This window comes from Myiozetetes cayanensis, unplaced genomic scaffold (genome assembly GCF_022539395.1).
Source record: "Myiozetetes cayanensis isolate MyiCay16 unplaced genomic scaffold, myiCay2020 scf33, whole genome shotgun sequence".
NCBI lineage: Eukaryota > Metazoa > Chordata > Aves > Passeriformes > Tyrannidae > Myiozetetes > Myiozetetes cayanensis.
This window is the reverse complement of record NW_026087555.1, coordinates 1,252,113-1,396,291: the sequence shown is the minus strand read 5'-3', so window position 1 is coordinate 1,396,291 and position 144,179 is coordinate 1,252,113. Positions and strand designations below refer to the sequence as shown.

General features: G+C 37.7%; 2 protein-coding genes across 14 annotated transcripts in view; one reads left to right on the top strand and one right to left on the bottom strand.

Annotated features, from left to right (window-relative positions):
* Nucleotides 1–44,481: 44,481 nt before the first annotated feature.
* Nucleotides 44,482–127,118, top strand: DCLK2 (doublecortin like kinase 2). Of its 8 annotated transcripts, none has more exons than XR_007630242.1 (18): nucleotides 44,482–45,041; nucleotides 56,072–56,406; nucleotides 86,922–87,024; nucleotides 89,281–89,382; nucleotides 90,655–90,705; nucleotides 94,306–94,400; nucleotides 101,372–101,444; nucleotides 102,392–102,500; nucleotides 107,322–107,379; nucleotides 111,480–111,599; nucleotides 113,413–113,559; nucleotides 115,880–116,013; nucleotides 117,293–117,370; nucleotides 118,919–119,015; nucleotides 120,318–120,398; nucleotides 121,344–121,460; nucleotides 122,471–122,553; nucleotides 125,705–125,847. XR_007630242.1 is itself a non-coding variant. In XM_050327283.1 (18 exons), exons 1-18 carry the CDS (start codon nucleotides 44,627–44,629, stop codon nucleotides 125,719–125,721), a joined length of 2,145 nt encoding a protein of 714 aa, XP_050183240.1. In that variant the 5' UTR covers nucleotides 44,482–44,626; the 3' UTR covers nucleotides 125,722–125,858. The 8 variants fall into 8 exon arrangements, 5 of the variants coding, with proteins under 5 accessions (XP_050183240.1, XP_050183237.1, XP_050183239.1 ...); XR_007630241.1 differs by lacking the exon at nucleotides 122,471–122,553 and adding an exon at nucleotides 123,035–123,396 and having other exon boundaries at nucleotides 125,705–125,836; XM_050327283.1 differs by lacking the exon at nucleotides 122,471–122,553 and adding an exon at nucleotides 123,384–123,396 and having other exon boundaries at nucleotides 125,705–125,858.
* A 4,590-nt stretch (nucleotides 127,119–131,708) lies between these two features.
* LRBA (LPS responsive beige-like anchor protein) overlaps nucleotides 131,709–144,179 on the bottom strand; it is a 402,779-nt gene continuing 390,308 nt past the window's right edge. For all 6 annotated transcript variants that reach the window (XM_050327298.1, XM_050327300.1, XM_050327299.1 and 3 more), the window contains 4 exons: nucleotides 142,716–142,817; nucleotides 141,299–141,513; nucleotides 135,419–135,570; nucleotides 131,709–133,235 (listed from right to left, as the gene is read on the bottom strand). In XM_050327298.1, coding sequence (XP_050183255.1) covers nucleotides 133,145–133,235; nucleotides 135,419–135,570; nucleotides 141,299–141,513; nucleotides 142,716–142,817 — 560 coding nt within the window. In that variant the 3' untranslated portion in view covers nucleotides 131,709–133,144. The remainder of the gene's footprint in view (nucleotides 133,236–135,418; nucleotides 135,571–141,298; nucleotides 141,514–142,715; nucleotides 142,818–144,179) is intronic.

Genomic DNA, 144,179 nt, shown 5'->3' with positions numbered 1-144,179 from the left:
TAGTTCTTTCCATTTTGTTTCATTTCAGTGTTGAGAATATGTTCACGAGGGGCTCAGTAGTATAATATGGTCCACGTGTCTTTGGGTTTGCATATGCAGCTATAATGCACAGCAATATGATTGCCTGTAGCTTGTTGAACATCTGCGACTTTGGTGAATTGTTTTAACAACCCAATAGAACAGTGCACTCCATTGGCTTTTAAGTGCTTTACAAGACATCTAGGAAAAGAAGTTACTCTCACAGTTGATTACTCATCAGAGCCAAAATTCCTAGGCTGTATGTCATTAAAAATTTAACATTAAAAGTTTAACAAATTGAAAATACCAGATAAGCTTTTAGTATCACATACTGAAAGTGGTTTGTGACACAGAAATCATCTTAGTTAAGTACATCTCAATACACACTGATTATTTTTACAGGAAATCTTCTGGAAGAGCCACAACTCCACATGAACAGCCTATCAGTCCTGCCAGCTGGCTCATCATATTGTGAAATGAAAAATAAAACATCCATAGATTTTTAGGTCATTTTAAGATACAGTATGAGTGCAAACCTGTGTTTGCTGCATAACCAAAATTTCTCTGATAGAGAATGCAGGTGCAGAGTCAGCTGCTAGAAATGTTTACACTGTAATAAATTTCCAGGATTAGTAGTGTTCCTTTTAGAAAATACAAGTAATACTAATTTTTAAAGAGAAGCTTCCACGGAAGTTTTCTGAATGGTCCATATAATAGCCAAGAGCATAATTTAACTCTGGGGACTTAAATTACTCCACAAATTCTTTATTCCACACACTTTAAGATTATTTACAAAGCACGCATTCTACTCTTGAGTAAACGCTTTCCCTTTAAATAGGTTCAGAGGAATAAGTGGAATGCTCCCAAATAAAGGTATTCAAGTCACTTGAATAACAGTTACAGAATAGAATAGTTCCAGACCAAAGGAAGAAGAAAAGTAAATCTCTCATCTTATGGGGCAGTAGTGTGTTAAAAAAAAGCAAGGCATGTACAGTATGTTCACAGAATGCCATGGAATGTAAAAAAAGCCTGATCCACAGATGTCAATGACTACTGAATTAGGTCTAAAATATGTCAAGTGAAGGAAAGCCAAAAGTTGCAACTCTCATTCTTGAGAAAAACTCCTGGAATTTTCCTGACAAAAGATTTTTAATGTTATGTCAGTATATTTGATCCATTCACTTGCATTATTCTTTGAAAGTACATGCTTTTAATTATCAAATATAATTAGTATAGCTGAAGTGTACAGTAATGCAATAAAATAGTGAGCTGTAATACTATATAAGGGTACACCAACCCATTAGAAAATACACTTATTAACTTCTTTATGGTATTAAATCATACAATTATTATTTTGTGTCCTCTATGAATTTTTTTTGGAGGACACATTTCCTCACAGTTTTTTTGCTTCAAATAAAAGATAATAATTTCCAATAGATCTTTATAAGAATTACAGTTGACTGAAATAGCTTTAGGAGAGGGATGAATAAATCTGAAGGCTAGGCAGTGAACCTAAATATTGTTGCTTTAGAAAAGGGGTCAGAATTTTCCGAGCTTTACACATTTGATTTATCGTTTCATACCCAACAATATGGAGAGAGAAAAAGGATTGTAGAGAAATGAGATTTTATCTGTGGGAAAAAAATGTTTTGCAATTTAAAAACCAAATGAGGAGGAAACTAACACAAACAGAGATGTCAAGGATGGAAAATCTGTACTGTATCAGTACAATCATAATATCAGATCCTGAGTGCAGATTATGAGTTCTCCCTCATGATGGTCAGTAGCACCTCACAGAAAGGAAAACCACCAGAGTATCTGTGTGAATAAAAGCTCATTATTGCAAGCCAATAACAAGGCAGCACTAAAAAGAAGTTACCCTGAAAGGCCTGCTGTACTGGGAAATGTATTCATACCTAGCTCCTTATGCTGCATTTCCCTTCCAGCAATATATTTTGGGAGATCTCCATGCTGTATGGAACCAAAGAGGAAGCTGCACAACCTGTTGTTGAGTTGTAAGATAAGGCTGCAACATATAAGTGAAAATGTAAATACAAAAAAGGTAAAAATGTTTGAAATAATTCTAGTCTACATAAGATTATATATACTATAATCTACGTAGGTAGCACTAGCAACCAGAGTACACCAAGAGCCAGGCTGCCTTCTCTTGGATAACTCATACCTGTGAACTTCTGTAATGAACTTGTGTATTTACCTGAATTTATTTATGGTAAAGTCATTAGAAATAAGCCTGTGCTTTACATTCATTCACACCATTATTAGTTTCTGTGATCTATGGGAAGAATTCAGCAATGTACATTTGCCACATGGATGGAAAGGAACCACAAGGAAAATATGAGCTGAGTGGTCCAGCTGCATCTCCCTCACCTGTAAAACAGAACTGAAATCAGCATTTCTACAGGAAGCAGTTCTCCAAGATATTCCCATTATTTCTGTGTTCTCTGATCAAGAATGAACATGTGAAGTCTTCCTCATGCTCACATGAGTGAACTTTGCAGTCTACTTCTGCAACTTCTTTGACTATGAAGAAAAATTATCATATAGTGATGATGATATAGTGTCTTCTATCTGAAACTACTGGTAGCAAGGCACCAGGCACATAGAATTACTAGCCCAGGTGTATCAAGTGCCTCTGTTGTCTCAATAAAACTGCCATTTTTTGAAACCAGTACCATCCTTTACTTCATATCAGGTATAACAAAAGAAACTCCTTCTGAAGAGCAAAGAGAGAGCAAAAATATCGTGGAAGATAAATGATGAAAATCTGAGCAAGAAGTGATTGAAAGGTGAGGAAGAGAAGACTTGCACTAACAATTTCTTGAAAACTCTTCTGGATCACGAAGTGTAGAAGAACTGCATTGCCACTAGATGTACTAGCACTGAAAAAAAAAAATTAAAAAATACTTCCAGCACTTAAATAAGTCTAGTGTTATTTCGCCTTTGCCTCTACTCCCAGCCCTTCTGTTGTGTTGGCTTTTGCTGTATCCAAGTAACAATCTCTGATCTCATTCTTTGACTGTTTTTTCCTCAACAGCTATTTGTTCTTTTCAAACCTTATGTTGCTCCCCAAATTGGTTGCTTCAGCTGTTTGCTAAACCTCTGGAAAAAGAAAAGCAACAGTCTCTGTTACCAGGCAACATCCCGTTTCTTTCCTGTGAGGTTGTGATGAGGTGCAGTCCTGCTGCCACTACTGCTCATAGCACCTGGAGCTGGCAGGCAGCAGTTAGTCTCTTTAATTTGTTCTGATAGCTATTTTGTAATTAAATCAGGTAATATCAACTTTCTGCAGCTTGATTTCTACAGAAAATTCACAGCAGCAACTGGCCAGAAAAAAGAACTTAAGTGTAGTTTTAGTAAGGTTATTAGATTAACAAGGATTGCATGAATAAAGCAGTATATCTAAGTAAAATTTCTTCCTTCAGCACACAAGGTGATTGCTCTGGGTATCAGAAATAAATAATTTTTTCCTTTCACTTATTTTTTTTTTAAACTCAAATGACTGGTTCAGTTCTTGGTCGATGGAGCTTAGCAGATAAGGCTGGACACTGCAGTATACGCAGATGGGGAGTTCATGGTGAGTCTCCCCATGCCTTGTGCACAGCCAGCCTAGCCCCAGAACTTCTCAAGCCTCCAGTACTGCCTGTGAAAGTGAAATTAAGTCCATTCTCCGTGCTTCCAGGAGGACAGAATTTACAGTTTAATTATTGTTTGAGTGTGTGTGTGTGAAATCCTAAGACACAGGATACAGAGCACCAATAACAGAAAACTACCTTCCTTTAAAACGCTTTATCCATTCTGTATGGGCTTAGCAAGATGAAGGGAATGTCTGTGCTGGTGTGATTGTCCAGGTTGTAGGTATGTCTAAGCCCAGTATAAACTACTAACACCATAGTAGCAGTTTGAGAACAGAAGTTTCAAGCTCCAGCACAGGCTAATTTACCCATTTTCTCAGGCTCTGAAGTTAAGGCAAACTCTAACAATCCCAAATGACATTGCAGATCCTAAATTCCTGCATGCAAAACTCTTTACAGTCTGAAAATATCTCACTGCTCACAGAGATGATAACATATCTTGCAGCATAGAAACAAGGCTTCACCCTTTAGTTAAATCACTCCCTTCCTTCATACCCCTTTGTATGAATTGCACCAGACAGATTCTGCCTGTTCCTGAATGTAGATTGTGAACACTAATCAGAACACTAATCAGATCTCCAAAGGGGCCTTTGGGATGATTGACGGGGAAGCCCTTAATAAAGGCTTTCTGGTTTTGGCAGGCAAGCAGGAGAGCAAGCAAGAAAAGGAAGCAGCTTGAGTTATTTGAAATGCTGAGGTGGAGGCGTTTGATAAACTGTGATGGCAGAGATGTTTGACAAGCCCCGAGCAGAGAGCAGCTGCAGGAATTCTGATGGGCGTGCTGACATGGCCACAGAGTAAGCGGTTAAGTCTTGATTTTCCATTCTCGTCATTGGGAGAGAGAAGACATACAGAGTACAGTCAGCAAAACACCGATGAGCAGAACCATCCTAATTTTCAGTGAAACAAGGAGCCTGGAGACCTCCCTGCATTTTACAGGTCATATCTAAAATCCTTGCATTGTCAAGGTCTTAAAGATGACTGTTTTCAGAGCTCTCACTGAATTCTGTCATAGATTTCTAAAAACATGGGAGGAAGATAATTTATAATTTTGCTTCCCCATGCTGTAAATAGCGGCAAGTCTAGTGAAAAATATTAGGAGCACCTCAAGTAACAAGTGACAGGACAAGGGGAAATGGCCTCAAGTTGTGCCAGGGAGGTCAAGGTTGGATATTAGGAAAAATTTCTTCCCCAAAAGGGTCATCAAGTACTGGAACAGGCTACCCAGGAAGTGGTTGAGTCACCATCCTTGGAGGTATTTCCAAGACATAAAGATATGACACTTAGGGACATGGTTTAGTGGTGGGCTTGGCAGTGCTGGGTTAGGTGGTTAGACTCAATGATCTCAGATGTCTTTTCCAGCCTAACTGACTCTGTGATTCTACAACAGTATCAGGGCAATAAGGCACTGAAAAATCACTGAAGAAATGGTCCATGAAGAAGCAAAGAAATGCTCATAGCATCAAGGGTACAGAAGAGTTTCTGAAAGTTGTTTTACAGAATGGCTGAAGTCATTACTCCAAGCCAAGAGGATTTAGACCATGTCATCTTGATTAACTCACAGCAAATGAAAAGGCCTGAGATCTCCCCTCAAGTTTTAGCAGTGGGAACTAAAATCATTTGATAACAACATGCTACAGAAAAACAAGCAGCAAGAAGTTGCAAAAAAAAAAAAAAAAAGGATAGGGAAAGATGTTGGCATTACATTTTGCCAGTTTTTGTAACAATGAAACTCTTTGATGCACTCCTAAAATATTATTCAAATTAAGGCTTAAGTAGATCTACTGATCAGCACTATTACTGTACAGCATGAGGGTTAGATGGCCTCAAGTGTGTTTTCAGAACTCTCTTATTCCAATGCTGACCCTAATTTTGCAGTATTAGCTGTGGCACTGAGTGACCACATACATGTCTCACTAGCAGGGCAGTTTGTTTACTTCACACAACATCAACAACTACTTTACTTAACCAGCTCAGGAGTGGAAATAAGTAATGTTTAAGTAGTGAAGGTTTATTCAGACTTCATTTGGCAAAAACAGATGGAATTTTATTTTCTCACAATTACTGAGTGCTGAGAATAGCTAAATTGTTGCTATGGAAGTGGAAAGATACAACCACCAAATAGCATACCAGACTAACAGTCTAGAGTCTGAAACATAAAAATGTCACTTCACACACAGATTCACCACAAATTACACATATTAGTAAATCTCATAGTATGAATATACCTAGTTATATAATAAGAATAGGTTATTGTAGCTCTATAACCATGTTTCTTTGTTTTCCTGTCCTGGTTCCGTTCTGCAAGACAAAAATGGCAAGGTAGACACGGCACAATATTCATATTCCATGTGAAAGACTTGAGACTACTGCTAAATGTATTTTATTAGTAACCAGCCAAGTTTTCCCTGAAGCTGAACTCTTCATATTGTCTCATTAAAGCATCTTCCAAGCTTTATAACTGGCTTCACTGTGCCCATTCATGCAGCAATTACAGGTTATGTTTTCTGACTTAGCCCAGAAAGGGGTTTACTTACTTCTTTTCAAACATGGGAAAGGGAGAAAAAAGAATCTAGAAAATAGAAAGTAACAACATTGGGCATAGTTCAATCTGCAACTATTCTGCTCAGCCTATAATTTAATTCCCAGTACAGATCCATATTCAGTGACCCAAAAAGTCTAGCCTCCGTCACATGGAATTTTGCTAGTACCTTCACAGGGATTTCACCTAAAAGAAATAATACGTTATTTCACCAGATTGAAAGGCTGAGGTGCAGAGGGCAAAAATATTCATTGAAAATTCCACAGATGCATCACTTTTAGAGACAATCAAATTCACCTAAATAACCTCAGTTTGTCCTGACTTATGACCTAGTTTAATGAAATCTTGAATAAAACTTCACATCAAAATGCCATGGAAAAAACACAGTTGTATTCAGTGTTTGGGACTTTAATGCATGGTGTTATGTTAGGGGATATATCTTACTGGTACATAACATGAATTTTATCTTATTTTGATAATAAATACATTTCGAACTTGATATTAAGACCTGTTTAGAGATAGAACGTTTTAGCTGGTATCTAAACTAGCTAAAACAGTATTTACACTTTTGCAGTAGTGTACAGTGGAATCATTATTAAAAGATGAGTCACACCTTGGAATACCTTTATACATTTTTGACTGACATTTCTAAATGATGACTTCTCTAGGTAATAAGGGAAGTAAATGAAACTGATTAAGAACCTAACACTAACTTTATGGATTTAGGTTTCATCTTGAAATATCACTTTGTAGCTAAGATTTACTAAGTATCACAGATCACAATTTCAAGACATTCTGAAATACAGACAATATTATTGAGAAAAAAGGTAATCAGATTTCCAAACTTTTTGTTAATTCAATTTGTTCTGTGTGCATGGGAATTTTTCAGCTGAAAGTTATTCTTCTCTGAGAACATTTTCTCCTTTGTTAAAAAAAAAAAAAGAAAAGCCAAGCCCCCCCCAAAAATCAACAAGGGGGGAAAAAACCCTATTGGAGTTTAGACTCATCCACTCCTATTCCAAATCCTCTGCCCAAATTTTCATGCTTTCTAGCATAATTCATATAAGAATATTATTTACTGTAATAAAACTTGTTTGACTTTACATAGTATATTATTCTTATATATAAACATATATATAAGAATAAATATATTCTTATGTATATAATTTTACATATAAATGAAAAATATTTTATTTACACAAATAAATATAATTTTATATTTATTAAATGCTCTGATTTAGTTCATAAACCTATAACATACACTATGCAAAATTAAATAAATTTACCATGTAAAACTATGTAAAGCTTTTGTTCCTTAATCCTATTCACAGTTCTTTTGTAAATACAAAAGTATCTATAACTCTCCTGTTCAGTTCAGTTCTCAGCTCAGTACTATGCTGTACCTTCAGTCCAGCTACCTGATTTGTTTGAAAGAGTACAAAGACCATAGAAGGTGGAATTAGAAAAATGAGGATACTATTAAATAACTGGGGGCGGCAGGGTGAAGGATGGGGCAATATGGAACTTCATAACAACAAACTTAGATATTAGCAGTGATTTCAAATTGTATTAATTTTTTTATCCTGCTTTAATATTCTGTGTATTTTTAAAAGTTTACTTTAGAAATAAACTCCATGGGGCTTCTGGCAGAGCTGCTCTGCCACAACAGTTTATACCGACCATCTGTGGTGTGCCAGAAGCTTCCCGAATGTTCTGCCACCTGACTCAAAATCCTGAAGCTTTTCACATTTTTCTGCCAATTTTCATCCATACTATGTCTGTTTCCAACACTGAAAACCTAAAAAAGCAAAATATATATCTAAAAGATGCACAGGATAGTAAATTCAGCCATAATATCACGGCCAAAAGAAAAGACCAAAGACTGCAGTGATCTGCATCTGTGGGTTTTAATCATCCAGGACAGTCGCACACTCTGAAAATAGAGTTGTTAAAGAGCAAGAGGGCTCCTGCCTTTTCTAGGGACAGAGAACATACAAAACTTGGTGTAATTTCCTTTTAGTACACAATAATGTCAGGTTGATTTCTATTTCTGTAGGTGTCCAAAACCTTTTTTAGTGTCCACAGACAACATTTCTTCTGTCAGTGTTTCAGTTTCTCAGGTGTAAAGCAAAGAAAATATAACTATGCTTCCATAATGTTTGGTCAATTTGCAACAAATGAAGACCCTCTCCTGGAAAATACAGCAGATGATCAAAGAAAGAACAAGAGAAAAAGGACACTAAAATAACTGAAATGCTATGCTCGCCAACAACAGGAAAGGCCATGATTGAGGAAAAGATTCAAATTTATGCTGCATGAAAATGGACTACCAAATACTATGAAAGCCTAGGATGATATGCTGAAAGAGTATATAGAAGAGCAGCAGTAGCCAGTTTACTTCACAATCCATGTGAGCAACTCCACAATAATTTCCTTTTCAAGAGCTAATAATAAACCTCTATCAAGGATTTGGTCCAGCTGTTTCTGTACAATTCTATTAATGTCAGACACATGCTGAAGCATCTAGATTCAAAATAATTTTTTTCTTGTTAAACTATATTTTAAAGCAGATTAGGAAAAACATTGTCTATTACGACGACATCAATGCCACAAAGTAGATAGCTGTAATTTATCAATATCTTATAAATCCATCTGACATTTGAGTAATATCATCCAACTGGCTCATGAATATATGCCTAGTAAGCATTTAATAAACACCGTTGTTTTTGAATCAAGTACTGCTTCCTGGCCACTCCCAGCACAGAAAGCTTATTTTACAGCCCCAAATGGCTCCTTAATTGTGATTGTCCCAACACCAACCTGTTGAGTCTGCAACTGTCATTCAGCTAGGCCCCCAAGAACAGAGCAATTTGTCAGTGCCTCCAGATGAGAATTTCTAGTTGTAGACTCTCTGTATTATTGAACAACATTAGCAACACAATTTAAAGGGAAAAGGAGCTGGGAGTGGTGTCATTTCCTAGGCCTTGATGGAATAAGACTCCTCTTCCAAGTGTGATCAGAAAAGGGCTGAACTCCTTACTAGTTTGCCATGGTATAACCCAAATCAATGTCTACTCCTAACAAGGATCTTGGGATCCCATGGTTTAAATACTTATCTCTGACTGGGTGCTGCAGAAACTTTCCAGACATGCTTTTCAATCAACATGTTTAAACAACAAAACAAACAAACAAACAAACAAAAAACACCTAACGCAAATATATATTTCAAGCACCTACTGGTACTGGAGTTTAAGGAGTTCTAGGGGCTTGGTGTTGGTGGCAGGTTGGTTGGGGCTTTTTCTTTTGCTTTGTCTATCTCAGCTAAAGGATTTTGTCAATTTGCTTGGAACTCATACCTTGTGTAAGCCAAGTTTTTAAAAGTCATTTAGCCAAAATATTCTCAGCATGCATTCTTTAACAAGTTTATGTAACTCCTGAAGCTCTTGTGAAAGACCTGAGTGCTCAAAAGCCAAGGTCTTTTCCTAACTTTCCTCACATACCCTTTGAACTTTTTAAATGGGTAATGAATTTTCTCAGCTACATGCTTCAGCTGGTTTCCTTGGATTTGATGCTGATATTAAGAACACCACCAGCTGTCACTTGCTTTACCAGACTCTAGACAATGAGTCAGAATTGTGTTGGCCTTTGCATGTATTATCCAGCTTTTGCCAGTGTGGTGGTCTCAAACCTGCACTGACAATTCCCATGCTACTGTATTAAGTGTGCCTTAAAATAAAGCACATATGAGCTTCCATACTTTCTACTGAGCCTTTTCTCCTATATTCTCTCACCTGCTATTTCTGCATATTTCTCTCTTTACCTTTGCTCCTGTGAAATTTAATACAGTCTTTTAGATTATACCAGGAGTTTGCAAGTTGTTCAACAAAAGCCTATGAAAAGCAGCATGTCAACAACAACAAAATATACTGGTTTCAGACCAGCACTCACTGCATGTTCCACAACAGTAAAAATATTTTCAAAAACTAAACATGTTCTCCTGCCATTAACAGCATGTTTTTCCCTGTGACTGTACAAATATGAGTTACCTTTCTTTCAAACACAGGTGTTTGACTGACTTCTGTCATAAGCTGCCTCCAGCAGCAGATTACTTTGTCCATGTCAAAAGCTACTACTGATTCTTTTCTCCACATCAAAGTAGTTTTCTCCCCATTTGGCCTACATGCATCTTTTCCACTGGCAATTCTTTTTTTTTTTTCTTTTTCCTTTTTTTCACTGCCACCTCCCCAAGAGAGACTCCAAATGTTTACATTTCTTAATTGAATTTATGTAGAAAGGAAGTCCGACTGAACTTTGGCTTGTGTTCAATAGTAATTCAGATAAGAAATAGAAGGAAGCTTGAATTTCAAGGAGAGAAATTAGAAACTCAAGCCACCAAATGTGACTCAGTAGCATGTCAAATGCTTATCAAGATATCTTTTATGACATAGTTGATTGTTTCTTGTAATTTGAGTAATATGAAAGGCTTCAGTAATAACGAATGTTTCATTGTGTTTCTTTTTGAAGTGCTGTCTGAAACCCTGAAACATTTAAAAAGGATGCTATAATTAGACTTGGCTGGAAACTTCTTGATTAAACACTTTTCATTTGAAAAATGCTGATTTGTCAGAAGTGCAACTTTTTGCAGAAATGTATGTTTTAATGAAACTTTCATGAGAAAAGTTTCTTAAGTCAAAACAAGAGAGAACCAGAGATAAAGCATGAAAACACTCATCTCACAAAGGTAAAATGTTCTGCTGTGTCCTGAGACAGGGACCTAACCTTCTAAGAGGTTCTTTCAGTCTGGGTTCTCTATAAATGATACAGGATAAATTGCCACAGCATTAGAAATTAAATAGCAGCTTATCTTTTCTACCACATCTGATCTCGTTACCTACTTTCTCCATAGCCATGTATGCATTTACTTACTGTAGAAACTTTGCCACTTCAGCCTTAACAAGTGTTGTCCTGACAATTAGTGCATCCTCCTTAGCTGTACTCTATACTCTATAGAGTATATTTAGAGCTATACTCTAAATTTTGAGTATTTCTGAATCTGTAACATTTCATTTCATCATGTCACCCTCCACAATGCACACAAATTCAGGAGAGCTTATTTAGCTGGGTAGCTTTCTTTAACTGGTGTTTTTCAGAACCAGTTTCAGCTGATGGTTTTTTTCATGACACTTAACCAAAGATAAGCCCCTCAAATTCAGCATGTCTTTGAGAGTTCACAGTGCTATCTTTAAAGTTTCATCTGTAATAAAAAATACAGTAAATCAGTCAGTCAGTCAATTAAGACTGAAAAACCACTGTGACCTTTTCAATCTACTTTAGAAATTCATAAAGAGTTGCTTTCCAGAATGAGTAGGATTGCTTGATATAGTGTAATAGACTGAAGCCAAAACTAACAAGATCTTTGAAGGTCTTGAATAGTCTGCTTCCAGTGAAGTCTAGAGTCTCCCAGACTTGTTACCTGGCACACGAGCTATACCATCAGTTCTCATGAACAGATTGTGAAATTTGCAATTTCCTAGGAAATTTTTTGTACTGCAATCTACCCTGATTTTTTTCTGTTGTCAGGCTGCTCACTTCTCATGCCAGCTGCTCCACCCACCTGTTCCCCTGTGTATAACTTAATAATCTCCATTTGATATAAACTAGAGCAGACCGAGGAAGTGTAAACTTTCAGTGTAGGATGATAGCACGGGGCGACTCTGGGGGAGTAGAATGTCTGGCAGTATACATACAGCAAGCACAGGATTTTGATCAGCAGTAATGAATAGATTGCTTCAGGAATAATTTCCATTAAGTCGGTTGGTGTTACGGGGATCGATTCTACAAGGTGCTGTTCATCTTGTAGCCACACAAACATATTTGAGCAAATGAAATGTTCTTCCTCACTTTCCCATTTCCCAGCATTCCTTAGAAGTCACAGCAAGAATTCTCTATCCAAGCAGGTATTCTAGCTCCTACAGTCAGAGGATGAATAAACTGACAGACACATTTTCCAGTCTTTGATCAAAACCCATCCCTCCCACACCAAGAAACCCACCTTACTCCCACACCACTTTAAATGTCCCATGGTACTTTCCAAAGTCTCATGTTGAAAGGATAGTGAGAATTTCCTAGAGCTTTAATAACTTGCTGTTTCAATCCAGTGCTATGAATCCTTTGGTGAAAATAGTGATTTACTGTCATAGGAAATGGTGGTCTTTCTTCAGATTTCAGCTGCTGAAAAGTTAAATATCAAAGTAGCAGGCAAGCTAAACAAACTCCCCTCCACTGACAGTAGGAAGAGGAGAACTTTCAAATTGTGGTTCACCCCTTTCTTTCATGAGATTGAAAGAAAGATATTTTAGAGTTCCTTATTTCTCTCCATTGACTAACAAGGCAATGTAGATTAGTAGACTGAAGTAAATGTCTAACTTTAGAGAGTTAAAGTTGAAGTGTGACATGAAGTCCACCCTAAAAATGTCCTTGTACATATCACTACACACATGTACAGGTATCTATATAACATTATGTAAGGAATGCCCATTTACTTTCATATCACTGTTATATCAAGTCTTTGAAAATCAGCTGTAAGTACATTAATTTTCAGGATTATTTTTGAGTACTTTATTAATTCAATGAGAAAGTTTTCACAGTTTTCTCAATCTGGTGGAAATTTTTCCCCTTTAAAACCAGGAAATACAGAACTAATTAGTTTTCTAATTTTAGATTTGTATATCTTGGTTTTGATTTTACATTTGTTTAATTGCATTTATAAGTATTGGTGAGGGGGTTAGACAATGAACAAAGGTTGTTAGCTATACAGAATCACAGAATGGTTAAGGTTGGGAGGGACCAAAGTGGGTCATCTGGTCCGGTCTCCCTGTTCAAGCAGGGTCATCCCAGAGCACATTGCACAGGACTGTGTCCAGATGGTTCTTCAGTATCTCGAGGCAGGTAGACCCCGCACCCTCACTGGTCAATCCATTCCAGTGCATGGTCACCCACACAGGAAAGAAGTTCTTCCTCCTGTTCAGGTGGAAATTTTTGGGCATCAGTTTCTGCCATTGCCTCTTGTCCTAGTAGTGCTTGGCAGCACTGAGAAGAGCCTGGCTTCATCTTCTTGGCACCCTCCCTTCAGATACTTATAGACATTGATGAGGTCCCCTCTCAGTCATCTCTTCTCAAGGCTGAACAGGCCCAGCTCCATCAGCCTATTATTGTATGAGAGATGCTCCAGTTTCTTAATCATCTTGCAGCCCTTCACTGGACCCCACTCCAGCAGCTCTGTGCCTCTTTTGTACTGGGGAGCCCAGAACTGGACACAGCACTGCAGATGTGGCCTCACAGAGGCTGAGGAGAATGACGGGATCACCTCCCTTGACCTGCTGGTAATCCTCCTCCTACTATATTCAAACACTTCACCTTATTTAGTCAAGAAGTACCCCTGCCTTTGCTAGGTTACTTAGGCAATTAAAATGAGCAAGAAGTTCTCTGTCAGGATTCTTAATTAGATAACTCACCATTGAAATCTATGTGTAATCAGAGGTTTAAATTCAGATAATTAAATGCCTTCCTGCACCTGGGCTTCAATGGTCTTAGCATGGTGAATCTGCTCTTCTCTTACTTCTCGTACAGCCAAGGTAGCTCAGGATCTCACATTTCTCTGCCCGGATATGAGCTCCATTAAAGGCTGGCAGTACCTCTAAGGACTAACAGCTGGGAACACAGTTAAGTAAAGAGGTGTAGAGTCCATTTGGACTACAACAGGGGAAGCAAGAAACATATCTTGGGATAGGAAAACAGATCCAACTGATATCATCCACAGTACTTTGAGAATGAGATATAAAGAGCAGATCAGCAGAAGCTCACTGTGGAAGGGTGGAATTAGAAATTACAAATTAAAGTCTATGCCACCTGGGGAAAAATAAGGAGCATTTCTGACAGGCAAAACATTACTAAGTCTAAATCACCACAGCCTTAAGAAAAATAGCCCAGAGAGCAGTATGAAAAGAATAGACCACTATGAAAATAATAAACTAAGTTTAGCAATTAATTTGGAGAAAAAGGGTAGGATATCCTTATGCCTTTTGGAGGCCATGGCAGTTTTCTAGTTCTCCTCAATTAAGATCAGGACTGTGATCTGTTACCACTACGGGCATTTCATTTAGTGCTTCCCTGCATAGAAATATGTTACTCTAGCCTTTCTAATCATTATGGATTCACAATGTGTGTGCAGATTCTTCTCTACCAAAGCACTTTTCAAGTCAGTATTTTTTCAAGGGAGTCCATACCTCAATGATATGAAGGTACAGCATTTATTTCTAAAATCTGACAACCACTGCTACTAGTTTTCCTCTAAAAATCCGATTCCATATTTTAGATGTTGTCACACAAGGTGGTAGACAGGAGCTCCTGTAACAAACCTGGAAAAATCTTTATTTCTATAACTGTGACAAGATGCAGTCCTAAAATCCCAAAACTTTAACCACACCCAAACACACAAGTAGCATATTTCAGCTGATTTTGCAGCAGACCACATGATGGCTTCTTCCAAAAACCTTCCCCTGAGGTATAGTTCCACACTTATAGACATGTATTGACATGGACACATTTTATGGATTACAGTTCTAAACTACTAACAACTGTTCTGTGTGGGCCTGATAAATGCTCCTTGCATGTATAACATAATTTGTTAAATTATTTCACTGTTACACTCCTAAAAGAACAAGTCCTGCCAACATTTATGTATGTGCTTGGCTTTACCAGCCTGACTACTCCTGGCATCAAGTATGATTTTCATAAGATCAAGGCCCAAGATATCATATGCAATAACTTGGAATAGAAATACTTTGTAAAAAAATAACAGTTCAGCCCTAGATGAAAACTACTGAGATTTCATTGCGATTATCAGCAACAGCCTGGTTGAATAAACATGAGACGCTCAGGGATTTACTCTGGTCAGGCATGAGGGAGAAGAACAACATGAAACAAAGGAGGGAGAAATGAGGCAGAAGGGCAGAAGTGGTTCTTTATAGCTTACAAGTATTATAATTTATTCTGAAATATCTGGTTATTCTTAGTGAAAAGTCAAGCAGGCCTAGAAAAGGGCCAAATGTGCATGTTGGGATGGAATTTAGTGCTAGATAGATTTTGAAAGTAAAGCTCCAGAATCACAGAAGCCTTGCCTCTGAATTCTATACGTGGTAACTACAGAACTATTCAATGCATCTAACAGGAAAAGCAGAGCTGTATCTAAAGGCTTTCTCCTTTGTCTTACCGTAGCAGAACAAAGGACATAATAGGTTACAGGTGATTAACAAAGAATCTCATTCTGCTCCATGTCTGATATAACTGATTTGGAAAAATTGGATATTTATAAAATGAATAATTCAACATCAAAAAAAATGTAAGGAAGCTGTGTCATCAAGTGGCTTGGAAATCAGTTCAGTTTATTCTATAATTTCTGTGATGACAAAAAAAAATTTTCTTTTCTTTTTTAACAGCTTTGCTGTGTTTCACTAGCCACTTCTGAGCTTTTTCCACTGCTACTTCTCAGCATTAGACCTTCTCTTCTTAAATCACCCCCTCATTTTCTGTCAAATCTTGATTTCCATAAGGGATCCACTACCTTTCCCCGCACTGAAGAAGGCATCCCATAAACAACTTCCAATTACTGAGATAATTTCAAATGGTAAGTCATGGAGAAGCTAAACCAGTAATTGCTACTATTTCTGCTGTAATTCACTAAGTTTTTGCACCTGCAAAAAAAAAAAAAAACACCATTTGGCCTCCAGCCATTTGGCCTAGCTGTGATCTCTGCATCCTGACCCCATGTCAAGACATGTTCACGAACTTTCTGGATTCCCCTGCCAGTTTTTCCCATACCTTACCTACCAAGGGAAGAAAAACAGACATGAAGGGTGGAAGAGTGTTATAATATGCTATGGCCAAGTCTTCAAGTGGGACAATCATGCGATCAGGTCCCAGTGTTCAGACATAGTCATTAGTTATTCAGTGTTTAGAGTAATACAGTCATCTCCCCTCACATAAAATGAGAAGGTGTTGGAAGTGATCAGAGTCCAGTTCCTTCCTTTTATGAGGGACAGAGCCAAGTCATTGGAATATCATCCTGCAAGATCTCTGGTAACAGAATCTTTGAAAGATGGATCACAGGCAGAGTAACTAATATCACTAGGACTTCCTCCAGTGTTGAAGAAGTTATTCCTCATTTCTAACGTCTACATTAGACACACTAGAATTTTATTCTAATTTTCAGATGTAAGTGGGTGAGAGGAATGGAAAAGGATTAAGGAACTTAACATGGAGGTGTTGCAATAGTTAACTGGTGGGCCAGCTTGCAAGGGCTAAAGCTACTGCAAGGAATAGCTTATTTAGCCATGATCCTAACTCTGAAGGGACTTGTAACTAAATATAGAATCAACAATAAAGGTTGTAACTTCTAAAAGGTAAATGACATTTTACACAGGATGTTGAAGAAAAAGGAATAAATTGTCCACTGTAATTGTCCTGTAATTGTCCACTGCTTGTGAAAATGCTGAACTACTTTGTGGTTCTATGTTTTTTCTTCCCTTTTTATTTCTCCATTACCATTCAAAGAAGTTTCTAAAAACTGTACCCCTGCTAGAGCTTATACCTTCCTGTTGTGATTTGTGGGCAACAAGACTGCTGTGGTGCTCTATTCTTTGGCAGTGAAGAACTAAGAAAGACATTGGAGGTTTCTTTCTGAGACACTACAAGAAGAGAGAGAAGAGAATGAATTGCCTTGCTACATAAGGCAGTAAAGGCCTCTTCACACACTTTTTTGAGACAAGCAAAGACAGGAGGGTTACCGAATAAATTATCTTTTCCTTGAAAATTGTTAGGACAGACAATTGCAGAGAGAATATTAAAGTTCTTAAACTTTATGGCATTACCTCTATGAGAAGATCTGGTTTGGAAAGAGATACACTCTGTGGAAACAGAAGAAAATGCATAATATTATCAAAAGAGCTGCTGAGCATAGCAGATTGAAGTCTCCTTCATCTGACCTTTCTGTCTTTGCAAAAAAAAATGCACACTACACAGGACTTGGGAGCCCTGAAATAAGGATAATTTTCCCAGACCTTTTTTTCTCTAGACAGTAGAAACAGTGAGCAGGAACTCAGGCAGTTCAAACCTTATCATAAGATCTAAAAGTTGAGAGAACGAGTAATAGGAATTGACAAAAGTTCATGTACCGCAGAGAATTATTTAGAATTGTACCTAGCATTTTCTAAACTCCTTGCTTTCATACCAGTCATTGTATTCATTAGGTGCATAAGAAGCCTTTTAGAAAGTAATTCTCATTTTGTTGTGCAAGAGTTGAAACATACTTGGGCGACTGGATTCATGTCACTTTTTTCAGTACATATTCCAAAATTATAACTGTCAGAAGCTGGACTGAAAGCCTGCTCTTATCTACCCAATTCAGCCAAGTTCAGTAAAGGATGGCCTCAACTGGAGATCTGCTGATCTGTCACTCACTGAGCTATTCTAACTCTAGCCCCCAAAGAGAATTCCTCCTCCACTTTCTCTTGATTCCTCTCGAGTTACTTCAACTTTTCTTGACCAGCAGCCACACCACAGTGGGGTATAATTCCCCCTTGCAGAGCATGTGGTGCAGTAGAAGCAGTGGAAACTGAACCCAGAGATCATCTTCAAATGGTCCAACTCCTAAGAAAAGTTCCTCACTTCTGCCAACACAACAGCATTCCTTCCTCTCTCACCAGACTGTCCAGCCAGCCAAGAGAAACAGCCCATAGCTGCAACAACAGCCTCATGGAAACACAAAATGGTTGGATACAAGGGGCAGGGTACAGCGCCACATGAGACTGAACAGATCCCAGGTCAAGGACCAAGGATATTTAAAGAAAGCATAGTTTAATCCCTGAAGAATTCTACCTCTGGAGAACATTTTCTGGCAAAGAAGTTACTGAGGAAGACAGTTTGTAGTCTTATTTTAATTAAAGCAGGCAAGTAATCATGAACAACTAAATTCATGACAGGAAAAAAAACCACATAGCAAACCACAAATACTGATACCAAACTTATCATAATTGAACTTACAGACAAGAGAAAAATGTGCATGTGTCAAAGATGCATCATTGGATTATCCTGACAAGGAAGACACAGACTTTGTTGTTGAAAGAAAATGGTTTCTTAAGATATTAAAGGCACATCCTTGGGTCAAGTCAACAAGCTCATTATCACACGACTAGACTTGCTGGCTACTACACTGGCTTGCTATGCATGTCTGAGACCAGAGAGCATCATTCAACCAGCCTGCTCTTAGTGCTTCAGTCACACAAGCTCATGGTTTTGTCACATTCATTGAAATAGAAACTTCCAAACAGGTAAGGAAGGGTGAGGGCATAACTACTGTTCCATTCCCACACACACCATGATTCCTTCCCTTCCTGCCATTGTATTAATGCCAAACTCAAGCTTAGAAAAATAATCATAAACTAGGAAACTAGGACTCTCTAAAGTAAAAATAATGACTTCATAGAAGTAGAACTAAAAAAATAAAAAATAAAATAAAATTAAAAAAACCAACAAAAACAAACAAAAAAACCAACAAAACAGCAACAAAAACCCCAAAACAAAAACAAACAAACAAACAAAAACCTACCAAAAACCAACCAACCAACCAAACAAACAAAAAAAACTGAGCCAAAACCAGACCAAACAGCACCTGCATAAGTAGGTAGGGAGTGTACAGGGCAGGGAGTTGTTTCTTGTTATTCACCTCTGACAGTGCATTGTTCCAAGTTCTCTTAAGAAAGATTTCTCTAAGCATATTTTAAAATCAGTGGCAGATGATAATATTTATAATTAGTTAACTCACGGAAATGTTTAGAGGAGGCATCAGTTATCTTCAGACTGCTTCTTTATAGCATTGTATTTCCATAGCCAATACACATATGTTCTTCTGTTCATGCTTTGCTCAGAATACCTTAAAATGCAAGATTCAACAGAAGCCAAACAACACAGAAGAGAAAAATTGGCCAGACATCTTTTCTAACTATGTGCACTCAACAAACCAGTTAGAAATGGTTTCAAAACACACTTTCTACCTACGTATTTTGGTAATAGGTACTTGGAAAAATATGCTCTTTCAAAGTCATCTGTATTCAGATGTAAGATAAAATTAATGACTAAGACAGGAAAAGGAGAAAAAGATGCAAAAGTATCTGTGGTCATTGATCGTAAAAAACCAAGAAATAAAAAAACCCCAACAAAAAAGCAAGCAATCCCGTTATTAGTTCCACTCACGTTTTACGCAAGACGAGTTGTTCTTCTTTCAATAGATTTGATTGCCATTTGCAATTAGAAAGGCTTTATCCAATGGCCTCTGCTCTGCAAAAACAAGACTATATTAGCACTCTTCTTTAAAGGTATCAGATCAGTTTGACTCAAAAACTTGAATTCAGTGAACACTGTTCTAATGTTCTTCAATTTTAAGATGCATATACCAGAAGTGACATTGAGCTTTGCCCTCCTCTCAGCTTAAATAACAAAAAATTCTTCCTGCTATCTCCTCATAAAATAACATTTAAACCTCAATAACATATTATTGATACCAAGAGCAGATTGCCCAGTAGTGTGAAAATCCCAAAGGACACTCTCTTTGCAGATAGTTTTCCACTAATAATTGTAAGCCTTTCAGATTGTTCAAGCAGGAGTAAAATTTGCTCTTTGCCATATGAAATTTAGAAGTATTAATTTGCCAAAACAACAAGTCTTCTAAAACAGCATTGTTAGGGGAGTCATAATGAGAAATACAGCTTAGCAACAAGGGCAAAAAAAATTCCTTTTGTAATTTAAAAGAAATGGTGTCAGCCATTCTGCTTCTGTATTTTTTCTTATATGTATATTATTGCCAGCTCATGGAGAAACTAGCTGTGAGATTTGAACCCCGTAGGAGATACAGATGGCTCCTTGATTTAGTTATTGGTGAAATAAAAGGAAATTCTGCCCATGGACAGAAAAGTAGGGTTTGGGTTTTATTTTCCATTTACTGAAGATGAAACCTCCCATATGAGAAATGGAGCAACCCCCTCTGCATTTCTTGGTTATACAATCCTCAATGAGTTAGCATGCACACAATTGTCAAAACCTAGATTAAACATTGTAAATGACCACAGCATTTTCTTCCCGGAGCTAAAGCTATGATGTGATCTACGGCCATTTTCCCTTTATTTGGAAACTGCAGGGTTCATACTCCGGGCACTGTAAAAACACAACACAGAGCTATCAAGCAAAAGTAATCCTCTTTATTTCAAAACAGATGACTAGCTATTTGCATGGTTAAAAATACCAGAGTTTTCCCTGGGTAATCCGCTAGCCAGTCTGGTCTACTTTTTTCCCCCATAATGCTAGGTCACACTTGGATTAAAAACAAGAGACTCCACCCTTAGAGAATTTTTTTTTAACACCTTCACAACATAAAACAAATAAAAAATTATAAATAATCTCCTTTGCCTTTACAACCATTAGCTTTTCCTCAGTTGTATTTTTATATGATGTTGTAAATATTCAATATTTTAAACTTTTATGTACAGTAGTTCAACTTTTGCAATTTTTATGCTTCCTGTAAGAATAATTGAGGTTGTGCAAGTATAAATTTAGTAGCAAGATGTCTGCTATGGAAACTAGAGGAAAATTCCCCTCTACTCAGTGAACTGTAAAGAGATGGCACCACCTATGAGAATGATTAATGTTGGTTGTCAAAGTCCCTGGGCCATGCCCACCAGGTAAGGATTCAGCACCTATGGGAGGCCCTAAGAATTGTTTAAAATTCCTGTATACCACGGCAAGCAAGCTTCTGAGGATGTGGTGGTAGACACAGCTTGCCTCCTCTGTTACACACAGAGCAAGGATTTTGCAAAGGAGTCCCAACTACAGTCGTAATTAGTGAGATTTAGTGAACATAACTGCAAATAGCCAAAGGTCCTTGGTGGGACAGTGTTAGATTTTCATTGCAGGAATAGATGGATCACAGCAGGTTAAATAACTCTCTTTGGTAATTTTACAAGTTTTTGCATGTCAGAGTATGCATTAGTTGCATGAAGGAGGAAGAAATTAATGTGCATGCTTTGAAGTCAGTATTATGACCCAAGCCATCAAATAGATGGTTTGAGATAAGAACTAATTCTTAAGGAAATGGCAAGTGTTGACAGGAATATTTTTTTTCTCATCACAAAAATACATAAAAATTAATTTAATTTTTTAAATAAAATAATGACATGAAAGAAAAGTTGACCTAGAAAGGGAAAAAATTCCCAAATCTAAATATTTTTTTAAGCAAAACTAAAAATATTAAAAAAAAAAAAAAATTAAAGGGCTCACAAATTAGGTTCCTGAGAAATTTCATTCTTACTAGCAATATCACTTTTTTTTTTTTTTTTTTTTTTTTTTAAGGAAATGAGTGCATACAACTATTAACCCCATTTTAAAACATAACGCACACTGAGAAATTACTGGCAAGGTATCTAACATTGCACTAATATAGATCTCTGGTAACAGCCTCACACAGGCTGTCACTGCTATTCTCTGATGTAGGAGGGAGACAAGTATGTGAGGCAGCACAGACTGGCAGAGCAGGCTACACAAACAGCACTTGCCAAGACTCCTGAAGTGAGGAGCGAAGCCGCCATTCAGCCAAACGCGTGCAAATCTAGCAGCGATAAACAGCGACACCTAAGGGAAGGAGCGAACATTTCCCAAGGGAAACAAGCACTCGGAAGGAAAACAGCGGCTATCCAAGTCGTCTCCAAAACAGCTTTAGGGTAATTTGATTTTTAAAAGGGCGAGTTGTTTATCACACTACCTACCCAGAACAAGAAAACTGACAGAAAAAGGATCAGTCATCAGACAGGCCTCTCGTCATTCAAAAGGTCAAAGCAGCTGCTTCCATTATCACCTAGGGCAAGTTCAGCCACCTCTGTCCTATGTGTAGACTTTAAAAAAAACCCTGCTATTCAAGAAAACCTTCACATCCAGAACATTAAGAGTAATACAGTATGATATTGTCAATATTATGATTCGTACCACATCAATTCCACAGCAAAACAATCTCCTCCAAAAGATCCAAACAGCTATCCTCTCTGTGGAAGAAATTGTTTCCGCATCTGAAAGAACACGTTTGTAGCTTTGTATCAAACTGAAACAACAAAGCCTGCACATCTTCTAGACTATCTAGGTGTTAGCAGGTGTATTTTCTCTTTTGCTGTTCTTTGACCAACAATCCAGGAGTATGTTTCTTCCTCATTTTCTGCTCCCCAGCTCTGATTACCAGCAGATCCCCATTCAGAAACCAAAATGCTTAAAAGTGCTGTCACCTGAAATAGAAAACTGTAGTGGCAAAAGAACTACATCGGTTTACCAGTGGGCAGGAGGCAAAAATCTCCTTTTCTTTCCAGCATTAAACTTTTTTTTCCAGCTTTGAACTTATTTTAAGCTCAAGCAACTCCCTGATGATAAAAGTAAGATACTTTAACTGAGAATAAGGCCTCAGAGAACACTGATGAATTCAGCTGTAAGTCACAGCCACAACTGTAACCTCACCATTCTGACAGTCTTCTGCATGTTACTGTATCATGTTCTTGTTTGTCCATGTCCCACAATATAGCATCTGTGTGTTTCTCTATCTTAATGTCACCAAATGCTAGTTTACACAGAAGGGCTTGCTTAGGTTCTAGCTAGTTATATACTGTACAAACACAAATTAACAGCTTACAAAAATTACTCTGCAATCTTCAATATCTGAGAATATAAAAATAGTCCATTTAGTCTCTCCAGTACTGGTGTAATAACAGAAGCTTAGGGAAGAGTGTGTAAGAACAGAGCAAATATGCAGTGATATATCCCAGTACACCTCCAACTTCCAGAGGTCTGTGACTTGGGGAATTAACTTCACCAGCTAGAAGACCAATAATTGTGTTTACTGAACTTTGCTGGTTTTCTGTCATGACTTTGAACCTGCACAAACCTTTTGCCAGGCATAATACCCTTCAGCAGTGAACTCCACAGTTCAGATGCACGCTATGTGGACATATTGGAGTTTTCTTGTTTGTTTTCAACCTCCTGATATTTCTTTTTGATGCCCTTCTTTCACAGACTAGAAAAGACATTAATCATTTGGACCCTATTTCCTCTCTGACTGCCACTCATCATTTTATGAATTCTATTAGAGTCCCCATCAGTAGATTTTCACAGACTGTAGAGTCATTAGGTCTGTAGTCACTTCTCATATGGAAGCCATTCTGTAACTCCAATCTTCCTTGTTTCTCTTTCTGTGGTAAGCTTCTGAGATCAGGAAATTTCTGATATTTATTTTGTTCTCTATATTTATCAGTCCCAACACCTACCTTCTGTTTCGTAATCACCACAGAGCACTGCACTTATATGGTCATTAAAACACTCATAACTGCACTATCTCTTTCCTGCCTGGTAACAGCTAATTCAGAACTCTTCATCACATATACAAAGTTAAGAATCACTTTCTTCATCTATGTTGCTGTACCTTTCTCTACAGTGAATTTAATCTGCCATTTTATCACTCCATGTCACAAGACCTTTTTTCTAGGCAGAAAATTTTTCCTTTTACTGCTCTGCACAACTTAATGCCATCAGCAAACGTTGTCACCTCCCTCTCTACTCTTTTTCCTAGACTGATTACATTGAATATCATGGGTCTTAATGCAGATCTCAGTGGAATTTTCCAGGTGAAAATCCTATGCTGAGAAAACTGAACATGTTTCTACCTCATGTTTCCTATCTTTTCAACTATTAATAACGTATGTGACGACCTTTCCTTTTATCCTGTGGTAGTCTGGCTTCTTTAAGTATTTTGGAGGGATTTTTGAAGACTTTCTAAAGTCAACCTCAATTAGATCACCTTTTTCAAACACAAAACAGTGATTCCTTCAGGGAACTACAGCAGAATTGTGAGACATGACTGTCTCCAGCAGAAGCTACACTAGCTCTTCCTGAACATATTATATTCATCTATGGCTTCACTTCTTTCTACAGATATCAGACTCACCAGTCAGGGATTTCCCACATCTTGTCCAAAGTCCTTTTAAAAACTCCTAATGCATTTGCTACTTTCTTGGATACAGAGGCATTTCTAAGTGATAGTTTATAAAACACAAGTAGTGGTTCAGCACTACTTAAATAACAGCCTCTAACTGTTCATTCACTCTTACCTCTATATCTTATATAACCTTTATCAAAATGTCAAAGTAACCCTTTCTTTGGTCCCCTAAGGACTGCCTAGAATCTACATTAGCAAGAATTTCTTAGTAAAAACTTCTAATTTTGTTTGTTTGTTTAATTTTTTTAACTCTTACATGAAGAAGGCCTTCTATATGAAGCGGGCCAGCTGAACAAAGTTTTATCCTGTACACAGCAGGTGCATTACAAACAAAAACATCAACCTCTTTGATTTTCATTCAAATCTAGACCTCAACTAAATTGAATTAGAGGTTAGTTGAATTAGCAGTTAAAGTCAATTTTAGAAGCATACCAAAAATTATGTCTTCTCTTCCACTTGCAGAGCGAAGATACCCAGGGAAGAAGATTGTTTTACAGAATACATAAGTTAGGAACTGGATTAAATTAAACTAGTTTGACTGAGAGCCTAAAAACTTCATGAACATACTTTAAATTACAACATTGTTTGCATAAATTTGAATAGACCTTGTATTAACCCAGTCTATTTATATAATATTATAATTCAAAAAAATTTCCTGTAGGGACTTTAATGAATAACTGTACAAAGTATTATAGAAAATTGTATCTTAGTTTATTAACGACAACAATACAGAGTCTGTTCTTATAAATGGTGTAAGAACTAGAATAATTGTGGTACCAATGCTTTCATCTTTATTCAAATCTATGTGCTTTTTGTATAGCACACACATTCAATACTTAACAGTTTTTATGATTCATGGATGATAATGAAGATAAATCATCAGAGGGGACTCCACAAATGAGAGTAATCACACTTTGATGCCTAACTTAGAAGTTTAGGATTTGATAGGTATCTCTCTAACTTGAATACCCATGCCCGCAAATTTCAAGATACAGTAAAGAAAAAGTAAACTGAATGTTTACAGGGCAGAGATACTAAACTACATTCCTTTAAAATAATAAATTGGTGCTGACAGTGTCCCATTTAATTGGGAGTTTTGTAAAATGAACCAAAAGAAAGCTTAGATTTAAACATATTTATATCGCTAGAATCAAAAGAGACTCATTTTTCATCACTTCTGCTAGTTTATATAGAATTTATTTCATTCTTCAAACACACAAGCAATTCATTATTTGGGAGAGGTGAAATTTATCACTCCTTTTAAGTTGCAATTTGTTGTCAGACTTTGCTAAACTCTAAATCCAAGACCTTTTCCATTGAACACAATCTTCTCAGGAAGCAAAAAGGAAGACAGATGTCAAAACAAATCTAGCAGAGTGGTTCACAATGCAACTGAAGTGCAAACATCAATGCCATGTAGAAAACCTGCACAATGATCCCTGTATTCTCTGTATTTCAACAAACTATTGCATTAATGGTGTTCATTCTGTTATCCACTACCCCAAGAATACCAGCTTTCTAGGAGAGGCTTTTTTGAAGTGCCCTTTCATGTCCTTGGGATAGTCCCTCACCCTGCAGTTTTGCAATGGTTTAGTACCTCTCCATCAAGTTTTACAAAGTTTTAAATTACAAATTTAAAATTGTAATATATTGTAATGATCCCACCTCCCCTATTGTCACACAGTCCTGTCTTGCCTTAGCAGAGGCAAATACAACATTAATGTCTGATCTGCCCAATTTGAAAACTAACTTGGGCAGCATGAGCAAACCAAGATCTTCAAGACAGTCATTACATTTTGCATAGTTGAAGAAATTTATAATCCCTGCTTGCCTGACCAGGGCCCTGCTGCTTGTGGCAAATAGAAAAATTGCTTGTGGATTAGAAAAATGAAGAAGGAGATGAAGAAAAGAAAAGAAACAGAGGGAGGGAGGGAGGGAGGCAGGAAAGAGTGAGGGAGGAAGGGAGGAGGCAGATTCAACAGGTTTCAGTTGATAGAGGCTGAGCAATAGGTACCTGATGATAAGAGTACCTCTCTTAATTCAGTAGAAGTCCACTCATGACTCCTGTTATAAGATTAGCTGGGTTAGCTGTTCCCAGCTCCAATGGTCAGCACAGTGTAGAAAAAAACCAAACTTATTCTCCCCAGTACAGACAAAAGAAAAACTAATTCTCCCCATAGGCAGAGGGGCTTGGTCTGAAGAGCTTTTATTAAACCCCAGGAGGAGTGTGAACAGGTCTCCTAAGTTATAAAATACATGAAAGGATTGCAGTAGATTCTCACCTGGGGTGAGCACTTGTAGAAGAGTAGCCATCCCTCTGCTCTCGTAACACCCTCCACATTTCAGTATCATAAAATATTAAAGCTGTTCGGTATCAGGCAGTGTAAAGCTCACCTGATTTAACACCTGGTACAAAAATAATCAAGTTGTCATTACGAATGGCAAACAGACCAGAATGCGTTTCACAAAACAGAGTCATTAGTAACCCCCATTTAGACTGACTAGAGTAACCTCTACTCAGAGTTGTACCCATTTGGACTCCCATTTACCTGTCAAAAAAAAAGTCATTTCTGTAATTTCTCATTGAAGTTTGACAAAAATTAAATGGAATCCTTTGTGAAAACTCCCTTGCAAGCAGGGGTGTTATCAACTGTATAGAAAAATTTCTGGAAAAGAATACAAGGAGTATGAAGCAATCAGGGACTAATTGTGAACCTAAAAGAAAACTGAGTAATGGAAGCAATAGAATACAAATATACAGAGTGTGTTACTGCAGCAAAGAGAAGGGCAGCCAAAACACAGAATGAATTAGAACAGTCAAATCAGTTAAGAGAAAATTGGACGAGTTATAACAAATCATGAAAAGAATAAAATTGGAGACACCGAAGGACTTTTAATAAATGAGGAGGCTGCTGAAATTAATGAGGCACATCAAATGGTTGAGATATTGCACTGCTTTATAAAAACGTGCCTTGGGTGAGGCAAATAGAGAACAAAACTGGCAACTCATCAAGTGGTAGAGGTATGTAATGCATTGCATTGACTGTAGGTAAGACGGGACTTTTAAACATGACCATATGTACCTAAAAAACTTCTGAACTTAGGAGAGAGGTATTCCTCTGTCAAGACATGTGTGCCTTGAGAGATGCCAAGCTATAGGAGAAAAGAAAAGTAAATTTCGTACTATTTTAACAAATAATAAAAAGAATTTCTTGCGATTTTATCAGCAAATTCAGCTCTAGCTATGGGTCAAATAATGGAACAAAACCATTTCTTCTGCAAGAGCTAAGTGGCTGTGTTCTAGAAATATCATGGGTTATAAATTGTACCCAATCATACTTTTAAATCATATTTTAAAAAAAAAAAAAAAAGAACAAAAGAACAGCATGGTTTTCAATTCACATATGCATGCTAGTACTGTGTTAAGTCACCAGAAACCTGAAATCCAAATGAGGAAAACAAAAAGACTAATGGACACATTCATCAGGAATTTGCCTGAACTGTTTCACCTTTTGAAAGTCAGTTGATGGAAACAAACATAGAATATTTATAAAACTTTTGTTTATTGAGTTGAGGAGGTATATCAGGAAATGCAAGTATTACATCTACACTGAAATATTTTCCTAATTATAGGAAGCATAAACCAAACTTATTCCTGAAAAATGTCACATATTCTACATGTCTTGCCATTAATGACTTTGGCAGGTAAATGAAACAGCATAGCAACTAAAATTGCCAGAAGAAAAAAATTAGGAAATATTGCTAATACGAGAAAGAACAAAATAGCAAGGCAGAAGACAAATAGCTCAGAGGCAAGAGGAAAAAACTGAGAAATCCTGAAAAAAAGTTTAAACTACCTTCCAGAACTCCAAGTTTTTATGGCCAAATCATGGCAAAACTGTCACTGAGAAAACTAACAAGGTGAGTAGCATATATTAAAGATGTTTCCTCATGAATCCTTCTGTCATCCTTTGCCCTTACTCTGCTATTCAAAATCCCTCACGTCTGCCACAATCTCTGTATTTCAGACCTCGCCCCCATATGATGTGCCAGTTGATACACCCAGGCCTTGCTCTGCCAATCTACACCAGAAGAGTGAAATGCAAGTTAGAAGAAAGTAGAGGGTATTTCTCTGTTCTTGTCATTGACTGACATGATCTCAGTCAAATTACATGCTATGGATTTCTTCACCTTTATAAAAAGAAGAAGTAAAACAAGAAGACTTTCAGAGAGTGTTTTGAGAATTAATTGTCACATGTAGAAGACCTAAATCTTGTGTTAGCAGCACCATAGAAAACCAGGGAACTGTAACCTTTTGCCCAGTCAGTACATGCAACTCTGCTTTCAGCAGGGGGATTCTTGTTTGGATTTAGCTGCCTGTTCAACTATTGTCCCTAACATGCACTATTCAAGTCTCCTTATTTATTCATCAGTGTTCAGGGAGAAGACTAAAATCAGCACACTTAGAATACGACCTTTTTGTTCCAGTTCATATAAATAATGTCATGAGATCATATTTCTATTCTCCCTGATGTGAATTGCTTCATGAACTGGACAAAAATAAAAGCTTTCAGAACTTTTGTAGTCACAAATACAGCATCTCCCCTAAGTGGCTGAACAGCAAAATGGGCAATTCAACCTCTAAAGAGTGAGACTGCTAGAAAATAGGAATCTGACCTATTTACTCAATGAAAAGGATATTAGTAGTACTTGTAATCTTCATTGATACTGACAGGAAATGTAAGATTTCTTTTTTACTTCCTCCACATCTTGAAGGAAAGGAGAAAAAAATCATTTTACCCTAGTACTGAAGTGAACCCCTCCTGTCTAGAGCTTTGATTTTACCCAGACAGATCAAAATACTTTAGGGATATTTATGCAAGAATTATCTCTGCTTCACAGATGGAGTATGTGAAACAGATTCTGGTGGCTTGTTTAGCAGCTTTACATCAAAGAAATGTCGGAACTCTAATTCTGGCTCTAATTCTGGTATAATTCTCTGCTCCATGATCTTGGCAAAGTTGGATCTCACTTTGAAGCTGGTCCTGCTCTGAATGGGAGGCTGGACAAAAAGACCTCCTGACATCTCTTCCGATCTAATAGTGTTCCATGATTCTTGTTTCCTTTGCATCTTTCAGCTTTCCAGCCTGAACGTACAAATCACTATGCAGACTTCAAGCCCCAGATACAACATATTGGTAGGCTCTGCACATAGTCAGTGCTTAATCAGGAACCTAGTAGGACACAGAATTTTAAATAGCAAAATTTACTCCTTAGAATTTGAGCATCGTAGTATCTGTGGAATGACAACTGAATATCATTACAAGTTTTAATTAAGTGCTAGCACATAGCCCATCGTCATTCTCCACAGCACAGAACACCCAGCTGCTCTCAGTTAGAATAAAGCACCCCTTGAATTCACCAAAGGTAAATAAGGGTATCTTATTTGTAAAGAACAAGATATGTACATCAATTAAGATCACAACTCTAGTTTTAAAATACCAGTTTTATAAAAGAATCTAAATTTCTTCACTAGTACTGCAAAAAGGAGATCAGATCTCTCTTGTGCTGCAGTTTTGTTTGAATTCTGCCAAAATGGTTTGGTTTCTTTACTCTGGGAAAACATTTTGAGAGCATAGAAAATATTAGCTGAGAAGTAGTAGAGAATGGATATATTTTAAAGCAAAGAGGCAGATGACCTTGTAGTAAGGATCTTGACTGAAAGGGCTTAAAAAAGAGCTTGATATCTTGTTAGATGACCAGCAGCATTATAAAAATTAAAAAATAAAGTTATTTTTAATTCAACTAATATTTTGCAATGGCTGCCTGAAACCAGTGATACTTTATGATATCACATTGCTCTAAGTAGTTTTTACTCCAACTCTGTAAAATTATTACTTTTTTTTCTTTAAAATCAACTCTGAGAAGTCACCTTGCAAGTATTCTGATTTTTGTTGATGTAGCTGTGTTTTCATAATTATCTCATTTGCCTTTTAGCAAGGACAACACATCTTCTGATTTGTCTAATGCCAGGGGTTTTGCTGACCATGTTCTAGCATCAACATTTTTGCTTTGTTGCTGCTTTCTCTGCAACATTTGTAAGAGATTCTTAAAACCTTGCAACTACAACCTTTTAAAGTTATTCCAATTATTTTATTTTTAAATTTCTTCCGAACTGATTTTTAGAAAAGTTAGTGTAAATTGTCATTTTTGCATGTCAATTACAACACTGTTACCTAAGAACCAGATAGTGATTTGTTTAATTCTTTTAGTCCTTTGCTAATTTTTAACCTTCTATTTCAGTACTGCTTGTTTCTTCCAGATTTGTTTTCTCTTAGAGGTTCAACAAACTATTTAACCAAGGCACTAAACCACAAAACTCACTTTTGATGAGATGAACAAGTAGTTTGGAATCTGTGACGTATTTTCCCACTTACAGGTAAAAATCAATTACTGGTCATCATGTCTTTTAATGTACAATCCTGTGAACTTGAGTGCCCTTGATTAAACAGTTACCATCACCTACAGTCTTCCCTTCTATGAAAAGCTCTTCCCCCTTAACAATCAAGTAAAGCAAATCTGTAACACAACTCAAATGTCGGAGTGTGCTGTTAGCTGGTTAATTCCCCAGCAAAACAATACCACAGTTATTACCTCAAGTAGGAAACAGAGGGAGTGGAAGAGCTGACAGGAGAAGTAACCTTGTTCAGAGATGAAGACAGGTGGGGAGGTAGCAGCTGTAAGCATCAGAGGTAAAACTGACAGAACCTGTCAGAGCCTTTGTATATATTTTTTTTTTAATTAAAAAACCAAACACAAGCTCTCTTTCCTCTGAGAAAAGGCGTACACAAGGATGTTCCTCCAGCAATATACCTCTGGCCCATTAGCAGAAGTAGCTACCTTGTAGGGCCTCATTCAAAACAAACTATTAACATCCCTTGTGCATTATTTGTTAGTTTGATCTTTTTTAATACTTATTTGACCTCTGTTTTCCTTCAGAGAAATAGCAGCCTAAGGAGCAATAGCCTCAAGGGGTGAGTCTGAATGTTTGCTAGCTTCAGCTGTTGGAGAAAGGTAGGAAGATTTGGGATATTTTTCTTTAAGCTGGACTTCAGAACTGCTTTTTTACCCTTCCAAAGAATAGCTTTCAATTCTTTTATTCTTTAAGCTCACACACATAGGTAAATTAACTGGAAAAAGCATTATGGAAACAACTTGTCTGTAGTAGCTATGAAATCTCTCTCTGTGGATACTCATAGCCAGATGAGGCCCCCTTCCCTGAACCAGTTGTTGTGTAGGGGCTGGACAGTGGGAATGGCTGGGACATACCCAGAATATCCACTGCAGTCGTTCAGTGCTGGGCTGATTTGACTGACTAGATTGAGCTAGGCTGCAAGCTTTCCCTTCAAGAACTGTGACTAAAATTAAACATGGTGATACACGCTAGGCTGGGGTTTGGTGTGGGTTCTTCTATTTTTGCTTGGGGTTTGGGTTTTGCTTTGTGAGTTTTTCTGGTTGTGTTTGGGTTTTTTCCTTGTTTGCTTTTGGCTTGGTATGGTTATTGGTGGTGATGATGGTGATAAGGGTTTTTTCCAAAAAGAGAGTCATATTCTATTAGAAACAGCAGGAAGAACAAACCATGACTAAGGCAAAGCTGTTTTCAACTGACTGAAAAGATTTCCCCTCATTTTTTTTTTACTTGCAGCCTTACTTCATCCCAGGTATTTCATATTCTGGGGGCTAGGATGTACTCTGATATCACTTTTAACTTATACTTGCTTATACTTCTAAATAAGGACCAACTCGCCTGTTATATTTTCCTGTTGTTCTGCTGCCACTGTAAATAGTTCACACTAAGTAAAAGCATGAAGATGAAAGGGGTCTAAGAAAAAGGAAACAGGAGTTCTAGGTCTACAAGTCTCACCACAATATTGCTGTACTAATTTCCTTTTTTAAAGTAAAGATAAGATGCCCATTCGTCCTCCCTTCTTCTTTCTGGTCTGCTTTAAAGTACTTTGGGTACTAAACATAATTTTTATACATGCTTATATATAAAATTATAAATATAAATATAAATATAAATATAAATAATATAATAATTTTCTTCAATCTAGTTGAACATATCCCTGCTCATTGTAGACAGAGTTGGACTGGATGACCTTTAAAGATCCCTTCTAACCTAAACTGTTCTATGATTTTATGATATGTTTGTATATCACTTCTTACAACTCTTTACTCTCAGATAGAGCCAGCACACTTGTGCAACAGTAATAAGGCAACAAGAAGTCACCTGGCACCTTCCAAAAGTTATTTTTCTGAATTGCACAAAGAGGTGGGTCTAGATTAATCAAATTTAATGACCTATGGTGATATCTCCATCATCAAATAGCCTTTCTCCATACCTCTTTTTTTGACAGAGATGTACACTCCCCTCCCCCAAAAAATCCTATTTATTTTCAGTACATAACAGCATCTAGACAGACATATGGCCTGCTAGATGCAATTTGGGAGTTAGAAAACTCTATAGTTAGGCATAAGCACTTCTTGCAACCCTTCCTAGCTCTCAGTTAAGACATATCCAATAATTTGCTGTGAAACAACCTAATCCACAACAGAACTGAAGATCAGCAGGACAGCAAGAGGTCACACAGCACTCCTCAGTAACAGAGATACAAAGGTACAACAGTCAAACAGTCTGTTCTAAAAGGAATCTTTAAGACAATAGGGGGGTTTTGTTTGTATGTTCTGTTTTACTGATGTGGTTGGTTGGTTGGTTGTTTCCTAATAGACAAAGAACTGTACTCCAGAAAATGTGATCTAAGTTTCCCCTTTCTTACTGTAAAACGCCTCGAGTAGCAAATACATTCCTTAAATTAAGAAAAACAATGAAAAAGATAGAAATAAATAGAGAATGTAATTGGATACAAACACACATAATTAGCAAAAAAACCCCAAAATGTATTTGGAAATGTGGAAATTCGTTTCACATTTACTCATTGCTTATGAGAATACCAAAATTTACCTCCTGCAAATATTAACTACAAAGGTATAAAACTTGTATTTCTGAAACAAGTAAACAAAAATTCTCCACATCCTCAAATTACCCACAAGATGGCAGAATAACCTGACCAAACCGAATATCAGCATAACCAGTCTTTCCCTAACTACAAACACAACTCTCAGAAGATGGTATTTACTCACATTCAGACAAAACCCTCATCATTCAGCAACTGGCTGAGTGGTATTTAACAAGCTGTAATAATCAGTTTTACAGGCTACCAATTGACAGGCAGATTGAAGAAGGTCATTTGGGGCAGACTCTTCTATGAATGTCCTGGCCTACAAATCTTCTAGAAAAAAATATAATAGGTTCATCTCTGGTGCAAAGGGCCACTAAATTTGTTGGGTTATCCCCTACAGCCAGCTGGATATTTACCCAAGACCTGCTAAACAGCTTAAATCAAACTGGTGACAAATTGTCCTAATCAAATACCATCCTGTGTATTCCTATGCAGCAACATAAAGGCATGACTGTGCAGGTGTTACAGTGTGTGTGCTACTTTGATAGAACTATTGCAATGAACAATAGTTGTGAATACAAAACAGCATGTGCTGTCATCTATAGTATAAACTCCTCACATCCCCTCAGTTTTCATTCACCTTGCTGCTGTTGCTTTTGCTGTCAAGATTAAATATTTACAGGATACCCTCAAGAGGGTATATTTTCATTTAGCTACACATATTTTCGCTGTCCAGATTAAGTCATGTGTTCAGGAAAAGGAGCAAGACATGGAGAGTATTTCTGCTATTGTGAAACTATCACCACTCTGCTTCTCTTTCATTACCTACCGATGTATCTTCAACCTAATGAAAAGTTGGTGCCTCCTTTTATCCCACAAATATAAAATTCTTCCAGGGGGAGGGAGGATAAAATAAATCCAGTATCAAAAAAGAAATGGAACAAGTAAGATCAAGATTAATGACCCTTTATCTTATAAAAGTTTTCACATATGAAATACTTCACAAACTAAATATAAACCCCCCTCTATTCTCCTTGTTTAATCCACAGCACTTCCTTGCAAGAGATGTTCCCAAGCCAAAGCATACTGACCGAAAATTTCAGAAGTTACTAAATCTCTGAGAATTTCATGCTCTAGACTGAATGAGCAGCAGAGTGGCAAAAGTTCCACCAAGTTCACAGCAAAGTTCTTTTCTTACCATTTAGAATAAAAGTGTCGGGGAAACACAGTGTCCATTTAAAAAAAATTAAATTTAAAAAATCAAACTAGAGATATTTTCATAGTATGATAACAGCAGACTTTTATGACTAATTTGCCTTTACTTTGTAAAGGATCAGACTAGAGAACAGATGGAATATCTGTGGAAATATGGAGCTTTGCACATCAATCAAGTATATACTATCCCAGCTGGTGTAAACCCAGCTCGTACTGGACCATAAGCCTGTATATTAATGGCTGAAACACTAAAATAGGACAGTTACTGCACTTGGATTTGAACTCTGAATGAACTAGCATACTTATACTCCTTTTTACCCCTGCATGTCTTGCTAAATTTGAATCCCTCTTATATAAGAATAGAAGTGCAACCTAGCACAATTTAAACTACTTTGACATATGTCCTTGTTAAGCAGATTAATAACCTAATTCCCTGTTATCTGCTCTGGCTAACTACTAGTTTCCAGGTGTTACAGTTTTCTGTTCTGTAAAGTAGAACACACACTGAAACTATATGTGTGTATATATACCTATACAAAACTTTCCTCTTTTTATAAAGACCTATAAGAGCTATTGTATTTCCTAAGAGGTCTCTACCAGAAAAGAGTAGAAGTTCCTAGAAAGAATTTTTCCATAGATTTTTTTCACCATTAGAATTCACCACTGACTTGTCCACAATAGCCTAGATGTAGTGACTTTTAGATCACTGAGGGACAAAGACATAGAACACCTATGTGTAAGTAACTGAGTAGCAGCGAATGTCTCACTCCAGTAATTTAGGGGTTTTTTCTGTGCATGGCCGGAGAAGAATTTAGGACTAAAAAATGCTCTAATTTTGGGAAAAAAATAAAGAATAAAAAATTTAAATGTTTAATGGTAAGGAAAAAACCCTTCCCTGGGACACTTCATTGCAACTCTTGTGTTTGTCAGCAGTATTTTGGCTCCTGTTCTGCAAACACATGGGTCAGGTTTTAAGTCAATGAATTACCATTTGCAGGCACAACCATTCAAGATAAGAACTTGGGACTGTGACCTCTGTGGGTTTAGGACCATAAGTCCTTTTAGCATACATGTGGCACTTGGTCCATTGTTTTTATGGTAAGAAACAAGGAAGAGGTAAAACTGAGTACTTGGGGAATTGTTTGTTTCTCCTTACTTCTACAGAACCAAAGGGCTATATTGCCACCTCTCTCCCACCTCTGAGATTTGAGGAAGTTCATCATGAAAACAGGATTCAGACTCCTTAAGTTGTCTGAGAAGGCTTGATTTCTAATTAAACCCTAGCATCTGACTTTCCTACAAGAAAAAAAAAATCAAAACTATTACTTTTGTTCCAAACTCAGGCTCAGCAAATATATTGAAAACTCTGGAACAGCCCAAGGTTACTTTGTGCCTATAGCCATAGTTGTTCTTTTGTCAGCAGTTAGTGTCTGTGCCCCTTCATCTCCTCTGCCTCTCAGCTAGATGTGTAACTAAGAATTATTTTAAATTGAGTCACAACTGACCTTGAAATTATTTTGCTTAAGGTTCTGCCTTCTCAAGAATAATACTTGGCTGCACTCGATAATCTCTATGAAAATACTTTAATTCTATCTTATTTCCAGCTCTTTACAAAGCAGTACAGACCACTGCCCCTTCTGGAAGAGACATTACTGGTTTTGCAGTAAATTGTTCCCTTTCTCGTCCATACACACTATCCTGACCTGAGAAACTCACTAGATTCCCTCCACTTACCTCTCATGGTTTCTTTATTTATGGATAAACCACATTCTTTTCCTCTTTCCAGACCTGTCAGGATGAGGGGTCCTAAAGGAAACAGTAAAATAAGAAATCATAAGGTAGCAATATTCTCAATCTAAGTCATCTGTAGAAAAGAAATGTGATATTCACAACGTTACTGCCAATAATTAAGCTCCAAAGCTGCACTTCATTATTTTATTAAGGCCAAAAGTTCAATCTGGCAAAGTTCCAACATGACTTCGACCATGCTGGTTGTAGTAGTTGAGAGACATCATTCTGCTGCTAATGTAAATGGTTTTGCTGGCAGCAAGCAGTCAAATGTATAGATTTCTTGTCAAAGATACAAGGAGTACAAAACATGCAAACTAAAGTATGACTGCTAGAGAGAGAACATGAGAAGATTAAAGATTTTCACAAAACTTTATCTAATTTCCTTTTAAAAATGAAAGCAACATTCTCATCAAATGAAAGCCAAGTGACTGCTTTCTTTTCTCTGTACAGGAGCCGACCCTATTGACTGAACTTCATCTTGTTCTGTGCCGAGGAATAGACAAAATAACTTTGCTAAAGTTAACTAAAACCTTTGCTTTTAATTAGAACCAAACAGCAGCACGCCATTTGCCAGTAAATATGACAACACGTACACAGATATTCACAGCATCATTACTAAAGCAGTCACACAAACCTAGAAGGCCAGGATTGGGTTTGATCTCTCAGCTCCAAAACAACACTTACCTTTAGATGCAAGAATTCTCTAAAAAAAGTTACTAGAGTGCTAAGTCTCTAGTGATGTGCACAGAGCATATATTAGCACAAAAAGAGTGAAAACACCCTAAGGGGATACAACTCAGTCTTCCTCAGTAGCTGGCTAGGTGACAGATCTTTAAATAATGCTATAAAATTCTCATTGGCAATTTCTGCAAGCCTTCTTGGTCATCTTCATCACTGTATTGATACAGCACAAAACAAGGCTCTAACACTTTTAAAGTCTGTTACTGGGAATATCACCATGGTTCAGGACTTCCACAGCCAAGCAGCCACAAGGTAAAGGGCCACACACAGGCTTCGAAAGCATGACGTGCATCCACAGACATCACCATGCTCACCCTAGACATATACACAAAGACCAGCAATAATGGCTTGCTTACTTTTTAGTCATTAAAATTTATTACTTTTTAAAAGAATAGAGGTTACATTCAGCAATTGCTTATTCAGAAGGAGTCTCCCTGCACCATTTTTAAATTAAATACTGTCTTCAGTTAAAGAAGAAGGTATAAGGCTGCATTTGGTTTTTTTTCCAGCTTAGCCAAAACTTCAGATCAGCATTTCATTCCTCCCTTTCTTCTCTTTTGTTGTTTCCAAGTGGTGAGTTTCTAGTCCACCTTGGAGTAGACATTAGTCCTTAAATACATGACTTTACACTTCTACATGTCATTCTACTTGTCCAATCTTCAAGGTACTTCTGTAAAGGATCACCATTCTCTGCTGCATTAATTATGCCTTTCAAAATCCTCAAGGGAGTTACAAGATTCATCCATAAAGTAAACCTAAGAAGTAAAATTCCTATTTCTTCTAGGTATTAAAATTCACAGATTCAATGTAAAGTTGGGAGGTATTTTACACACAATATTTTTCTTCTAGGCAGTTTCTTGTTATGCCTCTACCTTCCATCACCTGTTTTACTCTCTGTATCACAAGGCTAGTAAATCTGCTACTTTCCTCTTGCTAATATGCCACTCTGACCTCAACTTTGATTAACAGAATTAATCACCTAAGTAATTTTTCTTAGAGCAAAATTGTTTTTAAATGGTACTAATTATATTGTTACCTTTTTGGATGTGAAAGGGATTTGTGGGCTTAAAAGTTTATCCTTCTTGTAACAGATGTTCTAACTACTCTGATGCAATATGATTCTTCACCTTTTCTTGCATCTTTGTGATATTACCAAAAGATGTAATTTGTACACTCTCCTTTTTTTACAAAAAATCACTCCTTGGATGAAAATGCCCCTGAAGCCAGCGATGTCAATTGTGACACTGGAAGAAAGCAAGAGGGAGAGTTATTACTCATTTTATTCTCTGTAGTTGCTCTTTTGCATGCTTCTCCATAGGCCTAAGAAGTTGATGCTCATGGCACATAGCTACACTGTACGATGCTGTGTTCTCAAAGCAAGCTAAATATGCTATCCTAACTTTCTGCCCTATCTCATTTTTGGAGGTGGGGGTTATTAGTCAACCAAGAACATTTCCCAGATCAAATTTGCACAGATATTTGTACCAGTAAAAAAAAGGGCAACAACCCCAGGTGGGTGAGAAAGAACATGTAGGAATAGGAATGTAGATGACAGAATTCTATGTAGTTGGCTTTGGTTCTGTAACCATCATATTATAAAATTCTTTTTTTCAAAAATTACTTGAGCAGTTCATTTATTTCAAAATATGTACTGTTTCATTATTGCTTTCATCTCTAGTTTCCATATTTTGTCAGGTATGGAACAGCAGTGAACTTTAGACATCTTTGCTGAAGTAGCTGTCTCAAAAAGCACATTAAGTTTTCATTTTTTAATTATATTGGTAATTCATTATAACAACCGTTGGTAGTTGAAAAACTGACTGGAATTTTCTCTTCTTAAGTTATTTAGTGTGGGAAATAACATAGTTCTTCAGGGTTTTTTTTTAAGATCCTACATCTTTCCTATTTTTAATACTGTATGACTAATCATACTTTGAAGTAAGACAACAGATTAAATGATCCATTTAACCCTGAATCACAGACTGTTCAATCAGACTTATAGCAACTATCCAGACAGCCATTTCTACTGGAAATATAAAATTGTTTTGTCTTGTATTGAAAGAGCAACAGATGGCATTAAAATTATTAATGATTATACAAAAATTATGATGGGGTACCAGCAAAAAAGTTTAAAAACCCCAATGACTTATTTTTTTTAAATTATTTAGAAAAAAAATAGATGAGTAAAAGAGGCATTTCTTTTTTTGTAAATAACGCCTTTTTCCTCAATTATCTATTTGTTTTATGTATTTTTATTCAGTTACAGTGGTATTGGATAGTTGGAATTTGCCACATGCAAAGCCTAAATGAGTCATACAAGTCAATGGAGCCATCTTGAATTGCTGGCAAAAAAGCAAAATTCACAACTAGTTTGCAATATAGACTCATTAGCAAAGACATTTGTAGGCCTTCATATGCCTCTTCCTCTTTAGGCTTTCAGCTGTGTATCCTTTAAGATTTGATTTGGAAACTTCTGTTTCACTTTCTGCAACACCTGGAGAATTTGATGAGAAAAGAACATGAAGACCTTTATATAATCCACCAGTAAAGGCATTGGGAGTTGGACATTTATTTATATTGTAGACACTCATACTCAATTTATTTAATGTGGACATTTCTGATCCAATATGAGTGGGTGAGGATCATTACCTCATGTCACCGAACAATCAGTTATAATTAGGAACTGATTTTTACTGGAGTGCAAAAAGACTAAACCATGTCCCCAAGTGCTACATCTACACATCTTTTAAATACCTCCAGGAATGGTGATTCCACCCAGGCAGCCTGTTCCAATGCTTGACCACCCTTTCAGTGAAGAATTTTTTCCTAATATCCAATCTAAATCTTTCCTGGTGCAACTGCAACTTGAGGGCATTTGCTCTTGTTCTATCACATGGGAAGAAGAGACTGACCCCCACCTTGCTGCAACCTCCTTTCAGGTAGCTGTAGAGAGCAATAAAGTCCCCCCTGAGCCTCCTTTTCTCAAGGCTAAGCAAACCCAGCTCCCTCAGCTGTTCCTCACCAGACCTGTGCTCCAGACCCTTCCCCAGCTCCGTTGCCCTTCCCTGGACACACCCCAGCACCTCAATGTCTTTCTTGTAGTGAGGGGCCCAAACTGAACACAGGATCTGAGGTGTGGGCTCACAATTGCCAGGTACAGGGGGACAATCAATGCCTTGGTCCTGCTGGCCATATTATTTCTGGCATAAGCCAGGATGCCACTGGCCTTCCTGGCCATCTAGGCGCACTGCCACCTCACTGAGGACTGAAGATCCTTCTTACACCACATATGCTGATATATTTCTCTGCTACTTGGTCAAGTTGCTTAAATTTTTGGTTTCCCATTTTATGTATCTATAAAGTAGGGCACAGCATCTCACAGGGATGCTGAGAGTTTTTAATGTATGAATATTTTAAAAGCATTTTAACATTCACGGTTGAAAACAAATCATTACAAATAAACATTTAATTGTTTAAATACTCAAATTTGGTGTGTTTAGTGTGGCAAGTAAATATTTTGTTATTCAAATAAAGTTTTCCATATAACAAATCTTGATTCAACAGACCCCAAATTTATGGTGGTTTTTTAATTTCTTTAGCAACATCAGGCATTTTCATTTTCAAGGTGAACTCAATGGGCTAAATGCAAAGGTCAGATACATAATTGCTTTTCTAAAATGCAATGTAAACTCTGATTCTGAGCTGAATTTCACCTATCAATCCCATTAAATGTGCTAAGTGACTTGAATTTTACTGATTGCTACCAGGAAGGTAGGGAGTTCAGGTAACAGAAAAAGAAAAGATATTACATGTGATGGCAAAGTTTTCTTTGTTTCCTTTTAGAAATTTCTTACAGGTCTTGCTTGTTTCAAAGCAAAAAATCAACCAACCAATCAAACCACATAGGAGGCCTTCTAGAAGCAGGAAGAAATTTAAACAAAGAATTCATTATGCTTACCACAATAAAGCAGAAAAAAAACAAAGATAGGTGGAAGAACTGATTAATTAGATGAACATGAAAACTGGAGGGTGTATTCTTTTCAAACAGGAAATGTATGTTTATAGAATAAGAATATCACCAGAATTAATGATAATCACATTTTTATGGTGTCTGGAGATTTATGTTAATAAGCAAGGTATCATTTATACATGTAACATTGCTTGCTGTTAAGTGAACTACTAATTTGTCAACTCTATTTTGGAAGAAGATAATGGGAATGCATAGCTCAGTTCCATACAGAACTGCATATTAATCACATTAAATTTCTAATGTGTAACAACAAATGTCATCCAGCTGCATATGAGGTTGTTTCAGGTTATTATTCCTCATCTTTGAAAGTCTTTTAAATCCTCCCTGTTCGACTACAGACAACTCCCTAGGGGAAATAAGGCTATAAGGAAAAGGCAAAGCATACACACAAATGGGAGCACTGTGAACCTTTCTTAATGGGGGCTTGCAGATCTTATTAAAAATACACACAACATCTGAGGAGAACCAAAAAAGAAAGAGCACAAGTTGTAGGACCATGTTTGAGGTGCCACCAGGCATTTCCTTGGCAGTTACACATGCAGATCTAATTGTAACCTCTCAGTAAACAGCCTCTTAATATAGAAGTAGTTTAGTTTTACAGGCTAGAAGTCCATTTCATGTTTATATGCTCCATAAAAAACAGTTGCTGTAAAGACTTTGAAAACTGTAGTGGGAATTCCCTTTGATGAGGAGAGAGAATTTTCCTGGTAAAAGCTGAAGAATTCCCTTTTAGTTTTACTTTATCAGAGGCTGTGTAAAATTCCATTCCTTCTATCCCATCTCTAGCCAGAGTTCAGAAGTCAGAGCAAGTCCTGCACGTGACATATCCTACCACCCAGCAAAACAACTTAAAACCAATGAAATGCTTACCCTGGCACTGAATTCTCCAACCTAAATGCAGTTATAGACACAGTTAGTATACTAAATTCACATATAAATATATGTATTTCACATTTTAGTTGGCAAGAGTCCTATACACATAGTTGAGCACAACACTGTGATCAGTAGGCAATGTTTAACAGCTGGGAGGAGAGAGAAGGTGTGTATGCAGGAGGAATTAAAATTCCATGAGCTTTTGTGGTCTGCTTCTGAGCAAATTGAAAAAGGTTAGTCCAAATAACCTTCACCTGAGATTTGAACTAAGTTATGTGACTTGTTCTGCAAAGGCCCATGCAGTGTGGTACCATTTGGAAAAAAATACAGCCTTGCAGCTAACACCAATCCACTCTGGAGTTAGTTAAGTTAAACAAGTGAGATTGAACTTTGTGTAACTTTGCCTGTAAACAGGATGAGAAACTGCATATCAAAACAGTCTAGAAAGTTGATTCCTACACTTTTGTGGCTTCTGGGTCCTGGTTCCTAGGGAAGACCTGCATATCTAGTCTTAGTAGGTGTATGCATTCCCCGATTGTAACAAAACTCCCTCTTCATTCAGTTCCTTCTGTTGATTTTACCACTGGAGAAGATAACCCAGCAACACAGTTTACCACTTCTTTTTGCTTTAGAATGTTTCCAAGCATCACAGAAGTTGGCACTTCAATAAAAAGTGAAATTCACTTATGTTTTCCAAGTATTGTGTTCAGGAATATTGCAGCTAGTTGTTTAATCTACTTTGTAAGAAGCCCAGTAATAACAGTGAGACAGTGCTTGATTTTATTGGTATTTCAAAACGTAAAAAGTGAAAAATAATAAATCCCCCAGAAGTGTGTAAAGAATATTGGACAGAAGAGCAGAAACTGTGACTACCTGTAATGGCATAACACAACCAAACCTCTCAATGCAAGTGACCTAAAAAAAATGAAAACCTGTATGTAGTTGTAAATGCCTTCTACGTGTTTTTACGTAATTATTATGCCAAGAAAATATATTCTGTAATAGTAGAATATAAGTAAAAAAAAAAAAAAAAGAAGATATTGCATCCATTTCAATGTATTTGTTGGCCATTTCTACCAAAAGTGAATTTGACTTGAGCAACCTCAGGAGCACTGAGAAGATCCCTGGGGAAGTCATGAACTGTGGGCTGCAGTACATTTGGGAGGTTTAGACTGTATGAATGAGGTTATTTGTTTCCTCATAAACTGTCAGTGGCATTCACAAATGCAAAAGGAAAATTATAGAATGACAGAACCACAGAATGGTTTTGAGTTGGAAGAGACCTTAAACACGATCTAGTTCCAACTCCTCTGTCACGGTCAGGTGCACCCTTTAACTGGACCAGGTGGCTCAAAGCCCCATCCAGCCTGGCCTTGAACACTTCCAGGGATGGAGCAACCACAGCTTCTCTGGGCAACCTGTTCCAGGGCCTCACCACCCTCAGAGTAAAGAATTTCGTCCTAATACTTAATCTACACCTAGTATCTTTCAGTTTAAAGCCATTATCCCATGACCTATCGTTACATGCCCTTGTGAAACAGTTCCTATGTTTAACAAATGACAGGGATGCGTAATTTTCGTCCCGGGTGATGTTTTTTAGGCAGAGGGCCATACAGGGGAATTTTTAGCGTTTTAACCTAGTGACTGAGCCCAAGTTAAGCCGGGAGAGAGCTGGCAGGCAGCTCCGCCGGTGCGCCCGACGGAGCTGGGGGTTCATGGACCGCTCCCGCCGGAGCCGCCGCGAGCAGGGCAGCGCTACCTCTGCGGGAAAGCTGCTCCTCCAAATTCGTTTCCCCGCCCTAGAAGAACCCCCTTTTTCTTCCCGCTTCACACCCCACAAGCCGCTCCCATCCCTCCCTGCCTCCCGTCGCCCCAACAACGCCGCCGCCGCCGCCGCCGCCTTGGACAGCACCGCCCCCGCGCCGGACGCTGAGCCGAGATGGCGCCGCCCCCGCGCCCGCCCGGCTCCGGGGGCCTGGCGGGAGCCCCGCCCGTTCCAGCGCCAGCTCCCGTTCCACCGCCAGCGGCCGGGCCGCGAGCGCGCTCCTCCCGCAGGATCCGCTGCGGCTGCTTCCCTTCCGAGGCGGGCGACAGCAGCGCCCTTGCCCGCCGAGCAGCCGGCGGGGCTGCGCCGCTCCCAGCGCCGAGTGGCGGTCCCGGCGCCCCCGCACCGGGACCGGATCCAGGACCAGCGCCGGAGCTGGCGGCATAGGCGCTCCGGCCCCGGCCAGCGCCGCCCGGCAGAGCCAGCAGGGGAGAGGCTGCGGAGGGGACCCGAGTATTGTGCGAGCCTGCATGGGCACGGCGCGGGGGCGCGGCTGCGGGGCTCCCCCGAGCTTCTCGCTCCCTTGCCGGCATCGCCTGTAGCCGGGAGGCGCCGCGCCGGGGCATGAGGGATGCTTTTGTGCGCGGCGGCGGGCGCAGCAGCGGGTAGCGGCGGCTGCGGTTGCGGGGCAGGTCGGTCGCCGCGCTCACCCGCAGCCCTCCCGGCGAGCGGGGCCGGGCGCGATGCTGAATTAGGCGGCCGGAGCCCTTGCGAGCGCGGGGGGCAGGCGTAGCAGCCCGTAGCGGAGAGCCGGGAGGGGCGGGCGGGCAGGCAGCTCCCTCCCCATGGCGAGCAACCGGAGCATCGAGCTGGAGCACTTCGAGGAGCGGGACAAGCGGCAGCAGCGCTCCGGGCCGCGGCGCGGCGGCTCCGGGTCGGGCGGCGGCGCGGGGCCGAGGGGCAATGGGCTGGTGCCCAGCCCGGCGCACAGCGCGCACTGCAGCCTCTACCGGACCCGCACCCTGCAGGCGCTCAGCTCGGAGAAGAAGGCGCGCAAAGCCCGCTTCTACCGCAACGGGGACAGGTACTTCAAGGGCTTGGTGTACGCCATCTCCCCCGACCGCTTCCGCTCCTTCGACGCCCTCCTGGTGGAGCTCACTCGCTCCCTGTCGGACAACGTGAACCTGCCCCAAGGGGTCCGCACCATCTACACCATCGATGGCAGCAAGAAGCTCACCAGCCTGGACGAGCTCGTGGAAGGTGAGGGGGCATGGCAAAGTCCGGCAAGAGGCGGCCGTGGGACGTGGTGGTGGGATGCAGGCGCTCCCTGGGCTGAGCTTTCTTGTCGCTGCCTGGATCAAAGCTGAGATGGTGCCTTGTTGAAAATTGGCAGCCACAGAGCCCTTGTGGGCAAGCGGCATGGGTTGCCCACTCCTCTGAGGGGCAGTAGGCCTCGTTTTCCCAGTGTGGACCATCTTCTTCTCCAGTGACCCCAAAAAGTGCTGTCTTCATATGCAGGAGTTGACTCCGGTGGTAGTTAAGCAGCAGGTGCCCTTTTCATCTGCAAGAATTGTAGTAAAGTTCTTGGCTACCTTCCATTTGTAAGAGAGGGACATCCTGTAATTTAATTCTCTAAGTGTCATTGTTGACTCATAGTGGCTTAAGCTTTCAGACGGAAAGCCCCAGTGCTGTGAAAAAGGTATTTACACCCTACCACATATTAAAACTAACAGGTGTAAAGTCCTATTTTCAAATGTGATCAGAGTCCATGTTAATAGAGGGAATTACCTACCTTGTCTGGCTTTCAAAAGCATGTTATAGAATTCGGTGTGTTTCAGAATTGTTCCTTAGTAGCTTTTGATAATGGAACTTAGCTGATAAGGTTATGTAGACCTTGCAAATCTGATCAGAGCAGCACTTGATTGTCTCAAAATGGGGCCAGAAGTACTGTTTTCAGAATGGAACATATTCCCTTTGTTTGTAAAGAATAATAATTCTTGGAATGAGGATCAGAATTCCCCAGTGTTTTCACATGAATTCTTAAAATACAGTTTAAGCTCAGCATTACATGCTTTTCAAATGCGTTGGTTATGTTGTGCACACTATGAGGTTCACAATCAGTTTACACTTGATGGTTGTCCTCAGGTATTTAATACATCAGCCACTGCAGTCTTTGACCCAGTGACTCTGTATGCCAGGTGTAGCTGATTTGCATTAATGAAGAAATAAGATTTGTAGGCCTTCTAATGCCTCCTGCTTATTAGTATTTCAGCTGTGTATCCTTTAAGCTTTGATTTAGAAACTTCCCTTCTCAAAGCAATGCTGAATCACACCTGGAGAACTTGATGGGAAAGGGAACCTGAAGACCTTTTTATGATCCATCAGCAAAGGCACTGGAAGATAGGGACCAGCCACTCCACAACATGGAAGAGAAAGGGAGAGCTTACAGCATTGCTGTATCAAGTGGTTTCCCTCAAAAAGGATACACGTGAAAGTGCATTTCATAATAGTAACAGTGCCTGAGGACTTTCCCCATTATCTGATCTATCATAAGGCTGTTCCACAATGAAAACAGAAGAAATGTGAAATGATTGCATAGTGAAATGGTGACCCTGTGGTGATAACAGAAATAAATATTTTTTTTTCATGATTTGGTGGTTAATATAAACATATCTAACAAAAAATATGAGTGGCTGAAGTGGTGATGGTAATGAAAGGAAATGAAATAGAAAATTGGATAAACTAGTGACAACTTGGCGTGACTTTTGAAATGTTGCAGCAGAAATGATACCAAGCCTTTCATGACAACGTTATTTGCTGGTCAACAGTATAAATACAGTGTATACTCTCACAACACTAAGTTAATTGAAAGCAAAACTTACTTGTTTTCAGATATTTATTGAAAGCATAACCTTTGTCATGTCTCTTCACTGGAAGAATAAATGTCAGAATCGAAATGCCATGTCCATGCTTTCTCAATGAAATAAAAATGGAGAAAAAAGAGTCCCAATTCCTTAGCCATCTATCCATGACCAATACAACTTTCATGAACCTTAAGAAAATCCTGTAGCATCATAATTGGATTACTATGTTCTCCCATTAACCTGCTAAAAATTTCACCAGTGTAAGTCTAATGACCACACAGAGACAGGAAAGTATATACAGAAAGGAAAGCAAACAAGTAGTGATTCCATCATTCCTTGAGCTCTTTGCCAACTGTTTTGTTTTTGAGAGGCTGGAAAGGGTTTGGTTTGTTTTTATTTTCTTTATTTCTTGCAGTTACAGCACAGCAGGCTTGAATTTCTGCTCTAGAATAAATACTTGAACATAGGTGTTATCCTAAAGCTTGAACTGCAGTAGCACCAGAAGTAGTTTTGAATGGTGTTTTGCTGTATTGCTTTTTAGTTTTTCCAGAAAGGAAAAAAATGTTAAAGTGCTGTAGTGTGTGCCAGCTACAGGCTGAACACCAGAGGGAACAGGGCTGTGTGACGCAATACCTCACTGACTGGTCAGGTGGCACATTATCAGTGTTGTTGAACTGGGACATGGGGTCTCAGGTTCAGTAGTGGCAGATCTATGAAGTGAGCAGAGGGTAAGCACTCAGCAATCCTTGCCAAGCCAACAAGATCTGCATTAAACCTCCCTCAGCTCAAGCTTGTGGGTGTAGCTCTAGAATATTGGTGTGCCCCAGTGCAGGCAAGCTCTGTAAGGCTCATTTGCCATTTATCAGGCTAGTATCTGTCAGGGGTATAAATGCTGGCAAGATCAAATTCTGTATCATAATAATTCAAACTACCTGAATTGAGTCACTGTTCAATGTTTTTGGAGATTGGGTAGATTTGGCAATCTGTTATACTGTTATCAGTTTGAGAAAAAAAGCTAATGCATAGACATACTGAGGATATGAAATATTACCGTTATGGGATTAGTCAGTTAAAAATTTGACCAGATCATGTTTATTAGTCAAAAATAGAAGTTCCATTTTAAGCATATTGCTTTTCTTAACTGGATGTGACATTCAAAAAAGCATGTTCTGCTGGACCAGCCTTAGGCAAATATAATTTATATTCCCAGCCCCTGTAGATTGGGAAACATTATGGCTCATGAATTTGACAGTGTTCACAATCTTGGAAAGGGAGGAGGGAAGAATTTCATTGTCTGCTCCTGATCTGTTTGAGCAGGCAGATCCAAAGAGAGAATGAGGTTTGGGACTATTAGAACATTCTTATGATTTTCTTTCTTTCAACTTTACTCTCAGACATTACGTTACTGTTTATTTTAGAATGGGAGATTCCATGTGTAATTTTAGATTTGCCCTTCATTAGCAAAAATGAAATAGTAGATGGATTATTATTTTCTGTCAAAGTTAATTATTTGTCTATATCCTTCTGTTTTCTTTTAAAAAGCAGGCTTCCTAAAGCACAATACAATGGTAATAGAACAATGTAGGTTTTTAGTCCTTGGTAATGTGTTTTATGTGAATGTCAGTCATTGTTCTGTCTCACTATCCGTTGTTTTTGTTGTCCTGTTAGTGGAAAGACACAGGGAATCTTGATTGTAAAGGTCTGCTACAAAGTTGGGAGTTACTGTTGGATTTTGGTAGAGGAAACTAAGTGTAGACTCTATTCCTGGCAAGAAAAGTTGTGTTGATTTTGCATGTGATAGGGAATATTTCACGTTCCCTAGGTAGGAAGCATTGCTAAGAGTCTTTGTTCTTCCTATGACAATGCTTAATTAATACAGTCCTGTATAAAATGTCAGTAGTTTTGCCTGCACAGTTGTGCACACAATCAACAGGGATCTGTAGGCAAATCTTTGGGCAGGAGGTGGGATCAATCTGAGCAGGGCAGTCCTTATGCATGGCTAGGACATGGAGTACAGGGCAATATCTGATTTATAGAAATGAGCTCTACCTCACTAATACAGAGTAAGAGAATGTTTTTGGAACGAGACAGTGAACAATCCAAGTTTTTACTGCCTTAGATCATTGTTGTTGTTACTGCATATTACATTTTAATCCTGCATAAGTAGCTGTGATTTTAGTTGATGTGCACTGTTATATTAGGTCAAGAATATATTTTCTCTTGTCAGGGCAAGCAGATTTTAACACCAAGAAGGCAGTTTTTACTTTTGTTTCTTCCAGAAGGTATTAGTATCTTCCTGTGCTGAAGCCAAAAGCTGTAATGCGTTAAAAAAGAGGCAAATGAAGGGTAAAAAGGGAGGATAAAAGAAGGATTAAAAAAAAAGATTAAAAACATATGCTTCCAAATCTATGTTCAAATCATTGTAGTTAACCAGTTCTGGAGCAACGGGGTGTGGATGTGCACTACAGATGAAATTGTTGGTTAACTTCCCATCCAAGCAAAATAAAATAGTTCCACCACTGTGCATATCCTAGTTTCAGGGATGGGGGAAATGTAAGTTCCCTGAAAAGAGTTATTTACTTACTGTGGAGGAGGCACATGCTATTAGGTGGGTTTGATACCAGGTGGCATTGACTGTCTTTTGAAAGCTTTTAACCTGCCTGAGCAGGGGGTTGAACCTCCAGAGGTTCTTTTCAACCTCAGCTGTTCTGTGATTCCGTGAAAGCCTGTAGGAAGCTGTCATCTGAACCTCTTGTCTAAATAAAGTCAAAAGAAAAGTAGTAGCAGTTAGTCATCTGCTAAAATTCTGGGTTGTCATCCCAGGTTTTAAAAAGTGCATGGGGAACTTCAGATGCTGTAGATGAGGAAAGATCGTGATTTATACAGGGTTATTGGAGGTGATGTGAAAGTGTGTTGTAGGAAACTGATGAGGAGGGAAGTTGCTCAAAGAAAGGAAGGAAAGAGAAATGTAAATAACCTAATCCTTCATAAAAGGGGTTGTTTTATTTTTAGATCAGTCATTTTATACATGCCGTAAATATACTGTTCTGGAATTCTGCTTGACTTTGTGTTACAGAACACAAAGAGGGTACTCTGCTGTGTTTCCTGAAGTTAGATAGTGGATGAGTTTTTAAGTAAGCAAAACAGTATTTAGGCAACTGAGGATCTATGGCTTATGGTTAGTCAGACTGACCTATGTAGTCTTGTTTTCTCTTTTATCCATTCTCTGTGTTCATCATCTGTTTTTTCCTGTTGTGAGGGAATAGTACGTGTTATGTTTAGAATGTTAGCTCTCTGAAACTGGATAGTGTGCTTAAACTGTATACACAGCACACAAAGGCCTTGCTTCATGGATAGTGTATCTGGTTATTAATGTAGTACAGCTAAATTATTTAGAGGCAGGTTGTGTTTCCTTGTTAATAGACAATGTTTCATGTCTTCTAGTTGATTTTCTTATGTTAATAAGACTTAGAGAATCAGAAGTAGACTTATTTCATTTGTTGATTATTTTGTGACCCAAAGTATCAGCAGATGTTACTCCTTTTAAGTGAGCATATACTCTCTTTGTGGAATTTTTGGTGGTAGCAGGATTTCTTCGTGGAAGAACTGGCACTTTTAGATTGCTTGGGTACTGTCACAAAGCATCTGATGGATGGCACACACACTCTGAAATTAAAATGTGAACTTATAAGGAGGTTTCCTACTTCTGCCAAAACTGCTCTGCAGCCTGGTTAAGCTTTCTGCTGTAAAATAGTTTACTGGGCCAAGAGCCCCAGATGTAACCTACGTCTGTAATTCTTGCATTTTTTTCCCCTGCATTTAAATAAAAAGAAGAAAGCATAGCCTAATAGATCTTTCTGCTTCATTAGTCTATAGTTTACTTCTTTACCTGCACATCTCAATGTAATACTAGTAAGTAAGCTTGTGATCTGGCCTAAAACTTAGGGAGCTCATTCATGTTAATGCTAATGTTGTAAGCTAAAGACATAGTATTTATTTTCAGTAATGTAACTGCTGTGACTAGGTGCTAGTTAAAGCTAGTATGCATTCGCTTTAAAATCTTTCAAAATTTTAAGTGGAAAGTGGGCTTCAAACCATAAAACTGACCATATTGAAGTCAGCAATGTAAATATTTGAGGTATTTGTTTATGCCTCTCTTTGGAGTTGTGTCAGCTTTCTAGGGCTGGTAGAGGTACAACTGAAAAAAAAAACAAACAACCCCACAACCTGATCAAAATGTCACTGAAGTCACAGAAAAGATTTTCTTTGTATTTGGGATGATACGTATTTAGGTTAGACACATGAAAAATCTCATTCAAGGCAGTCAGTGAAATAGTCAAACTTATTTATGTGATTTTTTAACTGTAAAGGTGTCTATTATTTGTTAACAATATTTTATATCAATTTGCTTGGTTTAAACACTTCCCCTCCAAAAGAAGTACTGTGTGTTATATTTTACAAATACTGGTTTTCTGGAAGATTGTGCAGATTATCAAAAGTGTGTATTTATACATGAGTTCATGCCAGCCAGATTTAAAATTAGGTCATACATTAAAGCTGTGAGCAAATATTGTTTATAATATTGCACTTTCAGGTTTTTACCTACAAAATATAATGTAAAAGAGAGGTAATACTTTTACAAATGATTTAGTGTTTCTTCCAAACAAACATATATAGAAATGCATTTTCTGCTTTGGACGATGACTAAAATAATTTAAACAATAGGACAAGGTTCAAAAATTAGTGCTTACTTACTGAGGGGTGGTGTTTTCCCAGGCATCTTGAGTGCACCATTCTGTAGGAAAGTTTCCTGTCATTAACTTTATATGTGTGATTTAAATTACCCCTGCCATTTTTTTATTTCTGTTGAATAATCACTTGTAGGCCCCTGTTAAACCAAACAAATCAATGTTTACCTTATTCCTAGAAAACCATTTTTTATTCAGAGAGAAGCAATTGGCTTCCTAATCGTATTCCATTTCTTTCTTCTTTTGGTATTTTGCAAGATTTTCAGTAGAACTTAGAAACTGCAGGTGAAGTCCTGGCGGTGGTGAAGTCATTAGAAGTTTAAGTAGTAATTTCAGTTGCGTAAAAACTTCATCCTTTGTCTTTTTCTTAAGTCATGAACCAAGCAGTGAATGTGTTTTCTCACTTACAGTCCTTGCTCTAGTTCTGCCATATGTGCCTGCCTTGCACGTGTAGTAGTAAAATCTGTTTTCCATGTAAAACCTGTGTCACTAAGCTTATTTATATGACTGGCAGGTGTGGGATTTAAAACACTTACTAAACAATCTGTAATGTACTACAGATCTCATGTAATTAGGCATTCCTGTGTCTGCCAATTGTAGGAAATCTAACAATCCATTTTGCCAGATTTTTCTCCGCTTTTAAGCTAAAATAGTTTGTGCTTCAACTTAAAGGTTGGCTAAATGCAATTGCAGCAAATAATTTGATACTCATTATTTTAAGGTATTACACTGTTTTAAGTTGAAAGGACTTCCTGGGTTTTGTTTTCCAGGAAAGATGAAATCATGGCCTCTGCTTAAAGGAAAAGAAATAGCAATAAAAAAATGCAGATTTTTTTCTACATTGCAACCTATTGAGATAATCAAGAAATTATTCATGTATCAAGCAAAGGAACTAGTAGAAGTCAAAGAGTTTTACATTATTTTAGAGAAATAAAGATCCTTTTGGATTAATATTGACCAAAAATTTTGTAACAGGTCAATGTCTACTGTCCCAGAGGGTGTTGTAGTACAGCTGTGACAGATAGATCACATTCCATGATAGTAAAAAGATACTCCTTTTATGATTATGAGTCCATAAAAAACAAAGCCAGCATAGCATATTGAAACTCTTCTATGGTAAATCCCCTAGCAAAGGGACCCATACTTCTTTATTTAAAACAATTAATTTATTTCAAGTTTGAGAACCTGTTTCTGAATAGCTTTAATTCTGATTTTTTTTTTTTTTACTTCGTTAATTTAAACTTCAGCCCTGAGGTTTAACTTTGATATATCTTGTGTGCATTTGTTGGAGTTTTTGTGATTTGGTTTTGTTTTTTTTTAATGGCCTTGGAATTGTATTGTTTCTGAGTTGGAAAGGATAATTCTGAACATGCTCAATGATAGTCAGTTTTGAGGTATTTTGTAGAATTTATTTAAAACTCTTTTGCAGACACCTGGGTAGGCTGTACTGAAGAGGTTACTCTGAAGTGAAAGGTGACTTCATGTGCTGAAACTGATGTAAAGTCTTTAAGATGCTATGGGCACTCAGCACATTTAGAGATGTATTTGCAGGTATAGGATGCTGTCAGGTTTATTTATGTATAAATTATTATCAGAGTATGATTGAATATTGCCAAAGTCTTATACAGCTCAATAAACTTCAAAGCAAGTGCTCAGGGACTTTACATGGTTGAATGTCTGATATCAAGCATCCAGAGTAATTATTAAACTACCTTCTGTTCATTTAAATAATAATTGGCATTCTTAACAAACACACAAACACAAAACCAAATCACTCACTAGGTGCATCCATAAAAAGTTTAGTGTGTAATCATGGAAAAGAAGTGTCCTGAGATTTTGTGCTGGTTTTGACTGCGATAGAGTTAACTTTTTTCCTAGTAGCTAGTATGGGCAATGTTTTGGATTTGTGCTGGAAACGGTGTGGATAACACATGGATGTTTTTGTTATTGCTGAGCAATGCTTACACAGAGCCATGGCCTTTTCTGCTTCTCACACCATCCCAGCAGTGGGTCGGCTCAGGGGAAATGAATTTGGGAGGGGATACAACTGGGACAGCTGACCCGAGGGATATTCCAGACCATGTAACTTCGTGCTCAGCCTGTAAATCTGGGGTAAGAAGAAGGAAGAGGGGTAATGTTTGGAGTTACAGTTACAGTGTTTGTCTTCCCAAGTCACTGTTATGCATGATGGAGCCCGGCTTTCCTGGAGGTGGCTGCATGCTTGCCTGCCCATGGGAGGGGGTGAATGAACTCCTTGTTTTACTTTGCTTGCATGCATGGCTTTTGCTTTACCTATTAAACTGTCTCTATTTCAATCTCTGAGTTTTATTTTACCCTTCTGATTTCCTCTCTTTCATCCCACGGAGAGGAGTGAGTGAGCAGCTGTAATGCTTAGTTGCCATCTGGGGTTAAGCCCTACCGGGGTTCTATGCCATACAGTAAAGTAGTTGCAGAGGGGAGAACAACACAATGACCAGTAGGTATAATTAGGAAGTCAATTGGCATGAATTAGAACTACCAGCTTCTTTGAGGTGCTGCTTATTTGGCAGCACTGTGTTTAGAGAAAGACAGCTTCATGGCTTGTTAGAAACTGTTCCGAAAACAAGTGTAGCCTTTTGAATCTAGTGGATGTAGTGGAGGAAACCTTTGCTTTCTATTGCAGCTGAGCTGCTGTAGCAAAACTTGAATATCTCATGCTGTTTTGCAGTAACATGATAGATGAGCGAAAGAGCTGTCTGAAGAGAACTACCTAGCGTGCAACTCTGGGGCAGCATAGGCTTCTAGATCACCACAGTCTTTACAAAGCTGTGTGAAGCTTGGGGTTTTTTGTTCCCCTTTACTTGTAAATTAGTGCTAGTGTGCACGCAGCATGCAAGCTGCTATTCAAGGGGTTTATGGGCTGAAAACATGTTCTCTTGGCTAATTTTTTGGGGAAAGAGGAGTCTGGTTTTACCTGTATTGGTTTCTATTTTGTGCACCACTTGATCTATGAATATGAGGAGGAATGATGGGGATGAGTGAAGAGGAAGAATACAGGCAAGGCAGTGGCATCCACAGAACCTCACACCAAATTTTTTCTTAGCACCTTGGTGGAGTGCAGTCCTAGTGACATCTGTGGAGGCAGAACTGGCTGCCAGACTTTCCCAAACAAAGTCATTGTTCACTTGACTTCAGTGTAATCTGTGTTCTTTCAAATACAGCAAGTAGACTTTCAAGAAGGTTTAAATACAAGATAAATTAGAAAGCAGTGTAATTAGTTGGAAAAGGAATAGAAAGGTCTTTCAACTCACAGTAATTCTTCAAGACTTTGAAAGTAGTTTAGCATCTTGCTTTTAGAAAAAGCTATACAACTTCTAAGATAAATCAACTCTCCAAACTAGAGTTCAGAAAGTAAAAGTACTGTTTAAAGGTTTTCTAGTATGTATCTAAACATGAGTATACATTTTGTGACTCATACAATACTGTCCAATAGATGTATGTTTACTCTTGACTCATCTTGCTCTGTGTGTAAGAGATGAGTTTGGTTTGTTCCACCAGTGACCTTTAGCATGTAAGTTTAATCTTAGAACAGGCTAAGCTTTTTAAGATATAGGTAGTTCTTTTGACTGGAGGAGTGGTGTATTCTGTCAGTTTGGAATGCTTAACCTTTCATCCTTCTGGCGAAGCTTACCCTCTTTGAGGAAGTCTTGGGATGTCATTTGGTGAGACCCTGAGGATATGGTTTACATGAATAACCCATACTTAAAGATGTTCTTTGTCATGGTTTATATCTTGAATACTGCTGTCAGATGTTATGAGTTATGGTAAACAACAAGCAGCAGTTTGAAGAGAAAACTGCCTTTTTTTTTTTTTTTTTTTTTTTTTAAATTAGCTTCCAGCTTTGCGTTGTGTCAAGAAATGGAGAAAAGTAACCAGTGTGCATCATGATTGCTGCCATTAGTAATTTGATATGATGGTGTGCATTACTAGCCTGTGATAACATCTTTTTGTCCTCTGACCTCCCTTTTGTGACTTCAACAATGGAGACTGAATTAGATAAGAAATTAAAAATGGGAATGTCCTATTATACTGCTGTAGTCTCAAAGACTCATTTGTAACCTCAACAGGTGTTTGTAGGTCTAAAAATCCAGAAGTGAATATATTTCAACAGTGTATCTTTGGTAGAAGGGCAGTAAGTCCTGGTAAATTTATGTGTCTTTCAGGGTATGGATCTTGAGATGTTTGAATTTTATTCTGTTAAAAGTTGCTATTTTTAAGATAAACTCATATATGTGTGTACATACCTTGAAGTATATGACTGAGGAATATAAAGGGAAGGACCTGGATATTTGCTATAGGAAAATGCTCCTAACGTCATGTATTGTGAATTCAAGTAATTTAAGCACTTGCAGAATTACTCAGAATCCAAAAGAAACATGAAATATCTTCAACCTCCTCATTACCCCTTACTATTTGTTGTTTTAATTCTTAACCAGAGGTCTTTTGCAACCTGTTGAAACCACTCTATGAGAGTATTGTTTGGGTGGAAAGCTCTGATAATTTACAGTCCTTCTTTTAAAATGACCTGTAGTTGAAATACAGGAAAATGACTCCTGAAAAATTTGTTCGTTTGTTTTCAGATTGACAAAAAGTAGTTGCAAACCTCCTTAAATTGTGAAAATGTCATCTTCTTTTGCAGGTGAAAGTTATGTATGTGCATCCAATGAACCATATCGCAAAGTTGATTACACCAAGAATGTCAATCCGAACTGGTGTGTGAACATAAGGACTGGGTCCAGTCGATCCTTGACGTCTTTGACATCCACGAAGAGTGAAGTGAAGGAGAGTAAAGATTTCATTAAACCCAAATTAGTGACTGTTATTAGGAGTGGAGTAAAACCACGTAAAGCTGTGAGAATTCTGCTGAATAAGAAGACTGCTCACTCCTTTGAACAGGTCTTGAATGACATCACCGAAGCCATTAAGTTAGACTCTGGTGTAGTCAAGAGACTTTGTACTCTGGATGGAAAGCAGGTAGGAGAATAAACTGCTATGACCATCTCATAGCTGAGTTAATCTAACTGCTTTGTTTTCATAACTTGAGTTTTTCTTACTGTGTATGCTTTAACCTGCTTTTGAATAAGGACAGTTATAAAACATCAACTTTGAAAAATTGTTTTGAAATATTAATATATACAACAAAATTAGGATTGTTTATAATGCAAAATAAGTGGATCTTTATATTCTAAGTAGAAATAAACATATTTTTGTACCAACCCTGTTGCATTGCTAAAACAGTGCCTTTTGCTTTAGTAATGCAATTTATTTGAAATGTTTGAAAGAAAACTTGTTAAAATACCTATGTGTTCTCAGAAGCAGAGTCTTCTTTTCAGGCTACTAGATAGTGCTGACTAGTAGAAGAAAAATATTGATGATTCCTTCTATTTCACTTCCATAGATTACTACTCAGGTAGCAGTAACTGACGTGATCTGAGGTGTAGAATTTCATCTGAAATGAGTAATTCTGGGAGGGTGGTCACATCTCTGCAACTTTCCTTTTTGCATTTAGTTTTACCACTGCAAAAACACGCTACCATGATTAATGGTTCAGTAGGTCAGTATTCTCCTGCAGAAATACAGTGTGTCCCACAGAGTGTTGTGCTGCACCAATTTAAAGTGTCAGGGAAACATTTGCTGTTGGTCAGTCAGGTTAATGACTCAGCCCTTTGTGGAACAGGACTTTGATACTCGACACTTTTATTCAACACTGATGTGGAACTCTGACAGCATTGTGACTTTAGTAATAGAGCAACACAGGCTGCAAAGTAGATCCCATTTGTTATTGGGTACCTGAATTATACAGATATTTCTGTACACTTACATGCCTATATATTTGCATGAACTATTTGTAAAAGTTTCAGTTGTGTTCAGAAATGCAGGAATTTTTATTGTCAAGGCTTTTATAATGGTTGTAATCCTACAGACTACCTAAAAAACACCTTTTTGTGGTGCAGGCTGCTAGGAAATGTATTGCAGAACAAGTGCACTTAGATGACCTCAATATGAGAACTGTCTCTGTTTATGTTCTGTGTGCTTGGATACACTTCTTATAATTAAATACATGAAAAGAATAACTTCTGGATTTTAGTATTAAATGTAGCAAGGTAAATGCATCACTGAGGCTGTTGACTTCAGTATTTGGTGGCAGCACTATAATATGGTCTTTAGTTCTTCTAATAGGTTTGATTTTAAATGAGGTTTGTTAACACTACTTCATAAGACAGAATCCTTCCTAGGAACATCTGAAACGTTTTTTCAGTCATGTTTAATTTAATTCATAATAAAATGGTTTTGAGGATATTTATTATGCAGGAGTTAATCTCTTCTGGCCATGAAGTCCTCTGTTACTGTCTTGGATGAGATGCTTTTAATCTTCTCAAACGAGTCAGGAAAGGAGACTCAGTTCACATTCACCTCTTCTTTTGCATTGTTAATGCAGTAGAAATTAACTGATCTGCATTGATGTCGAAGATGCAGTAGTGCATCAGAGAACAATAAAAGTAATTAACATTAAATCTCGCATACACTGCTTGCGTGTTACCATCATTCATGGTGGATAATGGCTGTCTTCAGTCCATGGTGAGAATGACCAATCACTGGGAATGCACCAAAATGAAATTCCTTATTGCTGCAGTACCTCCTCCTTTGCTTTCTGTGGTAAAGGCAATGATCCAACTTGGACTGCAGATGTAGAAGTGTTCTCAAGCAGGATTGAGAAATCCCTAGTTCTCACTGGGAACAGCCTGCAGATAGCTGTTCCTTACAGCTGACTCTCTGTGCAAACATTTTCAGCGGCAGCAGTAGTAGTAGTAGTGAATAAATGTGGAGATCTCCCTTTCATTTGGAAGAAAGGACTTTTGCTTTACTGTAGACTTTGGGAAGGAGCCTTTTGCTTGTACAACCATAGTGAAATCATGTTTTAAGTGGTCATGAAATGTAGTGCCCCAGAGAGACCTATGGCTTTAAACACCCTTTCAAAAAAGCCTTCCAGTCCAAATCTAGGAAGATGGAGAGTTCTGGGTTTTTTTGTTTGTTTGTTTCTTTTTCCCCAAAGTGAAGGACTGACCCCAGTTTGAGGTAATAGTTGTTTTTTTTTTTTTTTTTTATTTGTTTGTTCATTGCTGGTATATGTAGAGGTTGCTGCCCAAGGGCTTTTTCGGGTTTGGCACGTAAATAGTTGCTTTGCTGCTAATTACCAATTGGTGGAAATTTCTGAGCCTATTTTCTCTAATGTAGTAATTGCTTATTCTTCTAAATGTGCTAGAGAGGCAGATCTTTTATGTTTGTTGTAGTGTTGGCACAGCTTGAAAGGCAACCATTAAAAAAAAGGCATTTTGTAAATGGCTATGTTCCTGTAAATGTAGCTCTTGTGTTCTCATGGGTTTGACTTTTTTCTTTTCCCTACTCCTTCATGTTTTTATCTCTGTGGAAATCCCTTTTTTTTTTTTTTTTTTTTTTTGTAGAGAACAAATTTAGGTTGTATTTTCTGTTTAATACAAAATTGATGCTGAAATTCAGGTGTTTAAAACACGCACATATAAAATTCATGTCCTTTTATTAGAGAAATGTGTTGTTCTGTTAACTTATGGGGTGATTTTGTATTCCAGTAGAAGTATTTGACATGTGTAGTAAGAAATGATAATGAAATCAGTGAATCTATGAAGAGGTCTTTCTAAGCAGTACAACAGAAAGGATGTCCTCAAAATAGTTTTTATTTACGCTTCTGAATTCATTAATCTTGAGTATAGCAACATCTTGATGATAATAGTGACACAGAGAATAACATCCGAGTTGGATGTTTTCCTTGCTTATTGTGTGTGAAGACAGACAATTATCTAGCTTTTAATTGTAAGATTTTATATTTACAAGGTTTCCTTTTATCTTCAGTTTCAACATGCTGTAACTTATTAGTTACATAGTGCTTTGTAGCCTCAAGTACAGACTTATTTTTTAACTGTGTTGATGCAAGGCTGACTTTTAACTTTCAAGCTATTGAGGAACCAACTTCTTTTACCTCTCAAGACTTTTTATGGTTTCTATGTAAGGAAAAATACTTCTGATAAAGTAACTAGGCTTTAAGCTTGCAGTGCAGGCTTCTGCTATTCCAGTCTTTGTGCTTTTGACATTGAGGTTTGCCTAATATATTTGCTTGACCGAAGTGTTTTCCTTACTTGGCTGCGTTTTTCCTGGAATCTGTCACTATCCTACTGTGAAGCAAGGACACTCAGACTGAACCTTCTCCAGTTGGGAAGTTAACTCTTTGCTAACCCTGAAGAGAATGGAGGGCTTCTTTCTTGCTAAACAAGCGTCAAGCTTCAGTCATGGCAAAGTGTGGGGTAGCAACTTATTGGTAAGCTACCTGCACTGTTTGTTTAAAAGCATTAATTGTATTGGGGGAGGGATAGGGGAATTTCCTGTGAGAAGATCACAAAAAACCATGCAGAACTCTGAAGCATGTGTTATTTGACACACAATAGAAAATTAAATTTTCACACTTTTTAGGCTTGCAGTGTGTTGCAGTTTGAAGGCTTAATAGCCATAACAAAATTGAAAAGGTGGACTAGCCACCTCTTCTGTTCTCCATTCCCAAAACAGTGAGAATGCACTACAGATTATCGTTAGTTTGAAGGACTTTTTGGTGGGTCATAGGTATGATGTTGGCTGTCTCTGAAACGAAAAGCTCCCCAATTTTCTGTTAATGAAGTTTTTTTATAAACTGCTAATGAAAACTAGTTTGGTAACTGAAGAAAGTAGATACTACATTTAGATGTATTTATCAGGCTCATCATGCTCTCTTCCCAGTAATTTTTTTTATTTTTCACTGGGAGATTTGAAAATTCTTAGTCGAGAGGATAGCTTCTATACACTGAATCTTGTATTTGCTTTGCAGTTAACATGCCCATCATAGAGAGCAGAAACCAAAACAAGGGATGAGCAGGAGAGATTTCATTTTTTAGTATAACAGATATTCCCCATATTCTTAATTCAGTTCTTTTGGCACATAACCTTCAGTCATTCAGATCTGTAAATTTCCACTAAATTCCAGTATTTTTACTGCAGTCTTAATCTCAGTGAGATCTGACTGTATAGTACTGAGACAAATTTTAGAACGTGTGAATTTTGGTTTTCTCAGTTTTGCAGTTTTGTATGTGAAGTCATATAGTATGAGATGATTTTTAAAAAATAGTTTTATTACAGTTAACTAAGCATTTTTAGCAAATATTTCCTTTTAGTTCAATTCTCTCCTACCTAAGGAGAAGGTTCCTTAAGAAACCAGGCTCTAGGAGTTAAATGTACTTTTTTTTTTTAGTCTTATATCATTTAATTGTCCTGTTACATCACTGATATCTCATTGCAGGCTAAGAAACAACTGTAATAGAAATTTGCCTCAGTGTTAGCAGGTATTATTTGTAGTTGGAAGCTGCTAAAGCCAAAACAGTTTTTATCTTGCATCTCAGGCTCTAACCTAGGCAGGCACTGTAGAAATGTCTTGGAAATCACACAGATTTGAGTTTCTGCTGCGGGCAATTTTGCAGGAATATAGAAATCTCCAGCTTCTTTTGCAGTTCTAGTTCTATTGAAATTTAACATACCATTTTAAGCTGAAATTTTGCATTAATCTGCATGTATGAAGGGAAGAAATGCTTAAGCCCTTGCATATCTTGCAACTTTTGAAAGGCTTATGTATTGTTAGAGGAAAGTCAGTGGCAGCTGCAAAGAGAGCAATTCTCTGCATTGCAGATCCCACAGAAAGTTGGCATTTTTGGGCAAGGAGTCTTTCCTTATTACTGCGTGACAAATAGTAAAACATCTTGTGGAAATGAAACCAGAAGTTATATTTAGATTGTCTTTAAAGAGAGAGACAAAGGGAAGGAAACAATGGTGGCTACTTCCTTGTTTCTGAAGTAAGCTTTTGGATGCTGTCTTTTCTTATCAGTCAGCTAGGAAAGCATGGTCCAGAAAATGCATTACTTACTGCACAGTTAGGATGGTGTTGTTTTGAGTGCTTATTGATGATTCACTGCTAAACTGGAATTTCATATTGAGTAGGGGTCAATGAATTTGCTTCTATGCCAGTCTGTAAATGACTTGGAAGATGGAACGGAGGATATTCTTAATAAATACAAAGAACACACAAAACAGATGAGCTACAGAAAACCTGGACAACAGAAGATTAGAATAATCTTGGCAAGATGCAGAAATAGCATAGGATAAAGAAGGTTGAGTAATTTTACACTCACTGCTTATTAAAAATGCAGATAGGAAATGTGGTAAAGGATCGCAGGTGAAGATGAATTAATGGTGTCACTGGTCAATGCACAGGAGAGGAAAGCCAACATCCATACGGAACTTACAGTCATAGTGCCCACTTTGCCCTGTCCTACTCAATGCAATGAGACCAGCCAGAGGCAGCTTTAGAAAATTCAGAAAAGAGAAAAAAGATTTAAGAAAACATATTCTATGAATAAAGATTGAAGGAAATGGGATTGCTTAGACTATAGGAAGATAATCAACAAGCTTTTTTTTTTTTTTTTTTTGAATGAACAAGAAAAAAAACCTGGCAACAAAAAGAAAATTACTTCTGTGACTTCCCTGTGTATAGAAAAAGAAAGTATTACTGCTGAGATCAAATCCTGTGGAACTCTGTACTAAATAATCACAGTAAAATTAGGAGTAATGAAGAGGAGAGTTTGCAGATTTATTTTTTGAGCAGATAACTGGAGCTTAAGTCTCTAAGGTTTCTCAAAACTGATTGTTTTAGGGTGTTTTTGGTAACTGAAGGTCATCTACTACTTTGAAAGAGCTGTTAAGCTAAAGTAACAAAAATCTGAATACCTGTTAATAATAAAGTGTGCACATCCCACAGAATTCAAACAGCAGGGTTTACAGTTAGAGTAAGTTTTATCCTAGGTCTAGCACGCCTCTTCTCATGTTTGATGTGAAACGTGATTTAAGGGAAGTTGGGCCTGTGCTAGAGGATAGAATTGTTTCAGAGAACAACTCTGTTTAGTCAGTGTGGGATACAAATCTTGCAAGTCTTACTGAAAACAAAGGCTCCAAAGTGGCTCCAATCTTGAGGAAGTCTGTATGGCAGGAAATGAATTCATCCATGGACACTGCTACATGGTATTTTTGTTCAGACTTTCAGTCGGTATGCTCGGAACTGGAAACTAAAGTTATTTATTGCTGGAAGAAAGGAGGAAATAGCATACTTAAGCAGTGGAGATAATTTTGGCCTCTGTTTGTGGACAGAGATATTCCCATCTGTAGTTATTTATGGAAGGAAGTGTTTATCTGAAACTAACCTGAAATTAACCATGGCCTGTCCTAGTTGAAGCAATTTGAAAAATACCCTAAACGTGAAAATATAGAAATCTTTTTCTGGGTACATACCTCATCATGGAATACTTTCTAAAGTATTTTCATTACACACAGCAGTGCAAAGGCCCCAGGAATTTAATGTGGGGGTTACGATTTAGCCTAGAGAGTATCTACAATTTTTGCTTTAGTTGTCAGAGGATCACATTACCAGTCCAATTACAATTTTAAGGAAAAAAGAAAATGCAAAATGGTAAGTTTCGTTTCAAAACAGCAAAATTATGATGCTTAAGGTGCTACGGAAAAAGGATTAAAAAAGCAACAGAACCTTGAACGTCTAGTGAGTCATCTCAGGAGAGTGTGTTAAACTGGAAGTGAGCAATAATGCTGAGAAAGCTCTTCAGCTTTGTTGCATATGCAAGAAATAAAGGTCATGCCATGTGAAACAGCCACAGTCTAGCACTGGAAAAATTGGCTCTCTGGAACAAAGGTCTTTAGAATTTGTCACAGCGGGGGAAACCCTGGGTCTTATTCTTACTTTCTGGAGATCAATAACCCAGAGTACAGTACAGATAGACTAGAGAATGTATCTCTTTCCTTCCCACGGGGATGCATAATTCTAGCTTCAGGGATGTGGTGTAATGTTGCTGGGAATGTAATGGCTGGTGTCTACTAGGTGTGAGTTTAATCTTTTTCAGTGAGGTGTGGTTTAGATATGTAATTAGCAATACCCATTGTCATCAGACTAACAGGTTGGTGAAGTGTGATGTTAAAATAATAGAGTATTTCTAAAAATGAATGTAAAATCAGACCCTGGTGTGAAGTCAACACTTTTAAATTAGACCATGGCAACTGAAAAAATTTGCTGATATTTTAGCTAACGGCAAGCATGTGTGTCCTGTTAAAAGTGACATCCAACTTGCTGGAGTCTTTGTGGATCTATAGAGAGGATAAATCCTGCTGGGATTTCAGTTTTTGTCTGTGCACACCAAGAGCTGACAGCGCTTAATAAAAATGACATGCTGCACAGTGTGGGAAACAATCACTGCAAAAACAGCGGTGTCACCAGTGGTAGCGTCGTATCTTTGTTGATGTATGATTACAATAATTTTAGTGATGGGTTACAGAAATGGTGTGTGTAGCTCTTGGAATAAAAGAGCGGTATGCCGTCATTGTCTGCCATCTGCCATGCTAAAGATTGAATCACATGACTTGGAAACTAAACCTTGGGAATTTGTTATGTCCCGCTGAGCCTGGCCATTAACAGATAATTAGTCTGGTAAAAATCTTTTGAATTCATTCTGCAGCTGTCATATGCCAGATTAGGATTTGTGTCACAGGTTCCTCATTACTTTAAGATCTTGGAAATTTTTTTTCCTGTAATTAAATTACCCTATGTTACTTCAGTAAACAGTTGTTATATTATAATATTACAACATGCAAATTTTCTTTAAGGAACCTGTTACATCTTAAAACTATTTACCAATCACATTTGAAAAATTATCAAGGTTGAATTTTCTCCATTCCTGTTCATAATGGAGTCTTTAAGCAGACTTTCTAGTTTTAAGATTTGTATTCCAGGTTGTCAGGTTGATGGACCAATAGTTTCTTCTTGCTTGACAATCTGTAATCAGATTGTCAACATCTCTTAAGTCCACTGAAGCAAAAATGCTGAAATCTTAAAATATGAACTTTTATATTTGTGCCATCAATTTATTGTGGAAGAGAACGTCATTTATTAATGGCAAGAAACATGAAACAGAGTGTCAGAGAGAGGAGAGAGACTATTCATCTTTAATGTTTAAAATTTTGCTAACTGATTAATGGGCAGTGAGCCTTTAAGCACAGTAGCCTTGAAGACTCTAAAATAATAGTGAAGTAAGAGCAACATAAGCCAACTTTTAAAAGGGAAGAGCTGCCCAGCACTTAAATGGGACAGTGACCCTGTTTACAGCTTGCAGTTTGTAAGCTTTGCATAGGAAGGAGTGATAACTCAGTGTTTTCATTGTAGGCAGTGAAAATCAGTGTTCTTACAGTACTTCTCTTGTTCACAGAACCAACAGCCATTTTTTCTGTTGTGGAAATACACGATCTGTGCCCCGTTCTTAAATGTTTATTTTGTTCATATTGTTTATTTGGTATTTTGTTTATTGATACATGGCACACTATATCTCCGTAATCATGAAAGGCTTTTTAGAGAAACAAAAGTATTTCAGAAGAAAGCAAAAATAATAGAACATAACTCATAAACTAAGTGGGAAGTTGGACTTTTGAGTTAGTAGGTTTGGCATTTCTTGGCTTTGCCCGTCTTAACGCAGTTAGTACTTACTTAGGGAGTTATGGGTAAAATTATTAGAAATTAGACCAGTTAGCTAAGAGAAACAAAGATGATTATAACTTAAAAAGTATCAAACAGCCAGAATCCTCTTTGTAAGTGCCTTCTGAAGGTGCCATTTTCTTGTATGTGGAAACTTGCAGTTTCTCTTCTAGAGAAATGAAGGGTCTGATTGATTTAGTACAAATAAAACTGAACAAGAGAGATTCAAGCATGGGAGATAAGCATGCCTTATTCTCCCTGTATTTTGCAAGTGACCCAGTAACACAGACACTTAGAATATGCTCGTGTGGTTGTACAGGCATACATTTGGAAATGTCTTGGATACTGGAAAGTGTTCTGCCTGGATTTGCAAAGAGAACACACTGGTGTACTTGACATCTGACTCAAAAATAAATCTCTGTAAACAAAATTCATATACCACAGTTGGCTTTATATGAGTGTGAGAGGAAACATGGCACGGTGAAGTTTCCTAGTAGCCAAGAATTCTGGTCAGTTCTCATTGTGGCTGACATTTATGCCTCAAAGGGAAAAGTATTCTCTACATTTCCCTGGAACCTGGCAGGTTAAGCAGGGAAATCTGTCTCCTGCAGATACCTATGCAAGGTCTGTCACAACAGATTAGTGTGGGAAAAAATTACATACTAGAGCATATTTCTGTTACTTACTTTAATATATACTTGTAAATTTTAGAATATGTTCCATTTTTACTTAAAGCAAAATGGATATTGTAAACTCATGAAATCTAAGAGGATGAAGCTCTGTATTTTGTCCTCCTTGGTCTTCATATGCAAACAATACTATTTCCTGCAGTTTTAGTATCAGAGTGGCTGTTGTTGTAGACAAGGAGTTACCTCAGTCCTTGAAGTCTGTCACCTGCTTAAGAGCACACTTCTAGCTTAAGCACTAATCTTCCTTTTCCTGACAGGGATTTGCTCTTGCTTCTGGGCTGACGTACATAATCGGATGTGTGAGAACCTCATAGCTGTCTTCTGTCACACATTATCAAGAAACCCGTGAGAGAAGGTGCAGTCCAAGATGCAAAGCTGTTTTTTGAGAAGTTTTTAGGGTCTGAGAAGGCTTTGAGTACTCTTAGAACTAATAATTATTATACAGATTTGGATGTAGTTTTTAGCGAGAACAAGTAGAAGAACAGTGATGTACTTTGTAAACTCAATGTTCAGTAGTACCTCTGTGACAGGGGAGAGGAAAAACCCTTCTGAAATTATGTTGTTGGCTGTCTGAACTGTTAGTGAGGGGTTTTTCATTCTTTTTACTCCCCATACACATTACAGAAATAATGGGTGAATTCCCAGCTATTTGTACTTTTACTGAGGTACCTTGATTGGAGAGAGAACAGCCAGAGCCCAGTGCCATCCAGCTGCATTTCTTTCTCTGCTTTACTCCTCCTTAATCCTTGTATAAGTACTACTCAGTCAAGGTATGCAAAGCTACTCTGCTGCTTGCATATTAGTGGTAAAAACCACCGCAGGGATTTTTATCAACTTGGAACCCAGCATGCCTCCAGAATGATGAGGAACTCCAAACCTATTAATAGCTAGGCCTCCAAGATTCTTACTTCACGCTCACACTGTAGGAAACATTCTTATGTCACATCCTAGACCTTCTTTCTTCATCTGTTGTGAGGCAGATGCAAGTCTGATAATGTCTAAATGCTTTTCTAAATTGAAAACTTTCAATTCAATTGTTTATCAATTCAATTCAAAAAGTTTACCCATATTGCTTAAATAAGGATTCTTAACTAAGTAGTAAAAGCAGCTTTCATTCCATTAGCCCCGTCAGCAGGACTGGGACTGGAGGGCATTGTGTCTTTATCAAAAACCTCCCTGAAGAGAGGAAATGGAATAGTCCATGGTATTATCCTATAGAAAACATTGCTGTCATGTAGAAGATAGTTGGTATGTACTCTTCTGGTTACAAAAGATAAATTATAATTTAAAAAGTCAACTGGTAAACTAAGGAAAATGACATGCATACCTGCTCTGGCTGTTCTCAAGTGTTTGGACACAGATGCTCAGTGCACGTTGAGTTATGTTTTTCTGGACAGTGCAAAAACTGTGAGAATAGGGTATTTTTTCAAAATATGAGGCCCCAGTGTTTCACCCTTTCCAAGCTTGCAGCGTGTATCTGAAATGGCTTCCAAATCTTTTCATGTGGGTTGTGTTTTGTTTTTTTTCTTCTCCCCCTTCATCTGTGGCGGAGTTTATTGGTGAAATTCTCTTGGAATCACATCTGCATTCAAGGCAAAATATGCCTGTCATCTGGTATGTTTGGCTGATAGTTAGAAGCAGAGCTATCTTTTAAATGGAATTTTTTGCTTTTCCCAAAGTTTTTTCAAAATTGTAATCTCTGTGTTTTTTCCTTCTCTTCAAAGCCAATGGGAATTGATACAGATCCTGTCAACAGGACAGGATGTATTGTGAAAATTATCATTGCTCTGAGCAACAATTCTTAGTTGCTGTAAGTGTTGGGGAAGGATAGGGGGGAAAACTAGGTTCTAATATTTTCACATGCAGACCCAACTGTGAATCCTTGTTAGTAGACTGAAAAGAATTACAACACTTTCTCATTTTTATGATGGAAAAAAAGGGTTATGTGAGGTTCAAAACTGACTTGGAACTGAATTAAAAGAACCTTGTCAGGTGTGACATGAGGAATAAATATTAATACCTCTTTTGTAAATTGACTTTGTTAGGGATGAGTCTTGAAGTTAGAGGCTGTTTTTAAAGTCATTTTTTCCTCAGTGTTTTATATATCCATATATAATTAGTCTCAAAATGTTTTAGATGATTCATGTTCCTTCATACCATGAGTCATTTTTAGTCTGACTAGCATACTCAAAAATTTTTATTTTTAGCTAAGGGCTGCATATTCTGTATGACACCTGAATGTTTGTGTGAGGACCTTATCTGTAAACTGTCCTCAGTTGTCAGGGAACAAGTTATAATTCTGTCTTATTTTATAGAAGTACTCTTTTAAATTGTCATTTGCTATAATAGAAAGGTCAGGTTTTCTGTGAAATGGAATATTAACAAGGAAACTCTTATTCTAATAGTGTATTACCAGGTTTCACTGAGAAAAGTTACTGAGTAGAATTCTTCACTATATATATATATGCACTTGAGTTTGTGTATTTTGTTAAATACATAAATGAAATTGATATCAGAATTTGTATCCTCAAAACTACAGAAAATTTTTTTAATAGAAAGTGTAGTTGAAAGAGGTTGTTCATTTCAAGTATTCCACTAGACTAGATTCTTTGGTTAAATCTGACTGACAGTTCCTAGAATTTGATATGTTAGGTTGTGCTTCAAATTTGTGAACTTATGAGCACATTTCAACTATTTTAAAATTAAATACTCAAGTCAAAGTTAAAGTTCTGAGAAACTGATTTTCAAAAATACCTGCATGTTTTCACTCGTGCATAGATATGCTTGTAGTATGTAGCACTTGACGAGCAATTAATTTGTAAAACGGTGATAATAAAATTGCTGGTTGCAAATTACTTATTGTCCATCACCTCTTGAACAGAAACTTCCTATCTGCCTTCTTCTAACTCATGGTGACCCATCTCCATCACCGCTCTGTTGGGATTCAATATACATTAGTTTTGCTTGTTTTCCTTCAACTATTGTAGCGTTATTATTATTATTGTTATTATATTAAGACAGCCTTGGAAATCCCTGAAGTGATTTCATTCTAAATATGACATGGGTTCTTATATCCCACTTCCCCCTTTTTTCTTGTCCTTTCAGTGATGCTGGTGTGTACTAGGGAAGGTATGTAAATCAATGCATCTTTGGGCAAGGTGTTGTACATATGAGTTTGAGGGATTAATTTGTTTGCTTCCACACTCACTCTCTTTGCCCTCTTTCCAACGTAAAAGGATGGAGTGTCCACAGCTTTTTGTGTGTGTGTGTGTGTGTGTGTATTTGTTGTAAGTGCTTTTTTGTTTCATTCCTGGTGATAATACACAGAGAGACAGGTGTAACATTTAACAAGCTCTAAAATCACATCAATGTAATCATGACTGCATACTCTCTAAATTTTAATAGTGCATCGTGACTTCATTCAGAGTGATGGTATGGGCTTTTTATAAATAACATCAAAATGACTTGACTGAGAAGTTTTACTTGCCTTTTCTCCTCCCTCTCTTGCAGTCTTTCATGCAGTGTGGAACGAATTGTAGTAAAGTAAAAAAAAAAAAAAAAAAAGTAAAAAACCTGACTTTGTAAGCTGGTGGTACCAAGATGTTGCTGGCCTTTTTGTTGTTGTTACAGTAAAGTATAGAGTAATTATCTTTTGATGGTAAACCACTATGAATTTTTGTCTGTGGATGTAGTAAAAGCTATTTAGAACACTGTATTGGAAGAATAATTAATCTTGCAACTTGATGAAAAATATTTCTTGGATTTTAGTTGATGAAATATTGAAGCTTCAAACCACTCAAATTAGGTAAATATAACCTCCCTACACAGGTAATTTTGTCAAATGAAGACTGCTTTTAAACTGAATGTAATTCAGTTTAAAAACAGTCTTTAAAGTTTTACTTTCTTTTGGCTGAATTTGACACAAGCTTGATGGTAGTAAATGATGAGTAATTGTGCTTCCCAGGAATGGTGGACATTGGAGGGACCATCATGAAGTAACTGAAATGCACTTTTGTGGTGTTTTTTTAAAAGAATGTCACCAGACAGTTTAAGAAAAAGCTGATGCAGCATCTGCCACTTCATGCTGGCAGACAATAAATCCCCACAGAGGATTTCTGAATTCATTTGCTTTGGATATAAGGAGTTTACAGTGACACACAATAAGTATGGCCTTTAGTCTACTTAACTGGAATAGACTTAAGTAAAAGTCTTAATTTTAAAAGATTTTATTTTAAAAGTACCTATGAAATTGCGAATTTTGATAGAACAAGTTAATATTTACCATGAAATTTCGGAGTTGGTAAATGACTGGAATAACTTCTAAAGTGCATGACCGAGAGGGTGGCACAGTTCAGAGACTGAGGGTAGATATATTTGCATATATCCTATGAGGCATATTAGAATTATTATGGTTTACTTTTTTAACTTCTGTACTTGCTAAAAAGCATAAAATATCTTCTCATTATAAAAATGTTTTTAAACTTTTGCTCCTCCCATCTTTACTGACATACGCATGTTTTAAATAGTGTTATTTTCATAGCTGTTATAGTCTTAAATTTTTTTGGTTTTCTATTCTTGTTGAGTCTTAATGCTTTTTTCTTCGCTGAACATACTACTGGCAGTAGTAACTTGCTGATGCACCGGGCAATACCTAAACGTTCATGGGGTCTGGGTGTAAACTTAAACTTGTGTTGACAGTACTTAATGAAACGTGAAGCATAGTAAGAGTAACTGTGTACAGGGGGAGATTGCACTTCTGTTGTGAGTTGTTTTGTAAGTGGTTTTCATTTTTTAAGCCTACTGCTTTTAGTGTTATCCTAAGCACTACAAATAAGTTAACTGAATCAGAGAAAAGAATCTTCCCAGGAGGACTAAGAACTTTGAATGAACTTGATTTTCACCCTGGAGGCATTTCATGCTGTATCTTTTAGAGTGTTCTCCAGATAGACTTTCGGGAATATCCATACTAGTAGATACTGAATTGAGGAAACTCAACATAAGTCCAGAGAATCTGTTGCTCACTTACAGCTCTGAGATGTCATGTTTTGTTTGATCAGGGTTTTAACTACTATAAAGGAATCATAAAAATGAGTTCTAGACTTTAATGCAGCTCCGAGGAAAGTTATATTCAGTTCTTGCAGGATGGTTGAGTTCCTTTGTGTTTATTAATAGTTCTCCCTCCTTTAAAGACACCATTGTGTGACTACCATTTATTAAACGTAAATACTTGTGTAAAAATTTCAAAAGATGTTTTTCTGGCTAGTAAACAAAGGAGTTTTTAACAAAAAATACTCCTACAGTCTTCTTTCCACAGAAGAGAAAAACCTGTTGGGGAAACATCTATGGAATATTTAGATGCAGCCTTGGGTTCCTGGAGTTGCAGTTAATTTTTCCATATGATGTTTTAAGCAGCAGTTTTAACATGGTGCTCGTAGAAAACAGATGATTTCTAAAAACTAATTAGGATTAGAAAAGTAATAGCTGATAATTTAAAATTCCCTTCTTGGGGGTCTGCATCTCCACTAGAAATATTTCTGTGGAGACTCAGAAAAAGGGGGTAAAAATACTCAGCTGATCCAATATATGCTTTCTAGAAAACCTTTTGACATTATGCCCTTATTTTGGGAATAAATGAGCCACGTTGCCTATTGTGCCTCAGACTTTCCGCTTGCAGTTGAGTTGAAAAAGACTATTGTTAATGTCGAATGGATGATTTGTAGCAATGGAAATAATTTCTCTAGGCATTTTCTTTAAGGCAGCTACTAAGAGAGCTTCTTGTTTGGGGGAGGCTTTGCAATCCAGACAGGTAGCTGCCAACATACTGTAATGCACTGTACAGAGCACTCTTTTAATGTACCAGTAGAGAACATGTCAGGGTAAGTAAAATCAAGTGAATGTGGTTGGATATGCTCAATGCGGACAAGAATCAAGACTCTTGCAGTGAATCTGGCAAAAGTAGCTGGGCTTGGGTTCTACTTTTCAACACTAAATCAGTTGATTGCTGACAGGGCCCCACAGAGGTCTGCTTGGCACACATAGTGAAACTCTACCCAGAGTTAGTAAAAACAACATGTGTTCCCAGAAGCTGCTTAGGAAGCTCTTTAAGCACTAGGGAATATCTGCAAAAGCCTTAGACCCTGAGAGTAGAAATAAGGACACCAATAACCTCATAATGAAGGAGTAGTCACCACAACTTATACTCCTGCTTTAGCAGTAGTGACTAAATGGATTAAGGCTAATACTGCTGTAAACAAGTGTAGGAGTGGTTGAAATTCTAACCAGGATTTCAGTATGGACAGAAATTGTGTCAATGGAAGAAACTGTAAAAACAGGCATTGTAAAGGGGATGTGTTAGTATAACTAATACATGAGATTCAGTGATGATATTCTGGCACGTTGTTTAACTGCTTGCTTTACCCTTTTATGGTCTATATTATCTCAAGATTGGTGATATTCCGGACTTTGAAGAGAATACCTGAGGGAGCATTTTCTGCTCTTGGAGAGTATGATTCTTGTGGTCTAAGGAGAAGGGGAATTACAAGAATGCAGGTGTTTCTGAAACAAGGTACCTCTACAAAGTATTAGTAAAATGAGAATTTTTTTTTTTTTTTAATCAACTTGTTCAGGATCACACAATGAACTGTATATTAAGCCATAAATGTAATGGAAGTTAGCAGGGGAAAAAAAAGAAACAAATCACAATATATGCTTCTTATATTATGATGCTTCTCCAGGCAATGTATATTTATGGAGATAAAGCCAGTAAAATCTTGACCTGATTGAAGAAAGCTGGAGGAGTGGAGTTGGTGCCGTGTTGTTGTGCGTGTAGTCGGAAGTGTGTGACAAGTACAACCTTGCTGCAGTGTTTGCTTCCAAGCCTTTGTAATTCTGAGCAGATTCAGTACTTGCTGCTGGTGGGCTACGCAACAGTAGCTGGTGCTGCTGCTACTTGCACGTAGTTTTATGCTTATGATATTAAGAGACCAGCCATACTCCTTTTATTCTGTTATTAAACGCTGCGTTTCTGTGCAGTTGCAAACCCAGGTGCAGGCTGAGGAGCTGTCTGTGCCACAGACCTCCCTTCTGCAAGGAGCAGGGGTGGGTTTATAACGCATTTCAGTTCTAGAAGGATCATTTGACAGTGAATAGGTGCAATTGCAGGTTCTCAGTTGGCTCTGATACAACCAGCAGTGCACTGGCAGCAACCCAGGTCTCAGTGGCTGGTTTTTGGTACCGAGGATGCCAAACTACCTTTTGCAAAGCTTTATGCTGGAGTGCCGCTACCATTAGTACTGAATGTAGCAAGATTAAAGTTACCTTGGATTTGTATGTGTGAGATGGAGTCCATATTAATAGAGTCAAATTTAGAATTTGTATACAGATACTACCATCTCCAATCTCAGCATTACTTTTACCATTTTACAAAATTAAAAATTATTTAAATGCCCTTTTTGGCTCTTTGGAATGCTCATTCACAATCATTCTATAATTCTATGATCTTACATGTGCTTAGTCTTGGTGAGGATATTGCTTTGTTTTTTAGGAAAACAAGAAGCGAATTTGCAATATTTTCTGGTTTGTAAATTAATTCTCATAATGGTAATGAAAAAAACCTGTAATCTGGGGATTCACAAATTACTTGCATAGGTATTTCCATCAGCTGCAAAAATAGGTACGTTTTGAGCCAGACTGAACATCTTGATATCATTCTGTTTAAACTGCAATATGGAGCATACAGTAGAGGCATCAGTGCTGCTGCTTGGATTCTGCTGGACTGAGCTGGACCTTGATTAATTCCACTTGTTGGGAGCTGTGATGGGAACATCATAAAAGATGCCAGAGAGATATTGCAGCTACAGTAGCTTCTAATTCTGTGCGAAAAAACGTGGCAGTTCAGCTGTTGGGGCTGCATTTGCTACTCTTAACCGCCCCAGACTAGTTTAGGGTTGGGAAAACGGGGGAGAATACTCCGTACCCCTGGAGGTGATCTCCATGTCACTAATTGTGTAGTATTAAAACCCTCATCTGTTCCCAGTTTTGTTGTAAACTGTAACATAGTTTACATTTTATCTATATTTGCGGTTTTAGTAATGTTTTTAAAAATCCTCTTTCATCAAAATTGAAAACAGGTATTATGTAAATATGCTAAAGAAACCTAAATGGAAACACCCCCCTCTCAGATGGTGAGCAGTGGCACTAGCAGGCACAAAACTACTTGCTGGTATGGAGATATCATCCTTTTTTTCCTCATTAATCACATGTATAATTTTTGCTTCCAATTCCATAACCTGGTCTTAGTTTTCACACAATATGCTTTGTGAACAACATGACTAGGAATGTGAAAGGGATCCTACTGCTGCATTTACTTGTTTTCTGTATGTGAAAAAAAATACTCAATGCAGTGAAAATGAGATCTGATGTATGAGGTGTTAAGCCTCGTGCAGACAAGGTAAGATGAAATGCTTGATGAACTGGTAATTAAAAAGTTAAAAAAAAAAACCTGAACTGAACAACAAGTTGAAGTTAACAAATGTATCCCAATTCATATTTCTTATTGTATTTAAATGGCTTTCAGTAATGTATTAATGCTTCTAAGTGCTTCTTATAGAGAGGAAAAAGGGTTACTTGAAAAAGCAACCCTCAAATAAAAGAATATATTTAATGAACTTTGACTTTAATATTGGAAAAGCACAACCTTTGGAGACTGTCAGTTTAGCAGCAGTTATGTTGATTAGAATTTTGGAAAAAATAGCTTAAGCCAAACCACTGAAAAGATTTGGTCAGCCAGAATCTCAATACTGTAGAGATCTAAATTTTGCATTGGACCTTCCATTATGTAAATTGGCTTTATGTAATTCTAAAGTCAAAAGATGTTTGTATTAGAGGAATAAATGTGGAGTTTATTTGCTCTCCAATAAGTGGTACAAGTTTGGAAGAAAGTAGTGATTCAAGTATTTCCAAATATAAGTGGAAGAAAGTGAAAAATTCTTTCAGGGTGCCAGCATTGTTTGCTGAGGGCAGCAGAGCCTTCAGTGTTGAGTTTCACTGTTAATGATGTTACAATTCTGTGATTGTGTTTGCTCCATTTTACACTTCATAGTTTGTCTTACTTGGGGAGGCAGCCTGGAATGTATTTTTTAAAGTTTCTTAAAAAAAAAAAAAAAGCGGTGGGGAAATGGATCTTCAGTAACAATCTGTGATGTCTCATTCCTACTCTCTGCAAATTTATTTTCAGATAACATTAATGGATTCTGAATGAATTAATTCAAAACGGGATGATTTTTCTCATGCATTTCAATAGCACCTATCAGATGATTGATACAGAGATCCATAAAACAAGATAATGCTACCAGATGCTTCCAATATTCAGCAGTGTCTCTGATGTTCTGGCTCAGCAGAAACAGTCATCCAGACTGCTTCAGAGGTTTTTAATATTTAGTAGTCTATTGCTAAATTATGACCCTATAAGCATCTTTTTCACCTTCCTATTTATTCACACTGTACCTAAAATAATCCAACAGACTGAGTCAGCTTTTAACTCAGAAAAAAAAAAGTACTGACACCTTAAAACTGCCTAACTCACCAAAGTTGAGTTCCAATCTGCTAATAGCAGTTTTGCAATAAAATCCTATCTATGATTAAAAAACAAGCTGTGATTATAAAACAAGCCTTAAAATGGCACAAAAGTCAACTGACTGATAAGTGGCATTTAGGATCTCTTTTCTGTACTGTTATATGTTCTAGAGAGTTCAGGTTTGTGGTGCTGGGGCGAGGGACATCTGTTTTCCTTTTCTTCTGAAACTTGTGGATGTTTTTTCGAAGGAAGAACTGACATTTTCAGATATGAAGGAAGAAACGTGTGGGATTTTGTTGGGGTTTGTTTTTAAGGAGAAACCGATGGAGACACCTTTTTTTTCCTGGCAGGACTTCTGGTGTAACAGTATTGATCCATCTGTTCTTTTGTCAGTGCCTAAACATGTTACTTTCCCACTGCCTTCCTAATACATTTGTTGTCTGAACTGGAAAGCAGAGATGTTTCTACATCTTCAAATGTGTTTTACATCTGTTTGTCTGCTTAGGGAAGCAATTCCGAAGAAGCAGCAGCAGCAACAGATTGGAAATAATATTGGTTGAGGTTGGGAGCTAATGGGATGGAATTGGAACTCCGAAAGACAGATCCAAAGTAGTTTGTTTCCTGTATTACTGTAATTTTTCTCACATTTCTGAGCTTCTGATCTTCCTATTAATTAGTTATATCCTCATTGTTTTTACTTGATGCCCCTAGCCCAGCATAGCTGTTCCAGTTTCTGCATGCATGTATAACAGACCCCAGTCGTTAATGATAGGCAAAGCAGAGTAAGCATGGAAGTTTTATATATATATATATATACATGGTGGTAGGAGTTTTACACACAAAATTTCTGTTGTTTCATCTGTGAAATGTCATCGTTGGAAGTCATGCACAGAGGGCATCCATAAGTTTAATTTTGTTTCCTCATTTCGAGTTTGCAATTAAGTGAGGAGGATACTTCAAGATTCAAATGCCTTTACAGGCTGTGCGTGCTGTTTAACTGCATGGCAAGCAATTAGCATTGCAAAACTTATACGCTAATTTTATAAAAATAGAACTGCAGGATAGTTGGAAGTGTAGTTGTTGTTGTACTGAAACAAATAGAAGGCTGATTAAATGAAGTATCTTTAAGGCTAAAAAAATGTTAGATGACCCAAAATTAAAATATATGTGGAAAACATCTTTCTAATCTGTTATGAGCTCAGTGGATTTTATCAGGAGTTCTTGATAGGTGAAGTGGTATATATGAAGGGAACAGAGTTGAAAGGCCTGAATTTATACGGTAACTAAATTTTTTCTCCTTCTATTGCAGTGCTGTGAGAAACAGCTTTGAATGACTACAAGATTGAAACCCTGACACAGGAACTCAGAAAAAAATAGATTTTTATAGCTCTACATAACAATATTACACTGCAGTGAGTCATGCATTTCAACTAATACTTTGTGTCTTAGAATTACTTAATTTGATTTTTTTAATACAATTTGAACATAAACCTGACTTTAGCAGCTACTGCATGAACGATTCAAGCCGTAGGAAAACCACAGAATCATAGAATAGTTTTATTAATTGAGTGGACCTTTAAAGGTCATCGAGTCCAACCCCTCTGCAGTGAGCTGGGACACCTTCAACTAGATCAGGTTACTCAGAACCCCATACAACTTGACCTTGAATTGCTTCCAGGGATAGGGCATCTGCAACCTCTCTGGGCAACCTGTTCCAGGGTAAAACTATAAAAATTTCATTTAAAGCTTAATGATTCATGGAAAAATTATTTGTACCTGTCATCAAAGGACCTTTCCAGATTTATATGTTTTCTTTTATTCTTTCTGCACTGTCCACAAACACTGAGTTTGAATTTCATATTTGTTTATGGAAAAATATTTCTCATTTAAAGAACTGCAGCTTTTGTAACCTCTCCAGGAAATAGTGTCTGCCCGTGAACACTGGAAACTTTACATTGCATTAAATTACTGCTACGTGGCACTGCAACTCTTCTAATCCAAAGAATCAAAACCATGAAAGTACATTGTATATTTGCCCATATAATTTTGTTTTTTCCAACTTTTCTATAGTATGTGACTGCCGTGTTTTTCAAGTAGGGTGATTAGCTAAAGGTGCTGATTTCTCTAATAGTGCAAAAGGGGTGATTTTATGGGAAAAAAATGATATGACTTAAAATGTAACTGCATTTGTGTTGTGAAACAGTGTCATGAAATCAGTAAGATTTTATTGAGTTAGACAAACCAGGTATCTGTCCTTATATGTACACTTTTTGTTTTAATATTCTTTCATAATACCAGTAGCTTTTATTTTTAGACTAGCTACTCAGTGGTAAGATGGAAGGTTAGCTGTGTGAAGTCAGGTACTATTTTTGGTTCTGTATTAGACTTCCCAGTTATGCCACCTAAGGAAAGAATCTGTTATGCTGACTTGTGAGCTGGTGTGGTTAATGCATCTATGGGCAAAGATATCCTTCCTTGTCTGGTAACTGAAAACACTTTCATTTGTTTTTCTCTTCAGACAAACTGGATTATGTTGGTATTATGAGCTGCATTTGCAAATTTTCTGTTTCCAGTTTCCACTTACTCCATGTTTATTTTAGTAAGGCTGTTGTTTCTTTGTGTAACTTATGAAATTGAGGAGCATGTCATTAAATTTCACTGTTTAATATACTGAAATTATGGACTCTTGTTGAAGTAGTGGATAATACTGAGGGGAATGATTGTTCGGGGGTGTTTTGCATTACAGAGGTAGATGAGCTGTACAGTGTGATTCAAAATAATTCAAGATTTCCAGCATTATTAGACCTTTTCATCTGTAACTTTCCAGTATCTAAATAGCTGTACATAATCAGTGCAATAATTGAAATGCCATTTTGCAGAGAGATCAGTTTTGCTCTTTTAGAAAAAACAGTGGATGGACTTTGCCAGAAAGTCAGTCCTACACTACTGGAAGGCTTTGAAAAGTAGATATATGTAGCAGCTCACTTTAACTTATGCATATTCCTACAGCTTATTTTCCTTCCTGTCATCTCCATTGCAGTGAGGATGATCTATTTGGGTGCGATCCAAATAGATCTTCCATTTCTCTGTGTGTTCATTCTCCGAATTAAATTTTGAGATGTTAAAAAAAAAAATGCAAAAATCCCTTTTTAAAATTGAGGTAAAACTAAAGTGTGATATATGCTCTATTCCATCATCTGTTCCCAATAGCTGTATGGCTTTATGAGTTGTGGTGACCTGAGCAGGCTGTCTGCTCAGTCTTTCTGCATTGTCATCCTGTATTAGGCGTTTCCTGGGCTTACTGCCAGACTTTCTCTGTTTACAAGGCAGCAGGCAAAGATTTAACATTTCTGTTTTCTTTCTTACTCTTCAGATTCCCTGGGAGACAGAAGGATTTGTCTTCCCCTTTTTTTTCACTGCTGTTCCTCATCATGGAGTATCAGTAAAATGAGGTTCATTTTCTAATGGCCAGTGTAATAATGTGACACAGCCACTGATTAAATAATCATTTAGGAAGTTGGCATAGAAGAATTGCTCTCATTATGGTCTTTGATTCAGTTTTTTTTTCTGTTTTCCTAAATAGGTTAACGAGCTCCCTTTGTCCAAGACAGACAACTTCAACATTTACAAATTATTAGAAACAGAAAACTTACTTTTTCTCCCTCTGTTCTCTGAATTTAATAAACTTGAAGGACAAGACAAAAGATTCAAGATGCCAAACCTCAGATGGTAAATTAGACAATGTCTTGTGGAAGTTCTGACCTAGAAATCAGATTTATTTTATGGTTTATTGCAGTGTCCAGCATAGTTCAGAAGGTCCTGAGACCTTTGACAAGCTGTGGTTGTGTATAGCTTCATAAATGTGAGTAATTTCACTGACTGTGGTGGAACTGCTCTGAAGTCTAAAGCTAACCAACTGCATGGGTCTAAAAGGGACTTTGCAGAGTGAGACTGAAACCAAGTGAACTATTTGAATTAACTATAGAGAAAAAGGACTGCCATCGTGTTTCCATAAACAGGTTAACTGGTACTGTTAAAAAGGTCTTAGAGCCCCTGAGTAAATATGCAAACAAACCTAAAAGCCCCACGTTTAAAAAGTTTCTTTATTTTCTCAAGAAGTATGGTAAGTCAATAGAAAGAAAAATCACAGTCTTAAAAATCTGTAGTAGTTTTGCTGGTCAAGATGCACAGTCGCAAACCAGAAGATCAGGTAATGAATTTTTGAATTTTGTAACAATGTTGAAACTTTTGCATTCTTTCTGCATGATGTTATCTCTGTTACTGTTTTTCATGTTTCAGTTGCAGACAAAATAATTGTCCATTTGAGCCTCAGAAATTAAGAGGTATTTGACCTAATTCCAATTATTTTCAGAGAACAAAGGAGTGTGTTTTTTTTCTCCTTGTCTGCTAATTACCTCATGGACGTTGACTGTTGGGGAAGTTGTTACGTTGCATCACATAGTCCTCACAGCTACAACCAGTAGGAAAGTTCTCTAGAGTTTATCAAGCTCATGGTTTTATGTCCAGAAACTTTGGGCGCCCCCAGTCTACACTGTAGATGTTTTGGGCAGATGTGCCCAGTTTTAGTAGCATATGAGCTCTTTCAAGCCTTGCATCAAATGTTAGCAGCTTGCTTACTCTTCTTTTGGTGTTGTATAATTTTATTTACTTTGGGAATTCCCTGAGAGATTCTGTAGTAGGGCTGTCACAGAGGACATAAACTGGGAAGGAACAGAAGCTTTTGCAAGTGTCAAGTGCTTCTTCATTATACCAGCAGGAATCTTATCATTTGACCTGATTTTCCAGGTTTACTACGTGTCTGATATAGCAGTGGGTTTTGTTGCTGTTTTTGTGTGTAGTGTGGGCTTCTGGCCCTTGAACAGTTTCTTTTTTTACCTGGTTCCAAATTGCTGAGTGTAGTTGTCTTTGACACTTTTTGTCATTTCTACCAAGTGACTAGGTTATTATTGAAAAAAAAAAAAAATTCTGGCAATTACTGTATCTTTTAAAGGGCATATTATGGGCTTGTTGGTTTGAGTTTTCTGTGTATTTCTACTTTCTGAATGTATTCTAGCTACCCATCTGGCTATTCTCTAGGTATTTACTGAAGACATATGAGGAAACATGACTCAGTATAACCAGGCAAATAGCTGCCATAATCTGGTAGTGAACTTCTTGTGCCTCTTGTTTCAATCATGAAGGGCGTTGATGGCTTTGTAAGTATTTAGGAATATTGGTTAAACACACCGTCTTTCCCCTGGTCACGTTATTCTGAGAAAGTGCAGAGACCAAAGGGAAGTTCCAAGGTAAAAAAAAACTGTGTTAAAATCACGGTACTCAGTTGGAAATGGTGGGAATGCCCTTTTCACCTTCCTTTTTGAGTTCCTGAGGCTGCCTAGAGGAAACTTCTTTTCAAAGTTAAGCCTACTCCTCTTGGTGATGGAACTGAAATAGGAAACAGACAACTGACCTGTTTCTGCAGGAGTGCTTTCCTTGCATTTTGCACTATAGGACACATATAAACCCTTGAAATGTGAGACTGGCAGCTTCAGAAACACTTCAAGAATTTTAATGAGGCTGAATGGCAGTGAAGGGGAAGTAGCAGTGCTAAGTGTATTTCAAAAGGGGAAACAAAAATGATGATTGCAAATATGACCTGACTGGCAAAATAGACAAGTATTTGACTTTTGCTTACTCAGAAAAAAAAAAGTTGATACCAGGGGCAAAGGGCAGAACCATCAGGACAGCATAGTTGTAATCTGTCCCAGTCAAAGAGGAACAGCATTTCCCAGTTAGAAATGTGGAGACTCCTCACACTGAAGGCAGTAGAGAGAGGTTGTATCTAGATTTGCCACACTGACATTTAACACATTATTCACTTTTCTTTTTTTTTCCGGCAATTCATGGGAAAAAACACACAGCCTTTCTTCAAGAATTTCAGCCTCAAATTGCTGAGCTGAAAATACGTTGACAAATCCAGCTGTTACACCGCATGCCAGTTCTCCTTTTGCATCCTATGTTATGTGCTTCCTTTTAAAAATATTTATGCCATATCCTGTTTCTTGAATTCAGTAGATACAAATATTTCTTCTATTGTTAAAACAAATACAAATAATCTCGCATATCTTTTCCAGTTTTAGTGTTTTAGTTCCATTTGCAGCTGCTGTAGAGAATTTGTCATCCAGAGAAGCTTTCCCCAGACAGAGGGTGTGGCTCTCCAGACTTGAACTGTACAGTCCTGTAGCTGCTTACTTAAATGGAATCAGACATACTAAATTAAACTAAAGCATTTGTCTTTACAGCCCTTCCTGCTACGTTTAGAATGAAGTATATTTGTAGAGCTGGAATAAATACAGTTTATCCAGCGAGCTCCTGGCTGGAAGCTGTTGATGTATGATTACAAAACTCTGCTTAGCATTAAAGATTTCAGAGAATTTGATTTTCCATTAATTTGTCAAGTTTTTATAAAATCTCTGTGGCACCAGTCTCTTAATTTTTTTTTAAGTATTTTTCTTCTGGAGATTGGAGGACAAATACATTCATGATAAGTTTCACTTCTTTCAATTTTTTTTCCATTGTAACTTCATCATAAAGGACAATTGTTGAATACATGTTGAATTCTGTATATAAAGATTGATCATTATTCATGTTTCTTCCCAAGGGAAAATGTCTTCTGTTTATAGATCCAGAGGTGGGAGTAGGGGTTGATGTAAATTACATTTCAAAGCATGTGTGGTGGTAATGGGAAAGAGATTTCCGTATGGATCACAATTTGAATATTCTAGTCCAAAGGCTTGATCTGACTGAAGAAGTATTTTTTGGAAAGAGCAAACTTCTTTGGTTATAAATATTTGTCAGTAATATAAACCTATTTTAAAAGGTAAATATGATGGGTGTATGAGACATGAAAGCACTGCATTAGTAGACAGCAGTGGATCAGGAATTTGATTTTTCAAATAGACAAGTTTCTCTCCCTTCCTTTTCAACACCCTATTTTCACCTTTTTTTTTTTTTCTGCATGTAAACCACATTTTTTGTGCTATAGCTCTGTGCTTTAACATTGTCTTGCAAACTGTTGTTAGTTATGACACTTCTGTAACATAATGAATATTTAGTCATATGTACCTCCCTTAGAAAGGTCTTTGTTTTTCAATAAACTTCATCCAGTGTTTCAAGATGTCCTCAGCTGGGGAAGGTTTATGAGAAAAGACTGCCTTTTTTATAAGAAGCAATTCAAGTTTCGAACCATTGGTTCATTGTGCCACTTGCATACTTGTTTGGGTTTGTAGTCATTGAAACCAATTACAATTTAATTTTTCTGATGCTGCTGTGTGAATTATGTTGTCTTCTGATATTTTTTGAGCCCGTCAAGCAGCAGCGATACCCTGAGTCCTTTGCACGTGTTCTCAGAAAACTGTGGTGAGAATGCAAGTGAAAGGATTCTGACAAAACAGGCCCACAATAATGCTGTAGTGACTCTACTAAAAAAGAAAATGTAATATTGAGTTATATTTATTCTGAAACTTCTCAGACAACATTTTTGCTTTTCCCTATTCTGTTGTATTCCTTCATGTAATTCTAGGCCATTAGAAGTATCTTTAAAGGACTGAGTAAAAATCCAGTTCAGTCCTATGCAAATGTGATCCACTCTGCTGTGTATAGTGACATATTTTGAAGAAAAGTAGTACAACAGAACAATCTGAGCAGTCTTGAGTTGTCAGAGGAGCAGCACTAAGTCATTTTTCATTCTAAATTAGGGGAAGGCAGTGGTGTTACCAGCAGAGCATGGGCAATGTTTCTATGGGAATGGGTGTTTAACACATTTTAAACATGATAATTGAAACTTTTAAAGTTAACGAGATTACATTTTTCTAAAGTGTTCCTAGAGGACTGTTTCAAAGTATATTTCTATTTTCTATATGGAGGGAAAAAAAGAGTTCAAGGAAGTGTGAAACTTTGGTGGAAGCCTTTGTAGTGTTGGCTATAATGATAAACCTCCCAGAAAACTTCATTGTTTAGCTCTGTATATGCCTTTGTTAAAAAAAAAAAAAAAAAAAAGTCAGATTTAAGGTAGATTTATTTTTTTCCCCGTGGACAAACAAATCACATTCCTTTTGTTCTTTTAAAAGAGTATTTTCTGGGGTAATTAAAGTCACAGACAGGAGAGAGATGTTCTGATTGAGCTTTACTGCAAAGGCAGCGATGGAAAGCACGCATTGAGAAGGTACTTGTCTAGAGCTTTTGTGGCTGTAAAGTAGGAAGTGGCCAGATCTGAATCTCAAAAATTACTTTATGACTAATTTAAAGAAAGCTTTCAGCACTGTCAAATATCAAGTCTCCTTTTGGTGCTGAACTTCTTCAAGGTGTGTAAAGCTTTTCACATTTTCAAGTTCACGCATGAAAGCTCACAGCATGAGGAATAGTAAGAGAGTTGTTTGAATGAAGGACTACATATTTGACTGGTTTTGATGTGATACACGCCTATGCAGCTTTGGTAATAACTTTGAAAGGCATTTTAGGGAAGATTTTGAAGACCAGAACAGTTCTTTTAGTGCTGAGCACAGCAAAATGAAGAGTGAGTGAGATGATACAGAGGATTAGTGATAAAAGAAGCAACATTGTCATACACTAGTTTGACTAACTAAGTTTTTGATCCCTAACTTACTGAAATAACTGCCATTCTTTAAAAAAAAAAATTGTTCAAAAATTTTTGGTTTTAAATTTCTAAACTGATTGAATCCTGATCAAATTTATAAAACGACTCCTACATGACCTAAGTGCAGATATTCTTTGGAGCAGAATTGTGTGTTTTGCAAGTTAGACCATGGTGAATTTGCAGCATTTAAAAACACATGCAAACAAGTTATTAATTTCAGCTTTCTCTTTATATTTTCTTGCATACTAAGTGAACTGTTATCATTAATTACACTGTGTACCTTAATTTTAATCCTGTAGGAAATGAAGACTTGGTTTTAACATCAGTTTGCACCTCAAGAGATGTGCCTTTGACTTTATTATGATAAAAGCCTAGAAAAAGTCCTTTTAGGAAAACACATTTCCATAAGCTTGATTTTAAAAATGCTTCTCTCACCTCATCATGTGGGGTTACTTGGGACTTGTAAATTCTAGCAGATCTTTATTTCTCGTTGCATACAATTGTTCAATATTTTTTTCTTCTTGTGTATTTTATGTGTAACCATTCTGGACTATTTGTAGGGAGGAGGACTTCCAGTATTCACTGCTGGAATATAGCAAGTGACTGTGTAAAGCTTTCTCATATCTGCACTTATCTGTCTTTCAGTTATAAGTGTATTTAGTATCTTTTGCAGTAAGCTGAAGTCTCTAGTGGCGTGTGACTGACAGGTGGAAGTCACACAGGTCAGATACAACAGCGTGTGAGCAGAATGAGAGGCTGGAATTAGCCTGAGCTCTGAGATGGAGGTATTGCTCCAGCTCCAGCAGTTTGTCTGATCACTGGCACTCATCATTACTCCTGTGTATTCTTGCCTGGGGAAACTATATACGTGAACGTGTGAGAAAGCCCCTATGGGAATTAATATGTTTCATGAAGTTCTTTATTCATTCCCAATCTCCATTTTTAGCAGATTTTCCGGTGCATTTCCAAGGGTGCTCCTGACAGCTTTTGTGCGCAAATCTGACCCTTCCTTTGTAGAATTGCTCTGCAGACAACAAAAGGATGTTGCTGCATGCAGTTATATCCCTGTGCATTTCCCAGAGTCTAACATAAAACCTGTCATTTCCTCCTCCCTTACTCTTCAGCTTGGATGTTAGACTGGATGGGTTAAGGGGTGAGGGCAAGGCTTTCAATCAGAGCAGAAGGATTAATTTTAGGCACTGCTAAACCACAACATTTAACTCCAACCTGCTCGAAACGCACTGCAAAGCACTGGGGGCATGAGTAGAGCAGTGGTGGGTAGGCAGAACTTGCGGAAATGGCAGCCAGTTTTAGGGGCCTTGGGTGTGAACTTGTGCCTCACAGAACATCTCTGCCTGTGTGGGATAAGTGTTATGGAACCTTTCTAACAGCTTTTCTTGTAGTGATGGGCTTGGGCTGGTTGCTGGATTCCTGAAATCTGTGGAAATGATGATGAGTCCTCTTATTGATAGAGAGAGTTATTAAGCAGAGGGGAAGAAATCCCAAGTTAGCAAAACGACCTTTTGAATGCAGTTTTTACTGCCTCTTCAGTTATCTAGAAGCAGCTGTTTCAAGCAGAGCTGAAAATGTCTCTCCTCGATGAGAGCAAATTGTCATTGCAGTGGTAAAATAATAATAAAAGGATTTTGGTGATGGCTGGAGCCCTTTGGCTGCATAACACAGTGACACAAATGCTGGATACTGCATGTGGCACTGCGGTGAGCATCCGGCTGTTCTCCTGGGTTAGCTGCCATGACAACTGCGCTGCTGGGGAATGCCCTGTGCTGGTCTTGCAGAGAGCTGAGGGTCATTGATATTCTGAGTGTTTCTCGGAATATTGCAGGCAGTAGAGACCCCTTCCCATAGTTCTGCTGATGTTTAGGATTACTACAGTGGGTAAAATATGAAAATAGTGTTGTTGACAGGTACCCGGAGAAGGAAAAAAAGCTAGTTTCTCTAAAAGCAGTTTTTTGTTTTACTTCTTTAATTTTGTGGGTTTACCAACTAATTTTAATTTGCTTAGCTTCTACATAGCTTTTACTTCCAGATCTCATTTGGGCATGCAGTATTAAAAAGAATAAGAAAACATTCACCCAGTAAAATTTTAACCTGTTTCCATTTTAAAAAAATAGCTTGCTATCTGGAACCCCTTTTTTTTCCTTACAAGGGGAGTTAGGCTGAGTTCAGTGGAATTTCTTGTTGTGGCTTTTTGGTTTTCATTGTTTTTAAAGCAGACACTTGCCTCCTTCACACACTGATTTGTATTGACTTTTGAGGCTGAAGTTTTTCAAGGCTTTTGGTTTTTGTGTTTTTAAAGAATGTAAAAAATGTGCTTCTTTCTGATACCTCCATCATTCTTGAACTACATTGCAACATCATTACTGGGATAATTAAGAACAGACAACTGCAAAGACCATGGAAGGGACTCTATTTCTTTTTTTTCTTGAATATGAATTACTTTTTTTTTTTAATAGGACATTAAAACAGAGCATAAAAATAAACAAATTCCAAATGCAATCTCTTTAACTCAACAGATTTTCCTGCAAGCAATTAATGTAAGAATACAAGAAGCTTTGATAGTTGAATAGTGTTTTCATATATTCCTATCAAAGTCATCAGCCGGCATATGTAGTTAAAGGCAAAAGTCATCAGTGTGCTTATGTGGTTTATTAGCAAAAATACAGGTCTTAAATGTAAGAGAAGGTGTTTTTGGAGGTAAGGAGCAGTCATATTTTACATTCTTGGCCCTGAGGTTTCCAGCACCACTAGAGAGCCTGAAGTACTGAGCAACTCAAGTGTTTGTATGATTACAAAAGAACATTATGCTATCACTGCAAAAAGGTAAAGACAAACTTATTGTTGCTGACCAACTGAAGATTTAGTATTTGAAAGTACTGCATTTGTTCATTTTGCTTTGTATATTTTGCTGTCAAGGTAACGTGCTTGCAGGACTTCTTTGGAGATGACGACGTCTTCATTGCGTGTGGGCCTGAGAAGTACCGGTACGCTCAGGATGACTTCGTGCTGGATCACAGCGGTAAGATTATACATCCCAAACCCACTGAAAGAGTAAACTTCCCCCAGCTCCCCTGTTCAATCCTCAAAAGTTATGTCATTTAGGAAGCTATACATGGAAATACATCTTCCTATGGATAAAAAAGTTTTTCAAACCATCATCTGGATTCTATAAGCCTGTTAAAATACACTAACAAAGCTGATCTGTTTTCCTGCAAAACAGACACTGTCTCTAAAGTTACATAGAGAGCAGCATTGAATTTTGAGAGGTTCAGTCATGGATCTGATAAATCTAAAATCTGTTAAAAATGTTCAGTTTAGACATCTGTGACTGTAAGATAATTTCCAGGTTTCTGTCTTCGTGAGGTTTTTAAAAAATCGCAGATGTAACCATGCTCATTTCAGGTCTTGAATTTGTCCTGCCAGACAATTCACACATTCCAGTTTGGGGGTGAGACAAACGAGGGCGTTGTGCCCCTGCTGTCTGCCTTAGACAGATCATGAATTTAACTTGTTTGTGAAAGTTGTTTTTCTGTGAAGAGAAACTTTATAATGTAAGTCCAAGAGAAAAGCAGTCCTCTACCAGGCAGTTTTAGAATTGTCCTGGAATATACTGTGTCAGGTCTGGGCCCCTCAGTTTAGGAAGGATATTGAGGTGCTGGAGCAGGTCCAGAGAAGAGCAACCAGGCTGGTGTAGGGACTTGAGCACAAGTCCTATGAGGAGAGGCTGAGGGAGCTGGGATTGTTTAGCCTGGAAAAGACGAGGCTCAGGGGAGACCTCATCACTCTCTACAACTCCCTGAGAGGAGGTTGTAACCAGGTGGGGGTCGGTCTCTTCTCCCAGGCAACTGTCAGTAAGACAAGAGGGCATGGTCTTAAGCTCTGCCAGGGCTGCCCAGGGAAGTGGAGGATTCTCCATCCCTGGAGGTTTTCAGGATGAGACTGGATGTGGCCCTTAGTGCCATAGTCTAGTAACCTCAGCAGTTTTGGATCAAGGTTTGGACTTGATGATCTCAGAGATCTTTTCCAACCTGGTTGATTCTATGATTCTATGAATTTTTTTTAACTGACAGCAAAAGCACCTGCTGTTTTTGTAATTTTTACGAATGCCGTAATGTCATTACAGAATGTTCAGTTGCAGCAAGTATAGGTGTATATCTAACCACTGGCCCATGCATTTGGATGGATGGAGGATTCAGCTGGCTCTGATTCTGTTGATTGTTGCCAGTGTGCTACTTTTCCAGAAACTGCTTGATTATGTTGATTCAGCGAGTGTGGAGGTGATAAGAAGGGTATTTTTTGACGTAGTTAATATAGCTATGGTTTTATTCTTATACAGGAATGGAAGAACATGGTTGTATTAACTCACAATGCAAATCCCAGTCTGGCTATAATCCTAATTTCCCTTGCACATTTTAAGGCTGTAAGATTACTTTTCACATTACACGGTGCACAGACTAATTGGGCTCATTTCCTCGCTGAGAACCCAGTGGTGGAGGGGTTTTTCCTCCCTCTGTCTCTTCAGCTTTGGTGGTCCCTGCTTCCTCTAATAACTCTGAAAAGCAGGTTAGGTCCAGACAGGAATGTGACTAGCAGGGCATGCAGCTCAACTTCACTCTTTTTGATGATGACATGGCATCATTATTATGATGACATTGACATTGTAGTGATGAATAACAGGGACAAAATTAGGAGGGAAATTTATAAGATTCCATTCAGAATGATTTGCTAACGATGCCAGCTGTAGGAATGAAATGTTTCCAAAGTGTCAGTGCATGTATGCCTATTGATTCCTTTTCCACTTAGGTTGTCTTTTATTTGATGATATATAGCTGATGGTAAATGACAGTAATCTATTGTTTCAGCCTTTTGGAAACAATAGACATTTTTCACCCTTCAAAAATTGATCACAACATCAGTTTCTTGCAGGAGAAAGGAAATGGTGCTGGCTGTGCAGTTACCCTATATGAAACTGCTATTACAGCATGCAGAATTTACTGAATTGTCAGAAGAACCTTGGTATCAGCGTGTGTACAGACTTGAATTATAGTAATAATCCAGCTTCAAGATGTGAAGAAATGTTATATGCAGAATGTTACATACAGTATTTGAGTAGCTCAAATATGTTTTTATGCTAAGTAGGTTAGAGTTCTGAGATGCTCTTACAAATTTTTTTAATACATGAGGGCATTTTCTGGGTAATAACCAGCATAGGGGTGTGTGGAGGAAGGCTGTAGCACTGAACTGTTGTCAAAACTCTTACCTGCTTGCTTTGTAGAATGTCGTGTTATGAAGTCCTCTTATTCCCGATCATCTGCCATGAGGTACACTGCATCCAAAAGTCCAGGACCTTCACGTCGAAGCAAGTCACCTGCCTCAGGTACTACTTCTAGGAAAAAGCTGAACACGTGAAATACATGGAAGTTAGAATTTGTTTAATAGAGTGAGGAAAGCTGTTGGCTCTGTCTGAAATACAAATGCCACACTTTGTTTCCTGAGGGGAAAAGAATGTTCTTTCAGTTTGTCTCATAGATTTAATACTAATCTAAAATAAAATTTGCGCTTTTTTTTAATTCTGGGAAGAAATATGATTTCTATTTTTTTAATTACAAGCACAAATAATTTCAGTTTATGAATACTGGAATGATTTGTGCTAATTGTACACTTGGGATGTATTTTCAGCATGGCACTTGATTTTCTTGAAGACCATTAACTACAGAGTGATTATGTGGTTAAATTTGTATTTATTGAAATAGAGTATACCCTCAAGTTTTGAAATTGAGATTTTTTTTCTGTGTAAGCCGAATATTGTAGGAAATACAGGACTTTGATGTTTAAAGTAAATTTAGGAGATGTACTGTAATGCTATTGCCCATTAACAGAGAATTTTTTTTCTTCTTGTAATTTCCAGAAAGGTTCTGAACACCATATGTTCCAACCATTGAGTCTTTTATGCAATGAATAAAGGAGTTTGAAATTTTTTTAAGCATCTGCATTTAATTTCTAAATATAGTAAAACGTTAATTTTTTTCCTCTCAGACCTGGAGAAGTAACCCTGAAATTAAACCATTGAATATGTAAATATACGATGCTCTTTTTTGAATGTAACTATACATGTAAGCTCCTGTGTGTGTATTCAAAACTGTGACATGTTCCATATTCTCATTTCCACATCAATATTTGTTTTGCTTAATTGACACTGGTAAAAGTAATTTTATGTCTTTGGGTTCTTTCAAAGTAGAATACTTATAATCTGTTTATAAAGGTTGAATATTTAACTGAAAAGCTTCAAAGAAGGATCACAGAAAAATGTAGCATAAAGGAAAATTTTTGCAACTAATCTAAATTTTGTGCAATTCTGTTACCTCCAACGAGATCACGTAGAATATCTATCAGCAATTAATTTTATGCAAAATGCTTACAAATCAGTGCTACCATTTCCTTACTTATTTCTACTTGGACCCCCTCGGTTCGGTTAATTTGAAGAATTTATCCAAATGTCTGATATTTATCCTTCTGTTTACTTGCCTTTTTTTTTCATGTAGTCTTTACTTGTCTTTATTTACCCTTCTTCCTTTCATGCATGTTCAGAGCTGTTTAATAACTTCTTTCCTTAATGTCTTTTTCCTTTGTGTCAAATATATGAGTACAGTAAAGAGGGGTGGCCACTACTCCAGTGCTCATTCTTCAGCAAAATCCCCAGGTGAGCCATTACCATTATGGCTGTGTATCAGTAGTGTGTCTCCTCCCTCCTCATTTACCTGCATTCTTTTTGCTGTGTTTATGAATATTTTCAGGCTTGAAACACACATTTTGCATTTGATGAAGCAGAGTGTTATATAATGGGTGTTGTTTTTTTTGTTGAAGTAGATCATTTGAGCAAAATAATGCTTTTTACTTGTTGGGCATCTGCTAATGGTGTCAAAGTTAAATTTTTAAAGGTATAATTTGACTACAGATAGAGGAGCATTCTGAGGAATCATTTATATATATCTACTCTAAAGCTTATTATAACAGAAAATTTCAACCAGCAAAAAAAGACAGGGATGAGTGTTACTGAAAAAATCAGTACAAAACAATGTCATAGGTTTTCATTTTATCTGCACTTTCTTATCTCTCTTTGTTATCTTATATTGTTTCAGCCTAAGTTCTAAAACACTGAGAAACCTCTCTGAACCTTTAGTTCAAAGTTAAAGTATCTGTGAAACAAGTAACATGCAATTTGATTAACAAATTACTTGAGACTTTGGACCCTATTAGAAGTCACAATTGAAATGGTATTAGTAGATTTTTCAGTTTTAAACATTCCAATATGCTAAAGAACTGTAGCCTAACTGCTTAAGAATGACAGAAAAGATTTTTTTTCCTGTATATTCAAATTGGTATACATGTGGAAAGAAACTTCAAAAGAATTTATGCTTAGAAAATAGATAAAAAAATTAGGTTTGGAATATACGTGAAATGATCAGCAAATCAGTAGGATCGAACAAGTTTTTACCTGTACAATTCTTGTTCCTGTACAGATTACCTGTGTGTTTTTTTGAGTGGGGGAGGGAAATAAGTGCTGTTCTATGAAACAGCAGTTTTAGCTGTTTAACCTCAGCCAGCAGCTGAGCACCACGTAGGCACTTGCTCACTCCCCCACTGCAGCAGGATGAAGGAAGTGAATTGGAAGGGTGAAAGTGAGAAAATTCATGGGTTGAGATAAGAACAATTTAACAACTGAAATAATAATAATAATAACAACAATAGTATTGTAATGCAAAGGAAAATAACAAAGAGAGAGAAATTAAACCCAAGAAAGACAAGTGATGCAAATGACCAGTGACAGATGCCCAGCCAGTTCATAAGTAGCAACCCCTCTGCCAAAATTCCCCCTAGTTTTATTCCCGAGTGTGATGCCGTATGGTCTGCAGTACTCCTTGAGTCAGTCAGGGTCAGCTCTCTTGCCTGTGTCCCCTCCAAACACCTTGTGCACCCCCAGCCTGCTCACTGGCATGCCATGTGAAGAACAGAAAAGGCCTTGGTGCTGTACAAGCCCTGCTCAGCAATAACAAAAACTTTCCTGTATCATCAACACTTTCTAGCAAAAACATAGACCAGTGCTAGTTCTGTGAAGAAAATTAACTCTACCCCAGCCAAAACCAACACAAACCAAGCAGTGCTGACTACAAATTCCAGCTTTTCCTGTTGTTTCAGTTTTGTACAACTCACACATAGTGCATCTCAGAAGACATTGGCAAAGAAAAATCTACAGATGTCTCTTTTCAGTAGCATCCTCAGCAGAGTGAACCATGTGTCGTAGAGTCTTAAAAGGACAAAAGTGGGAAAGGACCTCTGGATGTCATTTAGTCACACCCTGACTCAGAACACCACCCTTGTCCGCCAAGCATAGCTAAGATATTAGCAAGGAGCTACAGTACTGTCAGTGTAGGCTGGGATATTCTTCCTTAGACATTTTTCAGAGGAAAGAACATTATGTTAACCAGCCACTGGTACAGTTTAGTGGTTCTCTCAATGCTTAAGAGTATGGAAGTGACTTAGAGAAGAAAAAGATGCCTTGTAGTGTAGACCTGAGTGGTCATGTGCAGGAAATAGTGACATTTCTGTGAACCATATAAAAGAATTTGTGAACAAACAAAAATCTTTTCCTCCTGTAGTAATAGTTTGTAATTTGGAAGCAGATTCTTCTACTGAAGTATCTCATTTTTGGTCATGCAGAAAACAGGATTCAGTAGCCCTTTTTTTCATTGTTGTACTTACAAATTCTTTATAAAACAAGGATGTATTGATGTACCAGGTTTCAAAAAGGTTATCCAAAACAAAGTGATGAAGTCTGCAGGACGGATGTATACTCTTAAATACTTTTATCTTCTTAGAAAAACCCACTTAAATAATTTGCCTGTTCTTACAGGCAATCCTTGTTAAAGTCAAGACAAAAATATCCTTAACACACTGAATATTTTTAGGAGAAAATACTAATCCTGTAACAGAACTGAGAATGTAAATCCAAGTTATCAGACTTCAAGACAGACTTCCTCTGTAGCTAAATGCTAATTAGTTATATCTTAACATCATACATCAGAGAAAGATGTTTGTGAAAAATGGGGATTTATGGAAGTTGCAATGCAGTCAGCCTGGCCTACTGGTAGATGGTTGTAAAAACAGTCCTTGAAGAGCATCTTCAACACTTGGAGAATGTTAGTGTACTAGGTCAATAGACACTTGTAAAATAAATCCAATAGCACTGTTTAAGAAGTGATGCATGACAGACCTGAATGTGTAAGGATATTTGCAGGTGTTTAATTAATTTGAAGCTAAGTTTTATTTACCAGAGTTGTTTTTTCTTTATGAAGAAATAATTCATCACTGTGAATCAGCTATGAAACATTTTTAGCTCTTAAATTTCTACCTAGTATTTTTCTCTCCACAAAAAATGAGGTTCAGATAGAAAGGAAATAATGTCTCATCATATAACATTGCATCATATTTGTGTATGGTGGACAGTGTGCTATTCTGTCTGCATAGTGAAATTCTTCAGTTTGTTCTTTTCAGAAGAATACAAGGACTGACCTAAGTTATATTCAAGTCACCAGAGAGATAACAGATGTTGTATGAGGCCTGTCTGAAAAACTGGACTTTAAATAAATGAACTCTTTAAGTCAGAGGGGGAGGGAGTGTATGTTTTCACAGACACTTGTACTTATTAGAAGTTCAGAAATAACCTACAGCTTTTCCTTTGTTGAGGTTTTTCCCCCTAAATCAGTATTTTTTCTGAACTACTACTACTGAAGTTTTTTATAATCCAAACAGTTCATACTTGTTATTTTTTCTAGGGGGAAAAACAAACAACTTGTGTTCTTGTGAAACATTCTACCTAGAAAGTAGGGCGTTGATCCAAAATGAATAGAAGGAGGGTCAAATGTCTTTAGCCTTTTTTTCTGTATGAATTTTATTGTGTGATTTCACAATAAATGATGTAATTTTTAAAGGCTTTGGCTGTTACTAACCCAAAACTCTTGCTCTGGCAAAGGACAGAATAGACCTTTTTGATCGCTGTAATGACAATGCAATATTTGTGTGTCTTTTTGAACCCACATCCAGCCATGTGAATTTTTTGAGGCACAGTTGTGTGGCATCCAAGTGTGTAATTTATTCCCAAATTCCGAGGAGTCTTTTTTGGTCTTTGTATGCAGACTTGAGGGATAAGTTGTCAAGAGAGATATATGATGTCTAAAATCAAGTTATGGTTTCTGATTTTTATTAATCTATTCTATTTGTTTCCTTTTATTGCTTTCACCAGTTAATGGAACCCCAAGCAGTCAGTTATCTACCCCAAAATCTACAAAATCCTCCAGTTCTTCACCAACAAGCCCAGGCAGCTTTCGTGGACTCAAGGTAAACAGAAAAGAACCATAGAAACCCCTACATTCCATTATTCATTGAATATATTCAGTGATGCTGAAGGGGGAAAAAAAAGAAGAAAAAGGAAAAAAGTTATAATTTTGTAGTGTAGTCTTGCTAGTATAATTTTTGCTAGTATGAGATGGAGAATAGATTTGAAGTAAGATTTTTGTATTCTATCCTACTAGCAGCATTTGAACACTCAGCTTCGGAAAGGCACAGGGTGATGGTGGCTTGAATATGCCAATTTGCCCTCCAAATTTTCCATTGTTCCATTGACTGCAGAAATCCTCCAAGTAATTTATATTCCTTCAGCCTATATAAATGTAGTATCCTCTTTTCAATGCCTTATAGTCTCATAGCATTTCCTGAATTTCATCTGAAGCACCCTTCTTCATCTGTGGCACACAATTTCACCCCTTAATGCAGTCTCCTGCCTGAAAGCATTTCTGGAGCTCCTTTGGGAGCAGCCTGATGTCTGGCAGATTTTTCTGTGTTGCACTAAGAGAATTCCCTTCCTCTCCCACTTAAAAACTGGTGACATTTACAGTTCTTGGAGGCTGCTCTGTGCCTTTGGCTCAGTAAAATAAAAAGAACAGTCTGGAGCACAGTTGAGCATCTTATTGCTGCATTTGTGCAGCTGTCCTTTCAAGGAGAATTTTTTTATGGAATCATCAATTGCAGCTTTTCTTGAAGCAGCCTGGATGGTTTGCACTGATTATTCTCATCAAGTGAGATGAGAATTGGTGAACTCCTATTTGTGAAGAGGCTGCATAATTCTGTGGAAAACTGTTTTCGCATTTAAGAGACTGGCTAAAGGACGTGATTTGAATAGTACTTACATTTGGGTTTTGACATGCTAATTGTTATCAAGCCTTTGTTTTGCAAGGAGTAATGGCACTGGTTTCTGCCTGGCTTCTGTGATAATTCTGACAAAAGATTTTATTAATTAATTTATTTAATATTTGATTTAATTTATTTGTTTAATTTTTTTAATTTTTATTGCTTTGTTTAATTATGTTTGAAGTTATTTGGTTCATTGAGGTAATTCACTGTTGATCTCTGTCTTTATGTTGTTGTCCTATACCACCCCATAGCTACTCCTTATCCAAAGCAATATAGTTCAGCCTTTCTCCTATAAAGCATTTCCAAGAGCAGTAATAGTTCTGACACTGAAAATTAGACCTGTGTGTCTTAAAGTTTGTCTGGACAGCTCCACTATAGAGCTTACAGTAGAGGACACCCAAATCATTGGACTTAGGCTCTCAGCTGCTCTGCACTATATTTAACAAATGCTCTTTTGTCTGTTTTTAATGAAATTACAAGTTTAGAAACTAGATAATTTGCTCTGTTTTTTTCCACTGCTGTCCTGTCTGCTTTTAGCTGATTAAAGCTCCATTAAGACAGAGGTAATTCTGATAGCAACAAGCAATTCTCACTAAAGTGGACGTGTCCTCTTTCCCCTTCACTGTCTATTTCACTCAACCAGGTTGTTGTACTTTATCAATTTGAAATTTAATTGATGCTGGATACTAATGGTTTTTTGTGTCAAATAATTCATCCCCGTATGACCAAAGAAAACAGCAAAACCAAATTAAGCATCTCAGACCGGATGTGTTGCTGAAGTAGTGAGCACCTCTTGGATGCATCTGTTCAGCAGGAGTGTCCCAACTGTGGTCCTGAAACTAAAAGATAGGCAATGTTATCTGGTAAATCATGGGGTAAATTCCAAAAGGATCAAGTGTGATGTTCAGTCACACTTGTTTCTTGATTATGTTCTAGTGGGAATGACTCTTTTGGGTAAGCATCAACATAAAAAAACAGAAACCCTTTTTTTTTTTTTTTTCCCTTTGTAGAATTGGTTTTGGTTAGACTGATGAGGAAAACAGAGAGAGCAGGGAAAAATTTTATTATTTTCAGATTACTGCTTTTTCCCTATTGTTAAAGAATTCCTTGTTGCCAAGACTGCATTGCTGCAAAGACAAGCAGTTTGGCTTCCTGCACTTGTATAAAGAAGGCGCCATGACTACAGCTGAATGAAAATGTAGATATACATACCATGGCAGAGAGTGACAGAATAAGGTGTACTTAAGATTTTTCTGGCTTTGGGAATGCAATATTTTGAGTGATTTGTTGTGTAGAAATCATATATGTTTGTTTTTGTAGAAGATGAAATAGCAGCACTTAATGGTTTTATACGAGCTTGAGGCAGCAGAAAAATGGCAACGAATCAGAGTTGATGTTTCTATTACCTGTAAAGAGCAGAGCATCAGAGCAGCTGCACATGAACTGTACTTCAAAAACTGTTTTATTTGAAAAGCCAGAGCAAAATAAAATATTTTACTGTAGATTAGAACCTAGCTAAGCTTTTTGTAGTTTGACAGTCAATGTAGAGCTTAAGCGGTAGTGCTAAACATCAAGGCAGTCAGCTTGCAAAAGATACTGATTGCAGCAGCAATTTTATCCCAGACAGGGAGTCCTACATCATATTCTCTGAATGCCACTTTTCCTTCCACATGAAGTCTCTTCAGTCCCCAAGGATTCCTTCTGCTTCACAACACCTTATAAGTGGTATGTTCAGGCACAGAAAGTTCCTCTCAGGAAACACTCCTCATGAACAGCTTATCTTTAAAGAAAAGGGCTTTCTTTCTGACTTTTTTAGCTCTTCCCAGCCAGAGTGCCCTTGTGCTATTAATTGCTCAGTACATACAGTAAGCCAGTTTGATATCCAGCCTTTGCAGAGGGTTTCTTCAAGGTGAAGATTTAGGTATAAAAGATAACAAGTATGGGCATGAAGTAAATGACTACTCTGTAAATGTTCTTCTTTGATCAAATGTGCTGAGTTTCTGGTTTGTCTATTAAATTTCCACAGAGATAAAATCTAGTTCATGTGTTAAGAAACAGTGGTAATAGAGAATTAGGTGGCATGGGACAACTAACTGAGAGGAGTCCTTTTGCCTGTTCTGTGGGCAAGTGACAATTGAAAGGTTTAACATTTTTCTCTGGTTCTAAGTGTGCATTTTTATGTAATGCTGTTAGGGGTAATTTAACTCTTAGCTGTTCTGGTGCATCTCTTACTATGCACAATTTGTACCATAAAAGTCATCCAGAGACTAGATTAAATTTAATATTTTGGAAAGTGGTGTCATAACTTCCTTAAGCTTACTTGGGTGTACTTTATTGTCCCCTCTTGAAATTAAGTACCACAGTGTCTTGTAATCTTTCTTAAAAAGAAAACAGAATTTTACAAATAAAGAAACTTTACAGTTGAGGCCTTTCTTAGAATCCCAATTGTGTTTAGTAGCACTGTGTTTGAATTTATCTTAGTATTATTTTTGCAACTGGTTGACCAAATGACCGAAGTGAAAGGGCATTATAACCTGATCCAACAAATAACTTAAGCATGCTTAGCTTTCAGCTATTGTGTAGTCCCTTTTACTTCAATGAGGATGTTAATATACTTAAAGTTAAACATGTGCTTAAGTGATTTGAAGGATTAGTGCCTATCTTCATCAATGTTTTTAATCACCTCAATTTTGTACACATGTGCTTTTTGGGTAGTTGCATGTTAAGAATATTTACATGTGATTATCCAGCCTAGAGACGTAGGTGCCATAGCAGTTCATAGAGGGACTCTTTAATGGATGCATTTGTTGAATTTACAGTTCAGCATCTTTTTTGCCCATGCAGTGGATAAAAGAGCTGGCTAATTTGTACTGGTAGGGAAACTGAGATATTGCACTTATTGTCAAGTCCCTTCACCATTCTCAGCAGTTGGCTACGTGCTTTATATAATGTGATGCCACTCAAAAGTATCTCTAGAAAAAGGGTAAATCTTTCATTGGTTCTTCAGAATAGTGCAACAAAGTGCATGATATATCTATATGCCCTACCCTATATGCTCACATTAGTGGAGGCATAATCGCTACATTCTAATTGGCTATTGTATTTTTAAAAGTAACTTCTCAGTATAACTGGGTTAAGTATCGCTGAAAAAATACATAGTTTCTGTCTTACAGATTATGTTACTGTTAATCGTTATAATAATCAATACTGTCAACATCCCAATGAAATACTGATTATATAAATAATGTTTTGTTTCCATTTGGAGTATGTTTTAGCCCTTTCTTCTTGCAACCTGTCAGGATGAATTTCAGTGACACTATCAAAGTGTCCCCAGATTTCAGAGAATACTTCTGCAGTTAGTTCAGTTTCACTAAAATATTCAAAGTCTGCAGTTAGATTCATCACCAGTTTGAATGTTTTCAAAAAGGCACAGCTGCTTTATGAGAATACCAGGGAGTTTTCCTGAAGGTATGAGAGTACCCATTCCTTTCTTAGCCTTCAGATGAAAGATCAAACACAGCAATGTTTGATCAGAACTCAAGGAAAGGTTAGCAATAGTAGACTTACTTTTTCTGGTTTTGGCTAGGTGAACTTCGAGGTGTCCCATGTTTCTGTCTGCATTTTTGCAGACACAAGGATGTGGGGCTGCACACGTATGTGTGTGTGTGTACCTCACAGTTTAGTCTCTTCGGCACTTCACAAATGAGCACAGGACAATGTATACAAGAGCTGCCTGGCAAGTATGCCTGGCAACCTGGTGGCTAAAGTTCTTAATTTCTCTCTAGACATGAAAGGACAGATGCAGGAAACGTTTAGGTGGATACTCTAGAAGCCACCATCCCATTTAGCTACCAAGGAGTTAGGTTTTTCCTTTGATGTGGAAAAAATCCCCAAATGTTTCCACAAACATTTGTGTCATGGATAATTAGTTTAATCCAGAGTGCAAAGATTTGCCAACTGAGGTACCATTCCACTTCAAAAGAATATGGGTTTATATTATTTATATTTATTTATTTGTATCTGTGGATCCTTCCTCACACTCTCATGAGACAAAAAATAAAATCCCACCACATGTGTAGTTGTAGCAGAGCTAGGGTTAAACCTGCCATCACAGGTTCTGGTCTAACACCTCAGCCACAACAGCAGCAATAATGTTTGGTGGGGTTTTTTTATTTTATTTATTCCTTTTAGCTTTTTTCCTGTTAGTGTTTGCTTTCTTGTAAATAACTGTGGTAAGAAGGAATGTGCCCAGTCATGCTCTGCCCTGATTACAAGACTGAAGGAAGTTGGAAATACGGGCTAGATATTCCCATGTATTGTGACTCACTGAATACCCAGAATAGATTACTAATATTTTAGGTGATGACTAATACTTTGCAGTGAGTGTTGTTGTTTCTGTTAGCTCTGTTAGCTCTGCTTCATGCTTGAAGAAAATGTGGCTGGTTATAAAACCGACTCATGATTTTGCACAAATGTCGTTTAACCCAAGTGTCCTTGCTCCTGATCCTTGTTAAATAAATAGATAACTCAGAAAGACAGCAGCATTAACATAGCCTAGTTTTCAGTTATTATCAAGGAGCAGAGTAGTAGCTGACTGCTTGCTGTTTGATGCTACTCCTGTGCCAAATGCTAGTAAACTTCGCTGTTTTAGAGGCTCTGCAAAATTAAGTTGTACAGCTTATAGTTACTGTACCTTTAGCTGATTTGGCAGCTCAGCTGCCATTAGAAACTTAAGCATTCATTAGCATTTCATGAGCCTTTAGACAATATCCCTATCTGTCAGTTCAGTTCTCTCACTGACAATAGTGTTAATGATTTAAAATATTCAGCAGTGTAACCAGACAATGTCAGCTAAAACGGAAAATGCTGCATTTGCATTCCTGGTGTCATGAAAAGCCATTTCAACAGACACTGAGCTTAAGGCAGAGAAGCATTTTAATCCTTTATGTGGGGAGTGGTGAGCTACTATAATAGCCCATGAAGAAAACAAGATATGGAACTTCACAGAGCAGCAAGAATTTTATGTAGAAGAGGGGGGATGATCTAAAATATATTTTAATTTTATGGAGCTGTACATAGCTGTAATGGGAGAGCTTATAAAAGTGGTGCATAGAACACAGCCAGTACATCTTACTATTTATGGCATTCATTCCTATGCCTCCACCCCTTTTTAAAATAAAAATTTATTGCTGTGTCTGTCCTGGGCAATTTGACAGGACGACTATAAGGAGAATCGTGAAGATTCAGATGAAGTACTATTTAAGATTTTAGTGCAGGAAAATTAGTTTTCTTCAGCCATCATGCTTCAAAATCATTTAGATACTTGTTTTTTACAGTGTCATAGCTACTAAAACTGAATCTGTGTCTGGTTGCATATCACACATCTAACTTAAAGTGCTTGTAGATGTGATAAATCTTCACATCTATAATAACCTAAAATATAGCCTCATAGATTACTAAATAAATCTGATTATCGTAGATGTACCCAGCCACCTATGCCAAAATTCTCTTCTTTAAATGGAAACTGGTAGGGCCGTGAAAACATTTCTTTATTACCTTCCTAGCATGTTACAGCACTACCCTAAAGAGAGCCTGTATTGGTAGAGTTCAGGCAGGGAAATGTCAGACAGTGCCATCCCTGAAGAGAGGTGTTAAGACTGCAGCGTGACAGTGTGATTGCTGCACTGGCCTCTTGATGGTTGTCTGGAGGTGGCTGCCTCTGGCTGACATGAAAACGTGCACAGAGTTTATTGTCATGATCTTGTGTAGAATGAAGAGGGAATGAGTTGTGTTGCCTCCACACAACTGACTGTGTTGTGTTTAGATGGAAGTAGGTGCAGCTGGAAGGAATTTTCTTTGCTTTTTTACTAAAATGTGTTCAACTACTTATGGAAATTGGAATATTGGGACTGAATCTTGAATTGGTGTAAGTGATGATGTATTCTTATGACAATGAACTGTGAGGAAGCAAGAATAAAAATACAGTGGGAGTAAAAAGTAAACTGACTTGGTTTTAGGTGGTTTTAGGGTGGTTTTTTTTTTCAACTTAGCTGTTTTTTTAATATGGCTCTTTCTTGTGATTACCATCAGAAATAAAAAGGTCTTGTGTACATCCACAGATCTCTCCACATGGCGGATCTTCTTCCAACGTGAATGGTGTACCTGAATCACTCCGTTGCCAGAGTCCTGAAGGTAGGACACCAGTAATTGCTAACAGTCCTTGCAAAAATTTTGTTGTAGGTGACAACTGGTTTAGCACTTTTAGGTGGTTCCTAATGACTCCAAATCCTTTTCTGTTGATGTTTGATACATTGTTGACAAACTTATCTTGGGAAATTTGTTATCACAGTTTATACATCAAGGCAGTAAAGATAGGAAACAAATGTTGTGAATTTTTTGTCGAGTGGTAGCGTATTAGTGGACTCTGCTCTTCAAAATTACTGCTAGGAATTTGATTTTGACCTGCAGTATTACCAGAAATGTGTTTGTGGCTGGATTGAAAGAGGAGCCGTCCTCAAAAGAGCTAGTTGTACTTCAGGTAGAACCAGTGGCCTATCAACTGACCTTAGCTAAACTTAACCTTTCATTCCTTATCTCTTTAAAGCAATGTTAATTATTTTTAATTATTTTAAAATTTCATTCTAAAGTAAATTTTTGTATTTTAAAAATACTGAAATAAGTGCCCATCAGCATTATTTGCACTTTGGATGTTTCAGCAGCAGCCACAGGATCTTGAAGGATATCAGCAGATAAAACTTTTTGGGTCTTTTACATGAATTGCAGATGAATTTTATTTGCATTTTTACTTTAAGTTTGCAAAAAGGTACTTCAAAAAAGTAATTTGAGCTCAGAAAATTTTAGACTAAGAACTTCTAACTGCATTCATTATTTTTAGAATATGCCTATACAAAACCATAGTAAGAATTGATTTGTGTGTTAAAAGGTCAAACAACTCTGGGTTTATCTTGTTCTTTCTTACATTTCAGATAAAACCAAGGGAATAAGCAGTGAAGAAAACAGCTTACTTTTAAGTTTTACTTTGCATTTGTGACTGTTCTGTATCTGTGGAACCCATTGGGGATATGTTGCATCCTGCTGACACTTCAGCTTGCATTATTGACTTTTTTTATTTTTTTCAGGCGTGAATGGAAACAAGTTCTCAGGGTCATCTACCATTCTTGAGAAGTACAAAGTGGGGAAGGTGATTGGTGATGGCAATTTTGCTGTTGTAAAGGAGTGTGTAGAACGGTGAGCAAGGAAAATGTTCAGTACTGCTGTTTATTTTACTGGATAAAGCCCTGTGCATTAACATAATTTCTTAGAAAAATGTAAGGAGATGAAAGCAAAGAGCAGCATTCCCATATGCAAAGATATGCACACACTTCAGGAGAAATAGACATAGTGAAATATGCAGAGCTTCCTATGTATTCTTCTGGCAAAGGAATATGAGAACAGCAGAGAAACAATTTTATCCCAAAAACTAAAGGAGGTATCACCTTCTAATGGTGACTCTTAAGGAAACCCCACAGATCTTCCAGAAATCCCTCACACTACAGATGGCTGTGGGTGACAGGAAATTGTATGTGGCATCTAAACAGCCTCTGAGAGCCCCCCCTCTTCTGCCTCAGCACTTCTGCTGCTCTAATGTCCCTACTGCCTGCTGCTTACAGGATTTTTCACAGCTTTCAGTTCACTGTGGGTAAAGCATTCTTAAAGGCGTGCAGTGGTTGGCTATTAGCCTGTGCTTCTGGCTCCCTTGTGCTTGCTTCTTCTGTGAGGTACTGGGCTGAGTAGCCAGAGACTTGGCAAGTGGACCCTTCAATATACCAGATCCTGAAATATTCTTGTGCCTGATTTCCCATGGGGTAGACAGGATACCTTTCCAGACCTGTGCTGTATCACTGCCCTTCCCCTGAAAGCTTTGTGTCACACTTTGCTACTAGTGCAAACATAACAGATGATTTGACTGTCACTTTCTCAGTGTATTTTTTTTAGAACCACCTTCTGCTATCTTCATCAATCTGAGAGTTATGTCAGTTTCTTAAATATTATGAGGAATCCCCAACTTGTTTGCAAATACTGGGAAAATTCAGCAAATGACTGTAAAAACCATAAAAGTTACAGAGACAGTTTCTACTATTTGATCCTTGTCTACTGGTTATAGTAAAAGGAAAGAAAGGTACTTGTGAATGGAAACATCTCATTCCAGAAGTGAGGTTATACTAGCAGGTCCGTAGTTTCCTGGGTCTTCCCTCACGCCCTTCTTGTAAATTGGAATAACACTGGCAAGCTTCCAGTCAGCAGGGACCTCCCCAGACTCTTAAAACCTTTGATATGTCTTTGAGCCAGGTCCTGCCATGATATTTACTAGGTCCTTCACTTCTCTGGGATGAATCCCATCAGGCCCCAGGGACTTGTGAGCATTCAGCTGATGCAGCTGGTCCCTGACAATTTGTGTCAGCAGATGGAAAGTCACTGCTCCCATTCTTGTGGTCCTCTCACTCAGGAGACCGGGCAGCCCCATGTCTATCAGTACTGCTAAAGACTGAGGCAAACAAAAAGCATTGCATGCCTTTGCTTTATCTTAATCTCTATTAGTCAGGTGACAGTCTTCAACAAATATGTTTTCTTTAGATCTCCCTTTGCTATTGACATACTTTAAAAAGCCTTGTGTGACACAACACTGACCAGTTTCAGCTCTAATTGTACTTTGGCCTTTCTTGTTTTCTTCCTGCATATATGACCCACAGCTCTGTAATCTTGTTCTGAAGCCTGACCTAGCTTGTAAAGATCATACAACTTCTTTTTGCTCTTGATTACCATGAGGAATTCCTTCTTCAGCCTAGCTGGTCTTCTGCCCTGCTTGCTTGACTTAGAACACAGTGGAATCTTTTACTCCTGTGCTTCTGAAAGGTGTTTCTTAAAAACTGACCAGCAATTGATCCTCAAAAGAAAATACAGGGTACTCTGATAAAGAATTTTCTGAATAACTTAGTTTGCTTTCTTGAGCAACACTGCTGTCCTTTTCTCTCATTACATAAAAAATTTTAAACTCAACCATTTCAAGATCACTATGGCCAAGACAGACTCTGACTATTACATCCCCCGTGAGTCCTTCTCTGTTCACAAATAGCAAGTCGAGGAGGGCATCTTGCCTAGTTGGGTCACTGAGTACCTGTGACAAGAAATTATCTCCTACAAACCTCAAGAATTTTCAAGGCCTGTTTTCACAGCAGTATGATATTTCCACTTAATGTTTGGAAAGTTGAAATCTCCCATAAGGACAAGGGCTCCTGACACAGTAATTTCTCATCTTTGCCTACAGAATAACTCAATGGTACTTACATCCCAACTGAGTGATACAGTAGCAGACTACCACTACACCATGTCCTTTGTTTTCCATTGCCCTTATCCACACCCAGAAGCTCTCAACCACATCACCACTGACTGTAAGGGCTGTGCAGTGAAAGCTCTCCCCTATATATAGTGCAACACCTCCACCTCGCTGCCCTGCCTGTCCCTATTGAACAGGCTCCTGCCTTCCATCCCAGCACTCCAGTTTTGGGATTCATTCCACCGGGTCTCACGAACAACAGTGATATCACAGATCTGAAATCTGACCAATACTTCCAGTTCATCCCATTTGTTTCCCATACTGCATGTATTGGTGTGCAGGTATTTCAGATACACTCCTGAGCTCTTCATGCTCCTGGGAGCAGTGCCAGTGTTCCCATTGGCATTGCCATCCTTAGGTGATGCCTTTCCAACCATTACCTGCTACAATCTTGTTGGTATCCCCTTCCCCCATCAAGTCTAGTTTAAGGCTCTCTCAATTGGCTTCCCCAGACATTGCCCAAAGATGCATTTTCCCCTATGGGACAGGTGGATCCCCTCAGGTCCCAGCATACCTTGTGTCTCAGAGGTTCTTCCATGGTTTAAAATCCCAAAGTTTTCAGCTCAAGCACAAGATGAATGATGCTTCACAGTGCTTGCTTATGCACCCTGAAACTGGCCACACATCCTTTGTTATTTATAGAGTGAACAACGTTCATGAAACATAGCAGATTAAAAGCATCAGATTACATAATATATTATTTTCAGAAATATCAGCTGTGCGTTTTGGAAATCGCTTGAGTTCCACTGGAAATGGGACAAGGGGTGTGCTAGGTCACTGGGGTTTCAAAATGTCATCTGTGCTTTTTGGAATGAGGAAACTGGGCTAGAAAAACAACCTTTCAATTGTAAAATGAAAAAGAAAAAAAGGCAAAATTAAACTTAAAACATCTAGTTTTATATGTGATCAAATCTTTAGTGAAATGTTAAATGAATTTTATATAAAATAAATACACAGCCATAATTGCTAACAATAACAGTGAAAGAGGAAAGGCCAACCAAAAATGCTTCTTTTTTAATTCCTGTTAATTCTACCTAATTTCTAATAGTGTTGTGCTTAGAAGCCTTAGCTGGGGAGCTAGGATCCTCTTATACCAGCTGTTCTACAAAAAGAATAAGGGGGTCTCTTTTGTACAGGGTGCCTATATGTCTGTATTTAAAGACATGACTCAACAGATGGGCACTGACAGCTCGACAGAAGAATACCAGAAACCTGTCAGACAATGCTGGTGTATGATGCGCTGTGGTATTAGCACAGAAATTATGTGGATTATATCCAGGGGTTTTTTTTCTTAGGTGCTGTAGTAGAGGACATTTGCAAGAGGAAGTTGGTTGATGATTTGGCTCTGTGAATGTTAACTCCTCTTTTCTCACAGCATAAGTGCCAAAGGTTTACTAAGTGGATTTTGCTGATCAGTTGTTTGCAGGCTTTCAGATATAATTTATGGTAAAATGCACAAATTGTGATTCTGAATTACATGTTGTATTCATAGTAGATTTTACACTGGGCCTGTAATATGAGAGGAGGGCATTTCACAGATACCATTTAGATAAGGCTTCTATCTAAAGACCAAATCAGGTTGTAACTATGACAACCTTGCAGCTACAGCTGCACTTTCAGGGAAGAGATTCTCTGCTGCATTTTTTCAATAATGCAGATATCAAATGCTAGATGTTGATTCAGTTCCTTTTTCTGTAAGGTACGGATTTTGACTAGTTGTATCTATTGCCAAAAGCATAGTGAAAATTACCTGGAAGTGTAAAAACATGCCTGACTTTTGCTTTTGTAACTACCTCCTGTTTTTGCCATACATGCCACTGGTGTTCTGATGCACACTGGCGTCTGTAGGCACTGGCAAAAAACAAAACAGTAGCAACAGGGTCTTATGGCATTTTCTTTCTGATGTTCATCAATAATATAAGTAGTAACTTCTTCTTAGATTAAAAAAAAAAAAAAATTACATTGCATTTCTTTTTTCTCTCCCTTCTGGAGAAATGGAGATTTTTATTGCTTAAAGGGACGATAGACAAACAAGAGCTCCTTTCTGTGAGAGAATTTACCAAAACCAGTAATCCTTTTTACTTTGTATATAATCACCCTCTTAAAATCCTTGGGACTTTAAATGACTGCTGTAGAATTCAGCAAAATTCTTAAAGAAAAAAAAATAAAGGAAGAATGAAATACAAAAGCTCAAAATCAGTGGCTAATAGATTCTACAGGATTTTAGAATACTCTATAATGAACTGTGGGGTTTTAGCTCTGCTGAATCCTATTGAATTTTTTACTAGTATATAAATCTTTCTTCTGCTTGCTTACACATATATGTGTATGGTTTTTATCTTTAAATCTTACCAGTTGAACAAAGCTAAGTGGAAGCCTGAAGGCAAATTTTGCATGTTGCATTAAGGACGTAACAAAATCGTGCCTGGTCACAAAGCATAAATTGCAGCTGGATCCTGGGATTAATACACAAAGTGAGCCAGGTTGTGGTAGTCAGGGAAACAGCAGGCACTAATGCTGCTGAGAAAACAGAAACCAAAATCAAGCCCATTCTGTGAATTTTCTGTCAGCGATCTCAGTGGGTCACGACATTCTCTTATGATGACATATTTACGGAGAATGCCACAGTTTGTTGATCGGTTTCTAATTAATGGCTCTTGTGTTTTTCTTGCTAGATCCACAGGAAAGGAGTTTGCCCTGAAGATCATAGACAAGGCTAAATGCTGTGGGAAGGTAGTGTACAGCAATTTGCATGTATACAGAAGCAGCACTAGCAGCTGCTCATTAGTCATAAATGGTGGGTGTATTTGGGTTTTCTGACTATTTTCAGAATATATGTTTAACAAGATGATAATGTATCCAAGAAGCAAATAATAAAAGCAGTGAGTGTTAGTCTACTAAATAACAGAGTAAAAAGCAGACTAATTGTTGTCTATTTTATTGGACAGACAAAAAAATGCTAATATGCATCCAAAATATATTGAAATTATTTTGGTCTGTAAAATATGAGAAATGGAATTTGTAGCTATATTTGTATTTAAGTAATTCCCATCCCACTCTGCCTCTTATTTTTCTCTTTTTTATGGCAGTACATGCTCCTTTTATAAGCAGAACATGGGTTTGGAAAGGAATTTTTGCAGCCATTTCTTTCTCTTTACTACTTTTACCATCCTGTATTAACAAGGATCTCTTAAGTTCCTAAACATTTTCTTTTAATTCAAGCTTAAAAAAAAAAATTCCAAAATTGTCTCTTCAGCAGAACAACATCTCCTATAATGAGTCCAGTTCTGGGCTCCTCAGCACAAGAAAGATGAGGAGCTACTGGAGAGTGTCCAGTGGAGGCCACAAAGATGATGAGGGGTCTGGAGCATCTTTTTTGAGGAGAGACTGAGACAGCTGGGCCTGTTTAGTCTAGAGGAGACTGAAAGGGGATCTCATTAATGCCTATAAATATCTCAAAGACGTGTTAAGAGAATGGTGCCAGACTCCTTTTGGTGGTGCCCAGCTACAGGATGAGGAGCAATGGCCATAAAATAAAGCACAAGGAGCTTCACCTCAACATGAGCAAGAACTTCTTTCCATTGAAGGTGGCAGAGCTCTGGAACAGGCTGCCCGGTGAGACTGTGGAGTCTCCGTCTCTAGAGACATCCCAAACCCACCTGAATGGCATTCCTGTATAACCTGCTCTATGTGATGCTGCCTAGATCTCTAGTCCATTCCAACCCAAACAATTCTGTGATTCTGTGAAATAGATATCTGAGAGTGTCCCACCCCTTCCTTCCTTTCCTCATGAGTATATTTTTAAAAAGGAATAAAAACAACCAACAACCTACAGCCAAGAATGTAGACTAAGTGTTGGAATAGATAACAGCAAATAAAATACTTCTATTTTCACTGCTTTGATGTATCTTAAAACCAACGTGCCCTTGAGGAACTTAGGAATCAAATGGATCATAGTTTAGTGTTAGTTAAAAGATCGCTGAGGCTTTATTAACAATCAAATTCTGCATTGAAGTCTCTGTCACAGTAGGCAGTACACCACTTTTTCAGGAAGGGCTGAAAAGATGGACTTTTTGATCCAGACACTTTATTTTTTTTATGTAAATGACTGAGTGAAATGATTCTGGAGGTATCTTTGTAACCAAGTCAGGGGTTTAATTCAAAGGTACCCTTTTTGTCGACTAAGTGGTGTAACTGCTCTGAAGTGTCATTCAGAGCTCCAAATGCTGAATGTGTCCTTGTAGGAGGATGTAGCAAGTCTGTGTGACATTCTTTCTGTGGTAAGGAGCTGTATGATGCTTTAAGCAGAGGTGCTAAAACAGAAATGTTTTATGTATGCAGATTTTAAATCATGTGTCAGGTGCTAGGAGATCAGTGTTCCAGCCTCTGCATTGTTTTATCTCATATTCTCCAGGTTTATTTAGAAAATTTAGAAAAGAATCTTAAAAATGCATAACCATGAAAAAAAGTGCTAAAATTGCCATCCTGAGTTTGAAATGTTGCAATTTCTTCAGCTGTGGAAAGGGTGACCCAGCACTTTCCACTGCAAACCAAATTTTTGGATGATGTCTACAGCTTGCAGCTTTAGATGGTGTTTATTACTTGTCTGAGTCAGCTGGTTAGGTATCACAAATTAGATCTATCTACAGATAGAAAGTCTGTTTTATACAGTAGAGTTTAGACATATTTTCTGTATGTCTTTCTCCTTTCTTTAAAACAATTTTAAAAATGAGCCCCATGGATGCATACTTGCCTGTTTTGAAAGAATCTGTATCTGTATAGCTACAGACTGTTCTTAGGAAGATGTTTATACCTGTTAGGGCAGTGGCAGAACTGTCCAGGAGGAATTCCAACAGAGAAAATAATTAAATTTTGCTACAGCTTATTCTTTCCTCACTTAGTTTCACAGGCCAACATAAGCCCTGCTTTGAAAACACCCGTCTGGCCAAAATATGGATGACTTGAATGTTGCTCACTGCTCCTTTAAGCAGTTAATCTTGAATGTCCTAAAACTTGAATCCAGTTGACTAATGTATTTTTCACAAGTGGCTTAAATGTTAATTACACAGTAATTTCACTGTAAATAAATCATATTTATGTAAACTGAAGCATATATTGCACTATCCAGGAAAAACATCGTAATGACTTTGAAAAGTACTACTTTTTTATATGGCAAAATAGAACAAAACAGTGGGGTGGTTGAAAATAAAGAACCGCATATTAGTCAGCATTTTAAACATTAGCTCAACATTATTTCAGGGACTTTTAAAAAAAAATATTCTTATTTTAAATAAACATTACTTATTTCTGAGCTTTATTTAAAGCAATTAATAATTTAGTCAAGTGGAACTAAGAAAGCACAGGTAAAGCTATTGTGCCTTAGTCGTAATTAATGGATGTAATAAATTTAATATGCTATCTGTTCTTTAGGTAGAAAAAGCTATAATAATATTCTAGCTTTTGCTTGGACTCTTAATACTAGTTTTGAATTTACAGGCTTCCATCCCTAAAGGCTGTGGCTGTTCACTTCTGTCTGGTGATGAGATTCAGCATTGTGTTTAACAAAACTGCTTCATGTTTGTTTGTGTTTTTTTTTCTCCAGAGCACTTTGCTTGGAGCAGACATATGTTTGTTCAGAATGACAATTGATGCTCTTTCAAACTGAATTTCAAAGGTGTGACTGTTAAACCCGTATATGCCACACCGCACTCTCACGAAACGAGATGCACACACGGCATGTGTGGTTTCTGAGTTATGTAGCCACGTAGAGCTTTGGCAAAAACACAGTGCATCTGTAAATAAACCCTGCAAGAAGAAGTTGAAGTAGCACAAGATCTTCAGTCACTGCCTATGCACAGTGGATCACATCTCATTTTAATGCTCTGCTCACAAATGCATGAAGTGCATGCTACTAATCGGTGCATTAAACATGAATAAGTTCTGAGTCCAGTGACATGATTTGTTATCTGCCCAAGTGTAAGGGTGCTCGAGTTTTACGCAAGCATTGGTATTTATTTTGCAGTGAACCTAAATACGGCTGTATTCCAATATTTATAAAGGAAAATTAAAATCATTCTTTCACATGAAAGGGGCATGTAATTTTTTTCACTCTCCGGTGTTAACCATGTGCTAAAATGTTCCAGAAAACAAGACATTTGAAACTAATTTGTTCTTGAAAGCCATTACTTCCTCAGAAGTATAGGGAAGGGGAAATTAAACTCAATCTGTGTGCTGTTAAGCTGTTGGAGTCACAACGATTTAACTGAGCTATTACACATTTTGCAGATTGTAAATCTGAACATACATATAAAATGAACTGAAATCCGTAACCAAAGCAGTAATAATATTTTTTCTTGTATATATTCTACAACTTTTTTTAAAAAAAATAAAGTCCTTGAATATAAATCCTAGGTAATCTGTCCTTGAGTAACCTACACTAAATGAGAGGTGAAGGCTGGAGAGGATCAAGAGCATGTTAACTATTGATGAGGGGTGACAGGTTACAATGATCCAGCTTGGGGGTAGAAAGGTTCTGAACTTAATTTCACCTCATAATACCCGGATAAGAATATAATCTGCACTTCCTGAATTGATGTCATGTTCTGGAGTCTTTTTTCAGAGATATCCCATTGGTTATGTGTGTGAAATACAGTATTTTAAATTAAATGTGGTCAATGATGAAATCCAGCTTAAAATCCAGCATCTGACAATAACCCTCTACTATATAAATTAAACAGCAAAAAGGGTGCTTCCTGATCAAGTGATCAGCTGATCAAAGGAAATTGGCAATTTCATGTCTATTCAGATAAACTTCTCTATCCTGTTCTGAACAGGAACACCTGATTGAAAATGAAGTGTCTATTCTGCGTCGAGTGAAGCATCCAAATATCATTATGCTTATAGAGGAAATGGACACCCCAACAGAACTCTATCTGGTGATGGAGCTGGTCAAGGTAAGACTAAGGGGGCTTTATCCTATTTGAATTCTCTGTGTTGGTGTGAAATCTGAGCAGTATCTGGAAATCCTGGGAGACGTAATCATGTAAGATTTCAGTGGCAACCTGCATTTTTAGTAATAAAAATACTCTTCTATCAATTATATTAGTGGATTTTGTCTCTCTTCAGTTGTAATTAGATTATTAACACAGATGTGAGGTAATTTTGCAGTGTGCACAGTCTAGACAGAAGTGGATAGTGGTTTTTATATCATGCTTACAATATGCAAGGCTGATAGTGGTGTGCTGTTACTAACAAAACACCTGCATTTATTTCACTAATATATTTATTTAATAATTTTCCTTAGAGAAAGTAATGAATTTATCTCTCTGTGATAAATTTATCTTAATCGATAATAGATCAGACAAATAGTTTAAACTCAAGTGATCATCATCCATGAAAATTAAAACTCAAAAAATCTCACCTAGTTTGCTTATATCAAACATTCATTCCCCTTATTTCCAGTTCACCAGTGAACAGATGTGCTGCTTTCATACACGTACAGAGAAAACAAAAATGTTCATTTTGCTGTCACCTTGTGAGCCAAATACACAAATTGCATCAAGTTTTAGTCATGCATTCTCTTGTCTGAGTTTTGTACATACACAGCATCACTGCACATCAGCTTGATTGGCATATCAGATACAAATATTATATAGAAGCAGCAGCACTTCTTATTTCTGTCTGAAACATTGTTAGATTCAGGAGTCCCCCCTTGAGTAGGTACCAGTCTGGGAAACCTCTAAAAAAAGCGTGTAGTTGTTGAATTCATAATTTCTGTAGCCTACTCATTTCTCTTCCTTTCCAGAAGTTATTTTTATATACTATAGGCTTTTTTGGGGTTGCAAGACAGTATTTTTTTGTATTTTAATTCACCACCATCTTGGCCTGTATTTCCTGAATTACTCCTTCTCTTCCATGTATATTGAAATGCTTGGAATGCCACCCACAGCTCAGACAGATCACTCCTACAGATGTATCCAGGGTAACCATCATAGAGACACCCACATAAAATTTGTTGCAATGACTGAAAATGCTGCATCAATAACTTGCTCAGATGTTGTTATGTATTCCAGGAGGAATACCTAACATAAAACAGAGACTGCACAACTGACACGTTCAGAAATCACCTGTAGATTCTGCACCTAGGTGTGTCACAGAATCAGTGGATTCGTTTATGTTGGAAAAGATCATACTTGTCTTGTTTGTCCTCTTCAGCTTCATTTAATTGATATTTCTGCAATAACTGCAGAAATTCAGATTTGCAGTTCATTACAATTACTGAATATTTATTTGTTTGTTAAGGTTTTTATTACTGGGCTAATTTACATTAGGCTTTACTCAGAACCAGAGCTGGTTTTCACTGCATTGAAGGTATTACACTGATAAGATGAAGGAAAAGGGAAACTATATGCCTGTACCTGTAGGTAATAGAAATGAGTGATCAAAGGTAGGAAGATCAATAAGAAGAAATCAAGACAGAGAAGATCTGTGATTTGTCCAAACTCAAGACAGCAGAAGCTGGGATTACAGTTGAGAATTTAATCTAGATAACCCAAGTCCCAGTCTAGTATCTTGGTGACAAGATCATCTTTCTGCAAAATATTTTTTTTACGGTTTAACAGGAATTTTGAGCATGCCTTTTGTAGAGGAAGATTTTATATGGGGGTTTTTGGTGTGTGGGTTTTTGGTTTTTTGTTTTTTTGTTTTAAATGAAATATCACCTTAATTATTTTTCCCATCTTGATCTTTTTCCTTTCTATTATGTAGGGAGGAGATCTGTTTGATGCTATCACTTCATCTACAAAATACACAGAGCGAGATGGGAGTGCAATGGTCTACAACTTAGCCAGTGCTCTCAAATACCTTCACGGTCTCAACATTGTGCACAGAGACATCAAGCCAGAAAATCTTCTAGTATGTCCCATTTATTATCTAATACTTTCTCTTACTTTGTTCTCATTAATGCAAATGCTTGTATATATAAATGTCAAGGAGCTGAGCAGAGAAGAGCAGGCATAATAATTTAGAATAAGCATGTATGAAATAAATCTTCTGCCATGAGATAGCAATCACCGTAATGCGAGAGAGCTGTGCTCAAACCTGTCCTTAGACTTATCTTTATTTACATTTTGATTGGCTGCCATTTGGATAAGCAGGAGTATTGCCTCACAAAACAATGAATTTTAAAGCCATGTCAATGAATTATTTATTAGTTTGCAAGTGGGAGAAAAGGTGGGCTGAGTGCCATTTCTTCCATTTCTTTGAATGATCATATGGTTACCATCTGAAGCTTTTATTTTTCCCCCTTTTTCTCTCACTGTCATTGTAGGATCATTTTTCTGATGATTTACCAATATTCCAGCTGGGAATTAACTCTGTACATACGTTTATTTTGTCCTGGGGAACTGACTACTTTTGTTTTCAGCAGAAACAAAAATAGCTGTGTTGACAAGAATTATCTTGAAGTCTGCTTTGGGAACCACTTATACCACAGTCCACAGAGGGCATCTTTCCCATTCTGTGCACAGAATGGGATCAACATATGCCATTTGCTTATACACAGAGGTTATACTCGTGCATTACATATTGGATATTAGATATCAAGTGTCACCACTGAACAAACAGGGTCATAATCTCCCCTTGGCTTGAGCCACTGTCATCGGGAATGCTGGTAGCTTTCATCAGCACTTGGTAGGCATTTCTTAAAACCTTCTGTGGTGTTTGTCAGTGTTTGTCAGTCCTGTTTAATGAGGTTGCATCTAGAGTAGGAGTCATGGCTTATCCCAGAACAGATTTTGAATTATTAGAAGGATACGGCTACAAACTGAAAATACTTTTCATTTCATAGTCAAGTCTTTCCCAACTAATTCCACTGACAGTGTTTGGCAATTTAAATACGCCCTCAAACAAATTAGACTGCTTAGCAAAAAAAAAAAGGGAGTGATGGCTTCTCCTGGAAAATGTAGTTAGAGCGACATGGCTCTTAAGAGTGAGAAAATGAAGGTGGATGTCTCACATTATCAGTGCATCTTCAAACACAGTCCAAAGAAATTTTAAGCTCTCATCAGTGATTGAATCAGTTAAAAATAGGCACAAATGTCCTTTCTGCCTAGAAAGCCTAAAGAGATTACTCAACAGATGCAAATCTTACTCACTCTGATTGACAGTGACAGAATGTAAAGGTAACATACTGGTATTGAATGTAAATGCAAGTAATTCTTATCAATTGCTACTTAGAATTACAAGTAGTTAGTTTTTTTGCACAGGGTCATCCAGCTGTCTGAATTCTCTTTACTAGTCATGCATTTAAAAATGCAAACTCTGAGAGTTTCGAAGGTTTTACATAAAAGAGAACAAGAGGTTCCATCAATGGTATGAATTAGGGAGAGGAATGAAGGAAAGTATTGCTGCCTTAGCAGTGTTCAGTTGTTTGAGGAAACAAAAGAAATTCAGCCATTCTGGAGATTATGGAGTCCTACATTCTAAAAATTAGGTTCCTTTGAAATTATGTTAATATAAATATTTTACTTTAAGAACGAATCTGAGACTTATTTATTAGGGGGATGTTTCCTTTGTGTTGGTCTGGTTTGATTTACTCTTGCAGTCACTATTATGTAGCACTTTTCTTTCTATTGAAGTTCAACTTCTTTCATCAATAAAATGACTCAGACTCAGTGCTAGATCATTTATGGGGCTTTTGGTAAGATACAGTTGGGTCTGTACAGAAACCTAAACACTTCTCAGTCAGCTTTCTCAGTCCTGTACTGAACTTGCCTAGACTGACTAAGCAGAGGGAGGACATTTGCCAATGAAATATCCACTATAACAACTGACCAGACTTATGCCACATTAACAAGATGTTAAACAAATCTGATTGTAGCTGCCAGTCCCATTTTAAACTCTAGGTCCTAATCAAATGAAATTATAGTATTATACACTACTTAATATATTTAAAACTTCTCAGCATTCTAGGATTAGGTTTTCTTTCCCCCCCTCTAGTTGCTTGAGGCTATGTCATGGTCTGACCTACATAGCTGGCAGACAGCTCCATTGAACACTAGCTCCAGCTGCAATCAATGGTAATAGCATTTTTCTCTTCTTTCCCTACAGGGCTGTGGAAATTACCTCTTTTCCCCCATGTGACGATGGTTATTTTCCAAACAAATTTAAAAAAAAAAAAAAAAAAAGCGCAGATGTTCTCCTCCTCATTGGGTTTTTATTTTTCTGATTCCAGGTATGTGAATATTCAGATGGAACCAAGTCTTTGAAGCTTGGAGACTTTGGACTGGCGACTGTGGTTGAAGGGCCCTTATATACTGTCTGTGGTACGCCCACCTATGTGGCTCCAGAAATCATTGCAGAGACAGGGTAAGAGTAAGACATAGGCCTTGTAACCAGTTATTTTTGTCAGGTAGCTCCTAACTGTTTTAAGAACTAGAATGCTTTAATAGGCTGGCTCTCCATCGTTTTGTAACAAAACCACCCATGGGCATCATTCACAGTTCCTCAAAGAGGCCAGATTTTTTGCTCACCCTGATCCCAGAATTCACCTTTGCCTTCTTACTCACCTCCCTTGGACCTGCTGGTGCAGTGGAGTTCATTGGTTTGTGCTCCCTGCCTCACCTCAGTGTTCAGAGTCCATTGTACCAGCTGTGGCAGCTGCCTAGGGAAAAACAGACAGGCAGAACACAGTGTTCGTGTTAGAAATGGAATAATTTATATTGGAAGAGGCTCCAGAGGTCACCTAGTCTAAACCTGTTCTTAGGACAGCTCTAATTAGATCATGTTGATTCAAGTGACCTTGTTTGGGTGACACATGCTTTTTGATAACCGTTTGCTTAATTAAATAGCCCCATTTTTTTTTTATTTAACAGATCATTGCATAAATACAAAATAATTTCTTAAAATGGTAGAATTTCACAAGCAATCCTTCCTTTTAGACCTATTAGAACTGCATTCCATGCTATAGCTGAGTCTTGCCATAGCTGTGACTCCCTCTGAATTTGGTCTTCCTAATGGAGGGAGGTTTGTTGTATTGTTTCAGTCATTGCTCAGTGCATTTGTTGTATGGAGAAATATTTCACAGCTGCAGTGAGCTCAAATGTCAAAGGGCACTTGTCTGAATGTTTTAGATTTTGACAAACTGAATCTACTGGATAGAAAAGAACATGGCAAAAGACCTCTTTTTGACCTCTAGTGTCTTAATTTCTGTGCTTTGAAAGAAAAGTGCAGTTCTTTTTCCCTGTGTTTCTCATGAGACTGGAGGATTGGTGTGTGTCTTGTTGCTTAGCAACACATGATAACCTTAGAGGTAGTTACACTACAGGGACTGAGAAGGCACATCCTTGTCTTTTATCGTTAGTGATTCTGGATTGGGAAAACCTTGGTACTGACTTGAATTTGAGTGTATTCAGAAGACTCTGGAGAGCCTTGAGGCTTATGGTGGAAAAAAAAAAGAAAAACCACAGAATCTTGGTTTCCTAAAGACTGTAAAGTTGCGAAGAAAAAGGTGGTTAGGTTCAAAATATCACATAATCAGCAAGTAATTTAGAACAGATTCTCATGTATTCATGTCAATGCAATTTTTTTTTCATTGGAATTATTCTTTTTTTAATTCAGCACAAGTAACACAGCCTTGTTTTCTCAGATATGGCTTAAAGGTGGATATTTGGGCTGCAGGTGTGATCACATACATACTGTTATGTGGATTTCCACCTTTTCGCAGGTGAGTGTCAAAGGGCAAAATAGTAAAAAACAATCAAGTTCTTTCTCCCTGAAGAAGGCACCCTGGGAGGGAAAAATAAAAGGTGGATTAGAGTGACACATTTTCTTTATGTCTTTGTCTTTTCTTTAAATTGTTTTCACTTTTCCTTCTTTTTAGGTTCTGGGATTAATTTTATTTATTTATTTTTCTGAGGTCGTAGCTGGTTTATATGCTGTGTGCAGGGATGTGGGGGGTGTAAGTGCAGAGCCGCTTTTCCTTTTGTCTCCCTGTGTATCCCAGCTCCACGATCCACGGGCACACGCTGCCCTCTGGCGTTTTTGTCGGGACCCGGCAGCTCCCGGGTCTTCAATGCCAGGGTGGGAGAGGGTGGGTGGTGGTAAACCGAGGGGAGGGGGAACAATTTGGTTATCCTGTGCTTTAAACCTTGTTAATTTTTTTTGATAAGTGTCATATGAGTGGCGGAGTTTGCAAACATCATTCTTGCTACTCAGTTCTCACAATATATAGGAGCTCTACTGAAAATCAAATGGATATGCTTTGTGCCTCAGCCATTTTCATTTTCCAGGGAATGAGAAGGAATTGGTATATTTAAATAGTGAATTCTCCTCCTAACATATAAATTATTAATGCATGGTCTGTTCGTTCATTTTTACAGCAAAATACTTAATTGTTAACTGAAACACCAGACTGAGAATATTTTGCAAAGAACACAATATAAACAACTATTGTGGATGGAAAAATATTATTTAGTTTAGGTATTTGGGAGTTTTATGTAGTTAGTTCATGTTTAAAACTGAAAACTTGTTTTGAACGATACAATATAGAAACAAATGGCAAATTCTTTGAATAGAGTTTGGGGTTTAGGCATGGAGAATGTCCATATTCTATTAGAACCTGGCCTTAACCAAGGTTAATAAATATTTATTGCAAAACCAACTCAAGAGCTAAATTTTTCTTTGCAGAAATAGGTACGGTGGATGTTCAAAGTGGCTATGGCCAGCAGAAAAGTTGAAAAACAAAAATCCTGCTGCCACTGACCTCTGAATATTCATGAAACCATGTTTTTGATACAAAAGTACTTATCTTTTAATATCAGTAACCTACCAGTACTCATGATACATTTATTTACTGTATTTTATGTATCTCCTCTTTGGATTTTGAAAATTCTCCTGTTTTGATAGTTTAACAGATGAGGCTCATTTGACTACACGTCTTCCCCCAGTCATATGCTTTCTGTAGCAGGTTCTTCAGAACTAGGCTGGCAAATGTCTTTCTTTTTAATCCCATTTTCTGTTCCTGTGTGTTAGCTACGCAGTCTCTATTCCAGTGGAAGAGCTTTCACCTCACTATATTAGGTTTCTTATCACCTCTGACAGGATAACTATGGCAAACAAACAGCTCAGAAGTGCTGCCTCTATATAAGCTTGAGAACTATGCATTTCAAGTAATAATTAACATCATTTCTGTTCCATCCCCAAATCAAGTTAAGAATTAACATGACAAATTGACTTCTTTCTCATAATCTTTCTCATTACTGCTGTTCTGCAGTGAAAACAACCTTCAGGAAGACCTCTTTGATCAGATACTTGTTGGGAAACTGGAATTTCCTTCTCCCTACTGGGATAACATCACTGATTCAGCAAAGGTACTGCTACATTTTCCAACCTGAAATAGCATTTCTGATGAGTCCCTGAAAAGATGTTGCTATCTTGGAAAGGCAGACTAGAAGATTCAGAACGGACTCTTACCCACTGCTCCAGTTGCTCTGCCTTTTTACTTGGTTTGGCCTAACATGTTAAATGGAAGCTCAGCTGTTTCAGGCTGTTGTGTTGCTGTCTAAGGGTAGCAGAATGCCAACTGCATTTGGTGAACATCACATGATATTCAGTTTACCTCATGATGGACTATTATAGCAGGTTCAGTGCTTCAGCTGCAAAGTAAATGTCTCTGAATTTTTCCCTCCTATTGTTCTTTAAAAAAGAAAAATTATTGCTATGTGTACTGAATGCTGTTGACATTTCTTCCTATTTTACTTGAGCGAGTTATTAGAGTTTTTCAAGAGGTGCAGCCATTGCTAATTGCCCTTGCTAACAGTTCTTGTGTTATCACTGCAATTTTGTTTGTGTCTGCAGGATAAAGGTTCCAACTTGTAAGGGCTGCTACACAAGCTAATTCACTCGTGCTCTGAATAATATCTGAAGGCTCATTAGCGAGTAGAGATTATTATTTTTATCCAACCAGTGAGAAGTTACTTTTTTTCTGCATTTCCCAATGGCTGTTTTTTTTATCCATTCATCAACATTTCCCAAGCTATGTTTCACACACTTCCAGGCATGCATTCTGAACAAACATGGCCCTCAGTCTTGGTACTAAAAGTGATCTCTCACTTCAGACTTACACAGACTAAATAACTTGGCTGGTTGGGAAACCTCTCAGTTAGGTATGTTGTTATCTGCTTGGAGAAGCCATTTCCCAAAACTGAAGCAATGCCTTCAGTTTCTTGACTTTCAGATGCAGTTTTTTGCCTCTGATTGGTACTTTTTCTGTACTGTTACTATGTGTGGGCACTGCCCATAGAGGATCTCATCTCTCCCAGGTTTGTTTTTGTTCTGCTTACCTGCATGAATATATAGAGAACAAAGTGGAACATTATAGCTGATTTTTTTAACCTTTCCTTTTCATTTGGTTTCAAAAGACTTGGTGAAACATGAGTACAGTGAGGAAGTTGCTGTGAAGTATGCTGCCCAGCACCCAGCATACTTCTAATCCTGAAGGGGCAAATCTTTTGTTCCACTGAAGTCACACTGGTATCACTGGTTCTGGTATCAGCTGGCTTTTGTTTTCGCCCAGGTATCGAGAAAATTGCACTGAGAAGAACTTGGTGCAACAGTACTTTCAGTTGTAATATCCTTTTCTCAAACTCTTCTTTTTGTCTTTTTTAATGAAGGAGTTAATTAGCCTGATGTTACACGTGAATGCTGAGACCCGATATACAGCAGCAGAGATCCTAAGCCATCCCTGGGTGTCAGTGAGTAAATTACATTTTACTTGTCTCTAATTTTCTATTAAGCCTGTAAATCTAAGCATTAAAGTGTAATTTTCAGAAGCAGCAGTACACTTCTGCTAGGTCCATTTCTTTTTATGGAACTCCTGGCCCTATTTCCACATAAAGGAGAACAGCCATAGTCTGCAGCAGCACTGTCAGCTTCTGGGCTCTGCAGGAACAGAGTGAGGCTGTCACTTGCTGACTGTGATTAGAAACTGCTGGGGTTGCTAAAACCTTGAAGATAACACAACAGGCAGATGTGTGACTTTGGCACCTTTTTAGTTATTTCACTTCCAACCCAGAAAAACACTCATCTCAAAAATGTGTCTGTGGAAGGACTGTTGTGCCTGTTGGCATCTTACTTGTTGCAGAGCTACTAGGAGTACAGTCTGTTTCTTGAAGCACTTCAAGCTTGAAATACAAGTAGCAAATTCAATACCTAATTTAACAGTAAGCTGATGGCTGCCTGGTCCTTCACCTTTTTGGGCAGCAGCAATGGGGAACACCAAAGTGCATTGATTGATTTAAAATCAGTTCACTGTTAATAAATACTGGGTTTACACATGCACAGTGTTCATTTTCACATATATTTTAAAAGAGGGGACTGAGTATGATCTATGGAGTTCTGGGACACAAGAGAAGACAACTATAATGAGTGTGTCTGTGCATAACAGCTCCTCTGAAATTTATTTATGGTACTGTGTAACATTTCCACACTTAAGACATGATGGGCCATTTAAAATACTGATTTAAAAGAAATCTCAATGACCGACACGTTTTTTTTTTATTTTTAACAAACATTATTTCAAGCTCGTTATTTTTAACATGCTTGAATCAAACTTGTAGCTTCTGTTTTACTTAGTTACATTCAAGCATACTTTTGGGTTTTTTTCTCCTAACTTGAATATTGTGTTTATTATTATACAGGATGATGCTTCCCAGGAGAATAATATGCAAGCTGAAGTAACAGGTAAACTGAAGCAGCACTTTAATAACACCCTACCCAAGCAAAATAACACATCTGCTGGGGTTTCTGTCATCATGGTAAGAGAAAAGAACAGTTTCATACATTAATACTATACCTTGCATATTTTCCTAACAGTGCTCTATGAGCATGTGTGGTGCAAGAATAGCAAAACCAAAGCTAGAATAGTCTCTAATTCTAGTCTTTATTTATGTATAATGTGGATTGTCTCATCATTGCTTGAGAGAAATCGAGTCTATCACAGTGCGGTACCTAAGCTATAAAAACAAGTTTCCAAACAGAAACATATAAACACTAAGTAGGTGTACGTTGAATTTGAATTCTTTCGTTACAGAAACTGACCATGTAGTTAGTTAAGCAGGCTCTTCCCCTCTGACCAACCTGATCTTGAGCATACTGTTGTTCAGACTCCATTTCAGAAACTTTCTTTGTAGTATTGAATGTCTGCCACATTAATTTTGTCCTCATCCAACCCCTGCTACATTTTTTCTGTTCCCTAATGTGGAACTTTCTTTGAAGCATACAAGGGGATCCTGACAACACTACAGCTGAACTTACATAAACAGTAATTCCAGAAGGCAGATGTGTGAATCATGGCAGAAGCAATGGAATTTATTGATATCAGTACTGAGAACTGCATTTGTAATTGCCCAGTCACTTTTATAGAGAATATGCAACTGCAACAGTGATTGAACTGCCCTTCTGTCCTTACTGTGGTCCGTCCTTGTCTGATGCGAGGATGGATACTGCACACAGAGAGTATCTTCAGTTACTAAAAGAAAAATAAAACCATCTACGGTAGTAACATAACAGTGACTTGCACCCCTTCCCATTAATGTTAATTACTCTCAAAGTCCAGCCCACTTCTTAGGTTAACAGAGAATTGTTTTAAGCATCTGAAAGTCAGTAAATTTTAATAGTGTTTCTGCATACATACATACATGTTTTTGCAAATATATTTATATGAATTAAATGGGCCAACAATTTAAATGTAGGGCAAGTGATAGCATAAAAATGAGTCAGGAAATGGATTTCAGGTTCATGCTGTTGTCTACATTTCATTTGACAGTTTGACTTGACAGTTTGAGAGGGACTTCAGAGCTTCATTCTTTATACTGTTGAGACTATGGATAAGCCTGAAGCTGAAAACTGGTATAAAATGCACTACCTGTAATAAGAGCAATTTTAATTCTAACTCTCAGCCCCTCTCCAACTTGCATGCCACTTAAGCCTGTCTCAGATCTCTGACACAGCGTAGCTTCTGGCTTCTTATTGGTGTGGGTTTTTTCTGATTCTGTTAGCTACTGACATGCCTTCAGCCAGGGAAGTACACCTCATTTTCCCTTTTCCTGCCTTATTTCCTTCTAACAGGTGTGGAAGGATGTAAAATGCATAATTATTTATTTCTGAACGCAGCCCCCAGTTATTGGTGAAAGGAGAAGTAAAACCTTGATCAAAACCACTGTGATCTAATGAGGATTAAGCCCCCAGTTTGTTATTCTTGCCCTGGTTTATCTTAAACATTGAAATTTAGTTACCATTGTGTTCCAAAGTTCTTCACTTGTACTAGCACTCATTGCTTAAAAACATTCAGCTTCAGACCAGCACATATCGTAATTCTCGTGTATTGCAGTGCATTGCTATATCAGTCCACCTGCATATTTAATGGAATCCCCTTTAGCATCACTTCATTCCAATACTGTCACCTGGCCAATGCAGATAATACCATCCTGTGGCAGATAAGTAAAACTGCACATCCCCAGTTCAGTGTTCTTGCACAGGAGGCTCCCGCTGCCCCCAAAAGCATGTTGCTGTTAATTCATTACTGATTTTATTTTATTTTTTTGTCAGTTTTAAAATGTTCTGTAAATCTAAATTTGTTGCAATTGTGTTAGTTCTGCTTAAAGTAAGTCTAGTTTCTGTCCCTTGCTTCCTTCCTTTTTCCTCCTTTCCCAATGCCTGCATTGCTTTCCTCTGAGTAGGTCCAAGGCAATGGTACGTACTAACTGCGATGCTTTGTTCTGCTGCACAAAAATACATGTTCTCCATTTTTAACAAGAAAGGAGAAATAACTAAGCCAGTCTGAAGTGGAAAAAGCCGAACAGCCACACAAACCCGGTAAAGGAATATCTTTTAAGCACTTAATTACAAAAAAAAAAAAAATGGTCTGTCTCAAGCGATGCATATTTGAAATATTCTAAGCAAACACTAATATAACTATTTTTTACATCCTCATACATATCCTGATCTATTCTACTGGCAGTAGTTTTGTGCATGTGTATTTCTTACCATATCTAAAAGCAATTAGAAAAAGGTGAGAACCCTATGAAGATATAGCCAAAGAACAAAAACACCGAAATAAATATAGTTTCTATTTAAAATAAACATTTTAATTGTCACTTGTTTTATGGTAATACAGACCTAGTCAGGAAATAATCAGTCCTAAATTAATTAAAAACATTCTTACTTAGCTACAGTAAAATTAAGCCTCCTCTTAAATCTTCTTAAAATAGAAAATCCTAAATTGTATTACGTGGGTGTGTATTGCTGTGTGCAACGTGTGACAACTATCAGAAGCTGCTGTGAGGACAGCACAGGAGAAAATCACCTTCAGCATGAACTGAAAGCATGTCCTTTCCCTTTTACATAACTTTACCTGAAATAGCAGAATCCACTTTATTTACAACTCTTTTTCTAGCAAGCAAAAAAGGAAATGCAATCCTGCCAGCATAGCAGCTGCCTTGATAATGATAAAACTCCAGTAGACCACCTCAAAATCTCAAAAGCCCAGATGCAGCTCAGCTGGTTACTTCCTTGCATGCTCTGTGCAGAGTTGATTGTTAGTAGCAGAGAATTCAGTTGTGTAGTATGGAATTTTCTCCTGGTACCTCCCTGCAGGTAGACTAGTGATGTCACTCACTTAAAAAACCCCAACAAACAGCAAAACCTACACACCCCCTAAATTCAAACTACTAAAATACTTAACCTTTTCTTTTGGGCATTTTTATCCTCAGTACTTTGGTCTGGACAAGCCTGGCAGGAAGGCCTTGGGTAGGAGGGGTGTCACAAGGCTGCTCATCTCCTCCCCTGCCCCAGCACACAGCCATAGCATTATATACAGTGGTTTCAGCACGAGAGTTGCCATCCATATACATCTAAATCCTAGTAGTCCTCTACTTGAGAAATCAGATGTCCTAATCCAGCTCCTTGCTAAGTCGGATAAATGAGAAATTTGAATTTATGCACTCCAAAAAGGAATAAAAATACGTAACTGAATAAAGGAATAAAATACATAAAAATGCATAACTGAATAAACCACAAGGAACTTAATTTATCTGTTTTAACTTAAATCTCTATTACCACTGGTGCTTAAAGCTCTTCCACAAAGTAAGCAAGCTAAGCCAAGGAGTATATGAATTTATGATGATCAGAATCAGCCTTGAAAGTGTGAAACAAGACCAATTACACTGTTCCCCCAAGTCTTCAAAAGCAATTTGTACATATGTCTTTGACACAGGAACTACCAGATTTCCCCTTAGGTCACTTTTTAGACACTGCACTAGCAATTAAACATTACACTCTGATTTAATATAACTTGCAGTTGTTGGCTTCAGCAAATGTACTGCATACTCCAAATAACCCACCTACTGCACCACGGAGTTCTCAGGTTTTCATTCTGACCTGTTTACTCCCTTCCCCAGTAAACTAATTTTTAAGCACAGAATTCAGAAATTACATATTTTTGCCACCATGTCAGTTTTGTGAGAGGTCATTTGCCTACTCTCAGCAATAAACAGAGAAGCAGACCCTTTTCTCTAAGACAGAAAAAATCATGAGGTTTCCATCTGTCACCTTCATCAAGGGCTCCTCTTCTGTAATGTGTAGTTTTTTTACAGAAAATGTATTACTGAGCATCACATGATATCTTGTGTCTGCAAAAACAGAGATACATAAATTTTGCTAATAGCTGCTATGATGAGTTCCATGAGGTATCACAACCACTCACACCATCTTTTTTCCACATCAGACTTGCAAGACAAAATTCTAAGGTTGCAACATCATGGCAAACAGATGCCTGGAAGATAAGTTTTACTTACATTTTCCAAAGTCAGCATCACAAAATGCTACCGTTAATTATCTATAAGAATTCTAATGTTATTTCTCCTTTTTTTTCCTGGCTCTAATGCATGCACTTGATGTCTTGTAGATTGTTTTAACCCTTCAGTTAAGACAGGGCTTTATTTAACTGCTGATTTAATGATTTGCCTTGGGTTTTCTTTATTTTTTGTTTGTTTGCTTGTAGAACACAGCTCTAGATAAAGAGAGTCAGATTTTCTGCAGCAAGCGCTGTCAGGACTCTGGTAGAGCTGGAATGGAGAAAATTTCTGCAATTGCTGCTGCAGCTGATGATCCTCGTGTGGCTGGGTCCGAGACCCTCTTCCCTGCTGCTTCTGAGCCACTCCAATCCCCCACGCTGCCTGCCTCAGGGTCTCCTGAGCTTGCTGGGGATCAGCCTGGTGCGTAAGGACTGACAAAAACAAATCCAACTGAAGCTCCCCACACTCTGGCCACAGTTTCTCTTCATTTCCCATGACTGTTTTTGGTTTGTGTGCTCCTCTCATGGCGAGCCCCTGCCAGGCTCTGATCTTCTTTCTCATAGTGGGTGAGTGAACGTGCACTTTGAGTGCTCTTTGCCCTTGTCTTCAGAACAGCAGTAGGGAAAGACTCTGGCAAATGTTAGATGATTTTTAAGTTATCTATGTTAGTAATTAACTCCATTTCACACAGCCTTGGGCTCTAAATAGACTAACTTACGGTGTAGCTAACCATATTTTTATATGAGCAATGAGATGATGAACAGTGACCGGGCCTCCCCTCTACAAGCATGCCCCGTTCTGTTCTTCTCATGAGAATTCTCAGAAAAGTGGGAGAGGAAGACAAGGGATGAAAACTGCTATTTGCCTTCTATTCCAATGCCTCTGTTTTTAGCCAAGTTTCTACTAAACTTGAAGAGGCAAATTTTCATGAAAGATTTTTTAGTGGACTAACTGTAAAATATCACGAGACAAACACTGGAGATAGAGAGGGAAGGATGATTGTTTTTCATCAAGTTTGTTATCTAACTTGCAGGCAGGGTAGTGTTTAGATAATATAAATTTAAATAAAGTGACTTGGGATGTAAACATCAGCACTGGACATTTATTTGTAATGAAGACTGGAGTCAAGGAAGCCTTTTTGTTTTAGCCATTTTCTATCTTAACTGCAAGTGTTCCATCCACACCTTTCTCCAGGGTCAGACTACCTGTTAGGTAAAATAAAATTACTTTGGACCTGTGAAGGGAAAGCCTGCTGCATGTGATCCAAGCTACAATGAACCAGGCAGCTCCCAGTACTAGGATGAGCTGATAGAGGAGCTGCCATCAACAGCCATCAAAGGTTGTCAGTGCTATCCCCCTGTTCACCTGGTGCAGGCACTGGAAACAAGGATTGGGGAGCAGCTATCCTGAATCTGCAGTCACAAAATAGATGAGGTTTTATCTTTATCATAATGCTTAGTTCAATCTAGTATGTATTCAGCTTAATTCTTTTCCTTTGCTCGTTCTTATGAATTGGTCATAGTTCATTTTCTCTCTCTTAGCTATACTTTCTACTAGAATTGTAAAAGAAAGACCTGCAATAAACTTTCTTCATTAAAAAAACCCACATAAAAAGTCATTCATTTCTTTGAGTTATTTTGTCAGTGAAACTGTTGTCTTACTCCTTCCAGGGAGATGGGATTAGCTACCTACCAAAAACATTTCATGAAATTAATTTGAGGGAATTCCCATAACCTTTTAAAGTTCATTGACTCCTGTGGAAGACTTGGGAACACATGATTAAACAGGATGTTCTTACCTTTTGAAGAGGCATTTAAAGATCAGAAAGTGTCAACTGTGAACTTAAGGTCATGGTAGCTGAAAGATGTACAGCGAGAAGAATGGTAGTAAAGAAATGGAAACAGATGACATGTCTTAAACTATGATAAAAACATTGGGTAGAAGCAGTTATATAGAATTAACTTTGTTGTGGGTTCAGTAGAGTAAGTTTTAAGATACTTGGAGAGTATAGGAATAGCCTTTATATAAAATTATATACATTTATAATTTGAAACAGTGCAAAAATATGAAGATAGCACTCTACCCTTAGAACAGAAACGAGTCTCAGATTAAGCTCAATAAAGGATGTGTGATTTCAGGTGGACTGGATTAACCAGCCACTGCAGCAAGGAGAGGGAGCCCCTGCCAGAGCTGAATTGGGAGATTTGTAGAGCGGGAGCATCAAGAAAGTGATGAATGCTGGGTTGAGTTCTGTTTTTCCTAAGAGGACTGATAGTCAGGTGTGCAAGGCCTAGATATTTATTTTATGAGGAAAAGACTCTCATGGATTAGCAGAGATACCCAAAGTGTTATGCAAAACCTCATGCATATATAAAAGATAGGATGATAATTTGCCTGGTCAACAGCTGCCAGTTCTAAACTATTACTTTGTCTAATGAAAGAAGAGAGTAAAGACACAAATATCCTGAAATTGTGTCCCTGAGTTCATGACTGATCAACATCTAAACATTCTTAGACAAGTATTTTGATTCACAGAGCAGAGGCAGGTGCGAGACTGCGCCAGAATGCCTATTTAAAGATAGCGATGACAGCTGAAAAAGATGATCATAAGACCAACATAATCGGATAAAAACATGGGATAGGTGAGAAAGTTCTCAACGACCTTAGGAAAGCAGTATCACTATTCCATACCTTAAAATAGTTCCACTTACTTACGTTAATTCTGTGCATAGGTGCAGGGCTCAGGGCATCACAGTTCAACATTAAACTAAATATGTATTAACACTAAAACACTTAAGGAAGGCTCCTATGTAGTACCTTTGGTTTGTTACCTACTGCACTTTCATTTAATGCATCTCGTTGCAGAACCACCATGTGCTGGAAGAAGGCAAAAATAGCATAGTTCTGGACTACAATTTCTTTTCTATCTGTTATAAAGGGAAAGAAACAGCTATAGAAACTAAATGATCCAGGACAGTCACCTTTTTTGTTTCATAAAAGTAGCTGAAATTCATGGACCATTTTGATATTGATCAAATGCCAGTTTCTACAAACACTCCGCAGTGGCAGCACAACTGCCACCATGCCTGCATTAAGAAAAAAAAAATTATTAAAAAAAGTGTTTTAAAATATCCCAGTCTTTTTAGGTTCTTCACAATAGAGCTTCACAAATGGCTCACAGTGGAGCCATTCCTGCTGTTTTACATCTGAAGTCCCAAAACTGAATCCTCTCCTGCTGTAAATCAGCACAACACTATGTTCACTGATATGCCCATCAATATTTATCCTTACAGACAATTACCCCCATTCTGTAACTTTAAAAATTACAATAATTATCAAAATACATTAACATAGATGATGTTTTATGATGATGTTACTTTAATTAAGCACTGGCTCATGCTTTGCAGTTGTTAAAAATATTTACACAGGTCCATAAATCTTACCTTGGACTACTCTAGTAAGCAAAGATCTCTTTGTTTCAGATGCGCACATAGTTTACCCCATCTAAACTGAGTAACTGAGAAGGTGGGAGGAAGAAGAGACTAAAAGTAACAGATTGCAGGGTGATTTTTTCCTAAATTGAATAATTTTCTTATATTGATAACTTTTTAAATATTTCCTAAATTAAACAGTTATATATTTTTAAAAATATATAAATCAATTATATTTGTAAGATACCAGGATGTATTATTAACCTGCCTCTCTACTCTGAATTTTCCCTTTTCTTTCCTCCTGCCCTTTTTTTTCCCCCTTTTAAATAAACCAAACCAAAACACAGGCTTATCTACTCTACTAGGGTGAAGCTTGTTGTTTGAGTTGGGGAAGTTCAGTCCTGTAATTTAAGGAAGTGAACCTGCTAAGACCTTATTGACCTCTCTCAGAAACAGAGGTTCACAGTTCAGATATGCAGTGGCCACTTCTGCAACATCCGATGCTGCTTTTCTTCTCTGTGCTTCAAAATCACACTAAATGTATATGAAAGAGGTTGCCAAGATATATGATAAAAGCAACCAGGCATCCTTCAGCGGGTTCTTGGGAGTGTCCCAGTGATACAGAAGACACTCCAGCACCCTGGTGTACATCCAGGAGATCAGAAGCAAGATCCAACCCATGTGATTTCCAACAGGGATGACACGTTTGGCCTTTATGAGCAGGCTCTCGGTTTCCTAATCTATTTGAAATAAAAAACCTGTTAGCTAGGAAGCAGTCAAGTGTTACGCCACTGCCTCTGTGCTCACCAAAATGGGGTTCAAATTCCTATTCACAGAAATTATTTTGGTCATCATTAACTGTATTAGTTTACTGAAGATCTTAGCTTGGTTCCACATAAAATTAAACTATTTTGGATTTCATGTAATGTTGTATTGTGGTAAATTCAAGCAAGTGACTCAAGTGCTACACAAACATTCTAACCAGTATGGGAAAGGTCTCACTGGTTTAGAGCAGCACCCTCAGAACAGCCTATCTCTGGGTTTATTTAATGAGGATAAAACCAGTTTCTCAAGAATAGTAAAGACATCTTTACTCCTTTTGAATTATTTTTGGGTGAAAGAGAAAGCAAAAGAGAGATGCCATACCACAAACACATTTAAATCTCCATGAATATGGAATTTAGGACATAAAATGGAAAAGCTACAATCTGGACAGTCACCATATCTAGGCCGTTCTTATTCAATATATCTAACAGCAATAATGTCCTGACTAAGGCTACAATAAAATTAATTTCCCATTACCTTGGTATCAGATTAGCTCTTCTGGACAGTTGTGCTGACTGCTAAACCAGCAGAGCAGGAATCTTTATCAGGGATAAGAAATCCCCACCCTGACCACCCCATCACCTCTTGCCAGATCCTACAGTGCTTCCATCAGAAATTTTTCACAAAACAGAAGGGGTTTCAAGCTATTTCTGTCAAGTACTTCTCCACAAATCAAACGTGCAGCACTGCTGCTGATCACTCTGACTCACAGCAGCAGCAAACGCTACTTTCCAGAGCACCTCCCGTAAAATCCAGCTGACAGCAGGTCACTCTGAACTTACCAGAACAGAAGAAAGCCTGGACTGTCATGTAGAGAAATGCTCCCTCCGCATCTGAAGAGTCAGTCCCTCTTTTCAGGAATATTCTGCAAGTAACAGCCAAATGAGGCCCAGCTACAGATTAATGCCTGGCACCTGCTGATTAAGCAGTTTTCAGGCAATCCATGTGACACAGGTGCTGCCCTGCACAGACTAACAAATACCTGAATAGTTGGAAATTTAACCCTGCTTTGCCATCTCACCACAAACAGCATGATGTGAACTAGTTCAGCCAAAGCTGAGATCCCAAGTGCACGCCTAGATCCCCAGAGTGGTGCCTGGGGTATGTGGGTTTACCTGTGGAAGGAGGGGCATGTCCTACTCACCAAAGCAGTCCAGAACGAGGGTGTCCTCACATACCTGCTCCAGAGAGGGTGAAGATGCCCTTTCCCACAGAAGGGCTGCAGCACTCCATGTGCAGAACACGAGGCTGCTCCAGCTGCTGCTTCCCCAAGGAGTGTTCATGCCATCCCACTGGCTGGATGCAGCTCAGGACAGCACACACAGGTACAACTGTGCTTTCAGTTTGGGAAAGCAGCAAGTGATCAAACAGGGCCTTTTCTGAAACAAGCAATCTACCAAACCAGTGCCCTATGAAATACTTTGGCTCTAAGATCAGAAACTATGATTTCTATCAATAATAAAGTGTTTCCTAAGTCAGCGGGAGATCAGAAAGAGACGACATTCAGGATTTCCATTTGGCAAAAACACCTTTGCTTGTTTGGTTTTTCCCATCCACCCAGCAGCCTAGGAAATCCACCCCTGGCTTGAGACAAATGCAAGTTGCACTTCAAAAGCATACCAATTACCCCTCAAATGCTTCTGATGCAAGGCTATGAATGTTGTTGAACTGAAGGAACTGTGAAGTACAAGTTTTGCATAGCAACTGTTATTGCTTGGTACACTGGGCACTTACATTTTTGTTTTGTGTAGCGGAATGTGATGTGATTAAGCAAAGATTGTAGTAACTCTTGATACCACCTGCTAGCACTGTAACCACCTGGGTATGAAAATGTACCAAGCAATGAAAAGTTGATCAGCATCTCGTAAGCACCAAGAGTACGTTAAATGACACCTCTTTCCTCTGTGGGGAATATACTGTGGAATCACAAAAACCCAGTACTGCACTGAAGCCCTCAATTACAAATGTAATTTTATTTAATTTCTTCACTCAAACTGAATTTTCTCATTCCAAATCTTTACTGAAAGAAATAGTAATTAAATGCTTAGAAAAACCAGGAACTGCTCTAGTAGGCAGCTAGAGAAATGTATGTATCAATACAGATATGGAATGTAAATTTCAACTCATATAGATCACAACATACAAAGAAGATTTTTATGCAATACAGACTTACAAAACAATAACAGTTCTTTTCACAAATATTTTCACAGAGTTCTGCACAGCAATCTTGTAGAAAAGTAGAGTTGTGCAACACCAAAATAACTTATTGTTCCTTAGTATAAATTCTTTTTCGTTTCCTAAAAGAAAGAGGTAATTTAATATGACTGGGCAGGTTCTGGCTGGATTTGGTGATAGCAAAACATGAAAGGCATCGTTGCTATACGCAGAAAAGGAACATGGCATGTGCTACAGTATTGCAGGGGCGAATTCTGAGAGGAAAAAAAGAAAGAAAGTCACCTGCAAGTCTGGTACTTCTGCTGCTGTATGGGGGCCGTGCTCCAGCAAGCACCCGCTGCCTCGGCACGTTCACGGTCCACCAGCAGAGGTGTGCTTTGGAATTTGCACCTCACCTACTAAAAAATACCTCCCTCTTTCAGTTTCTACTTTGAAGTCTTCAAAACAGCCTTTCTGATTTTGAGGAACAATCCACATTTTGGTGTGCTTTGAAGGAGATGCCAGATAGCAACTAAAGGGATTCACACACAAACTCCATTCCCGATTTCTCTCTCTTAAATGCACAAAACATACAACTAAAAAAAGAACTAATTGCCTAGGCCTAGAAACATGCTTGAATAGTAACATTGATGGAAATGATTTGCAAAGTTTAAAATTACATTAACCATAATTTAAATAATACCCCTCGATTCCCAGAAACTTCAGTGCTGATGCAGTACAATCATTTGGAAAAGTACGAGACAAAGTGTGGTACAGATAGAACAGATTAAAATTCCCCAAATATCATAATTCATTTCCATTATGTTAAAATCATATATTCCTCAAGGTTATAGATAAATCTTCAGATGGAAAATCTGTTTCTTCATAATATAACTAGAATGTGAGTTTTAACCATCTTTACTTTAGGTTTTGTTTACATACAGGGATCAAAATAGACTTCTCATTGTGACTAAAAATATAGATTTTTAACTACAGAACCCAGCAGCTGTTTTTCTGCTTCTTTGCCCTTCCCCCAAAAAAGTCAAGCGAGGTCTACAAAAATAGCAATTAACTTTAAAAAATAGGTTGCTTCTTCCAGCAAATTTAAGTTACATTCAGATGTAATATAACTATTTATAAGGAACCGCGTGGCTCGAGGCCGAGAGAGGCGTGCTGTGTTCAGTTCCCTTCTGGCACAGCTGCCCATGTCAGTGCTCATGTCGGTCGCTGTGAGGATCAGTATCTGGTTTGATACTCGTGGTGCCAACGATTGAAGTCATTGTAGAAAACCACGATGCTCCCGGAGGCCATGCCAGTCATTATGCACCTGAGGAAAGCACAGAAGCACATTGGTTAGTGAATCACCTCATTTTCAGGTATATGAGTCAAAAACCTGAGGATTTACATCAGTATAGGCCCAAGAACCCTGAGGACATGACCAACTTCCACTGAAGACAGCTGGAGCTGGAAGTGCTCCGCAGATCAGAAAAGTCAGGCGTTAGGGGCTCCCGTCTTCGGGCTTCCAGGAACTTCAGAAAGCTGGATTTGAATAAGACTGCCACCTGCATCACCTCTGGCAGGTTTATGGATCACAAAGTGTACAAAACAACATGCAACAGTTTTTATGGTTGGCCTGAAGCTATAGCTGAGAGTTAGACAACAGAACTGTTCACCAGCATCACTGTCCTATAAGGCCACTTCAGATTTGCCAGGATTGTTTCTTGGCTGGCTTGGTTTGGTGTTTAAAGGTATTGGAGTGGGATGAAGCCCTGCTGAAGCAGCAAAGTGAAGGAAAGCTGGAAGTGTTCATTTCAGTTTCAGCTCCCTCAAGTGAAGCACATCGACATGAAGGAACTGGATGTGGGCACAGGCCTTGAGTTGGAAATATTAGAGTTTGAGTTTGAAAGTGACCTGAAGGCTTTGATTGTTTTGGAAGCTCCTGAAAGCAATCACTGTGCTTTTGCACTGAGGCAGTCTTTCTTTCTAAATTCCTTACCCTTGGCCTACTACTAGAGATCATTAGGTATGTTTGAAAAGCAATGACGCTGACATAGCACACAAGAGTTTCTACATTTTCTTCTCTACTGTCTCATTTAAGTATTACAAAAATCAGAAGTGTAGGAATGTATAAAATTCTGGCACCTTAGGAAAAAAGCCTCAGAATTAAAAAATTCAGAGTAAAAAGCTGAGATTTTTTTCCTTCAAAACAATGACTGAATAGGAGATCATCAAAACATGACAGCATTTCATTTCAAGAGCACTATTTGGATTATTTTTCTATTAGGTTAAAATGTCTTTTTACACACTCTCAAACACATACCAAATAAATAATGCTGGGTAATTACGTACAATTACACAGTAAAATACTCTGAGTAGATCTCCTCTGAGTGTCATTGTCTTCATACCCGAAGTGAATAGGTTCCTAACTTGAGCTCATGGATAAATTTATATATATCCACATTAAATTTCAGTTTATTAATGTGCCATTAATTACAGTTTAAATACTCTCTAAATGCAAAATTTTATACATCTCAGAGGTCTGAAATTCAACAGCTGTAACTCCAGTTTTTGAAATATATTTTACAACAGAGGCTTTTTTAAAGGAAAATGAAAGCTGTTCAATGTTTCATTGAAGTTCACAGGTTTTACTGGCTTGGATTTTTTTTAAAGTTCATTTCATCTCAGTTTTAGAAATTTAGTCAAAAAATCTAAAACATTCAGTATAGATTTCAGTAAACGGAAGGTTAAGAGCCTCAGCAATATGCTTTACTGCACAATGTAGGCATTCCTAAGGGATTTAGGAGCCAAATCTGCTTGAAAAGTACACTCGAGCACCACTAAGTAAATACACCAAAGCAAATGAGATGGTAAACATTCATCTTTTAAACAAACAGTATTTTTGTGATAAAAACACAGAAGCACTTTTAATACAGATGCATTGGAAAGTGTGATGTAAAACTGCAGCAAAAATACTCACTGGTCGCCTTCAGTAGAAGGAGTCTTCAAAAGGGTCATGATGTATGTAGATAAAATAACTCCTCTAGAAATAAGAATTACTATTTGCTTTAGCAAATACATGGATGTGGGGACGGAACTTGGTGTGCAACTGTTCTAACTGCTCTATTTTTAACATAAAGGTCTGGAATTAGGAACGTGATTTGTATCATACGTGAAAGAGGAGAGATGAAAGCTCACGTGACCTTCTACCTCCATGTGACCCACACTCTACACTGGCCCAGGCCAATAACTCAACCTATCTTGAAAGTCTGCCAAATAAGGTTTCTCGGATCTCTCTCTTCATTCCCCCAAGAGCTAAAATCCTGAAAAAATATTATCTGCTCTAAAAATGACATGTTAGGAAAAAAAAACTTACTCAAGCACAGAATTCTCAAGATAATCACCAGTATCTGTGATCCACAGGAAATCAAAATCAGAAGAAAAACAGAAATGCAATTTAATTGTAAGTATTTATTCTCTGAAATTCTTGTCCAGACCAGGCTTTGCTCTCACCTTTGGTCATATGACAGGGCCATGGATCGGATTCCAGCATCACACCCCGGGTAAGCAAAAAGCTGCTTGAGGTCCCACATCTGCCACACCATGACAACTCCATTGTCTCCACCAGTAAGCAGATACTGTCCATCTCGACTCAGCTGAATTGCCTAAGGGGAAACCACATGGATATTTATCAGATGAATATGTGTTGCTCTAACTCCACCACTTTTACTTTCAATAAAAGGCTTCATGTTGACAGCTGAATGTCCAAGGAGACTTCATATCAATACAAGCTTTTGGGAAGGAACATTATTGTTATGTTATTTTACCTGGCAGTTATTTACCCAGTTATTATGCAACAAATCTCTTTAATACATTAGATGTCACTAGCTGAGTTTTACCTGACCTGTGATTTATTCCATATTCCAAAGATCTAATATCAGGTCAGCTAAAGAAATTTACTCTTCTAATTAGCTAGATTTACAAGACCCAGCAGCACTGGCATTACCCCAAGGGTCTTAATACTATCCTAGCAGAAGCTGACTACTGAAGTGAACCGAAATGTTATACAAATCACTAGAATTAATTTAGACCAGCATTTTCAGATTCCTGCTCTGGATTAATAAAATAGTGATCCACCTCTGTTAACAGAGGTGGTGTTTATTTTCATCATCCATCCTGAAACTGCATATGACAAATTCAATGGCTTATACCCTGATTTTGTATGCATCATGGGGACTGATGGCAAATCTATACTTGAAATCTTAATTTGGGATCCAGATCATGGAGAAAGATGGGGTATCTTTGGGTTTCAGAGTGAAGATTTCTTGGAACAGAAGTCTTCAATCTATTTGGGTATTTCTTGTGTGCTGTTGGAAAAATCACGATACATAAAACTAAATTTGGGTAGCCTTTCAACATAATACAGACTCTTCACACCATGACTTATTCATGATAAATTTCAGCTCCCTCACCCAACTTTTCAATAGAATGATGTAAGAATAGAGGATATTCAGAGCAATGGCTTTTAAATTCCAAACACACGTGTTCTACAAACAGATTGATCCACTTGAACTAAAACATTGTCACTGGAAGGCAAGGAAAGTGCCTCAAGATGATAGTGTACAAGCAAAAGTTCAGCTCAAAGATTTAAATTTAGGAAACAGTAGAAAGAACTGAAGATAGGATCTTGCAAACATCTCCCTCTGCTGAAGTCTGCAAGTATTTTGGCACTTGCAGTCTCTGCTTCTACAGTTTTGCCATATGCAAAAACTTGTTACACGCTGTAATTTTAAATTCCTCAGGCAAACGAAGTTTTGGTCTTTTTTTTTTAACATACAGAATTTATAGTGCCTGCCCCACAAAAAATGGGAGAAACTAAAACATAAAGACGTTACGTTCATGCAACATTGAAGTGTTTATACAGACTGCTGACAAGCCTAGAAACCAAAATATACAGTGTGTGTAAGATACTGCTCCATGAACAGCAATAACTGAAGTCAGACATATTGCACATCTGTATTTTTGTATTGCTGTACTCTATTACTAAGATGCCAAATACATTCTTTAGGAATTATATGATGTGCGACACTTAGATTAAGATAGAGTTTCTATATTATGTTATAAATTTTGAGTGTTTACTGCAACAACTCCCAAGTAATCAGAATGAATCACACTGCTAGAATTTTATTTCACACAGTAACTTTAAAAAGAATGTAATTGAAATACAAACATATACTGTAAACAAAATATAATGCTGCACAAAAAAAAAAAAAAGATAAAACTATTGCAGCTGTGTTTTGAATTAAGATGACAAGACATAAATGTTAATTTAGACACAATAAAGCATATTTTTCCAATCATATCTAAGTATGAAAAACTGAATACTAACCAAGGTTAGAGTTGAGTATGCTGAGCTGAAGCTTTTCCCCCAAAAAACCACAAATGTTCTAACCATAAATAGATTCTGTGATTGTTTCTATCAGCCTACAAAAACATGGTAAGCACCTCCTAGGGCACAGACTCAAGGAGCCTGAAAACACTGATTTAGAGGCCATCTTAGAAAGTAGAGTAACTCAGTAAGAAAGGCATAGAAAACAAACTGATATGACTGTGAAAATTATCTAGAACTTGCATGCGCTAAGTAGATGATCACGAGATCTAACATACCCCACATAATTATGAAAGAGATTATTCATTAGAGGTAAAAATCAATATGGGGTGGTTTTCTTCTCTATAGCAATGGCAGTCTCCTAAGGGTATTTTCAAATTGCAATGAAAACCGTGACAAATAATTATTTGCTACACTTATAAAATTCAGCTGATGAAAATCCATTAACCTTATGGTCATGGTTCACTTGAATTTTATACTTGAGGCTTTTACTGAAGAAATGCTGTATTAAAAGGCAAATTAAAGCCATTAATCTTTTAACTCTTCCACTACCTGCAAGATGCAATGGGGTTTGTGATCTTTTGATTACATAAAGTATAGGCTTTGAACCCTAACTAATACCTATGCAATTTTACTAAGTCATTGGCTTGTCAGGAAGACAAGATGTTGATTTATTTATTTTTATTGTCTATTAATAAATTTCTCAGTCACTTGCCTACATATATATCTATGAAGGAAGGAAGGAATGAATGAATGGAAGAAAAAGGTCACCCTGTCAACATTTCAGTTTCATGATATGCCCTCCAAGATTTAACAAACCAAAGGATGCTTTTACTCTCAAGTACTCCAGCTGGTATAGAAGATGACATGAATCAATTTTACTGTTCTGCTTTTCCCCAGTGTAGTTTATCTACAATTCTGCTAGCTATGAAACTGGAACAACTCTGCAACTAATCTTTCTCACAACACGAGCTTCAGACTCTCAAATAATCCCCAAAGCGCACAATTTCAGCAATGTTCTAAAAGCTGCATTTCTGACTTGTATTTCCTTGGAAAGTCTCAAAACTTTGCACAAATCCCTTTTAACGTTTCAGGGTTTTGAAAGGCAGTGCTTTGTAAAAAGGCAGAGCTGACACTGTGACAGCCCTGGCTTACAGCAGCAGGAGTCTTGTGGGCACTTCCACATTTCAAAACAGACTCATGAAAGGAAAATAAATTGGTTCCTCTGGGTGAAACAGCATACAGTCTTTGCTTAGGGTAAAATAACTTTGCTTCTCAGAACAAGCAGACTATTTAGAGTTAAGTTATTCATTAAGATATCTAAACACTACACGAGTAGATGTATTGCGATATGCCTAAGCTCCGCTGAGCAACACAGTATTTAAAACAAAAACAGGTGGAACGCATTGATTAGACCCTGAATTTCCCCAGAGTGTCTGAAATTTTTCTAGCAGTTTTCTAGCCCAAGAACATAAGAAAGAAAATCACAATGTTGACCCAAACATCACTACTGAAAACTCCCTGGTTTTGCTAATAACGTTCTGAAATAGTGTAGTGGCCCATAATGACTGAGGGAAACAGAAACTATGAATGTTACATTACAGATTCAACACTTGTGACCTTTTCCTTCCCTTTGCCATCCTCCTCAAGCAAAAGCCAAGGCAAAGTGTTTGTCAGCACAGCCCATGGGTAGGTGCTATTCATTTTAAATGCCCCACTTTAATCATGCAGTTGCCACTCGCCTTCTAAGATGATATAGTGCAGAAGCACTGGGAAAGACGCTGTAGGTTGTTTAAGCGTAAAGCTCAGCTGGGACCACTGGGAGAGAAAGAAAACAAAACAAAACAAAATAAAACCCAAACCCCTGTACAAATGTAATTCTGGCCCACAGAGAGCAGAACTTCCATTGCCTCTAGCAACATTCCTTAAAGCTGTGGGTACTGACTGAAACACTACAGAAATTGTTTTAGCTGGCAGGGGATTTCTAGATATTTTACAGATTTGCTGGCCTAGCTGACAACATAATCACAACTGAAAGTGACAGATTATCAACATTATTAATGTAAAAAGAGAAAACACTGTGATATGTTCTTGCTTTATGGAAAGAACCAGGATGAAGGGTAGGCTGAAAATCTCAAAAGCATTTGCACAAGGACAGCCAAAGGTACAGTTTCAGAGAATTGATGCAAAAATCTACATTAATTAGGAAAAATGTCTTGGGACAGAAGTATACACATTCCTACTTCATTTCCCCAGCCTCAAACCCGCACTTGAGGCTGCCACAGCATGCAACGATGGAATGCCCTCTCACCCCCAAAGACTGCACTCTCACTATGGAAAAGAGACCTAGCAGAGAGTTATTTCTGCATATTCCACCACCAACATATATGACATTTTGAAAACATAGGAATACTGGATTAACAGAGCATAACAGAGTTTTAGAAGGTTTTAAATGGAGTATACTGAACCACACTGGAAACTTCAGCGCTGAAAAAGCATTCACTGTTCCATGTAAATTATAAAATGGAAATAATGAAGATCAAAATTCTTTCAAATACATTGACACATTCTTCCATTCTTCTTCTTAAGAATTAGTATGGATAGAGTCAAGAAAAGAAATGGTGCAAATTTTAAAATGCTCAATTTTGCACAACAGCTGAAAGAATGTCAATAATTCTGTAAACACAAGGGCAAAGAGGCATTTTCTACCTGAAACGTGTAATCCAGATAAAGGAAAAACTTTTGCAAGTTTTCACCTGAAGAGAACACTGGAAATCCCAGCAGCTCGGTTCCTGGGATCTTCCATCAGATTATGAAAGTCAGCTTGGAGGTGCAGTACTGCTATATGCTTGGAACAACAATAGTCTCCTCTTGCTGACGTTAAATATTTTAACAGCTTTTATGCAGGAAACGCTTTACTGTGAGGATAACTGAGCAACTGGTTTGGTTGCCCAAAGAGGCTGTAGAATCTCCAACCCTGGAGATACTCAAAAGCCATCTGGACATGGTCCTGGGCAACTGGCCCATGATGGCCCTGCTTGAGGAGGAGGGCTGGATGATATAATCTTCAGAGGTCCCTTCCAACTTCAAACTTTCTGTGATTCTGTGCCTCTCAGATCATGACTACTGGCATAGAGACGTAACTTAAACTCAGGAAGCCTGAATGCTGACCCAGAAATGTGATCTTGTTTCATGCCTCTGCTGCATTCTGCCACTTTCTAGCAGATTTGGCAATACTTGTTCATTCTTTTTCTTCCCCTTTCCTTTATTTCTCATTCAAGAAAAAAGTAGGAATATTTTTAATTCAAGGAAAGTATTCTTTTGACATTTCTGCTTCACTGCAGTATAGCTGGCAGCTTCTGCTCTGTTTCATAGGTATTATTTCACAGGACCTGTCAAGAGAACTGCATTTTGCAGTATAAAATAATTTTCATAAAACCATAAGCTTAAAATGCCTCCTGCATAGCTTTGGACTTGCTCCATGTCTCTTGCAGCTAAAGATGTGGAACTGAGCTGCCTGCCTAGCAAATGCCAAAGGGCTAAAGAGTTGAAATACAGACATATGCCTATACACTTCCTGAAGCTCAGCACAACACACGCTATCTGAACTAAGGTGAGGGAATGTAGCCAGAGGTGCCAGAAAAAGGTAAAGCTAACATCCAAAACAGCCTGTCCAATGGCCTCCTGCCTTCAGACTCAAAAACACAGCCCAGCCTCTCCTGGTCAGCCATTAGTAATGTTTGTATTCTTCAGTTCAAGGAAATGCCTACACAGTATTCTTTACTTCATGAACAGAGTTATTTTACAGTTAAAATTGTAAAAAAAACCTCCTAATGCTATTAGGAGCATACGGCCCCACTTACATTTTTTCAGAATACTGCTATAATAGTCTAGTGTCATATTTATGGTCTGGCTATAGAAAGAGTCTCCACACAGCTCCAACATGGATAGCTTTTCCTGATACTGGAACTGACAGTCCTGAGCACACATTTGACGACACTCACCCTTATCTTGTCGTCTGTTTCCATGGTGGCTTGCAGTCTCCCGTTCACACTGAACACACAGAAGAGGCCGTTTTCATAATATATGACACAGTGGCCTTCTCTTGAAGCTTGAATAAGTTTTGGTCTCAGGCAGTTTTCAGGACCTTGTAATCTTTCAGGACCTTCTAATGTCCTCAGTAGATCTCCATTCATAGAATGTATGAGACATGGTCCTTCTAATGAGGCAGAATAAAATTCTAGTTATTGATTTACATGCTCATTTAAAGACATCATATATCAAGTAATAAGTAATGACTTCTACTTAAATAATCGCTATTATAATACAGTATAATGGTTTTTACCATGTTTAAATGGATTGCCTATGACTTTAAGGGTGCCAGAGGGTAAGATGAACAGCTTATCCCTTAAAGGCTTTGTATTAAGGTATTTTAGAGCACCTATCAAAACCAGTTAGAGACCTAACAGATTTTCTTGTGTGGGTTTTCTTTTAAAACTAGTCGTAGTTAATTTTGAGCACACAAAATTAAATGTACTAAATCTTAAAACGAGATTTTCAAAACACGAGGACACACAGAGCTAAGTGGAATGAATTCACATATGTAGGTATTCTAAAAGTGTATATTCACATATTAAGATTTTAATTTATATGTGATCCACTAAATATTTGCTTTTTAATATATTTTGACAAATACCTGAACTGTACATAAGCCACACAAGTTCACATGCATAAAACAGAAACACACAAAGGTGCAGATGGTGAGTATACCCAACTCTGACAAAATGTCTTACTGTTGGTACTTTGGAAATACTAAAGCAGAAATATCTTAATTCCAAAAAATTTATGGTTTAAAAATAACTGTGGACCAGCAAATAAGAATATTATAAACACTATCCATAGAATCCACACCATTCTTTATAATATGCCTGCCAAAAGCAGGTCTTTGAGAACACAAATGGGGCATATTATAGGCTTTGCAGCCAAGCTCAAAGAGCCTGAACAGAATTACCAGTAGTGTATATACACCCTTCATCAAACAAACAATCCAGCACATTCTCTTTCTCCTGAAACTAATTTTTGCTTCCCTTTTTTTAGAAGTTATCCATAACAAACACACTTCACCATCCTGGCCGTCAAGAGCTGTATCCAACTGTATGCTACGTGCAATTACACACTGGGTAAACAAATAGGAATAGCAATCAGTAGGGAAACTGATGTAGTTGCCTCTTCTTATAAATGTCTGACTAATCCTCAGTTTTAGCATGTTTAAAAAGAGGTTTCAAATTCCACATAAACTAAAAAAAGGTTAGAAATAAAACCACCATAAATTTCATAAATTCTGCTACCTAAGACTCTACTCCTTTTTTGCATTAGGATTATAGCTTCATGAACAGAAAGAAATGACAAGAGATACCTTACCTTTTGAACCACTTATTACCAGGCCAAGTTCAGCACAAATTGCAGCACAGGTGATCTCATAGTCATGTCCTGTCAAAATAGCTCGAGGAGTTGCAAAATCACCTTCAGCAAAAAAACAATAAAAGCAATCCCTGGTTACAATCTATTTCCAAAATCACTGCTTTCAATCACTGAAGCATCTTTGTTTCCTTGCTCTTTGAGTTCATGTTCCTCACAAATCATTTCAATGCTCCCTGTTTGCATAGGGTAGTTCTGCACTATCTGTATAGAAGAGCAGGAGTGCACTACAGGACTTCAGCCTGCACATTTAGTAGCACACAGTAATAGAAAAGTCAGGTGTGTAATAAAACCAACCAAAGTTGGAGCACATATATTTGTGTAAATACAAGTGTGACTACGACAGGTACGGGGAGAAGACACCTTCAGTGCCTAAAGATGAAGTAAAACATCCAATGACTGATTTTATTTTAACCTAGCAACATGTGTTGAAACATCAGCCTGAAGTCTACTTTTTTGCAAGATGTGGAGCCTGGACCACAGTCACTATGAACTTCCGATGAGTTTGCAAAAGCAAAACACCCAAACCCAATGTGAAATTACCACTGCTCCTATTAGACATTTCCCTGCAACAAGAACAAATAAAACTGTATTATTTTTAGATTCTCTTTGTGATCAAACATATACAAATAGCACAAGAAACAAGAAATTGTACAACTGGCACATTTAAAGGAAAAAAAAATAATTCTCCAGGTCAACGGATACAGCAAGGGTAAGCAAGTGCTACAAAGCTCTTTAAATAGTTTTATAACTTTGCTCACAGGTTATTGACTGCCCCTTCGAGAGTGCTATCATTTCATGGAAATAAAAATGTTATTTTTGTGTTACCATATAATTAGCTCATTCATAGCATTCTACAAAGCATTTAAACTCTAATGAATGTGTCTTGGACAATATTATCATGTAGTTTCAAAAAGGTTTAGATGCGTTTTTAAGCAGCAGGGAATAATTTCACTTCACAATAAATGATGATATGTGAGATTCCAACAAGGCAATAAAGCAGTGGTGAAATCAAACGTTTTTTTACTTGATGAGCAGGGGATGGTTTTGCAAAGAGACAGAGTAATAATAGGACCAAGTTAACTCCACTGGTTACTACGGTAACATCATTCAAATTACATTTGGGTTTGTAACTTTTCAAAAGATAAACCCAGCATAATGTCATTAGTCTGTCCATGTAGAGCCATAAGAGTGCTAGCAATACTGGTACTGGGTGTTCTTAGAAATTATGGAGCTATATTTAAACTGTAAATACTCAGACTCGGCATGTGTACAGTGAGAGACTTCTCTGGAAAAGAAGTGTCTGGCTTGCACAAATAAAAGCTTAGTTTACTCTCCATATTTTACATTTTTATTCAGACTGTTCACATCACCTCCCAAAATGCCTGTGTAGGTGCTACATTCAAA

Coding starts and splice junctions, on each gene's coding strand:
- DCLK2 (XM_050327280.1), top strand. CDS start 44,627: ATGGCGAGCAACCGGAGCATCGAGCTGGAGCACTTCGAGGAGCGGGAC. Junction 45,042..56,071: donor CCTGGACGAGCTCGTGGAAG/GTGAGGGGGCAT, acceptor CTTCTTTTGCAG/GTGAAAGTTATGTATGTGCA. Junction 94,401..101,371: donor GCAGCTTTCGTGGACTCAAG/GTAAACAGAAAA, acceptor GTACATCCACAG/ATCTCTCCACATGGCGGATC.